This window comes from Bemisia tabaci, chromosome 2 (assembly GCF_918797505.1).
Source record: "Bemisia tabaci chromosome 2, PGI_BMITA_v3".
Lineage (NCBI taxonomy): Eukaryota > Metazoa > Arthropoda > Insecta > Hemiptera > Aleyrodidae > Bemisia > Bemisia tabaci.
This window is the reverse complement of record NC_092794.1, coordinates 1065905-1187449: the sequence shown is the minus strand read 5'-3', so window position 1 is coordinate 1187449 and position 121545 is coordinate 1065905. Positions and strand designations below refer to the sequence as shown.

Here is a 121545-nt window from a genome sequence, read left to right as displayed (position 1 = left end):
GATTCTTCAGGCTCATGCGCAGGGGCTATCGTCCTTTTTTTTGCTGAAAATTCAAAATCTGCCGAGATTTTTGACCTAAAAGATGCGATATATCGCATGCCAGTTCGACCACGTCACTTGAGCTTGACGAATCACCTTAAGTTGGTTCAGAAATATACCACTAAAAGTGCCGTTTTTTAGCATTACAATGTTTAGCATCAATTTCTCCAACGTTTCTCAAATAAAAGTCCCCCCCCCCCCTCATAAAAAAACTAGTATTTTCATGCCGATGCGTGGAGGAAATTGTTCTTGTGGTGGAGCGGAGGCACTCAAGTGTCAATGATGCATTACTTACGAAGATTAAGGACCCATGACTTACATAAGTGACATCTGACATGACACCGAAATCTTCGTGATAAAAAACTGAGCTGCTGGAAGAGTGGGTGGTGAGGTTAGGTTAGGTCAGGGGGGGCTGAAAAATCTCAATATCGAGAATCACCGTTTCTAGGCGTTTCTTGGCCTCTTGAATGTATCCTCAAAAGTTTCAATAAATTTCATGAAATTTCGTGAAATTTCATGAAATTTCACTCGAATAAATTTCATGAAATTTTCCATCTCTGCGTGAAACTCCGAAAATCCATCAGGCCTTCACCGATGCTTCTGCGAATAAAGTTAGGGCCCAGAAATGCAGCCAACCTATGAATTTCAATTATTCAGAACGATTTACTAATACTATTGTTACGAACCGTCGTTTATTAAACACGTGTTTGACTCAGTTTTTGCATAAATTTACTCAATTTTGCGGAAGAACGCTCATTTATGTACATTCTTGGCCATCTTGGTTAGAATTGGAACCTGCAGACTGGCAGTGAAATTTTGTGCGTTAGAGGTTGGTTAGAAGGAAGGCTGCACTTTTGGGCCCTAATAGAGTACCTATATAGCGAGAGTATGGACAGATCGCTTCATGGAGAGCTTAGGGCCCAAAAGTGCAGCCACCCTTCTAACCAACTTCTAACGCACAACATTTCACTGCCAGTCTGTACATTCCAATTCTAACGAAGATGGCTAAGAAAGTACATAAATGAGCGTTCCCCCACAAAAATGAGTAAATTTATGCAAAAACTAAGTCAAATACGTGCTTTATAAACGATGGTTCGTAACAATTGTATTAATAAATCGCTCTGGATAATTGAAATCCATAGGTTGGCTGCATTTCTGGGCCCTAACTTTATTCGCGGAGGCATCGGTGAAGCCCTGATGGATTTTCGGAGTTTCACATCTGTCTATACTCTCGCTATACAGGTACTCTAGGTTAGAATTGAAATCTGTAGGCTGGCAGTGAAATTTTGTGTGTTAGAAGTTGCCAAAGACATAAAGACGGAGCGCTCGTATCTAAAAGCACGGGGAAAAAGTGAAGCTAGGTTCGACGCTGCGCGCTTGTGTGAGTGTGTAAATGAGCGCGGGAATCCATGGCGGCAAACGGAAATTTGATTTGAACTTGTCCTCTTGATTTTTGCATATTTCTTCTTCGAAACGTATTTTAAATTCCTAAAACGAATATACTAAGAAAGTTCGGTCTGCGTCCTAACATAATACACCTACTTTTGCTCGGTAACAGGCAGTAATCTCAGATAAAGTTAGTTTTTCTTCTGCTTATGGTGGTTCTGCAGGTTCAAATAGAGTCCCTTTATAACCCAGAGTTAAGACAACTCACTTTTGGTTAGGCTGAAAGTGGCCTAAAAAAAAATCCAATTCTGATTGGTTCTCGCTCATGGAGGCCGAAACGAGTGCACCAAGATGGCGGTACCTCGAATGTGAACAAAAGTAATGAAAATATAACTAAATTGTGGTTTATCAAGAGTGAATTGTTATTTTAATCGCACCAAAATGAAAATATATTAAGAAATTATCCACTAATCAATCTAATTTTAAGGTTTTGATCAGTTTTTGTTGATGTTGTTGTTTTTGGATGACAGACATCGGAGGATTCCTTATCCTTATCCCTCAATATCGTTCGTTTGAGTGCACTCGTTTCGGCCTCCATGGCCAGCCAAGGCCGGCTGCCAGTCAGCTGATAATCGAGTTGTCTTAACTCTGGGTTATAAAGGGACTCTAGGTTCAAACAGGCCGTTACAGTTCTAGATCAACGTTACTCCCAAATGAAATTAATCGGTCGACGACGGACGGAAACTAACCTAGAGTTTAAAAAATATGAGTTTGTACCTGGATTTGGGCAAAAATCAACCTAAAATACTTTGTTTCCGCAATTATTTTATTCAGTTCCCGCCCTACATTTGAATTCAAACTTGTCCCAATTTCGCCGCCAATCCTCTAGCCAATAGTAGAGGTGATTGAAAAGAAGCTCTAGAAGCTTCATTTTTTGCTTTTAGCCCTCCGTCTTTATGTCTTTGGAAGTTGCCCAGAAGGGTGGCTGCACTTTTGGGCCCTAAGCCCTCCATGAAGCGATCTGTCCATACTCTCGCTATAGATCGTATTCGATACATCAAACGGGTGAGATTGTATCGATATCGATTGGTTCAAAACATAAACATAGCCTCAAAAGTAAATTCAAAAATCTGTGAGAACGGATCTTTTGAAACAGATTTTTTATTCTTTTGAGTACCAAATGCCAATGCAAAGTGAAATTGTCAGGAAATTTCTCATTTTCAGCTTTTCCAATTAATATCCTTGGAGTTTGGTTTGAGGTTATGTTCCATTGTTTTGAACCAAACGATACATCGAACCGTTATACGGTCTATAGATCGTATTCGATACATCAAACGGGTGAGATTGTATCGATATCGATTGGTTCAAAACATAAACATAGCCTCAAAAGTAAATTCAGAAATCTGAGAGAACGGATCTTTTGAAACAGATTTTTTATTCTTTTGAGTACCAAATGCCAATGCAAAGTGAAATTGTCAGGAAATTTCTCATTTTCAGCTTTTCCAATTAAAATCCTTACAGTTTGGTTTGAGGTTATGTTCTATTGTTTTGAACCAAACGATACATCGAACCGTTATCGAATACGGTCTATACTGGTACTCTAGTTTGAACCTGCAGAACCACCATGAGCAGAAGAAAAACTAACTTTATCTGAGATTACTGCCTGTTACCAAGAAAAAGTAAGTGTATCATAATAGGACGCAGTCTCAACTTTCTTAAAATATTCCGTCTTAGGCATTTAAAATACGTTTCGAAGAAGAAATGTGGAAAAATCAAGAGGACAAGTTCAAATCAAATTTCCGTTTGCCGCCATGGATTCCCGCGCTCATTTACACACTCACACAAGCACCCGGCGCCACTTTTGACTTTTTCCCCGTGCCATGGACGAAGATATTACATTAAGGGCTTTTTTTTTATGCGGATCGCAGTGGATCGCGGTGGATCGCGGTGAACATCGGTATTTTTTTATTCCGTTCCTCAGCGTGATCCAAGCGTTCCAGGTGGATCAGGGTGGAACGCTGGATCGCTCTTCCGAGGTGGGGCGAGCTCTGATCCACTGTGATCCTAACCTAATGCGAGGAAGTTGCCGTCCCCAAAGAATCAAAACAATAACAAATCGAACCAAATTCCAAGTTTGGATTTTTTTATCACTTGGAACACTTGGATCGGTCCGGATCGCTCAGGATTCCGATCCAGAGCGTTCCACTCCGATCCACCCTGATCCGCGATAAAAAAAAAGCCCTTTAGATAATACGTTAGTATATATTCATCCATGTACGAGCACTCCGTCTGCTATCTTGTCCAATCTTGTCTTTGGTATTGTTTTGTATTGTTTTATGTCTCGTTTCGTATCGTACAAACTAAACTACAGGTGTGAATGTCCTCAATGTCCATCTCAGAACAAAACGCGAACTTTGTAGGGCCGCATCTACCACCAAATTATAAACGGAACACTACAGACGAAGGAAGTGACGAGGAAATTAAGAAGTCTGATGGGTTGAAGGAAAGTACATCAAGGGGAACCAGTGGTTTCTTTGGTCCAGCTTTGCCACCTAACTTTAAAACAAATGTCGATGATGAAAGTGTTTCAAAGAAATTATCCCTACCATGTCGTATAGGACCCTTAAAACCTTCAGGGCTCACCGAAACTCCCAGCTGTCACCGTGAAGATGATGTGTATGGGCCGATGCCCCTAGGCTCTGAGGCTGGCAAACGATCGTTCGTCCAGAGCTTACTGGAAACTCAAGCCAAGGAACTGAGGCTGAAACTAGCTGAGAGTGTAGGTAACCAAGTGCTGCTTTATTTTGCAAGATTTTTAATTAAGGACAATTTCAGTAAAAGGGCATACGAGGCTTGCAGTGCTAAGATTGTGCAATTTTCATTGTGTTTGCGGTAGATTGAATTCATTCACATTAGACTTACTTCCTTACAATAGTGATGCTGGAATCACACGCTGAATATGTAAGTCAATAGTCATCGCTCAACAGCTGAAATTTTGCAAATTCGAGTTATTTTCATCCAGATGTGTATCAAATCTATTCGAATAGGTCAGACAAATTCAACATTATCCAATGGTTGTTGAGAATCGTTGCTGAATTTTCAGGCATCGGGCCGATGCTTTTTGTATTCAAGCCACATTCAGCGTGTGATTGCGGCAGGAGCCAAAACTTTAAGCAGATTTAGGGAAAAATTCCTCGTAGAACCCTTGGATAAGTTACTCACCACCAGAGAAGTAGGTATGTTGCAAAATCTTAGCAGCATTGAAAGTCTCATATGCCCTTATTTAGAAAAAGTGTCTCAATAAAGTAGTTGTAGGTTACTCTATCCCTTAAGATTGATACAACTGGCGTTAGAGTTAAGCAGAGATTCCCTTAGCCTGGAAGGCTAGTGCTGACAGAAAATCCTGCTGCAGGTCATCAGTAAGCAGGAGTGTGTCACCGACATAGAATAAATAGACTACGTCAACAGAAGCGAAAGCTCCGTAAGAACCAATGTTAAAATTTTTCTCCTCTGAGTCGGTCCTTATTGAAACCAATTTCGAGGTTACCTACAAATATAAAAGTGGAAAAAAAACATTAAATTTTAAGAGAATTTACAGTACTTTTCCGATTTAACGATAAATAAGTTAAGAGGAAACTCTTTCAATTCCTATAAACGTACGTATCCGTTATTATTCGACCTCTCCAAAACGTCTACCTACCGAAAACGTAAACAGTACTTATTGAAAAAGTCTCCTTTTGTTATGCTTCGTTGACAAGAAAATGGCGGTGGCTTCCGCTTCTGTTGACGTTAGTCTCTTTATTCTTTGTCACCGATGCGTATCTACTCTCAGCTCTGGTGGAGAGAGAAAGAACTTTAATTGCCTTATATATTGGCAATTTCTGCATGTAGACCAACTGACTGGCATGGCCTGGGGGTTGAGTGCTTGCATCGCAGTAGCATGGTTCGTGTCTACTTGGGGAAGAATTCTAGGCCGTTAACATGCTATACTTATAGTCATAAATGCTGCAAATGGCCATAAAGGAATAATTTTCCCATCAAGTAAGAATGAGGTGTGCATTTTGACGCTCGTAATTGAAAAGGAATTCTCTTGCTTCAAAAAGGCTTCTGGAGCTAGGTTATAGGGCCCCTATATAGGTATATACAGGGGCCCCAATTTTACCTGGACCATCCAATTCACTTCTATTTTTCCTAGAAGAAAAAGCAGCCTCCAAAGTCAGGACAGGGCCGGATTTACCTATAGGGCACTGGGGCGCATGCCCATAGCGGCAAATTTTGGCGATGGGCAAATTTTGGCACTGGATTAATTGAAAGTTAAAGCGAGAAATAAGAAAAAAATGGAGACAGAGACGGAGCGAAGTGCAAAGATGAGCGACAAAATGTATGAAGGAAGGCAGTTGACGGGAGCGGCAAAGCTGTCGCTCTCTAGGTCCGGCCTCGAGCGCTAGGGTGATCGTTTGTTGGAGTGATCCTAAGGGAAACTAAACAACACGGCAATTTTTAACATCGAGGCAGACTTGACAATCAATTTAGACGTTGATGCTCTGGTTGCCAGCTTTGCTAAACTGCAAACCCGGAGAAAAACCTTTGAACCTGATCTTCCGAAAATACACTGTAAGTAATACATTGAGCTACACTAGCTTCAACTTCGTCTTCACATTTTATTTTTGCCTCATCCATCCATTCCATTTTATATATTCGTGGCGCATTTTGAAGCAGCTACGCGCACGCGCCCACGCGTCGCACGAGGGGGGGGGGGGGGCAAGATGAGACTGATGGCGTGGGAAGTTGGGAGTGCGGGGAGGGGGGGATACTGTTGACCTGTAGTGGCGAAATATTGCAGACCCAGGGGCGGCAAAATGTGGCTTGCCCAGGGGTGGCAAAAAGCTAAATCCGGCCCTGAGTCAGGAATTAATGTAACATAGTGAGCAGTAAACATTAGTATAAAGCTTTACACAGAGTAATTTTGATATTTCTTATCAGTATTTTTTGTATACCTTATTGTTGATTTACTTTGAATCCCTTATCCTATAGACAAAAGAAGAGAAATGGTGCAGATTTTGCTGTAAAAAATAAGGGCGTCTGAGTTTACAAGTTTCCGTCTTGGCCCGGAAGGCTAAGGCTTACAGAAAATTCTTCTGCGGATGTGGAGGGCGGAGTGTCTGCAGAAAGGGAACATTGATGCTCTCAACGGACCACTAGACAAGGCACGAATTCAAGCATTCTGATACATGTTTCTTAATCAGAATTTCACGTAGAACACAATTCGCGCAACGAAAATTACTGAAACTAACTCCTGACGAAGATATTAACCTTTTAATTTCACACTGGTTACGCGGATTTTGAACTGCCCGCTCACAAGAAACTCAAAGCTCCACGTGAGTCAAAGCGCGCACTACAACAGTTTCAGCAAGCCTCTCATTGTCAATCGAGCACTCTCCATTTCCCACCATGTGTTGTTCAAATGATAAGCAATTTGCTATAGCTGAGAAAAAGCGTCAAAATTGTGGTTGCCAGATTTTCATATCGCAGAGACTGTCACGATAATATTCAACGCGCGATGTGAATCACGTAGAGCATTGAGTTTTATTGAGCGGGTGGTTTGAATTCACGCATCAGGAATCATTAAATATCTTCGTAAGGAGTTGATTTCGCTAATTTTTGTTCTGCGCATCGTGTTCCACGTGAAATTTTGGTTAAAAAACAAGTAATCAGAATGCTTAAATTCGTACCTTGTCTAGTGGTCCACTGCGCAACAGACAGTTCTCGATGGAAATTCGGCAGGATTTTTTGTCAGCCCTACCTTCGGAGCAGGGCCAGATTTAGCTTTTTGCCGCCCCTGGGCAAGCTACATTTTGCCGCCCCTGGGTCTGCAATATTTCGCCTCTTTATTGTCAACAGTATCCCCTCCTCCCCCTCCCCCTCTCCGCACTCCCAACTTTCCACGCCACCTCATCTTGCCCCCCCCCCCCCCCCTCGTGCGCCGCCTGGGCGCGTGCGCGTAGCTGCTTCAAAATGCGCCGCGAATATATAAAATGGAATGGATGGATGAGACAAAAATAAAATGTGGAGACAAAGTTGAAGCTAGTGTAGCTCAATGTATTAGTTGCAATGTATTTTCGGAAGATCAGGTTCAAAGTTTTTTCTCCGGGTTTTCAGTTTAGCAAAGCTGTCAACCAGAGCATCAACGTCTAAATTGATTGTCAAGTCTGCCTCGATGTTTAAAATTGCCGTGTTGTTTAGTAACACTCCAACGAACGATCATCCTAGCGCTCAAGGCCGGACCTAAGGGGCGGCAGCTTTGCCGCTCCCGTAAAGCGTCAACTCCCTTCCTTCATACATTTTGCCGCTCATCTTTTCACTTCGCTCCGTCTCTGTCTCCATTTTTCATTTTTTCTCGCTTTAACTTTCAATTAATCCAGTGCCAAAATTTGCCGCTATGGGCAAGTGCCCCAGTGCCCTATAGGTAAATCCGGCCCTGCTCGGAGCACATGACGGAATCTCTGCAAAACATTTGACTCGACGCAACTCTGCTTACACCAAAGAAAACATAAGCCACAATGGTTTTCAGAAAGTGGATCCTACAGATTCTTGTATTACGAAAAAAGCTTAAGTACGCACCTCTAGAGTGGGGCAGATGATTTGTTAACTTGATTCTTTTGCTCTTTCTTTCAATGCTGAATAGCCAAACTCTTCTGTGACTCTAAAAATGTGTGAACTATCTATTGGGGGTGACTGCAAAAAGGCTGATTGAAAGAGTCCTTAAACTGTGAACAGATATCCATCTCAATTACCAATTATTTGCTTCTTTAAGCAGGGAAACCAAAGGTTTCGAGAGTTATGGACAATTGAAGTTTCCGCTCTATGCGCGCTGACCGACTTTCGCGCGTCGAACTATGATTCCAAAGCCGGATTGGGGTGTTAAAAATCAGATTAAATGTTCAAACCGTGCAAAATACATTTGTAGCGATTCTTAGGGTCGCTGATTTCAGAAATTTAAGATACTTCCAAAGAATCCACTATTTTTCAAATTACGGCTCCGCACAGGCCCACTAAGCGGCCGGTTGGCCCGTGCTCGGTGGGTCTCTGAGGAAGTACTCCACAGCTGCAATTCTAAAAAAGTGAATTTTTTGGAAGTATCTGTAATTTTTGAACTCCGCGACCCTAAGAATCCCTAAAAGTGTATTTTGCACGGTTCGAAAATTTAATCTGATTTATTAACACATGCATCCGGCTTTGGAACCATAGTTTGACGCACAAAAATCGGTCGGCGCTCGTAGAGCGGAAACTTCAATCATCCATAACCCTTGAATCCTTTGGTTCCCCCGCTTGATGGACCACTCGTTGGATGCAGGAAGAGACGAACAATTTAAAAAACTGGTTTTAGTTCAAATAAAAAATTGAGTACGTTTCTTATCCTTTGTTTCAAATATATTTTCTCGACACAAAAACTGAAAAAAAAGCACATATGTTAACTTGAAAATGTGATTTCGAGATTTTAACTTTCAGAAACTAAAAATATGCAATTTCAGACAAGTTTTCGTTCAAACCTGACCTCGATTTATTTTTTTGTTCGAGAGATATAGAGGCTCACAAGTTTCGACTTCCACCCCCCCCCCCCCCATAGCGCCCCCTCCCCCCCAAATTTGTTGGTGATCTGCAAATTTGGGAAAAGAAGCGCTCAAGTATGAGAAATCAATAGGCAAAGTTTGAAGCAATTCCGGGGGGGGGGGGGGGGGGGAAGCCGTTTTTGCAAGAGCTTGCTCTTTAATTTTCTTTCCAAAAAACTCCAGACGTGGGGTTATTTAATTTTCATCTATGGTATGTAGCTGTATACAGGGTGATCCAAAAGTCCCTTCCACCCCCTCTAACTTTTTACCTAATTGAGGTAAAGATTTGAAACTTGGGGGATATTCCTAGGTCAAAGGGAGCTACTTTTTGGCCCCCCTAAAATTTTCAGGAGGGCCCCCAACTTTTAATTTTCAAATGGGAAGACCCCCTTTGTGATAGCTCGTTCGAAAGAGCATAAAAAAAGAAAACTTTTTGCGCAAACCCGAAGTCAATATCTCAAACCGTTTCAAAATGGCGGCCGGTTAAAGTTCAAAATGGCCGAAAATTCACACCGGTTATTTGTCGATGGATTTACGCGAAAATCGGTACGTAGGGGTATTTTGACACGAGAAAAACGAATTTGACGTTAGATTTTAAAAAAAAAACGAAATTTCCAAAATGGCCGCCGGTTAAAGTTTAAAATGGCCGAAAATTGCCACCTCGGTTTTTTCCTGATGGATTTGCCTAAAACTTGGAATTTGAGAGTATTTTGGCATAAGATAAACAAATTTGAACTTAGATTTCTAAAAAAATCAATTTTTGGTCATTTTGAACTTTAACCGGCGGCCATGTTGGAAATTTCGGTTTGTTTGAAAATCTAACGTCAAATTCGTTTTTCTCGTGTCAAAATACCCCTTCAAACCGATTTTCGCGTAAATCCATCGATAAATAACCGGTGTGAATTTTCGGCCATTTTGAACTTTAACCGGCCACCATTTTGAAACGGTTTGAGATATTGACTTCGGGTTTGCGCGAAAAGTTTTCTTTTTTTATGCTCTTTCGAACGAGCTTTCACAAAGGGGGTCTTCCCATTTGAAAATTAAAAGTTGGGGTCCGTTGCCCCCCCCCCCAAGGGGGCCCCCCTGAAAATTTTAGAGAGGCCAAAAAGTAGCTCCTTTTAACCTAGGAATATCCCCCAAGTTTCAAATCTTTACCTCAATTAGGTAAAAAGTTGGAGGGGGTGGAAGGGACTTTTGGATCACCCTGTACTGATTTTCCAAATTACCTTACACTTGGGGTATTTTGAGAAACGTCCTTGACATTTTTTTAGCACCCCTGAAGGTGTAGTAAAGAGATGGTTTTTGAACTGAGGCCATTGGCGTGTAAAAGATTCTACTATAAGTTGATTTTCGTCCTTTCAAACTTTTTCACTAATATTTTTTCTTCTTATGGACAGAGTCAAGATGATGGAACTTCTAATACTAAGAAGCGGGAAACTTGGATGCTCGAACTCCCTGCTGCAAGTTCGGCTGCCATTGGCCTTGGGCCAAGATCTTTCAGATTAAAGGAAGGACCAGATATGAGTGATCGATCGTCCTGGACAGATACACCCGAAGATAAACAACGTAAAGAGCGACTTGGCAGGGTCAGTTCTACCTCTCTTTTTAGTGCATTTTATGTAAAGAAAAATTGAACTAAACAAGTCCGAAACTGAATATTATTTACTAACTTTTTTTCTGTCTCAAAGAGTGCTCTGTCCGGATATTTTGTCTCAGAAGTACCATTACATCCGAAAAAAAAAAATTCCACAGTGCCTGGGGTAAGAGGACCTTGAAAGCATAAAATTTGAATTCCTTGGGGTCAATTTCCCACTTATTCTCTAGTTCCCAACTTCATCCCATCTAAATTAACCGAGGAAAAAGCCTAACACCGGTGGTCTCCTTATTTAAGTATGAAGCGAGGTTAAAATAGGTTTGATTGGAAAAACCCAAGTAAAACAAGACTAACAATTTGAAGGATGTTATCAAGGGAAGTTCTAAGAGTCGTTGACATGCTGATCATCTTTCATAGGCAGTAGATTTTTTTAAAATGCATGATCCAAGACACCCTAGAAAAACAGTTTGTTGACAGCACACTCCGTAATGTTTCACTCGGTTCAGTCCATGCACCCCTGTACGCAAGTCCTGATTCTCAGAGCTGCCTCACCTCTGAAGCTAGTACTGTAGTACTCCAGCGCTCTGGAGAATGGGACTCCCTGATAACGCGAGGAAATGTCCTCGCGGGAGAATGTTCTGCGATGGAATATCTAGACCCCCGCATTGTGGAGAAGTTTCTACACCCCGACTGCAGAGGTTTACTGACTAAAGTGGCTATCTAACTTGTGGCGTTCTGAATATTCACTGTGACATTAAATTATGGTTTATTAAGTAGTTGGTTTATGATGTTCAAAACTCTTGGAACTGTCTGTGCGGAGACATAACTTTCCCATACGTTTCAGATCATCAGGAACTTTTTTTTGGGTAGTTGCTGTGTTAGAGAAGAAAATGTTTTTTTTTTATTACAGGAAACAGAGGGATGTACACTGTTTTTTTGGAAAACGGGAAAACCAACTGAGGATAACTATGACAATTTACAAAACTTTAATATAGACATTTTTTTCGCTAAATGTGCATCCACCCCTTCAGTCGACGAATACCTATGGGACCATTGGCTTGAGCCGAACACCCACGAAAATCTGTTCAATTTGCGGGTTTTGGTCGTCCAGTCCAGATGTGCCACCTCTGGGTTTTAGTGCCTGCCCAATCTATCCTCGCAGTTGTTATACATCCATGTTTTCAACTTTGAGCTCACCTCTAATATCGGTGTTACGCTCGTACCATCTGGCCCAACTATCTGTCTCAAAATTTTATTTTGGGTGGTTTCAATTAGTTTTAAGTAAGAGCTTGCTGAGCAGGTCCAAATCTGGCAGCCGTATGCCCAGATTGGTCTTAACATGAATTTATACAATAGAATTTTGTTTTTTAATTATAGTTTTGAAAGCTTTTCGAGAAGCCAAAGCATTTTTTTGCGTTTCAGTTCAATTTGCTTTCTTTCATTCAAGATGTGATCTTTCCATTCAAGTTTGCTATCCATGGTAAAGTCGAGATACTAGGCCTTCTAACAGTGGGGTATCGCAGTGTTTTTTAGAGTCGATGGGGTATGGTCTGAATGTAAAGACTACATTTACAGAGTTAGTAACATTTCGCATAGTATGGTCGTTTTCAGTCCATTCCTGGATATCGTCCAGGCTCTCCTGAAGATTGTTAACAGTTTCTCACAGAAAAAAAAAATTGCTGATTCAACAATTCAATTGCTAAAAACAGTGAGTGCAATGTTTCAACGCAGATTTTACAACAAAAAAGTGCTACTTTAACCACCCCCGTGGTTATATTAGTTTACAATGTGGTTAAATTAGTTTACTATGTGGTTAAATTAGTTTACTATGTGGTTAAATTAGTTTACTATGTGGTTAAAGTAGCATTTTTTTGTTGTAAAATCTGCGTTGAAACATTGCACTCACCATTTTTAGCAATTGAATTGTTGAATCAGCAATTTTTTTTTTTTTTCCGTGTATGTATGAGTGCAGATGACGCCACAGCCGAGCGTGTCGTGTACAGAAAATAAGGTAACAATGGGCGTGTTGCAAAATTTTACTAGTGCAAAAATAAGAGTTGCTTTTAAGAGAAAATGTCTCAAAAATCACGATGAGCGCATCGACAAATTCTGAAATGCCCTAATTTCACAATCTGCACGTTGTCTGTTTGAGCTTCCCGCTTCAAAAACGATATTAGGGCTCAGGTGAACATTTTGTAAGAGGAGTTGTTTCATTTTCGCAATAGTCATAATGGCCGACGCTTCCGCGCGTAAGTCGAGGGTAGCATAAGGTCAATCAAGGCGGATATCTCCGAAAGGTCTCAACGCGAGGAAAATTTTAATGTAAACACGACGATTGTTATTAGGTGGTTAGAATCTCGTCCCGTCCATCTCGTCACACGCACTGTGGCGGATTGGCGTCGACCATGTTGAATATTGAGCAGGAGTCAAATGGAACGACTTCTCTAACGACATGTTCACCTGTGCTGTAGTATCGTTTTTGAAGCAGGAAGCTCGAAAAAATGCCAATTTCCTACGCAGATGGTCAAGTTAGGAGTGCATACCAGACTTTGCTAGTGCGCTTAACATGATTTTTGATACATTTTTTATAAGGGAACACTCTTATACTACTCTTTACTACTCTATACTGCTCTTTGTTCCAGCAAAAAGTTGCAATAGGCCCATTGTCAACTTTCCAGTCTAAGGAGGTGCAAGATAAATGAATATTAATTCTATGCATACCTATTTTTATAGAATATTTGAAGGAACTTTCTTTTTCTACCTTTGTTTTGATATTACTTAATTGTAAAATTTCTAGTCAGATCAAAATATACTCCATCCAAATTTATGTAAGTACAGCTGTTTCAAATTTAAGCTCATCGCAAAAGTTTAAAACTTTCATGAACTGATAAAAGTTCAATATTATTCAAAGCAAGGAGTGATACAAGCCTAATACAGATCTTCCTCATTTTCTCTTGATCTGTAACTTCATGTTTAGCAGCAAACTTCGTTTTATCCCTATTTCAGGTAAAAGAAGAAGGTAAACCATTGGATTCTAAAGAGGAGTCACGGCAAAGAGCCAATGAAGCCAAAGAAAAGTTCATGACGGAGCAGCTGCGAAAGTTAAAGAAGAAACGGAAAGAGAAGTCGTTGCTGGAAGAGCATCAAGAGAAGTTGCGGAAAAAAAGAAAGGTAAGACTCTGATAAAGCTATAAATAAGCTTCTGAAAGTTTTATCTTGAACTCTCTTATTGCATGACCTTGCATCATCCAGGATGAAAAGACACTTAAATGTCACATGGTGTGTATATGATTGCAGTTAACAGTGCAATCCAAACTAATATCGCAATGTAGTCCACTAAATAAAGGCATGTAGGGCCCATTTTCGGCCGAAAATAAACGTACGTTTGGACTTAGACCTAATCGATTCTACATGTACTCAAAGAGGTGCTTTTGGCCAAAAGTCCCAATTAATCTTCTTGGAGGATTTCGCACAATGGTCTGATGAAGTTGAAAATTGGACATATTTTCAAGAATTCAGTGCGGAGGGAGAAATTCACTTGGAGACCTCATCTTTTTTTTAAAAAAAAGGTAATTGAGTCTACTTTTTGAAAAAGCTATAGTTTCAAACGTAAAAGTAAGGTAAATGTGAGTGAGGTTGAAAGAAATTTAAAATCCAGCATATTTAACAGACATTTTCTATATTTAAGTCCATATTTGGGCCCGGATCGAAAAATACCCATCAGTAAAAGTTGTAGTGAAGATCGTTCTTTCGGCGTTAATTTGGTACATTCCATCATCGGTTTACTTTCAAAATCGAGGGAACAAAAGGGCAAAAACGAAGTGGGTCGATGCATGACCTCTTATGTTTCAAATCGTAGACTGGCGATTTTGAGTGGCGCATGATGGCAGTGATGGTAAATTCAGCTGTGCCCGTCTACTGACGACCAAAGTGAATCACTTCCACCATAGAAGCTCTTTCCTAGAGCGCCATGGTTGCCATTTTTTACTTTATTTTTTTATTGTTTACTAATTCGTTTTGGTGGCCATTCGAGTAATACTGAGGCCTCTTTGGATAACTTTTCAACCCCCATCCTTTGAGAAGCAACAGTGCAACGACGTGTCGACCTCTTTTTGAGTTAAGTAACTTCCCTGACCCCCCCCCCCCCTAAAGTTTTCAGAAAATGACAAGGAAAGTTTGAAAAATGGCTGATTTTTTTTCTATTCAAGATTATTGTGTTTTCCTAAAAAGGGAGATTGACGTTAGACTTGACTTGACTCCTCTCCCCCTTCATAAGAATCTGTGAGTCTGCGAGTCAAACATAGACCCCCCAACCCTCCCCCTTAAGAAGCTTACTCAATAATTACTTAAAGGGTTCTCTACTTCCGCCCATGCAGCATGGGTGGAAGAGGAGAAAAATACCTCCACAGAGGTGTGCCTTCTTTCTTTGGTGGAATTTAGCAAAAAGTTGATTGCGGCATTGCCTCATTCTTTTTTTGCATGCTTTTTAATGATTACTATGAAATTTCTACCGAAGAGAAATGAAGGTAAGTTGAATGTATTAAATTATTTTTGAATATGTTCCAATGTATTCTGGGTCTATGTTTGAATCGCGGATTCTTATGCAGGGTTTCTACTAAAGCAGGCTAGCCAAAAATCAGTACTTTTACAGGGCATTCCCAAGAAATTCAGTACCTCCTCGACAGAAAAATTCAGTACTTTTTCTGTACCTCCAATTCACGAAATTCGGCAAATTTCAAAAATTTGAATTTCCCGCTCAAATTGCGACAAAGATGACAAAAGGATGAAAAAATTCCGAACCTTCTTGCGGCATTCCGCACTTTTTCAGTACTTCCGGACCGCCCTAAAAAAATCAGTTCTCTTCCCGAACTATCCAGAAATTCCGGACTTTTACTGTCAGGGCAGTTACTTGACTCAAAAGGAGGTCGACACGTCGCTGCACTGTTGCTTCACAAAGGATTTTTTTTTTTTTTTTATTATTTGTACAAAAGTTATAATATGTACAGAATGTTTTTAGATGTAAGATACATCTTTAAAAAACTTGGGTTTAACTTATAAGATAAACTTATACTAGGTTACACACATTTTTTTTTAATTTATATGGAGAGAAATACAACCTCTGAAAAATGAGGAGGGAAAAATAAAACAATTTTGCTTCAAAGTAAAAATGTCTTTTTGCTTTGACATGGAATGCGGGTGACCGAACCCGGTCAAATGCCCAAGAGCCCCTGATTGCGTTCGAAGAGCACAAGGAGGCCCGTCAGTTTAAAAGAAGGATAATTTTGAGAACCCCTGAATTCCAAGCTCGTGGGGTTTGCGACGTTTTAATCTTCGGGTGCATTGGTCCTTTTCCAGAAGCGCAAGCGCTTCTGGGTTGGGATGCCTATGCAGCCTAGTTTCGTAAGAGTTGTACATTTTTGTTATGTAGTCCTCTACAGAATCAATGTTGAGGTCGGCGCGAATATCCGCGTTCCTCTCATACCATCTGGCTTTTGAAATGCTTCGTAATATTTTCATTTGTATGACTTCTATCTTTGTTAAATTTGACTTGGCTGCACAGCCCCACAACTGGCAGCCATAACTCCAAACCGGCCTCAACATTGACTTGTAGAGGAGCAGTTTGGTTTCTAGAGATAACTTGGATTTGCGGCCAATCAGCCACTGCATATCATGAAATTTAAGTCTTAATTGCTCGACTTTTTTCTTTATGTGTGCACCCCACTTGAGCCTGGAATCCAGGTGGAGGCCGAGATATCGGGCGACTGTGTCGCGAGGGATTTCAGAGTTTCCTAAGTGAAGAGGAATATGAGTAAATGGCCTGTTGGTAAATACAATTTCTACCGATTTAGACGCATTTAATTTGGTCTTATCTTTGTTTGTCCATTTATTAATCCTGTTTAGGTGGGATTGAGCGTTAAAACGTGCCTCCCTGTAGCTTTTCGACGCTGCTAGCACAAGCGTATCATCGGCATAAACTCCCAGTTTCCCCCCTCTCCCAGACTGCGGGATGTCTGTGGTGAAAAGGGAATAGAGAAGGGGGGAAAGACAGGAACCCTGCGGAACTCCTGCCCTTATTGGTCTGAAACTTGAGGTGGTATTTTCATATCGCACTCTAAATTGTCTACCTGATAAAAATGAAGACAGGAGTTCAACATGGTTACATGGGAGCATTTTGTAGAGTTTTCCGATGAGGCGCTCGTGCCAGACACGATCAAATGCCTGCGCTACATCAAGAAAAACCGCCACACAGTATTCTCCCTTTTCCAGGGAGTCTTCTATAAATTTAGTTATTCTATGAAGTTGATCAATTGTAGAATGTTTCGCTCGGAAACCAAATTGGGCGTCGATTATTAGATTTTGCTTGCCAACTATCTCGTTCAATCTCTTAATGTACAGTTTTTCAAAGAGTTTGCCGATAACAGGCAACAACGAAATTGGCCTGTAAGATGCAGCCTCTGTAGGAGGTTTGTCTGGTTTTAAGAGGACGAAGATTTCCGCTATCTTCCATTGAGAGGGAATATATTTGCATCTAATGACAGCATTAAAGATTGAGACCAATTTCATTATTGCCCTGTTAGGCAAGTTCTTCAAAATCAGTCCTGAGATTTTATCAAATCCAGGTGCTTTGTTTGCCTTAATTTTACCTTTTATCTCTTTAATGATTTCTGAGGGAGATATGGTTTTTATTTTTATTGGTGGGATTTTTTTGATTTTTCGGGGTTTCAATGTGGACACTTCCCCTTCATTCTGCAAATCTGAGTCAGAACTGCCGGTGGAAACATCAGAGTCAGATAGTGTTTCCAGGTTCACAAAGGATGGAGGTTGAAAAGTTATCCAAAGAGGCCTCAGTATTACTCGAATGGCCACCAAAACGAATTAGTAAACAATAAAAAAATAAAGTAAAAATTGGCAACCACGGCGCTCTAGGAAAGAGCTTCTATGATGGAAGTGATTCACTTTGGTCGTCAGTAGACGGGCACAGCTGAATTTACCATCACTGCCATCATGCGCCACTCAAAATCGCCAGTTTACGATTCGAAACATAAGAGGTCATGCATCGACCTGCTTCGTTTTGGCCCTTTTGTTCCCTCGATTTTGAAAGTAAACCGATGATGGAATGTACCAAATTAACGCCGAAAGAACGATCTTCACTACAACTTTTACTGATGGGTATTTTTCAATCCGGGCCCAAATATGGACGTAAATATAGAAAATGTTTGTTAAATATGCTGGATTTTAAATTTCTTTCAACTTCACTCACATTTAACTTACTTTGACGTTTGGAACTATAGCTTTTTCAAAAAGTAGACTCAATTACCTTTTTTTTTTTTTTTTTTTTTTTTTTTTTTTTTTTTTTTTTTTTTTGGGAGTTTTGTGGCTTCTATTCCTTCGTTCTAATTTTTTTGGAACCTACAGCCATCTATAGACAATTGGGGTTATTTCGAGCTGACTGGGACTTGAAAGAGTGGGATTGTAATATCGGACATTTTTAGGATTTTTAGGGAGCTAGGTGGGGAGATAGTAAAAGTGAGAGACCCCCACACCAGCTTCTTGCTAAGAGGCTTGACATAGCGACTAATAAGAAGATGATTGACTGAGCCGTGGAAAACATACCATGTGAACAATCAGGATGAATTGTTTGGTAGGGCATGGAAGGGTTGTATGGACAATTGTATTGGGCAAGTGGAAATTTTAGTAGTTTGGAATTATTGCCTTTAAATGGATATGTTATTGGTAATTAGGAAGTTATTTATAATTTCATATTTTGTTAGGGAGGGTTTATGCAATAATGAAGCTATATTGTAGGGGGTAAATATTTTAGCTTTCTTAAGTCTTGAATCATTTTATCTCTGTCTTTTAGTTTTTCGCATTGAAAGAGTATATGATTTAGGTTGCCCAGCAGGCCACATTCACACTTATCAGAATCTTTGAGTATTAAGCGTTTAAGGTGAGTTGGGAATAGACCATGTCCTATACGCAATCTTATGATGTTCTTAATAGAAGAGCTGTTCCGATGGAATTTGTGGAACCACGGCTTTTTTGAGATTTTTGGTTGGATTAATTTCAGTTTTTGCCCTTTCCAAGTGCAGGCATTCCATTCTAGATTCCATTCTTTGAGCATATTCATCTTTATTACTGGTAGCAATTGCTTGTAATGGAGTTTATTGTTAATTTTATTAGCTAGTGGGAGGATTTTTGTTAGGGCATCTGCTTTTTCGTCGCCAGGAATGCCAACATGACTAGGTATCCATAGCAAATGGATATTTTTGTTTTGATTATTAAAAAGGAGCCTTTTAGTGTTCAATAAAGTAGGAGTTAGATCATTTTTGCGATTTAGGAGGGTTGTTAAAACGCTTTTAGAATCAGAGCATACAAGGAGATTTTTGATATTATTTTTAATAATGTATTTCACGGCTTCTTCTATGGCTACAGCTTCAGCATCAATAATTGTAGAATATTCAGAGAGTCTAAATAATTTGAAAAAGTCATTTATTGTAAAGACAGCAGTTACATACGTATCTGTTTTCGCTCCATCTGTGAATATTTGAGTCAATTGGTTGAACTTAGTACTGACGTGGTCTCGGAATTTGTTACGAATTAGGGATTGATTCTCAATTTCGTTTTTTTTTTAATATTTAGAAAGTCGATCAATGGTTGGAAGTAATTGGAATTTAGGGTCTTGACGTATTGATGGAGGTAAGCTCACCTTAGAAATCTCATTCTCGTATATTTTTAATTCAAGCCATCTATGGATAATTAGAGGGAATTGTTTATTTGACCACCAGGGGCTATTAAGGACAGACATTTCCAAGAGTTTGAGGTCATGAATGATCGAATTATTTTCATAGCTCATAGCTTTTATAATTAGCTTATCTGTTAAGTAGTTGAACCTATGTTGGATAGTGGGGATCGCTGATTCAGCATTAAGGTTATTAGTAGGTGTTGAATTTAGAGCACTTAGAACTTTTCTGATACACTGGTTTTGTATTTTATTGGTTACATCTAAAATTTTATAGTAGTTACAGTAGACTGCGATGCCATAATCTATTATTCGTCTTATCATGCTAAGGCATGGTACTTAGTCTAGAAACATTTTGATTGACACCCCATGCCGCTCCATTTAGGTATGATAGAATATTTAATTTCTTCTCTACTTTTTCTTTGATAAATTTAAGGTGGGAGTGCCATTTCATTTTATTATTAAATATAAGGCCAAGATATTTAGCTTTTGATGAGATAGGAATGTTGGTATCATTAAGTTTGATAAAATAAATAGGGGGGATCCTACGATTAGTGAAAATTAAGATTTTAATTTTTTCCATTGAGAAGTCTAACCCTAGTTCATGGATTTCTATTTGAAGGTTATAGAAGTCTCTTATCACAGTATTGATTGCTTCATCAAAGCTTTTATTTTGGGAGAAAATGTTAACATCGTCTGCAAATTCTGAGATATGGCTAAAGAAGGTAAATAAAGAAATGTAGATCAGCAGAGTATACAAGGTATAACAGGGGGCTTAGAATGCCTCCTTGTGTAATTCTTTTCTGTATTCGGCGCGGACCTATCGTTCTCAATTACCTTTCTTTTTTAAAAAAGATGAGGTCTCCAGAGACAGACAGGTTACGAAAAGTAGGAGTTTATAAAATAGGATGTAGGAATTGCTCTAAAGTAGAAAGAACGTCGAGATCCACAAAAATTCGAGCTCAAGAACATACCAGACACACCAAAACTCAAGCTATAGATAAAACGGCAATAGCAGCACATTTTCGGGAAGAAGAACATCGACATAAATTTTGAAATGGAATTATTGAAGGAAGAAAAAAATACCAATAGACTTGCATGTTGGGAAAACATATTTATCCACGAAGACAAAAAAGACCTTATGAATGTAGAATTTCCGCCGTCCATCTCACTATTTAAGTTGTTTTGGACACCTAACAGCAAGGGAAGGTCCAGACCGCCGCATATCTGATCTTACCCGTCGTGTCCCAGAAGATGACAGAAGTTGTTGAAACGCATCTTTTATCAAAATTCTCCCTCTGACTAGTGAATTTTTAATATATTTTAATAATATTGTGTTTGACTCTAGTCTTGTACTTTTCAACCAAGTTTTTGAAACTGAATCGTTGTTTTGTCTCATTTTATGAGTGCTACTCAAATCATACATGAGTATACAAGATGTCGATTGGCAAGGTGGAAAAATTACAGCCAGCAATTTAAGTTCTTAGCCCATAATGAAGTGATTTTTTCTTTTTTCAAACCAAAAGTATGAGAAATTAATATCTAGTTGAATTAAGTCAAAGCGTTGCTAGAGCCAGCAAACGGTGTCCCTGAAATGACTCTCTTTGATAGGAGGCACAAAGATTTGAGTGATTGATAGCCGATCTTTTCCAATGCCTATAACTTGGTTTTTCTCTATTTAGGAGCTGTCTGCTCTTAATGATCCTACCCAATAAAGAGCTACTTTTAAAAAGAATATTACATGTGTGCAATTCTGCGTTTAGTTTGAATAGGTTACAAGTTCTAACAATTGCCGAGGTCTCCAGAAGAAGGCCCATAAAATATAGGCGAGCACGATTTCTTATCTGGACAAATAGGCAGTGATGGTCGTAGCTAGGCTGCAATTTGTCTAGATAGTCGCTACTCTGAAAAACTGGCATACTTGGATCGCTAGTGGTTTTTCTTCCCGAACCCTCCTTAATTGAAATTTTTCGGCTACATACGAAGTTTACGTATGCTTCTTCTGTTTTGTCAATTTGAAACCATTGTGTCATACTGATTACAGAAGAGTTAGGAGTTTGCTGTAGCCTCTCCAATGAGGTAGTGAAATGAAATTGAAAAATTTCTTTGTGTGTAAGAAAACTATTGTTTCAACCGTTTTCTTTTGACTAATTCATGAAAGAGGTTAAATGAACTGACCATAAAGTGACTCAAAAGTTGGGTATACCCTGGAATGGAGCAAGAAGTAACTGAGAGCAGAGGCTTTTTACAAAGAAAGTCTCAAATATACTACAGATGTGCAATCATCATCATCATACAGGGTGGCCCAGACCTACCGTACCAGGCCTTTTTTTCGGTTAATTTGGGTTGCACGAAGTCCAGGATCGCGGGGATGAATAGGGAATCTACCCCAAGGAATCCGAATTTTATGGTCGCAGAGCCCCCCTGGAGTCCCTCGGGGGGTAAAAGGGGGGTCGTCCTTACTTCAAAAGTCAGGGTTTATGTCAAAATTTTGAAATTATTTCATCGGAATCAGAACGTACGGAAATTTTTAACTTAAATCGACACCAAGAAATTCAAAATCGGCCCATCCGTTTCCAAAATACCGACCCCTAAATGTGGGGGACAGAGCCCCCTTTCAAAAAAATTCAAGTTCGTTAAATTGACGTGGAGACTCGGAAAAAACGTGTATTCAAGGGTAATCGGCCTCGAGGAATCCAAATTTGAGGGTCCCGTTGTCCTCAGAGACTTTTCTGATGGGGCACAGGGGGACTCCGAGCTTTTAAATTTAACCGGTGTGGAGGTTACCCCTGTACCCCAGCAGAAAAGTCTGTGAGGACAACGGGACCCTCAAATTTGGATTCCTCGGGGCCGATTACCCTTGAATACACGTTTTTTCCGAGTCTCCACGTCAATTTAACGAACTTGAATTTTTTTGAAAGGGGGCTCTGTCCCCCACATTTAGGGGTCGGTATTTTGGAAACGGATGGGCCGATTTTGAATTTCTTGGTGTCGATTTAAGTTAAAAATTTCCGTACGTTCTGATTCCGATGAAATAATTTCAAAATTTTGACATAAATCCTGACTTTTGAAGTAAGGACGACCCCCTTTTTACCCTCCAAGGGACTCCGAGGGGGCTCTGAGACCATGAAATTCGGATTCCTTGGGGTCAATTCCCTATTCATACCCGCGATCCTGGACTTCGTGCGACCCAAATTAACCGAAAAAAAGGCCTGGTACGGTAGGTCTGGGCCACCCTGTATATACATAGGTTTTCCCAAAAGTACTGCACGTTTTTTTCTTTTTGACGAACGGTAGTAGATATTGACACTTACTTTCTTTTTCGCCCGATGAATTTTTCGGTTGTCACTCTTAAACGATGGCCGTTTCGACTTCTGTGGAAGTCATCATCAGGTACTTAAAACTAACAACGAAAATAAAAATAAAAACCGAAGCTAAAAACTGACGTTAAAATTCCACGTATTATTGCCGGCGACGCGTCGCGATACTCAAGTCGGTAGTAGATATCAGTGTAGTCTTAAAGAACGGCCAATTACCGGTAAAACAAGACAAATCCGAGCTCTCTAAGTAAAAAAATGACCAAGTTACAGCGTTTTGAAAATGACTTGTAGAGGGGACCCCTACGGGATTTTCAGCTTCTTTTCTGGAAAAAAACAAAGAGTTGATTGTTTTTTTTTTGGACAAACGGTAGCAGATATCAAAATGCGGTTTGTGTAGTCTTAAAGACCGAGCAATTACCAATAAAACAAGACAAATCTGAGCTCTCTAAGTCAAAAAATGACCAAGTTACAGTGTTTTGAAAATGACTTGTAGAGGTGACCCCTTCAGGATTTTTAGCTTCTTTTCTGGAAAAAACAAAAATTTGATTGATCAAAAATTCTACAGAGAAATCGTCGCGATCGAATGAAGTTGGTAACATGATATCAGCCCGGACCTTGCTCCCTGCGATTTTTGGTTATTCCCTACGTTGAAAAAGGGTTTAAGAGGCAGGAAGTTTAACTCCATCAACGAGATGAAAAGAGCTGTTGAAACTTTCTTAAAGAACATTAGGCAAGAAGAATTCGAAAAAACCATCTTTGAAGAATTGGGAAGAACGGTTGCGGCGCTGTGTGGCAAGTGATGGAGGGTATTTTGAGAAGGAAACTAGTGTCCAGTCATCCAGTGAAGAAGAGTAAATGCTAGTAATCTTGGTGAGATTCTGCAAAATTGATTTAATAAAACCACTTGAATCCTTAATTCTTTGTTTTTTTTTTCAGAAAAGAAGCTGAAAATCCCGTAGGGGTCCCCTCTACAAGTCATTTTCAAAACGCTTTAACTTGGTCAATTTTTGACTTAGAGAGCTCGGATTTGTTTTGTTTTATTGGTAATTGGCCGGTCTTTAAGACTACACAAACCGCATTTTGATATCTACTACCGTTCGTCAATAGGAAAAAAACGTGCAGTACTTTTGGGACAACCTATGTATAAGCTCCGAGACCTCCTAATTTTGCGTAACTGGTAACGCTTAGTTCCAGAGTTCTACCGGGCCGATTTTCATGATTTTTGCGGCTATCGACGGGCAATTATCTCTAGATTAGCCCGTTCTATTAAGTTTTTCAAAATATGACCCATGTTTTTTTATATTAAGTACATGGTAAAGTTGCGAATTCTCCCATTTAAACAATGTAAATGTATACTTTTTGTCATAGTTTGTTTGAGCGTTCTACCGGGCCGATTTCCATGATTTTTGCGTAAATCGACAGATAATTGGTCCCAGATGAGCCCGCTTTAATCAGATTTTGGAATTAGGACCCAGGTTTTTTTAAAATCACGTTATAAAATTGAGTGAATTTACAGAATGCCCCGGGACTGCTACCGCTATGCGCGGGAAAATGCGCAGTGGTCGAGGAGGTTGCGCAGTAGCTGGGTAGCCTGCGCATCAGCTCTATACTTATCTACACAAGATTCGCGCCGGTGACCTTCAGATGAGCAGTGGCCGAGTCGTCTAAGACGTCGGATGCGTCCACTTTGATCACGGTGTGGGTTCGATCCCCGACTCCTGATTTTTTTAATCATTACCTGATTTTCATTGTTCGTTGTTTTACTGCAATATTTCATCAAGCAGTCATTCCAAAACGCATCCTTTTGACTTCAAAAAAAATTTTTTTTTCTTTATTCATGAAAACCAAAAATTATTTCATTATAAAAGTAAAGTATATCTCATATCGTATTTTTTAGGGGAAAAATAAAACTTACACTGATAGGAGGGTAAAAATAAGGCCGCTAGGGCCGCGAAGCGGCCTATTGATGGCGCGGAGCGCCTTCAGGGGATTGGATCGCGTAGCGGCCAGGGGGCGTAGCCCCGTAGTAGTTTATAATTGGTGAGATGTGTTAGGAAGGAATAATTAAAAAAAATTAAAAGAAGTTGATCCAACTAGACTCCAGTTCCTAACGATCAGCCTAACCCTAAACCTCTAATTAACCTCCATATAAATTGCTCCAAAGTTTTGCTACAAAGTTTGAATTTTTAGATTTTACATGTTCATGTTGCAGGAAGATAAGAAAAAAAGGAAAGGAGAACCTGAAGAGCGGAGACCTTTCACGCGGGAAATTGATTTACAAGTTAATCGATTCGACGAAGCTAAAAGAAAATCAGCTATAAAAAAAGCAGGATTACTGGATGATAGATTTTCAAGCGGAGAATCGAAATTTTTATAAAAATAATTTTGTCTCTTTTTTTTATCTTGATAAAAGAATGTAAAAAAATAAAATAATGTATCATAAGAAATCGAAATAAATGATCAATAAGTCAATAATGTATTTTAATCCATAGTTTAACTGGGTTATACAGGGTGTTCCAAAAGTCCAGCCCCCCCTCACTCAAACTTTTGCACGGTTCGAAATGGAAAAATGAAACTTTGGGAATGTTCCTATCTCAAAGAAGCCCATCTTTTTTTTCTTGGGGGGGGGGGGGGTCAAACTTTTGGTCCCTCCCGAGGGGGGTGGAGGGAAGCGGGGGGGGGGGACTTTTTTTTTTCAAGTGGCAACCCCTATCTTAAGATACCTCATTCGAAAGAGCATAAAAAATTAAGAATTTCCGCGCAAATCGCAAATCAATATCTTAATTTTTGACCGAGTTAGGATAGGTCAAAGGTCATATTTGACCTATTTTCAAAAAATCATATCTTTGATTCAAATTATCGTAAAGAAAAAAATAAAACGGGAAAATTTACCAAATTGTGTTCGCTTTTACGTAAAAATTTCTGAAATCACTTCGAACTAATTTTAAGGGGGATGGGATTCGGACCCCCAAATACTTCAATTCAAAGGTCATTCAATTTTCCCGCGAAATAAGCCAATTCCTCCTAGATTTGCCTCCACATTACCTCAGTAGGGTCAAAATCAGTTCAACATTACGTTGGCAAGTCCCCAAATTTCGGGAAAAGTTCAAAAAAACGAAAGAGGTTGTTCCAAAAACGCCGATTTTGGCCCGCCCCTGGATTCGGCCCAAACTTTGCTCAGATGTTGTACTAAGTGTCCCCGACGCTTGGGCACAATTTCAGCCCCATCGGATAATTAGGGGGGAGGGGGCAGGGAGGCAAAGTTGCAATTTTTTTAAAACTTTAAAAATCGATATCTCGCGAACGGTTTGAGTGTAAGTGTTGCGGTTTGCGCTAAGAAACGTTAAAAAATATTCTTTACAAGAATATTAATGCTGTTTGCAAGGTTGCGTAATTTATCGCGGTCATAAATCGATTTTTTCGATTTTGAAGGTTCGACTTTTTTTCGTTTTTCGTCTCTCCTCTCCAGGCGATCGTTGCTACGTGAATGAAAACCGGTTGAGGTGATTTTCCATGAAATTCTGCATCTGCTACACTTTGTTTGACCTTGGGGAAACGATTCGTTCGTGAGTTATAGCGATTTTTCTGCGCGTTACCGGTTGCGCGCGGGCGGCATATCGGCGGCGCTCCATCCCGCACGGGCGAGGCAGAGGTTGTTTCACCGCTAGGGCCTTATATACATGCTGTAGGCTGTAATTATCGATATTTTCTCCTTCCCCCACCCTTCCCCTCCAATAAATATTGTTTTAATACTTCGTTATACAGGGTGTCCCAGACCATCCGTAACAGGTCTTTTTCTCGGTTGGTTTAGGTAGTACGAAGTGGGGGACCGCGGGGTTAAATGGGGAATTGACCCCAAGGAATCCGAATTTCACGGTCCCGAAACCCCCCATGCCCCCCCTGGGAGGTAGGTGCCCCCCTTGGGGTCATGATCCCAAAAGTCGGGAGACATTTCGCCTCCCCCTTTTACGCCCCGAGGGTGGCTAGGGGGTCCTCGGGACCATAAAAATCGGATTCCCTGGGGTCGATTACCCGGGAAATCATCTTTTTCCGGAGAATCTACGTCAATTTTTGACCAAAAGGGAAATAATGGAGGAGGCCGATGTCCCCGTTTTGAAGAGATCATTTTTGGGCGCAAATTGACGTAGACTCTCCGGAAAAAGTTGATTTCCCAGGTAATCGACCCCAAGGAATCCGATTTTCATGGTCCCGAGGCCCCCCTAGCCACCCTCGGGGCGTAAAAGGGGGGTCACAATGTCTCCCGACTTTTGGGATCATGACCCCAAGGGGGGCACCTACCTCCCAAGGGGGCACCTCCCTCCCAGGGGGGGCATGGGGGGTTTCGGGACCGTGAAATTCGGATTCCTTGGGGTCAATTCCCCATTTAACCCCGCGGTCCCCCACTTCGTACTACCTAAACCAACCGAGAAAAAGACCTGTTACGGATGGTCTGGGACACCCTGTATAACGAAGTATTAAAACAATATTTATTGGAGGGGAAGGGTGGGGGAAGGAGAAAATATCGATAATTACAGCCTACAGCATGAATATAAGGCCCTAGCGGTGAAACAACCTCTGCCTCGCCCGTGCGGGATGGAGCGCCGCCGATATGCCGCCCGCGCGCAACCGGTAACGCGCAGATAAATCGCTATAACTCACGAACGAATCGTTTCCCCAAGGTCAAACAAAGTGTAGCAGATGCAGAATTTCATGGAAAATCACCTCAACCGGTTTTCATTCACGTAGCAACGATCGCCTGGAGAGGAGAGACGAAAAACGAAAAAAAGTCGAACCTTCAAAATCGAAAAAATCGATTTATGACCGCGATAAATTACGCAACCTTGCAAACAGCATTAATATTCTTGTAAAGAATATTTTTTAACGTTTCTTAGCGCAAACCGCAACACTTACACTCAAACCGTTCGCGAGATATCGATTTTTAAAGTTTTAAAAAAATTGCAACTTTGCCTCCCTGCCCCCTCCCCCCTAATTATCCGATGGGGCTGAAATTGTGCCCAAGCGTCGGGGACACTTAGTACAACATCTGAGCAAAGTTTGGGCCGAATCCAGGGGGGGGCCAAAATCGGCGTTTTTGGAACAACCACTTTAAGGTGATCTTTGACCATTTAAATTTCGTTTCTTTGAGCTTTTCTCGAAATTTGGGGACTTGCTAACCGGCAGGGCCGGATTTACCTATAGGGCACTGGGGCGCATGCCCATAGCGACAAATTTTGGCGATGGGCAAATTTTGGCACTGGATTAATTGAAAGTTAAAGCAAGAAATAAGAAAAAAATGGAGACGGAGACGGAGCGAAGTGCAAAGATGAGCGACAAAATGTATGAAGGAAGGCAGTTGACGGGAGCGGCAAAGCTGTCGCTCTCTAGGTCCGGCCTCGAGCGCTAGGGTGATCGTTCGTTGGAGTGATCCCAAGGGAAACTAAACAACACGGCAATTTTGAACATCGAAGCAGACTTGACAATCAATTTAGACGTTGATGCTCTGGTTGACAGCTTTGCTAAACTGAAAACCCGGAGAAAAACCTTTGAACCTGATCTTCCGAAAATACACTGTAAGTAATACATTGAGCTACACTAGCTTCAACTTCGTCTTCACATTTTATTTTTGCCTCATCCATCCATTCCATTTTATATATTCGTGGCGCATTTTGAAGCAGCTACGCGCACGCGCCCACGCGTCGCACGAGATGGGGGGGGGGGGGGGCAAGATGAGACTGATGGCGTGGGAAGTTGGGAGTGCGGGGAGGGGGGGATACTGTTGACCTGTAGTGGCGAAATATTGCAGACCCAGGGGCGGCAAAAAGCTAAATCCGGCCCTGTGCCAACGTAATGTTGAACTGATTTTGACCCTGCGGAGATAATGTAGAGGCAAATATAAGGGGAATTGGCTTATTTCTCGGGAAAATTGAAGTATTTGAATTGAAGTATTTGGGGTCCGAACCCCCCCCCCCCCCTTAAAATTAGTTCGAAGTGATTTCAGAAATTTGTACGTAAAAGCGAACACAATTTGGTAAATTTTCCCGTTTTATTTTTTTCTTTACGATAATTTGATTCGAAGATATAATTTTTTGAAAATAGGTCAAATGTGACCTTTGACCTATCCTAACTTGGTCAAAAATTAAGATATTGAATTGCAGTTTGCGCGGAAATTCTTAATTTTTTATGCTCTTTCGAATGATGTATCACAAGGTAGGGGTTGCCACTTGAAAAAAAAAGTTGCCCCCCCCCCCCGCTTCCCTCCACCCCCCTCAGGAGGGACCAAAATTTTGACACCCCCCCCCCCTCCAAAAAAAAAAAAGATGGGCTTCTTTGAGATAAGAACATTCCCACAGTTTCATTTTTCCATCTCGAACCGTTCAAAAGTTAAAGTGGGGGGAGGGGCTGGATTTTTGGAACACCCTGTATAATTCTTTGTGAAACTGTTACTATCATCGTTAGTTTCGTGTGTTTGTTTGCAGGGAGACCATTTCTGATATTCTGGAGCTGGCCAAGAAATGATGACTTTCTGTATGTAGGGGAGACTGGGATAAAGAGAGAAGGGGGGTAACGAGAGACTAAGGGGGTAAAGAGAGACCCACCCCCCTGTTTCGGGGATTCGGAAGAGGATCGGGTTTACGGAATTACATTTTGTGAACATGATGATGAATAATAGCATTAATTTATAAATATTAATTGTGTATAGTCTTGGAACTTTTTGGTTTTGTTTGCCCCGCAAAATGGTGTGGACCTGGCACCATTTCATTACCTTGTTACGTACAGTTTCAGGCCACGTTTCTAAGTGTTCTTACTTTCTCGCTCCCCTTGCGGGTAGAGGAAGTATTATCAAAAGGAAAAAAAAATTCTCATAATTTCACGACGTTTTAAGGTCCTTGGAGTCAAAATAACCATACTTGAAAAATGTCTGTCCGTTCGTCCGGCGTCCCTCTAATCTGTGTACAGCCGTATCTCAAAATCTATATGTATTCAATTTCATTTAAAATTTGAACGGAAGACCATATTCTACGGTTTCCTTATGCACGTCTAACGATTTTGGGGTACGCTAAAATTTGGGGAGGGGGGGGGCTGCCAGCTGGGGCTAGGGACCAGACATGATTCTAAGCAAACTCACAAGGAAAGCTCACTTTCATTGACTGTAGATGTTAGAAAAATCCATTAAATTCTTTCAAAGTTGGCACAAAGCACCACCTAGGTCAATAATTTAAGTTCCTAAAAGATCTTAAGACCTGACTCAAAATTAAAGGGATACGGGTCACCTACGGATGGCACTTTGTTCCGCGAGATCACACGAAGAGCTCACTCTGAAGGGCTGTAGATTTTGTAAAAAGGCGTTTAATGGTGTGAAAGTTGGCAACAAGCACCACCTTGGTCATTCTTTTAGTTCCTAAAAGATCTTTAGACCAAACTCAAAATTGAAGGGATACGCGGGTCACCTGCCGATGGCATTTTGTTCCGCGAGATCACCTGAAGTGCTCACTGAGAAGGGCTGTAGAATTTTTAAAAACGCGTTTAATCGTGTGAAAGTTAGCAGCAAGCACCGCATGGACATTAACTTAAGTTCCCAAAAGATCTTTGGACTAATCTCGAAATTGAAGAAGAGCCAATAGCAAACGCTGCCGAATGGGACGGAACACTCCTGGGTATTAGCAGCAAGTGCTTTGAGTCAGGTGAAATTTAGGAGTTCAAATGTATTATCTCCATAATTACTCCATAAATATTATTAGCAAGCAAAATTAGACGACTAATTACGTGCTTAAGTCGTAATTTGTTCAAAACAACGAATTATTTCGGTTTTTTTTTTCTTGTTTCTTTTGCGTGATTCTGAACAACCAATGAGAAAGCGAATTCCAAATTTAGGTTAGAAAACGGCGTTATCATTGGCAACAACATAAGAACAACTTGCCTCTGAACATGTTTCAGTTGTTTGTACAACAATGTTGCTGTAGGTAGAGTCCCTTTATACCCAGAATTAAGACAACTCGATTATCAGCTGACTGGCAGCCGGCCTTGACTGGCAGCCGGCCTTGGCTGGCCATGGAGGCACACACGAGTGCACCCAAACGAACGATATTGAGGGATAAGGATCAGGAATCCTGCGATGTCTGTCACACAAAAACAACAACATCAACAAATTGATCAATTAAAAAGAAAATGAGATTGGTTTGTGAATAATTTCTTCATACAGGGTTATTCAAAAGTCACGCGCCATTGGCCATAACGATAGTTTTAATTATGATATTGATTTGCGGTTTCTAACGTTTTTCCTCATATTGAAAGGGAAACTTTTTTATGTACTTCCCATTTTTGAACCCCTCAGGGGGAGGGGATCCGGGGTGCAACTCAAAAATTTTCTAATGGCCACCCTCTCATGGCCAGTGGTGCGTGACTTTTGAATAACCCTGTATATTTTCATTTTGGACCGATGGAAATAACAATTTTCTCTTAATAAACCACAATTAGGTAATATTTTCATTATTTTTGTTCACATTCGAGTCGCTGCCATCTTGGTGCACTCGTTTGTGACTCCATGAGCGAGAACCAATCAGAATTGGATTTTTTTTAGGCCACTTTCAGCCCAATCAAAAGTGAGTTGTCGTAACTCTGGGTATAAAGGGACTCTAGAGATGCGTTCTCTGGAGGCATCAGAGGAAATACGTTGCTGATTTTTCATGAATTGCCCGATGACCAACTTTCGTCATGTGACTGTCATGGCGGCTCAGGTTTTGTTTTTGTTTACTTCAGGAGCGTGTTATGGTTTACATCATTTTAGGTATTGTTCTCGGAGATAATCAACCCTGAGGGTTACCAGGTCAAATTTAAAAAGAATCTACATTTTATTTAAGGCGAGTCACGAAACACGATAAATGATGGCGGGATTGCGAATACTTAAGACATTGAGGTTATCTTAACGCTCAGCGGCCTTGCATATCACCTTAGATGCGTTGTTAAAGTCCACAACTGCCCAACGAAAATTACCCGCTGAGCGTTGAGCTCAACGAAAGCGTTGGTAAATTCAGGTGCGTTGTTAAATTACTTTTGCTACCCAACAAAAATGGCCGAATCTTAGCGGGATTGACGTCATCTCAACGACGACTTCAGCTCAACAGACGGGAGAAAATCGAGGTGTCGTTGTTAAATTCACGTTGGATTCTGCGGATTTGGAGGTTAAGTTTTATTGAAATTTAAGATTTTTAACTTTTAAAAATCTTCTTAACACCCACATTATTACGAAATTGACGCAATAAACGATTATAAGCAATTGCAAGTCAGTCTGGTGACGAACTTGTGGCGAAGAAATGCGAAAAAATGGCGGTTATGGATGTAAACAATAACATTACAACAATCCAGCAAACTCGGCAGCGGTCCACAGCAGCCAAAAACCTCGCTGAGCTGTTGGGCATTTTGCTGAGCAGCCATCTTGGAAAACGGGTAAATCCACCAGAATTTACCAACGCTTTCGTTGAGCTCAACGCTCAGCGGGTAATTTTCGTTGGGCAGTTGTGGTCTTTAACAACGCATCTTTCTGGTGGATTTACCCGTTTTCCAAGATGGCTGCTCAGCAAACTGCCCAACAGCTCAGCGAGGTTTTTGGCTGCTGTGGACCGCTGCCGAGTTTGCTGGATTGTTGTAATGTTATTGTTTACATCCATAACCGCCATTTATTCGCATTTCTTCGCCACATGTTCGTCACCAGACTGACTTGCAATTGCTTATAATCGTTTATTGCGTCAATTCCGTAATAATGTGGGTGTTAATAAGATTTTTAAAAGTTAAAAATCTTAAATTTCAATAAAACTTAACCTCCAAATCCGCAGAATCCAACGGGAATTTAACAACGACACCTCGATTTTCTCCCGTCTGTTGAGCTGACGTCGTCGTTGAGATGACGTTAATCCTGCTGAGATTCGGCCAGTTTTGTTGGGCAGCAAAAGTAATTTCACAACGCACCTCTTTGAAAGGTGCTGGGCGATTGCGTTGGCTGATGGCCCGCCATGACAGTCATCGGGCAATTAGCGAGACGAGAAGTCAGCAAGTCTTCAAGAACGATCGTTAAACTCTCAACGGTACCCATCGGGTAAGCAACAGTTGACCTGATGCCTCCAGAGAACGCATCTTATCTGTAGGGGTTCCCTAATGCGTGCGAAAATAAGCCCCGCCCCACCCCGCCCTCACAACACAAAACAACTTCGCACAAAATACGATTGTTGCTTGTTTTCCCAACATGTTGCGAGTGTTGCCTCTGGAAAAAATACGGCTTAACATCCCATGAATCATCCAAGCTGACACTTAGGTCTTTATTGAAAGCAAGTATGTATGTTGTTCATGAACTCAAGCATCCCGGCGGATTTTGTCTTTTGCGGTTCCGTTTTACGAGGTACTGAACACAAATATAATAATACCTACTGCACGAACATGATTGATTCATTGATTATCATTACAGTGATTACACGAAGCATGAAGCAAACATTTTGTTCAACAAATTACCATACGCGCACACGAGAGATATGAAAAGTGAGGTTAATGACAAGTTAGTATGGCTGTGAGGCAATGAGGCTCCGGCGCGGCGCTCCCGGCGGACGGGTGGTGAATCATTTTCAGCGGGTAGAGCTCACTGGCGGAGAACTTCGTTTATTGCTAATTATTTCATCCTCAATAACCCAGTTTCTAGGTCGATGAGTAGCTAAGACGCTCGCCTGATCTTCGGGCTGGCAGGGTGTCGAATCCCGATGTACTGTCTAATTTTATTGGCTCTATAAATCCCGCATCATGATTCTTGGTCCAGATAAGTCCTCCCAACAAAATCCATCTCTTTATTATAAAATTAATTAATTTCATTTTGAAAATAGTTGTGGCAATAAGAGATGAGTCAGTTCAAGCCCAGACCCACCTACCCAGTTCAATCAATTCTGGTGCGTAGCGCTGGGCCTTAATTAGACTTTTGTACCGATACATGTTAGAAAAAAAAATCCATAATTCCTCACAAAAATTCAAAATTTATTGAGCGATGTAGTCACTGTACGGAATTGTTGTATAATGATACAATCCACCAACATCCGGACTGTACTGAAAATAATTCAATCAGACCACCGATGCATCAAATTTCGCTTTGGGCGTCATTTGTTTTTGATCCTGTAGGCCCTGCTCTACCTGTACGCTATGTATCCAGCACCCTTCAGGACGATACTCCATATTCTACGATCGAAAAAGAGTTATCTATAAGATAATTACTAGAAGCGGTAGCGACCCCGTCAAGACTATAGAGATCTCCAACCGAGAATAGGAGCCGCTACAGTATCTTACACGAATCCGTTCACATTTTGCGTTTTTTTATGATACCTCCGTGAAAACTTAACGGAACTCAAACTCTTCGCACTCCGGACCGCAGAATTTTGAAAGGATTGTAGGGGGCTAAGTTTGGAGATGATTCATTGAACAATCCATTGATAATCGCTGATTAATTGCCGTTTTTTGGTGAAAGGACTACGTGCAAAACGGGCTATTTGGGGCTCGGGGCGGATACGTTTGAGACTTTCCCTATTCATTCACCTAACAATGCCCCATCTTTTCCCAAAGTTTCAAGCCCCCCAAAAATTTTGGGGAGATGCGAGGGGGGGGGGGGGTCAAAGTTAAAAATCGGCGAAATTTTCTCGAATTTATTACTCGGAAACCAAGAAATTTTGGAAAACACGGTTTAAACGAGCGTATTCAGCGTGACGAGAGCTTTCAGAAAATGTGTAACATCATAGGGTTTTGTCAACTTCAGCTCGAGTTATCGCCTCTGAAGCGCCGAAACGCTCAAAAAAGACCCCTTATCACGGTTCCGTTAAAGGGAAGTTATACAAAAAGTGACTGGCCAGCTTCGTCAGCTTTCGAATGGTACCTTGGTTTTTTTGTAGCATTAAAAATCATGAGTAAATAGGAGTCTCCGTCGAAGACGAAACCTTGTATTTTGGCTACTCTTTTTTGTGGGGAGGCATCTCTTAATTTTTCCCTCGTCATTTTTGGGGGGATTTTGGTCACTCTGAACATTACCTGAGAGTCCTATGGCCCATTAGACACATTATGAATCACGCCTGACTCAGTGAAAATGCATGGTTGTCAAATTTGGTCATTTATCATAGCTTTTCCAAATTACCTAATGTATAATTATCGTGTTTTTGGCTACAAAAATGGGTCATAATCGGTGCGAGGTCATTCGAATATAGAAAGCTCAAGTCGTTAAGAACATGTGAAAAGGCTGCTCATCGAGTTCATATTTTATTATAATATTTACTATTAATTATTTAATATTTGTGTTATAATTAATTAATTTTTTTTGTATTTATTGTTTGATACTTTATCTTATTGTACTTGATTAACTGAGACTGATTTTTTTGTACGTTGTTCATTCTATTGTGCTATGTTTTGCGACATTTCCTTTGTTTTAGGCAATGAAGTAAACTTAATTTGTGTTTAACAATAGGTTTGCTGTGTTCAAATTAGCTGAATCGTCATCTTATTTACATTTTTTCTTGCATAAAGTATTGAAAGTGCCCCCCCTCCCCCCCCCCCCAAAAAAAAAAATCGATGAACATCCTTTTCACATGTTCTTAACGACTTGAGCTTTCTATATTCGAATGACCTCGCACCGATTATGACCCATTTTTGTAGCCAAAAACACTATAATTATACATTAGGTAATTTGGAAAAGCTATGATAAATGACCAAATTTGACAACCATGCATTTTCACTGCGTCAGGTGTGATTCATAATGTGTCTAATGGGACATAGGACTCTCAGGTAATGTTCAGAGTGACCAAAATCCCCCCAAAAATGACGAGGGAAAAATTAAGAGATGCCTCCCCACAAAAAAGAGTAGCCAAAATACAAGGTTTCGTCTTCGACGGAGATTCCTATTTTTACTCATGATTTTTAACGCTACAAAAAAAAACCAAGGTACCATTCGAAAGCTGACGATTTCAGCTTTCCAACGATATGTTGGTTTTTTATTTTGGTGCATATGGGCGGCGAGAAATTGACTTTGACTGGAGCCACCCGTTTTTCCTCGTTTTTTGACATGGTTTCGAAAAATTCCTATGTGCCGGCGTTGAGTTGCTCAAAATTCCAAAATTGTTATACCAATAGAAAGCTGAGAATGTGGCCTTTCTACGGCATATGTGTTTTATTTCTTAACTTGAAAAATAACAGAGATAAATTCAAGGAATCCGGCCGTCCGAGTTGGTAGAAAATTCCTTGATATGATTGCAGTAAAATTCAGTTTATAGGCGGCCAGTTGCTCTAAATTACAAAAACTATAGACCGTTAGAGAGCTAAAAGCAAGAGCTTTTTGACGGCATAATTGAAATTTAGTTTGCGAGAAGATTTTTCTCTGAAAAAAATGGATATCTCTTCGATTTCATGATTTTTTTTGGAAAAAAAACCTAAAAATCAATTTATTTTTCGAGGAGCTCGAACAACATATTTCGATTTTTGGCTAAAAACATAGTATTCACACCCTACTTGAAGAGATCGGAGACGGCCAGTCACTTTATAACTTCCCTTCAACGGAACCGTGTTATCTTTTCACGTTTGGGCCGCTTTAAAAAAAAAGCCATTTTTTTTATTTTGATGAAAAACTGATATGTTGTTCCTGACTCTCTGTAGCCCCTCTAGCTCTTTACCGCATGCTGGGGAAAATTTTTTGGTCGCGAGCTATACGAGCGGAATGGAGCGAAGGTCGGGGAAATAGGCTATTTTAAACTGCGCGCGCGGCGTTGATCGGAAGGAAAACGTTCCCTCCCACTCTGATCGGCGAATCACACTCCTTTGCCGACCTCGCATTGATGCCACATGTCTCCTGATCCGTCGCGGCGCGCAGTTTTAAACAGCCGATTTTCCCGACCTTCGCTCCTTTCCGCTCTTATAGCTCGCGACCAAACAACAATTTCCCAAAACATTTCCCCAGGATGCGGTAAAGTAATAGAGGGGCTACAGAGAGTCAGGAACAACATATCAGTTTTTCATCAAAATAAAAAAATGGCTTTTTTTTAAAGCGGCCCAAACGTGAAAAAATAAAGGGTCTTTTTTGAGCGTTTCGGCGCTTCAGAGGCGATAACTCGAGCTGAATTTGACAAAACCCTATGATGTTACACATTTTCTGAAAGCTCTCGTAACGCTAAATACGCTCGTTTAAACCGCGTTTTCCAAAACTTCTTGGTTTCCAAGTAGTAAATTCGCGAAAATTTTGCTGATTTTTAACTTTGACCCCCCGCCGCATCTTCCCAAAATTTTTGCGGGGCTTGAAACTTTGGGAAAAGATGGGGCATTGTTAGGTGAATGAATAGGGCAAGTCTCAAATGTATCCGCCCCTAGCCCCAAATAGCCCGTTTTGCACCTAGTCCTTTTCTTATCACCCGCGCCGCATCACATTCGTGCCTCGAAATGTTGCCCTCATATCTGTCATTTTGAGGTTTGAAACGGAAAACAAAGTAAGAGCTATTCCTTTTGTAATTTTCGAGAGAATACTATTTTTTCCCCCTCTTCTTTTCTAAAATTTTTTTAGATATATACCCACTGATTTTGTGACGAGATCTCATGGGCTTGACGGAATTCTTATCCTTTTTCATACTCTGTTTGCCATTGAAGGAGGAAGATCCCTAGAATATCCCTCTGCTGCAATTGCCCACTGGGCAGTTGGATTATTATTGACACTATTAAGCTGATCTCTACCTGGCGCCGGTTTTTCCTCAGGCAAATCTCGAACTCTCGATTCTGCAATTGTAATGCATGCTGGGAACGCTGGGAAGTACCGGTTGTATCATGTGACTTGTTTGGATTAGTACTTGAAATCTTTTCCGCCGACAGTATGTCTTAGGTGTAATTTGCTATGGCGTGGATGCGGACATGCAGGATGCAGTATTCACCAAAAAAATATGCTTTATGTGAGGTGAAACATATTATTGAATCAAATGAACTATCGATTAAATGACTTTATTCATAACAAAATAGAGCTATCACTAGATATTAGCGAGATAGTAAAAATTTATAATGATTAAATCAAAGATGAATCAAGGTATTGTAATTAAAATTTTGAAACTTAATTATGATGTTACGTAAACTTTATTGCTTCTTAGGCCTGATAGCCTTATGCAGACTGTAACTTTTCTCAACAGCACTCAAAAAAGGATTTGTTTGTTGTTCGACTGCATCGGTTCAATGTTACTTGTTGATTTTCCTATAAATATGTGTTTCCTTTGGTGGCTCGGTAGATGACCACCAAGCCGGAAAGCTTCAGGCTACGATGAAGTTTTAAGTACCATGTGATGGTTCATCTTAAATTCAATCGTAAATGATGTGGTCGTTTCATCTCAATTCTCCAAAAATTTACAAATTTCAAATTCGGAAAAATTGATACAATGCGTGCTTAAATTGAGGAGACATCATAAATAAAAGCACATCTTGAAAAGAATGTCCAAACTGTGACTTCATAGCTTAACTTTTCTGCCAGCTATGGAATTTTTAAGTTCCCAATTTTGTGATCGCTACACGCATAGGGAGAATTTTCCTTGCCTTCACCATCTCCAGAAAAACAAGTGTTGTATGCAAAAAGATAACATATCAAAATCCGGACACGATCGAAGGAGTGAGGGGAATTGGCATCTTTGAGTAAACCTCTTTCATGATGTTCCGTCTAAAAATGTAGTCATATTGACACCGCCAAAGTCTAATACTGTATTCGTTTCCCACCATATTCGAAAGGACATACACTTCTTGAGTGCAGACTATTCCCTCTTTTATAATCACCTGTTTTGAATTGAAGAACAGCTTATGCAGGCAAAAGATCAATGTTATGGATACTCAAAATGCAAATCCTTATAAGTCCATTGATTCAAGTAAATTGACAACTAGAAACCAGAGTCTCAAAATCTGAAAGCACAATAAACGTACATTTTCATTAGTCCAATCATTATATCACCTTGTGTCTGTACTAGCAGGTTTTCCCAGAAAGCTTGTTTTTCAGTTGATAATGTAGTGGGGCCAGTGGCGTGCGGTCCGGATAAGCAGGGCAAGCACTGCTTGCCCAAAGATTTCAAAAGAAAGAAGAAAATTACACCTATTACATGTTTTACATTTTAGCAAATATAATTTATAAAAGGTGTTCAGTAAGTAAATTGCATTAAAAACAGAAAGTGAGAGAAACAGACATACGTATAGAGCCACTAAAGTAGGAAAGCGGCAGAGCGGATGGAGGTGGCGCAGCGCGCTGCCCGGCCTGAACACGGGCCAACCCATGCGCTGGAAAATCGCTTGCGATCAGCTGAGCGGAGAGCCGCTGCTCGGCGGCGGAATCAAGGCAGGCGAGGAGAGCGGTACGTTCTGAGTCCGAGCCCTTCGCTGCGCGATCGGAGCTCGCTTCTCTTGGCCCGTCACCGCAGCGCGCTGCTTCTGCCTCCGATGCGCTATCTTGTTCCCTCTTTCTGTCGCGGTTGTAATTGCTCCTCCGGAGCAAATGCCCTTAAATTCCATAAAATGTCGCTCACTTAGATCTAATCGGTGATGAATTAGACAATTCTCATCATGTTTTAAATGCAGTGAGCTGTTTTTTTGGGGAAATTTAAGTAACTCAAAAAATTCTAAATGCTGTAGAATAAAGACTATAATATCTCAAATAAGTGGCAAAATTAGAAATTAAGAGCATGGAGCCGTCCTCCAGTGCTCAATAACATTCGAAACAAGTTAAATAAACGAAATCATAAGTAAGAGAGAAAGAAATGAAACCACAGTTTTTCAATACGTTCCATCAGATTTCATCCGAAAAATACAGCAAATAGAGTAAAATTTTAAGAATTTTCCAGGAAGGCTAGGGGGAGGAGGAGGGGAAAGAGGCTACGTTAACACCCCCCTACGCTAGAGCTTGCCCTGTTATAGTCGCGATAGTATAGCGATTTTTACGATTTTTGGGTCGATTGAAAGCTTCTAGCTTCTAGATGCTCGCAAATTTACGAGAATTTCCAATTTTTTAGCCACATCTTTGTGAACCCCTGAGAGATGCAAATAGACCCCTCTCCATATTAATACTACGTACACAGCCTTCACCCAACGCCCAAGGTCAAACTCGGACTCTGCCTCAGCACTGCTCTGTCTGAGTAAAGGGAAGCCGCCGCAGCTAAGTGGTTCCATAAAACTGTCGAAGCGGCGCGATGACATGGGTTTTCCCGTCCTTTTGTCTTACAACCCTCGAGACCGAAACTGCCCGCTACGGGATCGCAGCCCTATTGTCTCATATGCCAAACAAAATCTGACCCTCAAAATTTAAAGACAGTAAAAATGCAATCTTTTCTATCATTCGGAAATTGTTTTTACAGTATACACTTTTCGATTCGCGGTGAAATTTTACGCAGAATGGTGGTCAAACTAATGAAAATACATGATTCTACGGTACACTAAGATCAATACCACAACTGCTGCATTTACAACTTGCTGAACGCTACTTCCGTTACTTATCAACATATCACGACGAAATTTAGTTCATTGTAATATACTTTTTTAGCAGAATGTAAATTTACTGAGAAAGTTGAAATCGAACGTGAACTGAAAAATTGAATCGATTTTTTTGGAGCTCCAGTTGGCCGAGCAGGAAGAGAGAGAAGGGTGACGAATTGAAAATGAGATCTTTTGGGACCGCCTGGTCTCCAAGCCCAGTTGTACGGCCCATGATGGCTTATTTTAACCGTCAAAGACCTCACTTATGCCGCACTATGGAAAAACGCCGTTTGAGCCTACAGGCGTTGCCATATTTTCTTTAATAACCAACGAATTAACGGGGAACTTCTGAATATTTTTATTCCAATTTTTCAGTTAATTTTGTCCCCAATTTAGTCTAAAATATCGGAAAATTTTGAGGAAAAATACGCAAAATATTCTTCAAAAATACATATTTTATTCTGGGAAATTCGACAACTTTCGAATGTTCATACGGCGTTTTTCCTTAGCACCGCAGACTTGAAGGCAGTGTTTTGAAATTCACTGGAGGAGGCATCCAAGCGGCCCCCATTGTTACTGCGTGAGTTCAGTCAAAATAGCTCGCAAAAAGCCAAAAAAGTAGTGTGTTAGGAGGCTATCATCTCAAAGAGCCGTATGCAAAAACGACATTTTTCGCCCCCCCACTAAAACTTATTCAAACTTCGTCTATCAGTTACTAATACTGGAGCGCTTCTTTCCCCAAATTTTCAGACCCCCAAAAAATTTTTGGGGGGGGGGGCGCTAGGGGGGGGGTGGAAGTCAAAACCTGGGACCCTCGATATCTTTCGAACGAAACAAGATATTGAGGCCCGGTTTGGACGAAAAATCGTCGAAAATTGCATACTTTAAGATTCTAAAGGTCAAAATCCCAAAATTAAATTTTTAACTTAACTTGTGTGCTTTTTTTCAGTTTTTGAGGAAAAACAATTTCTTTTAAACAGATTAAATTGAAATTTCACATTTTTTGATTTGAACCAAAACCAGTTTTTTAAATTGTTCGTCTTTTTCCGCATCCAACGAGTGGTCGTATAAGCTGGGGAACCGAACGGTTCCGGAGTTATGATCGATTGAAGTTTCCGCTCAACGCGCGCCGACCAATTTTCGCGCGCAAAAAAGTCGGATTTGACTGTTATTAAATCAGATTTAATGTTCAAACTGAGCAAAATGCATTATTAGGGACTCTTGAGGGTCGCTAAGTCCAGAAATTACAGATACTTCCAAAAAATTCACGTTTTTAAAATTACAGCTCCGTAGCGCTATTTTAGAGGCCCACTGAGCGCCAACCGGCCGCTCAGTGGTCCTGTACGGAGCTGTAATTTTAAAAACGTGAATTTTTTGGAAGTATCTGTAATTTCTGGACTCAGCAACCCTCAAGAGTCCCTAATAATGCATTTTGCTCAGTTTGAACATTAAATCTGATTTAATAACAGTCAAATCCGACTTTTTTGCGCGCGAAAATCGGTCGGCGCGCGTTGAGCGGAAACTTCAATCGATCATAACTCCGGAACCGTTCGGTTCCCCAGCTTATACGACCATTCGTTGGATGCGGAAAAAGACGAACAATTTAAAAAACTGGTTTTGGTTCAAATCAAAAAATGTGAAATTTCAATTTAATCTGTTTAAAAGAAATTGTTTTTCCTCAAAAACTGAAAAAAAGCACACAAGTTAAGTTAAAAATTTAATTTTGGGATTTTGACCTTTAGAATCTTAAAGTATGCAATTTTCGACGATTTTTCGTCCAAACCGGGCCTCAATATCTTGTTTCGTTCGAAAGATATCGAGGGTCCCAGGTTTTGACTTCCACCCCCCCCCCCCCTAGCGCCCCCCCCCAAAAATTTTTTGGGGGTCTGAAAATTTGGGGAAAGAAGCGCTCCAGTATTAGTAACTGATAGACGAAGTTTGAATAAGTTTTAGTGGGGGGGCGAAAAATGTCGTTTTTGCATACGGCTCTTTTCGGGGCTCTAGCGTGACTGCTTAGTCCCTAAAAAAATCATCAAATCGTCAAAAATCTCAATTATCGCGAGATCGCAAATTTTACAAATGTGCGAAGCGGCAGCACTGAAACATTTTACGATTCACATATTTCTGGCAACATTGCTATGGTCATAAATGAACTTGGCGTACCTATCGAAACCATGCGGATAAGTCAGTTGCAAGACGTAAAGTTCAAAACAAACGGCGCTAGCCCGTTTTTTAGGTGAAAAAACGTGATTGTTTCGTAAAACTTGAAGCATTAGTGCCACCGGAAGGAGCTAGAATTTCGGAAAAAGAAAAAACACGGGTCCCTTTGTATTGCGAGCGGCAACTTTTCTAATACAGCGGTCAAGCGATTTCGAAAAAAAGTGTTTTTCGCTCCACCCTATTACCCCTACAACTGTCACTTCTTCCAAAGGGCAAAGGTAACCCTTGGAAAAAGACAGGAATTTCTTTGACGGTCACGTTAGTTGATCGATGGATACTTAAGGTACGGCAATTAAGACGCGGAATGCCGCCGCGGAATCGTACGCGGCGGACGCAAGGGAAATCTGTTACACGCGTTTCAATGGGAGCGGCAACTAAGGAGCGGAGCGACGCCGCAGAGTCCGCGGCGTCACGGCGCTCCGATCTGTCGAGAACAGATCGGAGCGGAATCCCTCGGAGATTCCGCCTCGTCCGCCGAGGTTTTCGATGATTTTTCATGTCTGTGTGCCGAAACGTGGATCGCGGTGGAGAAACCAATGGAAAATTGCGGGCCATCGTGACTTATTGGATTCATGAAAGATAATTTTTTTTAGCACGATATCAACGCATGGCAATCCTACCTCGTGCCAGGTGCAAATAATACCACACAAATAGGTAAAAGAAACATGACACCTTTTTTCCAGGAAATGAATCTATAAAAACAAAACGGAATAACTATTTTATGGCTTTTTGGCATCTGAACAATTCATTCATACGTTGCTATATATCTAAAGAGAAACCTGATCGACCAATCTTTTTTTGAAAATCATGGCTGAAAGTAAAAAAATGGGTGTCTTTGCTTGCAATGTTGCAACTCTCTGCGCAAGCTTTATTCGTTAATTTGAAACTATTGATAGGGAGCTTATCTTGAACTTTTTTTTAAAAATTTTATTGCTGTATGTTGGAGTTTTTTGCCAACGTGCGTTAAAAATTGTTTTGCTCATTCAAAAATACTTGTAGAAATTTTACAAAGGGATATTTTGACTGGTATTCTCGTAAAAAATATTGGAGCTTTTGAAACGTGGTGAATGTTCATTGTAGCAAGGCACAAACACCTACACTCGTGAGTTATCATTGGATACTGATGACGAGACTGCCGACGGACGCGGCGGAATTTTGGAGGCGATTCCGCTGCTTAGTTGCCGGGCACGGCGGAGCGGAAACAAACTCGACGCCTCGCTCGCTCGGGTCGTCCGCCGCGTCAGATTCCGCGGCGGCATTCCGCGCCTTAATTGCCGTACCTTTAGCAACATCCTCTCAATTCTCCCCATCCTTTTTACGGAACATTTGCGATTTTTAAGTGTCCGACCAATTCAGACTTAGCATTTCCTGATCATTGGTTTGAGGTTATATGGTCGCAACTGCGGAGAACACACGGGATCGTAAATGGAGGACTTAAAAAAGTTGATTTTCTTTCCGGGCGTGGAATTTTCAGTTGAATATTTTAGCAAGTTTTATCGAAAAAAATTTGTTCGGCATAATCACATCTTAAATGAAGGAAAAAATTATGAAATGTATGTCAATATATGGAATAACGGTAGGTCAGGATGAAAATGGATGCCACCCGCCAAACGTACACGGAGAAAAAAACTTCGTGCATTGGACCCAAAGTTGAGGTCAAATGGAATTCTGAAGTTTTCTGATCATGCATCCAAAAACTTAAGGTCGAGCTGCCGAAGTTCGGGTCAGACATCGAGGCACTCGGTACGTACCGGAGTACTTCAGATTAGGGCAGTTCTGTCGATAAGCTACCGAAACAGTTCCGTTAAGAAAAAGTTACGATAAGAGCGCTCTTGCCTACAGCGATCAGAGTTTTCGGAGCTGACGAAAATAAGCTGTTGCCATTTGTACACCTATTTCACGCGCCGCCGCGCCAGGCAATCTGATAAACCGACGCACGGGGCAACAATGCATTGAGTGCGAGCTCTCAAAAATCCAATAAGGCTGTTAACGATATCATCGCCACTGGCGGTACTGCCGCCAGTTTCAACAATGAGAGACGATATCGATAGTGCTTGAATTCGTTTGAACACCCCTACTTCAGATGTGCGACCCGAGTCCTTCGGTATGTCACTCTCGAAGCGAGTGACATGGCGAGCCACAGCGGCTAGTGTAAAATATGATAAAAGCTGGTGTTAACGTTATCAGTAGGTTTCTCTGGACTATATACTAAAAATAATAGGAGGAGAGGTAATATGCTGTGATGCTGATGCATAATTTGTAAATTTATTACTCCCGTAGTGGGTTACAGATACATTTGCAGATCATTAAACTCGGTTGCCTGGTCGGTGACCGAACTCGGGACCTCTTGATCACTGGGCCAGCATTACAACCATCTCACGACAGGAAGCTGCATTAGTTGATGCGTATATGTATAGGCTCAAGAGTGAGAAAGTGAATGTGATTTAAAAAAAGTAATGATGCAATGTTACCTTCCAGAGAATGCTACTTCATAGCTATCGACAGTTCTCTCTTAAGATCCACGGGTTTTGTGAAAATTTGCTACCAGCCTCAGAGTTTCTTCTTGTGATTTCTGAAGTCGCTTTTGCTGAAAAGTTTTCCGAACACTCTTAATTTTTCCAGGAAAAGCTTTCGCAATTCCAGCATTTATTGCTGGAATAATGGAAATCTGTAAAAAGAGAAAAACACAAGTTGGTAAGACATAATTCTTCAAGAATTTAATGGGATAATTCCATGAAATTTTTTGAGTTCACTTATTGAAACTTGGAAGTCTAATGAGCATCGAGGTATTTTTTAAGACATATCCCAGAACTTTGAGAAAAACTTCCCAAAGTCAAAATTTATTGAAAACGGGTCCTTTATCGCGCCTCGGAACCACGAGATACCATGACGTGACGAAGTGAAAACGCAGGTTCGTCCTGTGTTGAATATGTGTAGGTGGGGGCTTCTAGAAGCTCGCGAAAAATCTAATTTTTCACTTGAGTACTTGGCCTCGATGAAGATTTGAAGATGTCAATAATAATTTTAAACCAGTTTCGAAGGCTATCCATAAAGATTTCTTGGTATACACAGAACTTTTGGCGTATTTTCTGCCACCACAGGCACCCCGTAAAAAGCAATAGCATTGCAATATACTGGAGCGCCGAGAGGTAAGTTTCTCCACGCAGGGGGCGCCACCGCTATGTTTTGATTCTCAGGGACACGTTGTTATTAGAGTTTGTACGCCTTGACGTGAGTCCTTAACCTTGTATGAAAATTAAAGGAATTCCTGTTAAAATCGATGAATCATTAACTCTAGCTATGACATTCTCTTTCCTTTTCGCACTGAAAAATGCTACGAAAAGTAATTTCTGGAAGTCTCTAATTTGATCCCAGACAAAAATAGGGTTAGGCAAAATGACCGTAATGCGACCAATCATGTGTAATCTCTCTGGACAGTTGCATACAGGGTTATTCAAAAGTTACGCACCATTGGCCATAACTTTAGTTCTAATTATGATATCGATTTGCGGTTTGTGGCGTCCTTCCTCATATCGAGGGGGAAACTTTTTGAGGTACTTTTCAGTTTTCGGGGGGGGGCAACTCAAAAATTTCAAATGGCAACCCCCATCATGTGATACATCGTTAGAAAGAGCATGAAAAAAGAAAATTTTTGGCGCAAACCGGAAGTCGATCTGACCCCCCTGTCAAAAGTTAGGGGGGTCCAAAGGTTATTTAGGGGGTCCGTACCTTCATTTTTTAGAGTAGCTTCGGCGGCTCTTGGACATACCGTTTCTCTTTTCAAAGAGTCCTCGAATACTCCAAGTCTGATACCGAAGTCTTCATATTCGCCCCGGGCCACCACAGCCCCCCCCCCCCCGTAGGGGGGGATGGGCCTGTTACAATGAAACATTGCATTAAAATGCGAAAAATCACAGAAGAGCTTCAAACTTAGCATCAAATCCGAGTGGAACTCTTGCCAATGTAACGCAAACGCAGCCTGCGACTTTAAAGTGAGTTTTCAAAACTCTTAGCCCCCTGCCCCCCCCCCCTCATTTTTGGTTGCAGAGCGGGCAAAAACCGGGAAATTCACTACAAATAATGCCCGAAACTAATGTCCAACTTGAGGAGGACCCTTGAAACGTTGCGATCAGTCGGAGCATTGAAATACAAGGACTGCCACCCCCTTAAAGTACGGAAACATCCAAAACACCCCCGCTGCCCCCCTCATTTTTCGTTGCGGAGCGGGTAAAAACCGGGAAAATTGCCAGAAATGATGCCCGAAACCACTGTAGAACTCGACAAGAACCCTTGAAACGTTGCGCTCAGTCGGAGAACTGCAACACAGGAACTGCCGCCCACTTTAAGGACGGAAACATCCATAAAACCCCCGCTGCCCCCCTCCTTTTTTCGTTGCAGAGCTGGTAAGAACCGGGGCATCATTTCTGGCGAATTTCCCGGTTCTTACCAGCTCTGCAACGAAAAAAGAGGGGGGCAGCGGGGGTTTTATGGATGTTTCCGTCCTTAAAGTGGGCGGCAGTTCCTGTGTTGCAGTTCTCCGACTGAGCGCAACGTTTCAAGGGTTCTTGTCAAGTTCTACAGTGGTTTCGGGCATCATTTCTGGCGATTTTCCCGGTTTTTACCCGCTCCGCAACGAAAAATGAGGGGGGCAGCGGGGGTGTTTTGGATGTTTCCGTACTTTAAGGGGGTGGCAGTCCTTGTATTTCAATGCTCCGACTGATCGCAACGTTTCAAGGGTCCTCCTCAAGTTGGACATTAGTTTCGGGCATTATTTGTAGTGAATTTCCCGGTTTTTGCCCGCTCTGCAACCAAAAATGAGGGGGGGGGGGCAGGGGGCTAAGAGTTTTGAAAACTCACTTTAAAGTCGCAGGCTGCGTTTGCGTTAACATTGGCAAGAAGTTACACTCGGATTTGATGCTAAGTTTGAAGCTCTTCTGTGATTTTTCGCATTTTAATGCAATGTTTCATTGTAACAGGCCCATCCCCCCCTACGGGGGGGGGGGGGCTGTGGTGGCCCGGGGCGAATATGAAAACTTCGGTATCAGACTTGGAGTATTCGAGGACTCTTTGAAAAGAGAAACGGTATGTCCAAGAGCCGCCGAAGCTACTCTAAAAAATGAAGGTACGGACCCCCTAAATAACCTTTGGACCCCCCTAACTTTTGACAGGGGGGTCAGATCGACTTCCGGTTTGCGCCAAAAATTTTCTTTTTTCATGCTCTTTCTAACGATGTATCACATGATGGGGGTTGCCATTTGAAATTTTTGAGTTGCCCCCCGAAAACTGAAAAGTACCTCAAAAAGTTTCCCCCTCGATATGAGGAAGGACGCCACAAACCGCAAATCGATATCATAATTAGAACTAAAGTTATGGCCAGTGGTGCGTAACTTTTGAATAACCCTGTATATCTCTGTCTCACCGTGAACTGTATTTCTCGCAAGTAGAGGCATCCCATGAAAGATCTGCGAGAAAGTTTTAGCTTTTATTATTAAACTTTCAAAGCTCGCGTTAATTTTTAAACATTCCAGACAAATGCTGCTATAACTTATGAGTCCCAGAATTTGATAAATCCGTTGTAATAATTAAATAATCACGGATGTCGGAGCCAGATTTAAGCAACGCGACGTGGTGAATTTTTCCGGAATTACAGCTGACGATTAACTTCAAAGCACTTTATGAGGCTATTGTGTTCCGTGCTCCTGAGACTAGTGTGCAGCGACTATTGGTGCCGTTGGCGCGAGGTCCCAACTCCGGGCTTCGCCAGAAAAATATAGGTTTAAAATTCACTAGCCTTTCCGGGCTCAAGAAGCGCGGCTCTGCGGCAAGCCAGAGGGCTTATCCCCCAGGTCCTCCAGTGACAGTGGCTCCTGTTAGTGCCTGTATGTATATTCCTGTTAGTGCCACTTTGATTACATTCGAGAAAGTTCCAGAAACATATGCCACACGTCGCCTTGCAAAACTCTTCTAAAAGTTTAAGAACATTCTAGAAAGCTCCCAAAAGGACATGGCGAGGCGAGGGCATCAATTTAATTGCGCATCACATGGAGAAAATTTGAGAGTTTGAAAAAATTCGAGAAAAGCTATTGTCAGTTAAGTATGACACCATACGAAAGTCCGAGAAAATTCTATAAAGTTCTGGGAGAGATTAATGAGGGTCATCGTTTTACTAACGGTCGCCTGAATGATGAAGGAGAGAGTTCTAGGAAGTTTCAGAGACAGTTAATACTCTTTGCCATGTGACAATGTGACATCCTCCTTGTGTCTAGGTGAATTCTAGACAGTTTCGGACTGACAAAAGGGAAGCCTCCCCGGCACTGGCTGCAGGGCCTGCAGAGGTTGAAGAGAGGGATGGAAAGAAACCTCTGGCCACGGTTGCGCAGTGTTCTGAAAGCCGATGAGCAAGGCGCGATATGGGGTGCGGGTGGAAGGGCGGAGACTCTGCCTTGCAGCCGGCGGTGGACGGGCGGGCGGGCGCGGCGCCGGGAGGGGGAGGGACGCTACCGCTGTGGTGAGCGGTTGGTGGGCCTTCGTGGCGCGTCACGCGAGGGGAGAAATTCCAGGCACAAATTTTGCGCGCGCTAAGAGCTGTAATATAATGATTTCATATAAACCGGGAGTTTCCTGCATTTTAGAAGGTTGTATGACTCGGGTCAATATGATTTGCCTAAATTCGCGAAAATAATAATCGATTAAAATTAATAAATCTCAATAACCGTTCGCGGCCCGCGATTCTTTCGCGCTGTATTGTTAAATATGCCGGATGGTTCAAACTTCCAGGCGAACAAGAGGCTAGAAATGCATCGTTCTAAGATTGCCTTCATCTGCGCTCCGGTATACTGCGACTCTGTTGTCCTTTTTGAGATAATCGTGCAGTGCGTGGAATTCGGCTGCGCTCCGACTGGTCCGGCAGCACTCGTTCGTCGTAACCAATCAGAACTCAAGTAGGGTTCACTCGGCGCTGCGCGCCGTACAGTGGGCAAAGCCCCCGATCTAGCGTCGGAAAAGTATTGACGCTTGTATTTGATGTATAATGCTTGAAACTACGTGGAGATGTAGTCTCCTTCAATTTAAACATGAAAAGCCAATCTAAACTACGCATTCCCTGTCAAATGAGTTAAAATATTGCGGCCCCCAGGGGCCCAGGCGGCATAATCAAGGCGGGCGGGGTGATCAGCGGTACGTTCCGAGTTCGAGCTTCGAGCCCTTCGCTGCGCGATCGCAACTCGCTTCTCTTGGCCCCCTTACCGCAGCGCGCTGCTTTTGCCTCCGATACGCTATCTTGTTCCCTCTTTCCGTCGCGGTTGCGATTGATCCCTCTGGAGCAAGTGTCCTCCATTTCTATAATATGTCGCTCACTTGGATCTATTTGGTGATGATGAATAAGACAATTCGCAGTCATGTTTTAAACGCAGAAAGATGTTTTTTGCGACACTTAAAAAACTCAAAATATTCTGAACGCTGTAGAATAAAGACTAGAAATACCTCAAATATGTGGCAAAATCGGTAGTTGGGAGCATGGAGCCGTCCTCCAATTCTCAAAAATATTCGAAACAAGTTGAGTAAACGAAATCATAAGTAAATAAGAGAACACACAAAACCACCGTTTTTCAAGACGTTCCATCAGAAAAATAGAGTGAATAGAGGGTTGCGAGGATCTGAATTTTCAACAATTTTGTAGGGGGGCTTCGTGAGGAGGGAAAGGGGGCTACGTAAAAACACCCCCCTCCCCCCAGTGGCGAACGTTAGAGGTTGCCCTGTAACTAAACCCCATCGCACGCCACTGAAATCTCACAACAGGGGTCTAGTGGCAGGAATAAAAAGCCAAAGGGGTCGGCAAGAGCATACCGAATTGCAACGTGGTTGCAACAGTTTGTTCATACGCAGCTTAAAGGCCCTCTCAAAGTTGTGGGATAAGGATTGGGTAGTATTGAACCTGAGGGTGGAATAAATAATGCTCATTTTCTTTCTTTGAGTAGTGTCAAGACAAACCAAAAGAAGGAAAAAGAAAGAAATAAATCAATTGGAACAGAACGAGTATAGTAAGAGAGAAAAAAAAACCAAGTATGAGGACATTTACTTAAACCACAGAAATTGGAAATCACTAATTCTCTTCCCTCCTTTCACCTTCCACCTGCAGAGAATTTTTGGACTAATGATAGAGAATTAAGATGATTATTCATTTGATGTAGTAACAAAGCAATAAGCAAAACAAACCTCTCTCGGTAGGTGAACGTGACGGATATTCTTTGCTTGAACAAAAAACTTATCAAAATTGAAACATTTTCCAGAAGGATCAGAAAAGAGCACATTAGACATTGATAAATTCATCATCCTGGAAAAAGGTAAAGCAGAAATTCAATTTAAGAAAACTTAAAAATATGGTTTCAAGGGAGGCTGTCATACTTAGGGAAGAGCATTAAAAAATGTGGTCAACAACAATACGTAAGTTGAATCATTTTTCTTTAGTGTGCTATTTGAACTAATTGTAAGCTTACTGTTTTGCCTGTAACAAGGCAGATGTCCCCCTCCTTTACTGAGAGCAGGTCCAGGTCTTCTAAGGCACTTTAAACGTCCTCAGGAAAGAGACCTGCCAATGTCAGTTCAGGTGCCGGATGAACTCGTTGTGATCTTGGATTCGGGCGTCATTTAATAGATTTAAACAAGAAAGAAAAGAATGCCTCAAGGCTTGTCTCAATTTACCAGTTTCTGGTTTTTTTACAAAATCAGATTTTACTTTACGAAACACAAATGAAATGTCAGTTGCTAAACTAAACTGAGCAAGCTAAACTTGCAAGAATCCACCTCTCACTCTTTTGGTTGCACATTTATTCAACAATTAATTAATTCAATTTGAAATTTGGACCAAGGCTGAAATGCGACTCAAAGCGTGCACTTCCAGACCTTTCAGAAATAAGATACAGACAAAAGTAAAATTCTGAAATATGAACCGAAATGCTACTCATAGCAGGCACTTCTAAGCCTCATAGCAATGTAGGAACAGGAGACAAGGAGAAGTAGTGGAGCTGGGCAGAATGAAACTCAACACAAGCACTTCAAGCTCCAGAGGAAGAAAATAGCTAAAATGAGTGTACTGGAATCTGAGCGAAATGCTACTCATAGCGTGCACTTCAAGTCCAAAAGAATGCGAGATAGAGGAGATAGTTGACCTCCCAGTAAGGAGAGGATGATGAACATTGTTTGGCTTAGAGGGCCATCAGATTGATTCAAAGCTATTGGAGGAAGATATTAGCATACATGACAAAATTCTGGTACAGAAAAAATTAATTTAAATATAAAGTTTAGAGAAATGAACAGAGAAAAAATTCCTACAGACGTGGAGGGTGGTTTGAAATGTTTACTATTATTCTTTCGGGGTAAAAATTACAAAAATGCACCATTTTACAGTACAAAAAGGGTAATATGTGTGCATAAGAGAAGAGAAAAATTGTTTGATTTATTTTTTCCTTATTCAATATCAGCTGACAAGCTCAGACAGATAAACTGTAACTGTAACCACCATTGAGTGAACCAAACAATCTAACAGTGGATCAAGATGTTGTCACCGACTGAATAAAAAGAGCTTTGCATTGAGACAGATAATTAAAAACAACTTGACTGCCAGTCCTCCTAAGTCTGAAGTGAATTGATCAATTTCTGGTTGTACAGCAAGTTTTTTAAGTTAGTTTTATGACAGATGACACATATAGGTAGATGGTAATTTTTATTCCAAGTCAAAGTTAATATTTTGCAGCAAAATTTTGTTTTCATTGAGTCTGAAAGGGCTTAATGCCTCTACAATTATGCAGATGTGTTTTCAATCTTACACAAGACGGTTCAAATAATGATTTCAATCTTCGCCTCAAATTACTGTTAAATTAACCTGCACTTCCGACTTAGTGCGATGAAAATTATCATTCTTGTGAGTAAAAACAATTTTTTTCATAAAAAGTGCCCAAGAAAACATGGACCAAGTTCTCAAGAGGTCTACTTTTGGGCCTTAAGTAGAGAGAGGCCTTAGAGGAAAGAATTACCACAACATGATAATTTCTGTTTATTTGATGATTTATTTCTTTAGATAACATTCTATGCCATCAGGCTACAATTGAGTGCTGTCTTACCCATCAACTTCCTGAATTTTACCGCAAACGTATGCCTCATTCCGGAGATCTACAGTGGTGTACTTGCTCTCAACAGCTTTTAACAAGCACGCAAGATTGTTGTACAATATGAATTTCTCTTTTTTGCTTGCCCAAAGAGTCATTCGACTGGTTTTGAACAACAATGCACTACGTACAGGATACAGGAGACGGTGGAAGATAGGTAGGGAATTAAGGACATAGAATAGAATATTAGAATTACAAATCTAGAATCTAGCTACGCGCAACCAAATGTTTTCGTTCTGTTTTTGTTCTTTTCACTTTTCACCTTGGGACCCTGGACTCCCGTAAGAGTCAACGTAAAAATTCGTGAGCAGGTACTAGTGCTGCTATCTCGCGTAGGACCCTCGCAACTCACTGCTGTTATCAGTTGTTGGAGAATCCGTAGGATTCGTAGGATCACGTAGAAAGGGACTCTAGGATCACGTATCACGGAAAAAATCGAATTTTTCGTCCACCATATTCTTGTGATGAGAACGTATCCGTCAAAAGGGGTCGAAAAACGCCAAAAATATACTTATTTTACAAGAATTCAGCCGCCTTATGTGTTACTGTTATTATTCAATCTTCGGCTTAACCTCACTTTTTAATCAACATTTTATGACTACAAGTATAGCTTGTGAAAATGGCGCCAACGCATGAAATTCAAGTTCAATCGAAAATATGCGCATAAACAGCGCCAGAATCGGAAAGTTTGATTTCCCGCGAAAGTCGGGTTACAGCGCCCGCATAAACCCGACGGCGAAAACTTGCATTCCAAACTCGGGTTTCGTGAAACCTCGGTTTCGAGCCTCGCATAAACGTAGCTAGTACTGTAGGTGGGGTGGGAAAGCTAGAGTACCTATATTAAGAGAGTATGGCCACTGGGTCCCATGGAGAGGCTTAGGACCCAAAAATGGCGGTGCTTTGTTTTGGTTTTTGAGGATAGGAGGGGGGTCATTGCCAACTTTTGACGGTTATCACCAACCGCACTTGCTGCCAACCTTACTACATCCAAGATCATTTTTCTCAAAAATTGCACACGATTAGCCTTAAAAATATGTAAAAAAAGTCGCAATAGTGCATTTGGGTAAAGTTCTAGTTACGATAAGCAAAGACAACTACATTTTCAATCATTCTGCATTACATTAACTTTATGGCGTCCGCCATTTTTGGGTCCTAAGGGCTCCATTCAGCCTAAGATGGCTGAGCCAATCAGAGGTGGTAACTCCAGTGGCCATACTCTCTCAATATAGGTACTCTAGGGAAAGCTGGCGGCACCGATAAGCATTTTCCAGGTTCCGAATTTCGGGACTCCTGTGTGACGCGACGCGAATCCACGCGATACATGCGCGATACTCTGGCAATGCGATATTTTGTTGATTACTCCATTGTTCATGTTTGTTTAATTAAAATGATGTGTCTAATAATTGTCAATTGAGTGCAATTATTATTTTAATCCCGGTTAAATATTCGACTTTAACTAAGTTATCTTCCCGCGCTAACTAGTCGCAGGACCGTATTAGAGTCCCTTTATACCCAGAGTTACGACAACTCACTTTTGGTTGGGCCAGGATTGGGCTGAAAGTGGCCTAAAAAAAAATCCAATTCTGATTGGTTCTCGCTCATGGAGGCCGAAACTAGTGCACCAAGATGGCGGTACCTCGAATGTGAACAAGAATAATGAAAATATTACCTAATTGTGGTTTATCAAGAGTAAATTGTTATTTCCATCGGTCTAAAATGAAAATAGATTAAGAAATTATTCACAAACCAATCTAATTTTCGTTTTAATTGATCAATTTGTTGATGTTGTTGTTTTTGTGTGACAGACATCGCAGGATTCCTGATGGCGTTTGAGTTTAGCAGAGATTCACTCTTGGCCCGGAAGTAGAGATGGAAAGTGAAATTTCACGTTTTGAAATTTCATGAAATTTCACGTGAAATTTCATGAAATTTCACAAGGCCCGAATAAATTTCAAAAAAATTGAAATTTGTTGATTTTTCAAAGAAATATTGTTACTAATGCTCGGAAACGGTTCAGATGATCCTCCTGCTGATGCAGCAGAATATGGCCCACTAATGAGATGCTACACCCAAAGGAGGGGGCACAAGGGGGGTTTTAGAGAAAGTTAGCCCTAACCTAACCTCCAAACCAAATGTAAACAGACATGTACCCAGCAAATCGCGTGGCCGTGGACAAGATTATAAGAACATCACACCCTTTTAGAAACGTTTTACTTTAGTACTTATCCATTTTTGAAACTGAGATTTCCGACTCTAAAATATATATGTTGGCAGTTTGGCACTGCTGGATTAATCTTTATAGTATAATTGTTAAATATGTAGGACATTAAGTTGGTTCAGAAATATACCACTAAAAGTGCCGTTTTTTAGCATTACAATTTTTAGCATCAATTTCTCCAACGTTTCTCAAATAAAAGTCCCCCCCCCCCCCTCATAAAAAAACTAGTATTTTCATGCCGATGCGTGGAGGAAATTGTTCTTGTGGTGGAGCGGAGGCACTCAAGTGTCAATGATGCATTACTTACGAAAATTAAGGACCCATGACTTACATAAGTGACATCTGACATGACACCGAAATCTTCGTGATAAAAAACTGAGCTGCTGGAAGAGTGGGTGGTGAGGTTAGGTTAGGTCAGGGGGGGCTGAAAAATCTCAATATCGAGAATCACCGTTTCTAGGCGTTTCTTGGCCTCTTGAATGTATCCTCAAAAGTTTCAATAAATTTCATGAAATTTCGTGAAATTTCATGAAATTTCACGCGTGAAATTTCACTCGAATAAATTTCATGAAATTTTCCATCTCTGCCCGGAAGGCTAGACTTACAGAAAATCCTGCCGCAGATCATCAGTAAGCGGGAGCGTGACACCGATGCGTGTATGCTCTCAGCTCTGTTGGAGAAAGAGAGAACTTCAATTGCACTTATGTATTAGCAATTATGTCGCGATTTCTTTTCTGTCGCTGTAGACCTGTGGCAAAGCGCTCGCCTCCGGGGTGGGAGATCCGCGGTTCGCGCCCCTGATTGGTAATATTTTGACGTCATTATATTACACATTATGTCATAAATGCCGCGAGTGGCCGTAAAGAAATACTTTTTTTCCATAAAATAAGAGTGAGGCGTGCATTTTTGCGCACGTAATTGAAAAGGGCTCCTCTTGCAGAGAAACCTCTGGACGTAGGGTGTAGGGCCCTAATCTTACGTAGACCGTCCAATAATTTTTTTAGAGGAAAAAGCAGACTCCGAAGACAGAAATAAATGTAACATTAGTGGGCAGTAAGTATAAACAAATAAATGTAAGTATGCCTTTACAAAGGGGCCGTCCGCAAATTACGTACCTAATGCACTTACAGGGAGCCGGGAGGAGGTCCAGAGGTGCCTTACCTATGCCTATACGTAAGCCAAACGCAAAAATTTTGTTTCTTCCAAATTCCGTTAATTTAAAGACTTACTAGTCCAAATTTCGTTTTTTAGACGTTTAATGTTTTTTGGTTAAAATGTAATTTTTCTGAACTTTTTGAATTTAAAAACTGTTATTTTTTCAATAAGTACAACTGTTATTTTTCATGATCTCCTACCAGCGATTAGTAATGTTTAAAATCGAGTACCTGTATAGCGAGAGTATGGACAGATGTGAAACTCCGAAAATCCATCAGGCCTTCACCGATGCTTCTGCGAATAAAGTTAGGGCCCAGAAATGCAGCCAACCTATGAATTTCAATTATCCAGAAAGATTTACTAATACTATTGTTACGAACCGTCGTTTATTAAGCACGTGTTTGACTCCGTTTTTGCATAAATTTACTCAATTTTCCGGAAGAACGCTCATTTATGTACATTCTTCGGCATCTTGGTTAGAATTGGAACCTGCAGACTGGCAGTGAAATTTTGTGCGTTGGAAGTTGGTTAGAAGGGTGGCTGCACTTTTGGGCCCTAAGCCCTCCATGAAGCGATCTGTCCATACTCTCGCTATACAGGTACTCTAGTTTAAAACAATACCGATTTGTTTCAACACCATTTTTTTATTAAATTATGCATTTAAACGATAGAAGAGGGGGGGGGGGGTCATAAAAATCGGAAAAATTGCCTTTCGTAATTTATGGACGGCCCCAAAGAGTAATTTGTAAATTTCCTATTAGTATTTTTTGTATTCCTTACGCCTACGGTCGTTTTACTTCGAATTCCGTACCCTATAAATAAAAGAAGAGCAATTGTGCAGATTTTTCTTTTACATAAAGGGACGTTTCACTTTAAAAGATTTCGTCTTGGTCCGCAGGAGTTTTTGTCAGCCCTTCCTTCAGAGCTCAGGGGCTGAATCTCTGCCTGAGGCGAGGACTGACAGAAAATCCTTTTCCGGGTGCGGAGTGCCTAGAGTCTGCAGAAAGGGAACATCGATGCTCCCGACTGCGCACCAGACAGTTTGCGATGGAAATTCGGCAGGATTTTCTGCCTCTGCCTTCGGAATTCAGGAGTGAATCTCTGCTGAACACTCGACTCATTCCTGATCCTTATCCCTCAATATCGTTCGTTTGAGTGCACTAGTTTCGGCCTCCATGGCCAGCCAAGGTCGGCTGCCAGTCAGCTGATAATCGAGTTGTCGTTACTCTGGGTATAAAGGGACTCGACCGTATGAGCCTTGTCCCGCGGAGACGGTAACTAGAGTACCTGTATAGGGAGAGTAGCGACAGATCGGTTCATGGAGGGCTTAGGGCCCAAAAGTGCAGCCACCCTTCTGAGCAACTTCTAACACACAAAATTTCACTGCCAGCCTACAGATTTCAATTCTAACCAAGATGGCTAAGAATGTACATAAATGAGCGTTCTTTCGCAAAAATAAGTAAATTTATGCAAAAAGTAAACCAAATACATGCTTTCTAAACGACGGTTCGTAACAATTGTATTTGTAAATCGCTCTGGACATTCGAAATTCATAGGTTGGCTGCCCTATTGGGCCCTAACTTTATTCGCGGAGGCATCGGTGAAGGCCTGATGGACTTTCGGAGTTTCAGATCTGTCGCTACTCTCCCTATACAGGTACTCTAACGGTAACTGGGAAAAATCCCAGAAGTTTCATTCCTGCGATTCGAACTTGGGAAAAATCCCATGAAAACGCCCCGTGGAGACAAGGCCCAATTAGAGTACCTGTATAGCGAGAGTATGGACAGATGTGAAACTCCGAAAATCCATCAGGCCTTCACCGATGCTTCTGCGAATAAAGTTAGGGCCCAGAAATGCAGCCAACCTATGAATTTCAATTATCCAGAACGATTTACTAATACTATTGTTACGAACCGTCGTTTATTAAGCACGTGTTTAACTCAGTTTTTGCATAAATTTACCCAATTTCGCGGAAGAACGCTCATTTCTGTACATTCTTTGCCATCATGGTTAGAATTGGAATCTGCAGACTGGCAGTGAAATTTTGTGCGTTAGAAGTTGGTTAGAAGGGTGGCTGCACTTTTGGGCCCTAAGCCCTCCATGAAGCGATCTGTCCATACTCTCGCTATACAGGTACTCTAGGCCCAATGTGAATACATTTCTGATAGTATCGAATGATAGCTCGACGCACACCGGGCATGGACCAATAGAATAAATAAGGACTCCCAACTCCCTATGCTACCCTGTGTTAAAAACCGTTAACGCGCGCTCGCAGCGAACCTGGCAGAGGGTGCGGTGAACTAACGCCGCAGCGGTCCACGATCGTACCTCTATAGTATGTTATTCCATGCAATGTTCTTTGTTTATCTATGATTTATTTATTTGTGTAGATACTTTAATACATTTTACTTTCGCAAACTAATGAAATTGTATAGATACATACCTTCGGCAGAGGTCAATGCGAAAGACTTTGATTTGAAGTATCTTATCAAAACACGAGCAAAGATGATTCAGTCAACTTCTGACGCAGAATCAAAGAGACTTGCTAATAATCAAATTAAAGGTAATGCTTGAAGTCAAGTATCTTTGATTTTGTGACACTCAGTTGATTTTTATCAGTACAACACTATTTCTCACTAAAAAGATTTCACTTAACAGAGAGGCGCCTTCGGCTAAAAGTACAATCATGATTCCTGCTAGAGTCCCTTTATAACCCAGAGTTAAGACAACTCGATTATCAGCTGACTGGCAGCCGGCCTTGGCTGGCCATGGAGGCCGAAACGAGTGCACTCAAACGAACGATATTGAGGGATAAGGATAAGGAATCCTCCGATGTCTGTCATCCAAAAACAACAACATCAACAAAAACTGATCAAAACCTTAAAATTAGATTGATTAGTGGATAATTTCTTAATATATTTTCATTTTGGTGCGATTAAAATAACAATTCACTCTTGATAGGTAAACCACAATTTAGTTATATTTTCATTACTTTTGTTCACATTCGAGGTACCGCCATCTTGGTGCACTCGTTTCGGCCTCCATGAGCGAGAACCAATCAGAATTGGATTTTTTTTTAGGCCACTTTCAGCCTAACCAAAAGTGAGTTGTCTTAACTCTGGGTTATAAAGGGACTCTAATTCCTGCTGCACACTACATACACACTTCCTTTGGCTTTCTCAACAGCAGTTGCTGCTGAGTAAAACGGTTAGAAATAACACTTCACATTAATACCAGTTTATGTACACGAAGACTGACGAAGATTGAAATGAAAATGGGAAACTTTTCACACTAAACTCTTCAAAACTGCAGGGCGACCACGAGGATACGAGGACGAGGATCTAGAAACATCTATGAGCACTACTGTGTGATAAGCCTAAATAGGTGGTGCATGGAAATATAAACAGGAAGACCCAATCATCGGTTTAGTTCACTACACCCTCTGCCAGGGAGCGCTGATGTCAGCGCTAACCGGAGTTGGGGGTCCTTATTTATTCTCTCGGTCCATGCACCGGGCTCGGAACTCGTCGAGCAGAAGGCGCCAGCTCTCCCATAATACATTACGGCTCTACCTGTCTATGTATTCTATGCTAATAATGTAAACAAACAGAGAACCTCGTTTGTGACAAATGTTTCGCGCCCATCGCACATGGAATAGAGAACCGCGCTCTTTGGACCGTGCTGTGGCCGTGGTAGTAAATGGTAAAATGAAAATTTATCTTACAATTGAAAGTTCTCGACTTCTCTTATTTAATTATGAGTATTTGATTGATTTATGACCGGTCAATGACTAAATTTTAAAGAATTAATGCAATTAACTCATGAAGAATTCAATTGATTTACTGTAGCTTCTGATATGGCTGTTGTCCCATTGCAAGCAAATGTAATTCGCCAAATAAGCAGTGCGCAAATAGTTAGCTCAATATCATCTGTCGTTAAGGAACTGATGGAAAACGCAATTGATGCAGGAGCAAACTGTATTGATGTAAAACTGGTAAGCATTGTTGCATATCCATGTCAAGTGGAAAGGTTGAGGTCGGAAGTGCTTGTTTGATACTTCTCATGTCGTGGCACATGGTACAAGTGGGTACAAATGTGCGAATAGGCCACCGTCCTCCTCTCCCTTCATCATTAGAGCCGAATTCAGGTTTTTGCCTCCTGGTACCCAAAAAATTTTGCCGTCGCCCCCTCCCCTCCCCCCCCCCTCGAGATATACGGCGACAGACTGATCTGATACCTAGGGATCTTTTTGATGTGACAAAAGTAAGTATAAATTGACTCTTTTACCCTCAATTTTTCCTTCGACTCAACAGAAAATATCTTTTCATCTATATTTTGTATGCCTTATCGGCAACACTATTTTTCCCCGATAACAAGCCGGAACATATAATGATTGCGTCACCCGATATACTTGACAGTTCAACAGAATGAAAAAATAAAACATCAACTAATATTCTTTCATTTTATTAGTCTGTTGAACGCTTTCATAGGGCGGCAAAACTCAAACAAGCCAGTCACATTTAAATGCTGCGAATCGGCACATCGGATGAAGTCATAATTCTAATTTGAAAATGGCGGTTTTTGCAATATCTTCTTGCTTTCTGTATTTTTCATCAGTTTTAATTCCTTGCTTATAATGGGAAAATGAATGTTGTAAGCAGCACACAATTGGTTGTAATAGTCGGCAAAATTGTTACCTGTATTTCCCATATCATGTGAAATATCAGAAATACTCTAAACAGGCTCATATTAAACACATCAAATTTTCTATATTTTATTTCCTTATGAGTGAAGGGGGCAACAATCGGGATACTTTTTAGTGTGAACATTTGTCCTCTATGGTCAGATGTAGCCTAATTGCAGTTGTAAGATATGAATCCACCTACATTAATATTAGTGAAGACATTGTCAATAATGGTCGCTGAGTGATCTAAAACTTGCGTAGGATCAAATATTGTTTGCCTTAAGTTCTCTTGGTGCAAAATTTCGAAGAAATTACTTGTTTGATTATTTTCAAGATCTAAGTTGATGTTAAAGTCGCCTATGAGCACAATTTTTTGATTATTTGGAACCTCATCGAGGAGGTCTTCCATGGATTCTAAAAATGTCTCTACGTCCCTGCTAGGAGATCTATAAATACAATGTATAAGATACCTAATTTGCATTGATCAGAGTGTAATAGCAGGCAGCAATTTCTTGTTGCATTTCAATCGACTGATTTTTCCCAATGCTGCATTTAGTAACATAATTCATCAAGGAACTCTTGATTCATATGGCGCAGCCACCTGCTTTATGATCTATCCGACAGAAATATGAAACTAATCTGTAGTTTTCAATTTTGATACTAGTCAATTCTTCTTCTTTTAAACATACTTCAGTTACACACATTATGTCGATATCTTCTGAAAAGAGGAAATCCTTCATAACAAAGATTTTTTTTCTTAAGTAAGTAGGTACCCCATACTCTGATGAAAAATTCTAAGGTCTCTAGCTCAAGTGACATTTTCTAAAAACAGATCGTACCGTTGTTGACAGCTGCTTATCGGCCCTCTCGTGATTGCCGCGTCCCGATTTAACAGTTGAAATGACCCAAAATAGTTTTATCCATTTTGGCAAGTTCGATTTTACCATTCTTATTAAGGTGTTGACCGTGAGTGGTTAATAGCTTGCGATCAAAATCATGGACATCTAACATGTAAACATTGTCAAACATGCCAACTACGTTACATAATTTGCTATTTGTTTTCCTGATTTCCCTATTAGTATGGGAGTCATTGCTTGGATCATGGCGTGGCGGAATTGTTGCCAATAAAATATTTTGGTCTTCATCAGTATTAAAAAGCATTTTGTAAAGATCGTTGTTAAAGTTTTTGGCATTGTTCTGGTATACATCTTTTGATTCAGTCATTAATAATAAATTTTTGTTACCATCATAACTAGTATAATTCAAGAGATTTTGCAAAGTAGAGCCTGGACATACACTAGAAGTTAAATTAATACTACATACTTATATCTCTAAAGTGGAGGCTCACGTCTACCATGACTGTTAGCAATTATTTTCACGCCAGGTTTTTTTTTTAGTGTGCATTCTCCCATGATGTCGGACCCAGACCCGAGACCTTGTGAAGAGCACCGATCACGAGTCGTAGATCACGAAAATATATGCCATATTATATATATATATATATATATATATATATATATATATATATATATATATATATATCCGCCTTTTTGAGATTTTTCGATTTTTGAGTAGTTATATCTTTCTTACGTTGAAAGATGTTTTGACCAATTTTTTTGCATTTAGTAGAGACTCATTAGAACTACTATTCTGCGGAAAAAAATTGAAATTTGAGGCAATAGATTTTGAGGGGTGGGGCTCGAAAGTGGGGGGAGGTCAAATCTTGTCCACTCGATAACTCGAGCGAAATTGAATATTTTGAGCTGAAATTTTTACGGGTGGTAGTTCTCCCCTAGGACTGGTTTGGTATTGAATTTGAGCTAAATCGGCCGAGCCATTTAAAAATGGCGAGCTTTGAAAGTTTTAGGCGAGGGGTGCGCGGCATGAGGGGAGCCGGCCGGAGCAGGGCCGCACAGTGGGTCGGGGGAGAAAGTTTTTGGACAAGCTGATCGTCGCACGGTGGGTCAGAGGGAAGAAGTTTTTGAACAAGCTTTTCGTCGCTCAGTGGTTCAGGGGAAGGAAGATTTTGGACAAACTGCGCGTCGCACAGTGGGTCAGGTGAAGAAAGTTTTTGGAAGATCTGTTCGTGGCACAGCGGCCCAAGCGGCCCTCAAAAATCCCACTTCGGGAAATATACTTCCTTCCCGTGGTGGATGCGCGGGACACTTAAAAAGAAGAAAAACTAGATGTGCAGACGACCCTGAAAAGAAGCGCGCGAAGCGCGCGTCCTGGGGGGGCTTGGGGGGGCGAAGCCCCCCCCAAAAACCGGCGCGGAGCGAAGCGGAGCGCCGGTTTTTTAAATTTACATGTACTGCGGTTATGGGAACCTCCACAAGCTAAACAAGAGTTTGTGTTCTTACTGTGAGGAGGATTGCGATGAGAATTCTTACTGTGAGGATGACTGCGGCTCCGATAGTTTCCTGAGTTTTTCTTGAGTTTGGGTCTAGTTTTATGTGAAAACTTGCTGATAGTCGTTGAGTGTTGGGCAGAAGTGGGCTTGAGGATGGCAGAGGCTTGAAAGGAAGATTCGAGGTTAGTCGCCACAGCGACAGCAGCATCGAAGTTGGCAGGTTGTTTCGTTACAATTTCATCGCGAATGTCATCGCTAAACAGGCCGTTGATGAACTGAATACCAAGCGAGTAATCTAGGAAGTCGCCAAACTCACAATATCGCGCACCGGTCTTGAGGCGAGACACAAAATCTGATATAGACTCATCAGCGTGCTGATGAATTTTCCGGAAGGTGATGGCTTCACTAAATGTGTTACGCGATTTGGCATAGTGAGAAATGAGCTTGTTTTTGAGTGATGCAAAGTCGAGCGAACTAGGAAGGACAGGAAAACAAAGAACGTTTAATGATGCATTTAACTCGGGGCCCATGTGCACCCGAGCCTGGTTTGCCCATTGAGTTTTAGGCACATGGCAAAGTTCAATTTGAGTTCGAACCTGTCGAAGTAATCCTCTATCTGTTCTTAAGATGTTGTAAAGAAAGCTTCAAAAGAGAACCGGGAGGCGGATTGGACAGTCCGTGAAGATTGGGAAGCGGCAAGCTGCAGGACCAAGTTAGTTAATTGGGCGAGTTTAGCTTCGAGGCCTTGAGGTTGAGGAGGATCTGTTTCACCATCCGACATGATGCGATGCAGACTTCACGGGGTCGAGCGATAGCGCGAGAAAAACGCGACCGTTAACGCAAAAACACGTTAAAGAGAAAGAGTTCCGAATTCTGAAAATCGGAAGAAAAGCTCGTCGCCATTTGTTATATCGGAAAAACTAAGGATGATGGAAAAGAGAAGTGCACGAGTTGCGTGACATAACGACAGAGTATACAGGGTGATCCAAAAGTCCCTTCCACCCCCTCTAACTTTTTACCTAATTGAGGTAAAGATTTGAAACTTGGGGGATATTCCTAGGTCAAAGGGAGCTACTTTTTGGCCCCCCTAAAATTTTCAGGGGGGCCCCCCTTGGGGGGGCAACGGCCCCCAACTTTTAATTTCCAAATGGGAAGACCCCCTTTGTGATAGCTCGTTCGAAAGAGCATAAAAAAAGAAAACTTTTCGCGCAAACCCGAAGTCAATATCTCAAACCGTTTCAAAATGGCGGCCGGTTAAAGTTCAAAATGGCCGAAAATTCACACCGGTTATTTGTCGATGGATTTGCGCGAAAATCGGTAGGTAGGGGTATTTTGACACGAGAAAAACGAATTTGACGTTAGATTTTCAAAAAAACCGAAATTTCCAAAATGGCCGCCGGTTAAAGTTTAAAATGGCCGAAAATTGTCACCTCGGTTTTTTGCTGATGGATTTGCCTTAAACTTGGAATTTGAGAGTATTTTGGCATAAGATAAACAAATTTGAACTTAGATTTCTAAAAAAATCAATTTTTTGTCATTTTTAACTTTAACCGGCGGCCATTTTGAAAATTTCGGTTTTTTTTTTGAAAATCTAACGTCAAATTCGTTTTTCTCGTGTCAAAATACCCCTACCTACCGATTTTCGCGCAAATCCATCGACAAATAACCGGTGTGAATTTTCGGCCATTTTGAACTTTAACCGGCCGCCATTTTGAAACGGTTTGAGTTATTGACTTCGGGTTTGCGCGAAAAGTTTTCTTTTTTTATGCTCTTTCGAACGAGCTATCACAAAGGGGGTCTTCCCATTTGGAAATTAAAAGTTGGGGGCCGTTGCCCCCCCAAGGGGGGCCCCCCTGAAAATTTTAGGGGGGCCAAAAAGTAGCTCCCTTTGACCTAAGAATATCCCCCAAGTTTCAAATCTTTACCTCAATTAGGTAAAAAGTTAGAGGGGGTGGAAGGGACTTTTGGATCACCCTGTATTGATAAAGATACATGCTTGCCCTGCAGGCTTGACACCTAAGTAGCGACAATATCACTACTCGTACATACTACCAACTGCTACATAACACAGTGAGTGCTGAAACAACCTATAGTTCCTAATTGCAAAATGAACTTCCCCGGATTCTTCATTTTGCAATAAGGAACTATAGCCTTTTTTCGTAATTTTTGGCAACAGTGTGATGTTTTCGAAGAATCCGTCAACACAGGGTGTTAAAGGAACTCCATTGCAATAAAATGAACCATCAAACCGCAACATTGATCGTTTTGCGGAAAGACGCCAATGGTTCTTGCAAAAGTTACTCTCCTGAAAACCTATCGTGCTACCTATATTGCAAAATGCTATCCAACTAGGGTTATGAAAAACAGGGTTTTCATTTATTTGAATCCCCCTCCCCCTTGTTACTAAAAATAATTACAGTACCTAAGCTTGCCTTCAAAAATGCAAAAATACTTTCATTTAACAAAATGTTTTTACTTGCTTTAGTGGCTGAGATTTATTCTACTTCGGTTGAACTTAAGGCAATAGTTTTTTGTTTCTTGGAATTTAGCCAACTTACAGGTGACCCATCGGATTCTAAAATACTACCAAAATATGAGTAGCCATGAGATGCCACAGTTTTTTTTTCCAGCATCAGCATAAGCCACCGGAATCAGAGGTTTTCTTGTCGTAGGTTAGATAATATTCTTTGGTTCCTTGAATGTAATGCAGAATTCTCTTAGCCGCAGAGAGATGCTGTTTGTGGTGACATGTGTTGAATTGACCGCGGTAGCTTACAGTATAACCTATATCAGGACTTGTACACACAGATACATACATCAAGCTGCTACTGATCTATTGATATTCTTGAAAGTTTTCTCTGTTGGTATTCTGCTCAAGTTTCAACTTAAGTACCATGGATGTTCCGACCGGTTTGCATGACTCCATTCCAAAACGTTTTAGAACTTGTTTGACATAGTCCGCTCGGTTAATTTGAATAACTCCTTTCGCACAGTAATAAGTAACTGTCTTTCCCAGACATTCTTTCAACTGACAGTGGTCCTTCATTTTCAATGCTTTTGCACCTTTTTACTTCAGCTGGTTTGTTTAAATTCTGCTGTTGGAGATGATGTAAAAATCATCAGCGTGCAGAGATATCCGCGATATCCGCGGATTGTGAGATATCTATCTTCTTCCTTGATGTACGAAAATCTCAAGTTCAAAATGATGGCTTTTAGTGAATTTTTTAGTTTGCAAAACCAAGCCTGATTTGTTCAGTATGAGGGAAGAGTTTCTTTCTTGTGAACATTATGTAGCTCTACTTATAGCTCTAATTTTTTTTCTGTTTTAGGATAATTATGGATTGGATCGAATTGAAGTTACAGACAATGGCAGTGGTATCTCCCACCAAAATGCTCCCCTCGTCTGCTTGCCTAGTCACACTTCCAAAATTAATAGCTTGCATGATCTTGGTAGCACAGTTTTTTATTGTTATTGTAACTTGTTACATTTGCTGCCTTTTTTAACAATATAACAATAAATGGAGTGCCATGAAAACCTGTATGGAACACCGAGTACGAGGGTTGGCTATTGATCACTTTAAAACATGAACAATTTTAAGTGGAAGTGAACAGGCTGCTGAATTTCTGTCATCCAATAAGTATTAATGAAGGGCAGCATTGTCCTCGTTTACTGATGCGTGCAACTAGATCACTTTTGACTAGTCTTTTGCAATCAAGTTGAAAATAATCAGCTGCCAATGTATCTGGCGTCCGGTGCTTGGGTAATTGATCGGCAGATCTATGCATGTAATAGACCCTTTCAGCTGCCATGGCATAATAGGGACGGATCCAAGTGGAAATTCTCTTGCTCCTAGTCATACTTGACTAATGTTTTACTCTCCCAGGAAAGTATTGAAAAAAACACACCAATGCACTCTTACAAGCGAGAATCATTTTCTCTTCAGAGAAACAACGAAAACTTTCGCTGAATTTGACTTTCTTTAGCATTAACTTTGATCCGTTTTACAGGATGTAGTTCTCTTGGCTCAGTGTTCAAGAGAGTCTAAGTACCTTCTACACTTGATATCCATGGAATGCATTAGACGATTTGATCAAACAAATAAACATTTAGGAAATACCTTACAAAGATAGCAGCAGTGGTGTCTCAGAGAATCTTGATGAGAAATTATCAAAACTATGGGATGGGGAAAATCGATCGAATTTTTCGAGTTTATCGATTCGGCTACCACGGTAGCAGATCCAGAGCAAGGTGGAGGGGGGGCATTTTCCAATGTCGATTTGTGGGTCTGGGGGACAGTTTTCAGATCAAGGGAGGATCTAGGGGACCTCCCCCAGAAAATTTTATGAAAATAGCTCCTCTCAGACTGGCGGTATATGTTCGCCCATAGCTCTTCCAACATGCATGGACCAGGCACCTACATCATTTTGGGATGTACACATTTAATTATATTACATGGTCTTTGGAGTAGAGTTAACTCCAGGAGAGATTGCAGTTGTATTTTTTCCTCGGAACTCACACTTTAAGAAAGGAGGTGTTAAATAAACTTCAATCATTTCTGTTATTTTGATCATTTTAATTGAGCAGAAATGAAGGACAATGAAGATCCCAGGTTGTCTGAATGTTTCCTTACATAGAAATCAGTAACACAACATAAAAAATGTCTCAAAGTGAGCATTCTTTTAAAAATTTCCTGCTCATCATCACAGAAATGAAATCCATTAATATTTTGATTCAACCCCATCTATAAATTCTCATGGAAGCTCTTTTTAAGTCTGTACTTTTTCTTATTCTTATTCTTCTACTTTTTTCAGAGATATCGCCTCGAATTTTTTTGTGACCATCAGTCTCAAACAATCCACACGACTATTTGTTTCATCAGCTTTTTAGTTGCTCCAATGTTTTCAATAATTTACGTAAATCTCATCATCTGCATAGCATTTCTATATTTTTTTTTTATCCAATTGCAGAAAGGTTAGCAAGTTATGGCTTTCGAGGTGAAGCATTAAGTGCCATCTGCGCTGTGGCGCAAGTTACAATTGTCACACGATCAAAAGATCATGAGCTTGCCATGGCTTATACCTATGATTCCAACGGGAAAGTATCTGAATCAAGAATGGCACACAGAGGCAAAGGTATGACAAAATTCATAGTAGATTGATTTCTCTTTTTACGTCTTTTAAACGTTTCATTTGCCTTTTTGCTGACTTTTAAGTAATATGTGCTGCAAACGAGTAATTAGTATCGCAGCTTTTGAGCCAATTTATTCTCAAGAAAACCTAGAACCAAGACAAAGCAAGCGTTTCTAAGGTCAGAACAGATGTTCGGTATAACTCGCATTTTACTTTAGACGTTTTGTCTGATCAACATTAGACATCTTCAGTGCTAGGTAGAATTAAAACGAAGGAACTGAAACGTGCAAAAAATAGATACAAAAAAAACTACATTTTGGAGCAGGCATACGTAAAACAAACAAGCAAAAACAAGAAAGTAATAGAGAACAAAGGATAACGAGGATGCGAAATTCTCGAAAGTTTCTAATCAAAGTGAACAAATCATTGATAACACAGGTATGTGAGCTTTCAGATGTCTAGCAGCGAGTGTACACAATCAAACATAGAGGGCGACAGTCAACAGAGGCCAGCAAGGAACGTATTAGAGAAACTGACGATCGCCACTGCAGATCGCCGCGCCGATGCAAGCCGCGTCACTCCTGAAATTAACGGTAGTGGTGCATTTCTTATTTGAATTGCCCCATAAAACAGTCTTACTAATGTTCTTTCTTTTTTATTTTCGCTCTGAAGATGTCTGGTGTTGATCAGACAAAATGTCTGCAATAAATGTGAGTTGTACTTAACATCTGTCCTAAACATAGAAATGCTTGTATTGTCTTGATTCTACGTCCTTTTGTAAATAAATTGGCTCTAGAGCCGAGTACTGGTTACCTATTTAATGTACATACATACATTTTTATAAGAAAAAACACTAAGAAATGACCTGAACTGAATGTAACAAGGTAGTAAACTGGTGCTGCGTCCATACCATTTTGCGCGGAAAATAAAGCCGAAAAGTTCCAAAAAGGAGGAGTAACGTTTTGGGCCTTTTCCGGCCCCACCTGGATTTTGCTAAATGTTTCATATTTTCAAAGTACTAGTCTTAGGTAGACTCTGTGCCAAATATTAGACCGAACGGAGCCCATGCAAGGGCGCAGCAGCGCCTCAAACCCAAAATCCTGGAATCGAAAAACAATTATTTTCGTCGACTTTTTCGACTGTTATCACTCTTCCAGCACATGATTCTTATGTATTTTTTTGCGTACTTTTCGTTTCTGGCCTTTTTAAAGGCCTCCGATAAATTGTAAGGGGCCTTATGGCCCATTGTTGCCATTTTTGGCCCATTTTTAGGGATTTTTTCCATTTAACACATTCAAAACTCAATTTAATCCAAAAACTGTGTACATTTTTGAAAAGTACGTAAAAAAATGATTAAAAAACGTTCAGTAAAATTTTTTCCTACGTTGCCAAATTTCCGAGAAAATTGGTCCCAAAGTGTCAAAAACGGCAAAAAATCGATAAATCGCCGCGTCTAAGGTTCAAGAAAGTGGAGTACATTTTTCATACTGTACCAGATAACAGCTCTTATCCATCCATACAACATACTAAAATATCATAGTTGTACCTGGATTCCCACGATGTGATAATTGACCGAGATGTCGATTTTAGCGGCCTTTTTATACTTGACGGCAGCTCTTTTGAATGTTTTTCGACCTTAGTCACCCTCTATGGGTGTGTACTATGTGTATTTTTCTACGTACTTTTCATATCTGGCCATAAAAATGGCTTCTTGTGAATTTTAAAAGGCCTAACGGTCCATTGTTGCCAATTTTCACCAATTTTTAGGGGTTTTTTCAAGTTTACGTATGTGAAACTTAATTTAATCTAGAAACCGTGTACAATTTCGGAAAGAACGTAAAAAAATACATATAACGTGATTTGTACCTTTTCCCTACGTTGCCAAATTATAGAGAAAAATCGTCCTGAAGCGCCAAAAACGCCAAAAATTGGATGAATCATCACGTCGAAGGTTCCAGGAAGTGAATTTCAAGTTTTCTTTCACTACAAATAACGCATCGAAAATAGAAAATTGCAATGCATCTCAAGGAACATGTAATGGCGCAGATGAACGTGACAAAATGGGCCCTCAAGGTGCTTTTACTTTATCCTTCACTACAGTTCACCTCTTTATTCCTGTAACCTCGAGATAATCCTTGGTTCTCAAGATGCTTGCTACAGGCCAAATGTACCGAACAACAGAAAATGCGTGGAGAAAGTGTCCGACGATCTGCATGAATGTCATAATTCACTTCCTGGAACCTTCGACGTGATGATTCATCCAATTTTTGGCGTTTTTGGCGCTTCAGGACGATTTTTCTCTATAATTTGGCAACGTAGGGAAAAGGTACAAATCACATTATATGTATTTTTTTACGTTCTTTCCGAAATTGTACACGGTTTCTAGATTAAATTAAGTTTCACATACGTAAACTTGAAAAAACCCCTAAAAATTGGTGAAAATTGGCAACAATGGACCGTTAGGCCTTTTAAAATTCACAAGAAGCCATTTTTATGGCCAGATATGAAAAGTACGTAGAAAAATACACATAGTACACACCCATAGAGGGTGACTAAGGTCGAAAAACATTCAAAAGAGCTGCCGTCAAGTATAAAAAGGCCGCTAAAATCGACATCTCGGTCAATTATCACATCGTGGGAATCCAGGTACAACTATGATATTTTAGTATGTTGTATGGATGGATAAGAGCTGTTATCTGGTACAGTATGAAAAATGTACTCCACTTTCTTGAACCTTTGACGATTTTCGATTCCAGGATTTTGGGTTTGAGGCGCTGCAGCGCCCTTGCATGGGCTCCGTTCGGTCTAATATTTGGCACTGAGTCTACCTAAGACTAGTACTTTGAAAATATGAAACATTTAGCAAAATCCAGGTGGGGCCGGAAAAGGCCCAAAACGTTACTCCTCCTTTCAATTAGATTCAAAAATTTTGATCTCTAATGAGTACTATTACAAGACTGAGGGGGTGAGTGTTCAGCTAAGGCAGCTTGCATTGGAGCATCAAGTTGAGGTCATGCCGATCTCCGAGGGTATCTCAAGAGTGAAGTCCCCATAAATTTTTCAAGTAAATAAAGCATGTACTTTAAAAAAGTATTATATGGTTCGAAAGATTATATCCTAAGCTATTTTTATTCATAATTACTTTTTCAATCGATACTCCTTTGGAGTCGTGGCAGCAGTTTTCCTAGCCCTCGTCGCAGTGCTCAACCGCCTCCTCGGGGAAGAATCGCGCCACTTCTTTATTTGCGTCATCAGCGTAGAGTGGTACGGTTTTTAAATGCAAAGGGCTTAAACTCCATTGATATTCATCGTCAGTTAGTAGAGGCTTACAGAAACGAGGCTATGGACTCAAAAAACTTGCGCAAACAGTGTCGAGAATTCACAGCAGATAGCACCGACATTCACGACGAAGAAAAGAGTGGCCGGCCGTCGACTTCAAACGAGACAATTGCGAAGATTAAAGCAGCAATGCTTAAAGATCGAAGGGTGATGATCGAGGAGCTTGCTTTTTTGGTTCCTGGAGTTTCGCCGGCCACTATTCATCGAATTTTGGCAGACAAACTTCATTTCAATGAAATGTGCGCTCAGTAGGTTCTACGAATGCTGACGAAGGACCAAGAACAGCGATGAGTGCAGTCTTCTTGCACGAACTCCTTTGAAAATTGAGTATCTGGGATCATCTCCCCTATGGCCCAGCTTTAGCCCCCAGTCACTTCCACTTATTCCTATCATTGAAAAAACACTAGGGTGGACAACACTTCGACGACGCTGACAACGCGAAAGAAAGGTGCGGCGCGATTCTCCTGCGAGATGGCGGTTAAGCACACGACGAGAGCTGGGAAAACTGCTGCCACGACCCCAAAAGTTCATTGATCGAAATGGTGTTTAAGTAGAAAAATATCTTAGGATATTAGCTTTCGAACCACGTAATACTTTTTCAACATATATGCTTTTATTTACTTAAAAAACTTATGGAGACCTTACTTTTGAGATACCCCTCGTATAACGTTTTGGGTCTTTTTAGACCTCATTAGTAGATCACACTTGTCAGTGAACGCAACTTAGCATCCCGCAATATCCAAGACGGCAGCAAAATGCCATTATGAATATGACGCGAGGCATGACACAAAAGTGTAATCCTCGCGCTATATACCATCGCCGCTGAACAACTCTTATAACGGAACAAGGAAAACCCCAAAAAATTATTATCAGGCAGGTTGGAGATACGAACGCATCTAGACTCAACCACCTGCTCCAGAACAGGAAGAAACACAGAACCCCAAACTGTGCGTATGTATGAGGAAAAACAAGAAATGGCCCTAGCTGTATGTAACAAGGTGGTGATATGGTGCTGGGTCCACACCATTTCCGGCGAAAACAAAACTAAAAGTTCAAAAATTTCAATTAGAATCAATAATTTTTTAGCTCTAATGAGTACTAAGGCGAAAAATTAATACAGGGGATCTTTCAGGGTGAAGAAAGTCGAAAAATCAAATTTTTCATTTCCCCTGGAAGTTGTGTTCACTTACTTCTGGACAATCTCTGGAATCTAAAAACTTAAATGGTCTCAATTTTTTTTTTTTTTTTACACACAGTTTTCCCAATTCAAATTCCAGCTATTTGTAACGGTCATGAGTTTCGAAACAAAAATGCAGGGCCTGCCTCCATCTCTGAAAACGAACAAATGAGCACCAGATTTCTCTCTTGGTTTATACCCTTTAATAAATATCATGCATGATTTCAATGAAAAACATTTCAAAATATAAATAATGGTCGTATGTTCCCAAGTGAACAGAATTATTACTTGCTAACAACTGATGTTGCGACTCACCAAGAACTTCAACCTGGTAATTATTAATACTTCCTCCCACTTCAGGTCATCCTTACGCAACACCGACGCCGACCGGATTACGTTTGCGCCAATTAAACGCTTTTTGGTATGAGCATTTATCTCCAGAGTCTAGCTGTGACGGTCAAGAGTAAACTTTTTCGAACGCTCCTATCCCCTTATGGACGAATTATACTGCGGATTTTTTATCTTCTAATTTATTTTTTACATTGGAGAAACGTTTTCAAATATTTAATGATGTATAAGTTCTCAGATAACGTTTTACTCTGTGAGTCGTAACAATGCAAGCTAGGAACCATAGTGTCGGGATGCAGGACGGTTGTGAGTTTGACATCATTCAAAGGGTATAAAATTACAATAAACCATGAATATTAGGCATTTTTTTAATGTCTCTTTCTTCCAGAAAGTGTTTTCTTCATATTTAGCCCAAAAAAAATAGGAGTAGAACATATTTATATGCTGATAAAAGACCAGGGACAAGAATGTCCTCATTGTCCCCTATTCCGAATGTTCGCCCATCAGTATAAAAGTAAGGGAGAGAGAGTGTTCAAAATTCTTCCCTCTTCCCTCCTGACCTACTTATCAGAATTTCAAAAATTTAGTCTTATTTTGCTGGTGAGAGTATGCAGAAAAAGAATTGCCAATAATGCAAAACTAATTTATTTTATTTCTTCCCTGCCCCTTTAAGACCCACCTTGGTAAAGAGCTTGATGCAGAAATGGCTTTCTTTGCCCCCCCTCCCCTTTCAAATCTACATTGCGGTGTTTCAAAATCTTATCCTCTTTTTTAATTTTTTGGATAGAAACCAACCCACATCCATACTCAAAAATTATTGCGTTTTCTCTCATCTATATAGAAGTTACTTCCACAATATTTTAAGCAAAAATCTAGGTCGGTTTCTTTCCAAAAAATTAAAATCAGAGATGAGATTTTGAAACTTCGCAATATAGGTGACTGTTTCACTTAACTCTATCCAAAAAGCTAGACAAGATCCCCCCCCCCCCCCTGCACGAAAATTTGCAGAATTTATTGTCACTACTCGTTCGGAAGTCAAGATCATGTATCCATGAGCCCCTTTTAAGGCCCCTCCTACAAGCATTGAATCTGGGTTTTTTGAAAATTCCATTGACGTTAAAGCTCTTGTATGTTAAGGAACAGTCATTTGTGCTACGGGGCTATTTAAATCCTTGCCGGTGAGGAAGCAGATAATGAGCAAGAACAAAAAAGCACAGGAAGAACTGAGGAATGTTGAACAGGCTGTTAAATCTTTTGCTGTGATACACCCCAATCTCCGAGTCACTTTAGCCCACAACAAATGTCTCATCTGGCAGAAAACCAGTGTAGCCAATTTGAAGCTGGCATTTCTTCAAGTTGCATCCTCTGCAGTCGTTAAAAATTTGGATTTCCTGGATTACAAAAATGAAGAAGTGAGTACATTTTTTGTCAAAAACTAAGAACGAAGAAAATCGTATGATTAAAACTTTTGAATTGATCTAGGAGCCTTCAAATCTGTGGCCCTAGCCCGCGCGTCCAAGTGGCAATGGATTTTTGTCCTTTTTTGCCGCGAGAGAAGGGGGAGGGGAGGAGGGATGAGAGGGAGACAGAGAGAGGAAGGCTTCGAACATTGGAACAGGAATAATAACATTAAATATCTTTCATTGTTGTATCTTTTCATTGTATTAATATATTCCTACCTTGTGGTGGTAGAAATATATTAATAAAATGCCTTGTGTGATATCCAGGCCTGCACTCCCCTACCTACTTGAAACCTAGATCCAACCCTGATCATTTCTCCATCCAGCTCACATGTTGCCTCTCGATCTCGGTCACAACGATAGATGGTATAATGATGTAAGGATAACTCACTATTTTTAACAGATTCATTCAACCACGTCTCAGTAATGACCAAGACGTCATACTCAAGAGTATAATATTGGATATTTCCATTAAACTCTTCCATCTTTTAGGCTCCTTACATTTTGGTAATAGAATCTGATAGGCGTTGAGCGTTTTTTGTGTCATTGACATTTTTAGCATACCTAAAGTTATTCGGTTTTAAATATTAGTGAAGGTATCAGTTTTGGTTTTTAAGGCCGTAGCTGTCTTCATAGTAGTACCAATGGAGCGAGGAACAGTCTCTGCAGATACACCCTTCCTCAGAGTACTTGGAGGGATACTTTAAGTGTCATTAGTACGGTGGGTACGATCAAAATCGACGATTTTTTTATTGGAAATGCCACTTCGGGAGGTCATATTAGATAAAGAAATATTCGTTTTTGTCCCTAGCACCACTTGTTCAATATCTCGCAAACGTAGCGTCAGAGGATCAAAATCCTTCAAATTAGTATCTTAGAATGATGTAAGGACCCAAAGTAGTGTACTGATATTGAGCCAAATCAGAGAAAGTCGGGTTCTGGACCTAATTAAGGTCAGAACTTGGAAGGTGCATTAACGGCCGTGGGCGGAAACTGTTTATTCAGGTCCTCGCCAGCAATCCTACGATAGTCACAAAGAGCCCCCGTGAGACCTCATCCTTGAATCGAGCTGTGAAGTCTTCCAGTAAAAGTGATATCCTAAGCAGTTCTGGTAGCAATGTAGTACGATGGATGCGATGAAAATCGACGATTTCTTCATTGGAAATTGCCACTTCGAAAAGTCATTCTAGATGAAAAAAAGTCGTTTTTGTCCGTAGCACCACTTTCAAATTCGTGTAGGATCCAAGATGACGGCCAAGCATTCTTCTGAAGTGAGATATCTCGGTCCCTAATTGTCCGATTTTGATTTACTTTTTTTTTAAATGAGAGCTCAACATTTCAAAATACACATCTATCGGTCAAAGATTTAAACTAAAAAAGAAAGAAAGGAAGCTGGCAGAAAATGCTCAAAAATGACAGGGAATGCATTTTTTTTGCACGCTCAACGAAGTTTCTCCAAAACAATTACCCCAATTCTCAACTTTTTTCCCTGCTCCAACTATTAGATGTATAATGGACCTTTTCATACCTTGCACCGATTTTTTGTGATATCGAAGTATCTCTCAATCAAGTTGGGGGTATTCAGCACCTTTTCTGGATCCATGATAGAGATTAAACAGTTACAGCAAAATTTCAGTTTTTTTTTTTGGGTCTCCCCCCCTGCTTACTCAAAAGTATTTACAATGGTAATCATCGTGCTTCCTTCGTATTTGTGTTTTTCAAATTCTGTTCCCTTGACATCTATATGTACTATAAGCTCCGAGACCTCCTAATTTTGCGTAACTGATAATGCTTAGTTCTAGTGTTCTACCGGGCCGATTTTCATGATTTTTGCGGCTATCGACGGGCAATTGTCTCTAGATTAGCCCGCTCTTTTCAGTTTTTCAAAATATGTCCCAGGTTTTTTTATATTACGGTAAAGTTGCGAATTCTCCCATTTAAAGAATGTAAATTTATACTTTTTGTCATAGTTCGTTTGAGCGTTCTACCGGGCCGATTTCCATGATTTTTGCGTAAATCGCCAGGTGATAGGCCCTAGATGAGCCCGCTCTCTTCAGGACCCAGGTTTTTTTAAAATCACGTTATAAAAGTAAGCAAATTTACAGAATGCTCCGGGACTGCTACTGCTATGCGCGGGAGGATGCGCAGTGGTCGAGGAGGTTGCACAGTGGATGTGTAGCCTGCGCATCAGCTCTACTCTTATCAGCGCAAGATTCGCCCCCACATTTTATGATGAGCGGTGGCCGAGTTGTCTAAGACGTCGGGAACGTCCGCATATTCCATGATGTGGGTTCAATTCCAGACTCCTCAGCTATATTTTTAGTTATGACCTGATTATCATTATTCGTTGTTTTACTGCAATGTTTCATTAATCAGTCGTTGCAAAACGCGTTATTTTGACTTCAATTTTTTTTTTCTTTATTTATCAAAATCAAAAATCATTTTATTTTAAAAGTAAAGTATACCTTGTATAAAAAGTTTTTAGGGGAAAAGTAAAATCAACATTCATAGGAGGGTAAAAATAGGGCCGTGAAGCGGCCCATTGATGGCGCACAGCGCCTTCAGGGGGTTGGGCTGCGTAGCGGCCAGGGGGCGTAACCCCCTAGTTTTTCTCATAATGCATACAAAACTGTATTTTCATTTTTTTGTACTTCCAGCTGTCCCTTGCAATGCTTGTGCCACGGTTTGACTCGGATTTCAGTATAATGGGCCTGTCATCTCCAAACAAGGCATTTTTCTTCTATATCAATTTACGACCCATCAAAGATTCAAAATTGGAAAAGGTATTTGAAACCAACTTTTCAACTCAATTTCTACGGAATTCAGATCAATGAGCAAAACAGCACATATGTTAGAAACTACCTCACCCCCCACTCATTAGTCCATTATTACGTGTGCCAACTTATGAAAATTTCTCTGAGAAAGGAAGGTCGCATCATATGGCCAGAAGTGTCTTCATATGAAATTACTGTGTGACTTTTATTTTGCCGTTTCTGTGAATGGGCTCTGGAACTTCCAAAAAATAAATTCTCAAAAATCCAGTGCAAAGCAGCATTCACTGAATTGGCAAAATGACGCTCTGTCTTCTTCTGTGCTGCAATAGCCTAGTGGTCAAAGGCACAATCTCTCTGACCACCGAGTCCCCGGTTCGATCCTCAGCGTCTCATGATAATCTTTATTTCTCGCCGTGATTGTTTTGTTTGTATTTTCCTTACTTTCATCCATCAGTGCATAACTTTCTTTTCCCCGGATACTTGTATATAACCATGATTATCTGCTCATTTGAGCAATAATAATCAATATGACCGATGATCATCATATTTTATATCAAGTATCTCTGACAAGATAGCTTTTATTAATGAGGACGAATGGATCGAATATACGACAATGAAATCGGAATGATGAACTTTTGTATTAAAGCAAAGTTTCATGACGGACAAGGCACATATGGTTTTTCAAGGACATGAGCTGTATAGAAAATATGTGCACACACACATACACAATGATGACATGACAGTGTTCCCAGCAGTGGCAGGATTATCTCTTTACAACACCTCCCTCAATCTGACACAAATGGCAAAAAAAAAAAAAAAATTAAAAATTTTTTAAGAAAAATTCAGTTTACAATTGTGAGTAATTTACGAAGACAGCGACTATGGTAAGAGGTAAAGGTTTTGTTAATAGGTATGCAGGGTTTTCTGTACCAGCAGTATAAAAAAGACTGATCTATTTTGTGTCAACGATGTCTCAAATAAAATGATGTCTTATATGTATATGTTTGTTATGGTCGTGAAATCGATGCCCCTTAGACAATTTTAGAGCTGTACCGCTATCAGTGAAAAAGGTGATTGTCTTATTCTTTTGGGAAATTTCTAAGTGGGTCTTTACCAAAAATAGAGCTTTTGTGCCGGCATCAGAAATATCCATGTACTCGATCTCTGTGGTAGATAAGGCCACAGTCCTTTGTTTCTTACTAGCCCAAGAAATTGGGGCATCACTGTACTTAAATACATAACCCGTGAAGGATTTTTGGTCCAATATATTACTGCCCCAATCCGAGTCAGCATAGCCGACAACTTCAGTGTGATCAGGCTTAAATCAAGACTAAAATTAATTGTTTCTTTGAGGTAGCGTAATATTCTCTTTGCGCTATTCCAATGTTTTACTTTGGGATTAGTGTCAAATTGGCCGAGGTAGCTAATGCTATGCACTATATCAGCATGTGTACATATTATGAGATACATAGGGTGTCCCAAAACAACTGAGACCAAGTCTGTAATTTGGAAACTATGATAGATATCAAAATGTGGTTTGTAGGAGGTTGTAGTCCATACTGTTAGCTATCAAACCTCAAAATTTCAGCTTATTCCGTTGAAAACTCACCATGTCATAGCAATTTTTTGGGGACGAGTTGAAGATAACCCTACAGGATTTTCGAGTAATTTTTCATTTCGCAAGCTGTTCTTTAGCCGCTCTGCAGATCGCAACGCTGTGGATCATGTGAAGGGATCATGTGGGCTTTATTCTGGATGAAAGTTGTAACCTATTAAAATGTGTTTTCATCGCAATCGAGACACTTCACACACATGTTAACAGTTTACAATCTTCATCCAGAATAGTGCCCACATGATCCACAGCGTCGCGATCTGCAGAGCGGCTCAGGAACAGCTCGCGAAATGAAAAATTACTTGAAAATCACGTAGGGTTATCTTCAACTCGTCCCCTAAAAATTGCTTTAACTCGGTGAGTTTTCAACCAAATAAGCTCAAATTTTGAGGTTTGATAGCTAATAGCACTGACTACAACCTCCTACTAACCGCATTTTCCTGAGCCGCTCTGCAGATCGCGACACTGTGGATCATGTGGGCACTTTTCTGAATGAATATTGTAACCTGTTATCATGTGTGTGAAGTGTCTCGATTGCGATGAAAACACATTTTAATAGGTTACAACCTTCATCCAGAATAGTGCCCACATGATCCCTTCACATGATCCACAGCGTTGCGATCTGCAGAGCGGCTAAAGAACAGCTTGCGAAATGAAAAATTACTCGAAAATCCTGTAGGGTTATCTTCAACTCGTCCCCGAAAAATTGCTATGACTTGGTGAGTTTTCAACGGAATAAGCTCAAATTTTGAGGTTTGATAGCTAACAGTATGGACTACAACCTCCTACAAACCACATTTTGATATCTATCAGTTTCCAAATTACAGACTTCGTCTCGGTTGTTTTGGGACACCCTAAGTACATTAATGCACCTATGAGGTTTCGAAATGGAACATCAGCTCCCAAAAAATCTTCAGAATGGTCAATTGTAACAGATTCATTTGATTGTGATGAATTTTGAGAATCATTGCAGGAAGTTGCAGGTTTGTTATTTTTGGAGAGAAACTCTACTAGAGTAGAAATACCCTTACTATTCATCATACCAAACCCGTTTAAAATTTTAATCAAAGTCAGCGAACATTGTCAAGCAATGTGTGGAGGTAGTAGCACTATATATATATATATGGGTTTGTGTTGGTAGCGGAGTGCTAGAAATAATGCAAAAAGGCTAAAAAACCCAAAAATAATGACAAATATGTAAAAATTGATTATTTTGGCCCTGTTAGCTCAAAAATTAGCAATTGTTTCAAAAAAACTGAGTACAAAACAGCTTTTAAGACTAATAACAGCGTACTAGACAATATAAGGAAGGTCACCAACAAAATCAAAAAAGGTAAAAGCAATAGTGATAATAGTAAGAAAATAACTGGCGTTTACCGTTTAGATTGTAATTCATGCAAGAAAATATATATTGGAAAAACTGAGCGCTCAATCAACTGTAGAGTTAATGAACACTTGACTCTTCCATCCTCGAACGCATTTAAGCACATCAAAACAGAAAAACATCAGATAAAAGAAATTAAAATTCTACACAAAAACAGGGACAGTAAAATGCTTAGCGTCCTAGAGAAATATGAAATAACTAAGGCAGTAAAAAGAGGGGAAGAATTATTAAATGTACAAAAAGAAGTAGACCTGGCAACTAACCCCCTGTACCTAAAATGTGCTGCCATCTCTGATGAAAAACAGATACTAACTTGATACTACTTGACTTTGTTTTGATTAGTAAGACTGATCTAATAGCTCGTTATCACTTGTTACCCAGTTTGAAATTTAAAGTATGGCAACGGCCTTTGTGATATTAATTTTGTTGTTACCCTGACGATGAGGCGTCCGCCTCGAAAAGCTTCGGTACTTTATTAATAAAATGTAAGTGTTTTTTTGAAAACATTTTTTTGCATTATTTCTAGCACTCGGCTACCAACACAAACCCATATAAAATTTTAAAAATATAGGTTTTTTGATTTACAATAATTCTGCCTGAATAGGCATTTCTGAAGATATTTAACCTCAAACAAAATTTAACTGGTCTTAGTTTGAGGACGTTTTCAAATGTTACTTTCTTAGTTACGTTTCCTTCAAAATATCAAACCAATAATTGACTCCTTTATCTGTGATATTTTTCAAGTAATGCATTTACCTCTGAAGAAATTTGGGAAATAGGGGGAGTTTTTTCTAGGAGACTTCTCACGGGACAGGTACAAAGTGCGGCTGTTAGAATTTGAAGGAGCCTAGAAAATTGATGTTTTTATCAGTCTTGTAAAGCTATCAACTCATAGGTAGCTGCTTGAAAACTTTTTGCCAAAGTTTTGATTCTCTTTGAAGAAGATGAGATAAGACTTCAGGAACTAGGCAAGCAAGGAGATGTGTAAAAATTAGTGCTTTTATATATTTTCATCTATTCGTTTGTTGCAGCTTGTCATAGAGGAATTTCAGGAATATTTTGGAACACACCTTCCTCCTAACAAGTACCCATATTGTCTGATCTCCTTTAAATTAAATCCTTCAGATCTTGATGTAAATCTAGAGCCTAACAAAACAAAAATTTTAATACGTGACCAGGTATATGCAATTTTCTTAGTTTCCTCCCTCAGTAAAATTTAGTGCACTCTTGCTGTTGTTCAGATCTAATTCAGTCGATCTAGACATTTACCGTCCAAATTCTGTAAAATCTTTCCGACAGGATTCTTTTTACTTGACATTTTGTAGGGCTGAATCTGAATTTCAACTTTGGTAGGTACCTTAGATTTTTTCCGCTAAATCCGCCATCTTGAAACAACTCTGTCCAAACCTAACCTAACCAAAAATCGTTTATAAATCGTTCTAATGCGTCAGATGGCTGTATGACTCACTTGTAGAATGAAAGTATTTATTAAATTTTCGTTCCAGAAACGTCTTTTAAAGTTTTGATAAAATGCATGAATCCGGAGCAGAATGTTAAACAAAGCGAGTAATTGAAAAATAATCTCTACTCTCTTCGCTTTTCCCAGGTATCTTTTTTCCACGCAGTCTTTGAAAGCTTTCACCCCTAACGGCATTTCCTCCCCAAACTCCTCCCCCCCCCCATTATTTTGGATGCTAGTGAAATCATCTCTGTTGCATTTTTAGCCAACACAATGCTATCTTGCAATTTTGCCATTTTTACATTATCAAAATATCACCTTGTGACGCATCCTCCCCCCTCTCATCGCCCACAGGCCTTACACTATCCTAATAAGGTAACTTTCACTAGCTAATTTTCATTGACTGAAGAACACCAACTACCCAGCTACTATTTTTCTGGGAGGGGGGGGGATGTAAGAGGTAAGTCGAACCTAATCTGGCATTCAATAATTTCAGTGAGGATTGTAAAGCCAATTCATTATTCAATTTATTTATCAAGAAAATAACTTTATTTGTTTCTTGGACTATAAATTCAGGTTTCATTATTTTCTCATGACTATCTTTTTCCATTTTTCAGGAAAAAATCTTGAGAATTGTGAAAGATCAGCTATTAAAGTACTATAACAATCCTCTCGCAGAGTCCAATGTTGAAATAACTAAGAACTTTTTCCTCCGAAAAGAAATTTTGGACTGTGATGGTTTCAAAACAAAAAAAAGGAGGATTGAAAGCGATGTAAACTCTCATGACAGTGAGTCCGGTCGAAACACCAATGGCCAAAACTGTGTTGAAAATTACTGTGAAGCTCAAAATATCGAAGTCTTGAAAAAGCCCAACAATGACACTTCTCAAAACTATCCCAAAACCTGTGAGAAGCAAAAAATTTTCAGTGGTGTATCGGCTGATAACTTTCTTTCTCTTTATCCTTCAGAACCTAATTGTGAAACACAAAACGGCGGTCAGGTGGGAATGGATCAAAAAAGTTTAAAAAATGATATAGTGAATGGATTATTTTCATTATCTGGAGATGTCAATGCATCTGCACAGAACAGATTGAAAAATGTAAGTGCAGAAACGGGTGAAATGACCGTTGAAAACGTACCTCTGAATACTGATAGTACACATCAAGGCACCGCTTGTAATGTTTCAGAAATTAGTGATGTAAGGAAAACAAATTTAGACACCAATATCTGTGCTAATGCAGTCGCTGAATCGGTCGGAGTACTTCATACTAGTCTGTCTGAGCATCCTAAAAATGAAGAAACCATGAAATTAAAGTTGGGGGATGTTAAAATGAACGGTGATTATTCCACTGGCATTGAGAATAGTACTATATCTTACACAAATGCATTCATTTCTGGAAGTGATGATAATATTTTCAGTAATGAGCTACTAACAAGCCTTGAGAACAGTGATGAATGTAGCAAAATAAGAAAATTTTCATCTAATCTTTCAAGTAGCTCTACTAGTAGTGATGAAAGCAATGGGAGGTGTGGAACCACCAGCAATAGTGATAACATTTGTAAGTTTTTGGATGGAATTTTAGACTTAGAAGTCCCGAATGTTTCTCAAACTGAAGATCAGATTTTTAAGAATGAAAAATGCAGCAGTTCATCATGTGACAAAGAATGGAGTGAATGTACATCAACTCAAAATTCAGCTTCACAGAGCACACACAATCAGAGTAGTGTCTGCTCTTCCATCTTTGAAGAAGAGAAAGATTTGAAATTTCAGAATTTTCTCAAATCTCATGATGAAAAAGTTAAGGAGGTTGTACCCAATTCTGTTCAAAACAAGGAATCATCCAACAATGTTGAAGAAATTTCTGCTCTTTTAACAGCAGAGAACTGTCAAGTGACTGGTTTAAATATAAATGAAATAACTGCTTCGCAATGGAGTATGGGGCAAGTGGCCCTAGATAGCAATCTGTTGCAGGTAACTTCTCATCAATCATACTTATACTTTTGTTTATAGAAATGCTACCAAAACCTCTATGGAGGGGTCAACCATTTTGCAGTCATTTTACGGAAAAAAATCACTTATTGGAGGGTGAGAGGAGAGGGTTCCTATCAGAGCGAGCTCATGATCCCCACAGGAAATTGTCGCAGGAATAGAATTGATGTCTTCAAATTTTTCCCTGTTCGGCTTCGTTTTTGAGATATTTTGCCTAAACCACGTGGGGGCCATTTTGAGTACCGATCCCCCTAAATTGGCGTGTTCACCTTCAAATTTCGGGAACTTTTTTTTGGGGCATTCGGGTACTCAATTGATTTTTGGAAAATAAAACTTTGTTTTCTTGCAAATTTTTCTTTGGCACACCCTATTTAGACATCTACTGCCTGAACTAATCCGCGCTGCCACCCATTCTTTCTCTTCAGTCCTCATCATCAAAACAAACTTGAATGATGGATGACTTTATTTCTGCGTTTCAAATTGTCACAGCTCTTTTATTATTCAACAAATACTTCCAAATCAAAACCCGCGTACATCTGTTGACAAATGCGAAAAACCGTGGTTTTTGGAGTGATGTTGGAGAGGTAAGCAGTGCGCATCCCCTCTCCTGATCGAATTATCTGACAGAATAACCCGATTGAATAATTTGATAGAGGTTCAAATTTTTCACAGTTCTATTTATGTATCTTTCGCTCAGTCTTTCTACTGGAAGCTTATACCGCAAACACACAAACTGTTTTAAAATTCCGCCCAAGTTACAATATAAAACTGGACAAACGCTCTTAAAGACAGGCTGTCTACTCGCCGGAACAACCCAGAGCGCGGACGGAAATTGTGCAGGTCTGGATCCGCGGTCTGTGCACACTTTGACCTTTTTACACGTGTGTTTGTTCAGTCAAACGCGATTTGCAGGAAAACCAAGCCTCAGAGAGAAAATGCCCCCAATCATTTTCTAAGAATATTTACGCCCAAACCAATGGTGCTCTTCAAGTACCATTTTTATTTGTCTAAAAACCAAAATTTTGGCCCTTAAAGTTCTTACAGGGTTGCCACGGCCACGAAAAACCGGAAAATGTCAGGGAATATAAAAAAATCAGGGAAAACCTGGAAATGTCAGGGTAAATGACGAAATTGCTCAGGAAAAATTGTTATGTCACCTTTATTTACTTTTAAGAATGGGTATGACGTTTCGTACAGCTTTAGACTAAAAACTATTTCTAATTCCTAATATCTTTTTAATCATCTGGCATATCTTCAATTGTCAGGGAATTTCACCTAAATGTTTCAGGGAAATCAGGGAATTTCATTCTCTGAATTCCATGGCAACCCTGTTCCAAGCCCCCTGAAACCCTTTGAAATCCCCCTTTGACTTGAGATTCTTATACCTTGGAGTCCATGAACGAATTCATCGTTTAAAATTATGGGAGGCTCCTGTTTTTCATTACCTTATGGATAATGACTGTTGGATATAATTAGGTGGAACGATGGTCCCTCCAAAAATTTTGGGGGCCGTAGCTCCTACTGGGGGGCACTTTTAGAAGCAAAACTTTACGGAAGAGAAAGTCTTATTTCGACCCTTAGAACATGCTCCTGCTGCATGACCATTTGACACTAAGATACCCTGTGTAACTATTTATCGTTTTAGTGAGAATGGGCCAGTCTTGGTCCAGGACTCTTTGAAAAAACTGTGAAATTTTTACCTCGTTCAAGTTCAAATATTTCACATCCTAGTAACATTCAGGCTTCAATTATTTTTATTTGTCCCTTACATTTATTTATAAAATATAATAAGTATTGAAGCATTGGTTTTTTCGAAGTTGCATCGTTTAATACTAATCATTAATTAAAGTAAAATCAAACTTAATGAAAGTACACTTTCCGAATGTAAACTTTTTGTAATTTGTCAACATTTCTTAAATTTTTCCTAGGGACCTGGAGTTTTTACTAAGGAAACAATGAATAATGTGTCAACCCTCCAGCCGGTTCACACTCCTAGGAAAGAAACGTCAGGGAAAACTTTAGGTAAGTATTATAGTATAGACAAGTTTGGTTGTTAGCACGCTTTACATACTGATTTGTACGCACACGTTTGATTCTGTTTTATCTAAATTGTACAGCTAGCTCTGTTTTCTTTACTTATCAATTGTATTATGCCAAGTCGTGTGCTCTTTTCCTTTTTTTTAGTGCACAAAAATTTAGATTATTTTAGACCAAAATGAGTTACAATTTGGCAATTCTGTCTCTTAGAACATTTGTTTTAAAACGTGGATTTAATTGCATTCTTGGTGGTCTTGCCTCTCATTTAACCCTTTAAGGAAGGTAAAAGTTTTGGCGATTGAGTTGTTTTCCACCAAGGATACCATTGTGCTGTTGTCTCAGCACTATGAAGTAGCAAAAGTTCTAATGTGTAACACTATGTGTGCGAAGCAGTATGACGCGTTGAATCATGTTTAAATTCTAACTCATGCCCTACCTGAGTCAGCCTGCTTCAGTGGTTGCTGGCTGACTTGGCGACATAACACTAGGAGCAGGGTTTGTGTCGTTGGTTGATCGTCATGCCGGACATCGAGATAATCTACAACCACCTTCTTTCTCAGAGTGGGGACTAGTTTGTGCAACATGTTCTCCAACTCGTGATATGTGACCAAGATTTTTCTTTTATGGTCCTCTGCAACAAGTAAATCACTGACTGGGGATTTGCAGCCCCATGTCAATTATGAGCAGAATGCACAGCTGGTTTTACAGGTGAGGTATACTCAAGCCCTACATTCCTCAGACGCCTCTGGCAATATGTCGGCCAAGAAGCTTCCCAGCCACTTGTTAGGGCACCGCAGGATTGCCAGCCCCCCAAAAAGGCCTCCCATTCAACATAGATGTCTTTTTTTATCATTCTTAATAATGTTATCACTCCTGTTAAACCGTTCTTCCTAATCAATCTTATCACTTTATCACTATCACGAACCTATCGATCTTATAGTTTTCAATTTTTTCACACTTATCAATCCTTTTATCTATTCTATACCATTCTTATCAATGTGGCAATCCTTATTAATGTTTCCCTCCTTATCGGTATCATTCTTATCAACTCTATTATTCTTTTTAATCTTATCAATCTTATTATGCGTAGCTATCTCCTTATTATTTTTCTTAGCACTCATTTAATTTTTAAATTTTACCATTCCTGTCAATCTTATAATCATTTTTGTCATTTCTCTCATTCCTTCCATAAATATCGAAAAATCGGATTTTTTGACGAAACTTTATGAATTTTCTCTGGTGTAAGTTCGGTCCCTTATGAATCAGTGAGGAGCGAATCTCTGTAGCATGGATCCAAAAAATATTGTGTTAAGGTGAGGCCGGGTAACTAGGCAAGAGTTCGGAGAAAAATGTTGAAACTGAGGCACTGGATGCAAATGGGGCACTTCTCGGCACAAGAGTTTTAAGAAAACAGCATTTTGAAAGTTCGAAGTCATTTTTTAAAGGCCTCAGTTTAATATAGCAGTGTCATAAGAAAATACGTGACACTGTTATATCAAACTTAAGCCCTCAAAAATGACCTTGAACTTTCAAATGCTGTTTTCTCAAAACTCGTTTTTCCGAGAAGTGCCCTTTTCGCATCCAGTGCCTCTTTCAACTTCATGATTCTTTCCCATCATTATATTGAAAGTAGGTAGAGGATACTTTTTTATTTTTTTAATTCAGTAAAACACCCAGTCTAAGTGTAGGATGAGTCAAAAGTAGAATTTTATCTTTCAATTTTTTCCCACAAATTTTCAAAAATTTCCTTTTTTTGTGACCCAGTTACCCAACGTCGTGGGGTAACTGGCCTACCCCCCTTAATTTTTGAGGGGGGAGTTATTTTCAATGGAGATGTTGCATGTGTGAGGAATTTGCGTTTTGACTATTGATTCTTATGTAAAAGTTTGCGAGAAACACGATGGTGCCACTGGTTTTCTCTGAAATCAACTCCCAAGCTCAAAAAAAGCTCTCAAGTTGAGGCCAAAATGGAGGGGATATCCCTTGCTATCCCGAGAGTCCACGTCTACTTCAAGACAAAGTCTTCATGCAAACTAGCAGATAGGGAGCGACTTACATTAGCAGGGTTGCCATGTTTTCAGTTTAAGAGTCCCCAAATAAAGTGGCAGCCCTGTCAATGTATTTGCTCCCTTCCTTTGCATGGAGAGTTTGTCTTGATGTAGAGGTAGACTCTCAGGATAGCGTGGGATATCCCCTCCATTTTAGCTTCAACTTGAGAGCTTTTTTTGATCTTGGGAGTTGATTTCAGAAGAAACCAGTGGCACCATCGTGCTTCTCGCGAACTTGTACATAAGAATCAGTGGAAAAATCGCAAATTCCTCACACATGCAACATCTCCATCCTCATCGGCTAGAAGGTGACGACCGTCTCATAGAGGTTTCAGAATATGTCATTTAAATTTATATAAAAATGTTTAAGTGGTTAAAAATGATGTTGTAACAGATGGCGGCAAAAAACCCCTCAAATCTGAGAATTGAATAACGGTTAAAAACAATTTTTCTTTTTAGATAAATGCTTAGAACTTTCAGTATTATTAAACTTACGAAAAAGTTTTATATTTCAGGACACTTTTTGGCCAGTTTCAGTAAAATTAAGGATGATACATTTTTAAAAAATAAGTAAAAAAACCCTAAGCCGCAAGGCTGATTAGGGTAGAGTAAAGTGCCAAAAAGTTCCTGTCCAGGCAAAGTAACTTTAGATGTTATTAAATTCACTATCAGAGCGGAGTTGAAAGTTGAGCCTGTATTAGAAGTGATTGAGAGTGTTGAACCCTGGAATTCTATACATAATCTTGACAACTTGACAACGTCGCATTATTCCAGTGGCGACTCGTACTGCCAAGACTGGGACACATATTTCCTTTCTGATAAGAACTTGCGCGCTTATAGCGTGCCCCTTCCTGTTAGCTAGTTCGTTCTCAGATCTCCTCGTCGCACCACGTTTTCTGGATTCCTTTAATAAAATATGTATTATGTACTCTAAAATGACTACTCCGAAATAATACCCAAAACACCCATCCTCATTAGGTTATGGGCCCAGGATTACGCGGAACGCGACGCGGTTTTGTCGTCCTGTGGATTAATGTGTTTTGTGGTTCCTGTGGAGAAATGTGACTCGATGCTCGGAAAAGGGCAGAAACTGAAAACTACTTTCATCATGTTGTGCACCGAATAATACAAACTAAAACCCCGTTCTTTGTGTCTAAAATTAAAAAAATTTAAAACCAACCTGTGAAGGAATGAAATAAAAATTAAAAATTAAAAAACCCAATGTGTGAAAAATAAAATTAAAATTAAAAAAATTAAAAAAATTAAAAATTTGTGAAGAACTGAAGTGACAGTAGTCAATTCTGAACTTTGTGAAACTAGAAGTTCAGAAAAATTAAAGTAACTTTGAATTTTATAAAATCAGGAACTCTTTGAACTTTTGAAAGATAAGAAAAATCAAAATCATTCTGAACTTTGTGAAATCTGAAAGACTAAAGTAAAAATAAAATGGATAACATCAAGCGCAATGAACTTAAGAGACATTGAAAAACTGAAAGATACCAGCAATTTTCAGTTTTGGAAATTCCAAGTTACAATTGTTCTGAAAGCTGGAAATGCGTACGAGATAATGACGGGACAAAGTGTGAAACCTGCAGCGGATGGGGAAGATGCAAAGAAGGACCAAAAACAACTCAAGGAATGGCAGAAAGGAGACGCTCTTGCACAAAAAGTGATCGTCCAAACGGTGGAGAGAAGTGTGATGATTCATCTCATGAACTGTGACAGCGCAAAAGGAATGTGGTATGTACTTTTAAAACTTTACGAATGAGATGACACCGAAAAAAGATGCCAACTACTGGAGGAATTTTTCAACGCTAGATATCAGAAAGGTACTTCCATCATGAGCCATGTGAGTACTCTGGAGAATCTCTACACAAGATTGAATGCTATTAATAGTCCAGTCATATGGGGCCTTTATGCGGTTTTAAGAGCGGAACTTTTTTTCTCACCTGATTTCTCATCCATAGAGGGTCCTTAACGAGAATCCAAATTTGCGACATCGAAAAATTATGGGAACCCCCCCAAAACCCCCAAAACCGAAAAACGGCCAAAAATCGGCGATTTTCTCTCGTTTTTCGGCTCATATCGCTAAAATCGCTGGTTTTTTGAGTAAGTACGTAAGGACTAATCTGAAAGTAGATAAAATTACGGACATTTTCCACCCGGTCCGAAATTTTTCTGATGAAAAATATGCCTACTAAAAGGTTGCCAAAAAAAATCCCAAAATGTTCAAAATTTCACTTTTTTAAGGTTTTTTGCTTGTAATTTTTTTTCCAGCAATTTTAGAAGGTAAGTGTATCGTCCAAATGAAAGTACATCCAAAATGCTACAATTTCATGTATCAGACTTATCCCTAGGGCGTAACGAGACGGCTCCGCGGCGTTGCCAAAGTTGCGATCTCCATAGCCGCAGAGAGAATGGGGGACTGGGATCTACACCTCGCCACCATTAAACTAATGCTACCATACTTTTACGCCAGTGGTCACTTCCCGTACACCCGAGGCTGTTTAATTTACTTGCAGAAGATGCACGATCTCGAAAATATAATGGACCCTGTAGAATACGAAAATTTTACTAAAGGAGGCAAATTTACAGTTCGGCGCACTGATAAATTCTGGAGTGCGGTTTGGTCCGATATGCTGATTGAGCAGTCGCTTATGAAAAGTATGAAAACTAGTGGTGGACTCACTCGTGGCAGAGGATTTAGCGAAAGTACACTTGCAACGTGGATCATGGGAATGGTATCATTACATAATGTTTGTGATAGCGTTGAGAAGTTTTGCGGCGTGAATTTTGAAACATCTGAACAGCATGTGCAGCTACGGAGTTCGCGGATAAAGCGTGATAATAAGGATACGCAGGTGCTCAAAGATTGGTTTGATCAGCATTCTCCGTTTCCAGAGCTGAAAGATCTTATGTGTATAGACTCTGGCATAATAGCTGATGAACATATTGATTGTCATAAGGCTGAGGAACTAGGTATTAGCGGGCTATTAAAAATTGTTGATATAGACTTCGAATCGCTGAAATTTCAGCGGAAAAATCGCTGCAAGCCCTTAAGTTGCCTTAAAACATCAATCGAAGTTGATGGTGACGTCATTCCTATTGATCCACTATTAATATTGAGTAGAATGTGCATTGCCAAAAAATCGGACGATGAACTGAAAAGCTTTCTGTCCTTTGAACTTGCACCGTTTCCTCTTTCCCTGTTTACCGAAGCGGGGATGAGGAAAACCCAAAAGTCATCTCTTTATGGAAAGATTACACCTTGCTCTGCTGTTATAATGGAAAAGAATGCAACGTTCGTTGTTGATGGTGGGTTCTTGCTGCACCGTTGTGTATGGCCTAGAAATAGCACCTTCTTATCTATTTGCAAGAGCTATGTCAAGTACGTTAAAGCGCATTATTCCGCTGATTCTATGGTCATTTTTGATGGATATCCTGAAAATGCAATCGAGCGAAACACGAAACATGTAGAAAGGATGCAAAGAGAACGAAAAAAAATGTCCTTAGACATACTTTTCAATGAAAGTATGGTACCAACCGTGTCTCAAGAAAAGTTTTTAGCCAATAGTAAAAATAAAAATCGATTAATTAGGATGATGAAAAATCATCTCGAAGCGGAAGGTATTCAAGTTTTGCAAGCAGTGGAAGATGCAGACACCTTGATCGTGAATAAAGCAATTGAAAAGGCGTTGGTGACTGAAAATTCGGTGTTCATTGTCGGTGAAGACATAGATCTCTTTGTCCTCTTGGCATTCCACTCCAAAAATATTCAAAACGTTTTCTTTATGAAGCCAGGCAAAGGGAAAATGCCTCGAAAAGTGTATAACAGAGACAGTATTGGCAATGAAACTATCGCCGACAACATTCTTTTCCTACACGCTTTCAGCGGCTGCGACACGAACTGCGCCCTTTTTGGAAAAGGCAAAAACAAATTTCTGACTTTATTAACAAAAAATCCAAGCTTTACATCATTCATAAAAATATTTAACGACGCAAACGCTACAGCTGAAAGCGTTTCCAACGCCGGTCATAAGTTTATGCTTTATTTGTATGGTTACACCGGATCTGAAGAGATATCTATCAATGAGCTGAGGTACAAATGCTTCATAAAAACAGCATTCAGAAGCAAACAAAATCTTGCGGCTTTGCCACCAACAGAACAGGCTCTGAAACAACATTCATTGCGAACATACCATCAAGTTCAAATGTGGAGAGGTGTAAATTTGAACGCTTGTGATTGGGGTTGGAAACTTAGCAAACACGGACTCCTACCAATCACAACATTACAACCTCCTGCTCCTGAAGAAATTCTAAAAATGATTTCCTGCAAATGCAAGAAAGGATGTCAGGCAGCTTGTACCTGCAGAAAAAGTGGCCTGCCATGTACAATAATATGTGCCAACTGCCGTGACTCATGCACAAACATTCCTGATGACGTAATCATCGCAGATGGAGAAGAGCAAGAAGAAGACGCGGACGACCCGGACATTGTCCCATTTTCCGAAGATGAAACTGAAATTACAGAATCAGAGGAGAATATCGAGCCAGTGAATCTAGCCGCTATGGAATTTGAACCAGCTCTATTAGAACCATCTGAACATGAGATCGACATTACCGAGGAAGCGAGCCCATCAAATGTTAAAAGACCAAAATTACGGCGGTAAAAGATCTTCAGTATTAAATTCATTAAACAGCAAATATGACTTTAAAATTTAATCCGATACACTTGTATTTAACCATGTATAAGGTTTTTCATTAATTAAATATCCCCCCCCCCCCCAAAAAAAAAAACTAATAAAAATTAAAAAAAAATTTAAAAAACCCAAAAAAACCCCAAAAAAAACTTTTTAAACACGCCCAGAAACGTAAAACATGTACTTAAACTACACCGTTTCTGCGCCAGTCCTAAGCCTGGATAAAGTGTGAAGGACAAGTTTTCATTCGAAGGCAGGGGAGAGGTACAAATAAGAAGGCGTCCATGAGGTAGAAAGGGGGTCTATTAGCAGGAGATGCGGCCCCGAACCCCGTGTTTTCTCACTTGGACCGGTGGGAGAGTGGAGCGGTTGCGTGAAATGCACCGCCGCGGAAAATGCCCTTGGAGATCGCAACTTTGGCAACGCCGCGGAGCCGTCTCGTTACGCCCTAGGGATAAGTCTGATACATGAAATTGTAGCATTTTGGATGTACTTTCATTTGGACGTATACACTTACCTTCTAAAATTGCTGGAAAAAAAATTACAAGCAAAAAACCTTAAAAAAGTGAAATTTTGAACATTTTGGGATTTTTTTTGGCAACCTTTTAGTAGGCATATTTTTCATCAGAAAAATTTCGGACCGGGTGGAAAATGTCCGTAATTTTATCTACTTTCAGATTAGTCCTTACGTACTTACTCAAAAAACCAGCGATTTTAGCGATATTAGCCGAAAAACGAGAGAAAATCGCCGATTTTTGGCCGTTTTTTGCGATTTTGGGGGTTTTGGGGGGGTTCCCATAATTTTTCCATGTCGCAAATTTGGATTCTCGTTAAGGACCCTCTATGGATGAGAAATCAGGTGAGAAAAAAAGTTCCGCTCTTAAAACCGCATAGGGGTCATTATTATCCTCAAATGACTGGACTATAAGGGAAACGTGTCTAAGCAAATGTTAATAACTAAAATTATAACAACCCTACCTAGTCATTACAGCTATTTTTCTGCAGCTTGGGAAGCCACAGCTACTGAGAGTAAAACTTTGGTAACTTTAAAATCACGACTCATGGCTGAGGAAAATCGTCACAAAAGCCAAAAGGAACCTGAAGGCTTAGCTTTCAGAGCACAAGTGCAGAAATGTTACAATTGTAATAGAGTAGGGCACCGTTTGAAGAATGTAGGGATAAAATTGTCTGTAATCTATGTAACAAACCGAATCATGTTGCCAAATTTTGCAGAAATAAAAATAACAGTGCGCGTTATAAAACTGATAACAAAAATAAAGGGTCTCATCCTCCTTGTGGAATTTGTAAGAAGACTAATCATCTAGAGGCACCATGTTTTTTTTAGAGATAAGAATGAAAGTGATGAGAAAAATAAGAGAAATAAGAATGGTAAACCTGTGCTTATGGCAAACAATTTGTACGACGGTGACGTCAAAACATGGGTCATTGACTCCGGTGCTACATCACATATCTGTCGTTCTAAGGAATATTTCACAGAATTCGTCAAGTGCGATCACAAAATTGGTGTTGCCAAAGAGGGCGAATTTTTGATCGCCAGAGGAATAGGAGTGATTCATTTTGATCGATTTATTTTATGTGATGTGTATTATATCCCTGAAGCGTCTAGAAATCTAATTTCCATAAGTGTAATAACCCAGCCAGGATGGTCAGGTATTCTTTGATAAAAATGAAGTAACAATTACAAAAAATGGTAAGTTTGTATTTAAAGGTACTCAGGATGAATCAGGTCTCTTTATTGCATATGCAGAGGTTTGTGAACCAAGTGAGATTAAAGACGAGGATATGAAAGGTAACGCTTTCCTCACTAGCCCTGCATTAGATTGGCACGCAAAAATGGGGCATTTGGGTAAAAACAACATGTTAAAACTGGTATAAATGGCCGAAGGCATTAATTTAACTGAGAAGGACATTCTGAGCATGTGTGACAAAGAAGATAATTGTGATGTTTGTTTGCGAGCAAAACTAACTCGAACCCGATTCGGAAAAAAAAGAGAAAGAGCAAAACGGACATTAGAAATAATACATACAGACTTGTGTGGCCCTATTGAGCCTGATACATGGGACAATAAGCGCTATATTGCAACTTTTACTGATGGATTTTTAGGATTTCTGATGGTCTCTCTGCTGACATACAAGAGTGAACTTTTTGAGAACTTATGAGACTACGTAACACAAGCTGAGACAAAATTGAATCTAAAAGTAAGTAAAATAAGATGTGACCGTGGTGGAGAATATATGAGTGCAGATTTAAAAGACTGGTGCCGAGAAAAGGGAATAATTTTGGACTGTAGTCCCCCGGCAACTCCCCAACTGAACTCGACAGCAGAGAGAACAAACAGAGTGCTCCTGGAACGTGCTAGAGCACTCATTTTTGAAGGGAATGTTGATAAGAAATTATGGGGTGAGGCAGTTTACACTGCAACACACCTTCTAAACCGTAGCCCTAAGTCTTGGTTAAATTGTACACCATATGAAAAATGATATGATAAAACTCCAAATCTTAAGTATCTGCAAATATTTGGTTCCATGGCTTACGCCAAAAATTTAAAACATTTGAAAAAGCTCAACGAAAGGTGTCAAAAGTATACTCTAGTTGGTTACGCAAGTAATGCATATAGACTTTGGGATGACGGAAAAGACAAAAAAATAATAGTATCAAGAGACGTTGCATTTATAAAACCAAGTAACAATAAACTTTTGGATGCAGAATATGTGTGTGATCCATTTGAGGATCTGTTTAAAAGAGAGGAGAGTGAATCATAAAAATCAGAAGAAAATCTCAGTGAGAATGAGGTGGAAATGCATCAAGATGAGACAGAGGAAGAGATTCATCAAAATAATGCAAACAAGACGGAGGGAGAGCCTCTCCAAAACATTCAAAATGAGACAGAGGAAGAAAATCTTCAAAAAGAACAAAACGAATTCGCAACACGTGCTGGACGTGTTACAAAACAAACTCAATTCCTTCTATGGAGATCCAGTACCGAGTAGCTGTATCCTTTTGACATTTTCCGACGCAGTAACTGGACCAGATGGTCACAAATAGAAAACTGCTATCGAAGACGAAATAAATTCGTTAGCAGAAAACGAAGTCTACAAATTCGTGGACGAAATAGAAGCAAAAGGGGCAAAAGTACTGTCTAATAGATGGGTATTCAGAATTAAAGATAATGGTCAATACAAAGCTCGTTTATGCGTTCGGGGAAATGAGCAAAAAGAAGACGACTTCGACTATGAAGAAATTTTTAGTCCCGTAACGAACGAAAGTTCAATAAAAATTTTGCTTGCTTTAGCTCTCCAATACAATTATAAAATACTGAAATTTGATGTAACATGTGCTCTCTTGTATGGAAATTTAGAGGAGAATGTTTTCATGAAAATACCCGAAGGTTATACTAAGTATCAGAATAAAATTTTCAAACTTCTGAAAGCACTTTATGGCCTCAAACAGTCGCCTTTACAATGGTTTAAAAGATTGACTGACTTTCTTGCGAAATGTGGATTAAAACAGCTGAAATCTGATAGGTGCGTTTTCAGAAATACTAAGGGCACACTTCGGCTCGCCATTCATGTTGACGATGGTCTGGTTGTGTATAAAAATGTTGATGAGAAAAATCATTTAGTAAAAGCCATGCAGAGAGAATTTAAGCTTACATTGGAGGAGAACCCTACAAGTTATTTAAACATAAAAATTGAGGCCAAGGGCGATACATTAAAATTGTCACAGGAAGCGTATGCAAACTCAATCATAAATTCCTTTAACATGAGTGACTGTAAACCTGTTTCAACGCCGATGGAGCCCGGTCAGATGATAGAGAGAACCAGAAACTCCGCCGACGATTTCCCACACAGGCAAGCCGTTGGAAGTTTGCTTTATCTCAGTAACAAGACGCGTCCTGACATTTCTTTTGCTGTCAGTTACGCAAGTCGTCACATGGAGAAGCCTGAGAAAAATGATATTGATATCATAAAACGAATACTGAGATAATTAAGGGGCACCACTGGGGATGGTGTCTTGTTTGAACGGTCAACCGAATCTGAGTTAACTTTATCAGCATTGACGCCAGTTACGTTGACGATTTAATCACCCAGCGAAGCACCTCGGGATGTATGGTGCTTTTGAACAAAAACCCAGTCAGCTGGGCATCCCGAAGGCAATCCATAGTTGCCACGTCAACCACAGAGAGTGAGTATATTGCTTTGGCGGATACTTTGAAAAATCTATTGTTTTTAAAATCCTTCATAGAAGAATTAACGGACAAACAAGTTCGATGCATCTTGAAAGAAGATAACCAAGGGACTATAAGAGTTGTAAAAAAGGGTCAATTCAATAGACGATCCAAGCACATAGATGTGCATCACCATTACGTGCATGAGAAATTTTCGGAGGGTTTTTTCAAAATCCAATACTGTCCATCGAGCGAACAACTTGCCGATATGCTCACAAAACCCCTCCTGAAACTAAAATTCACATCACTCAGAGATAGGGTTGTGAAATAATTTCAGAAATAATTCTATTTACTATGCTTTTCATTATTTACTTTTTTTTCTAGTATATTTTTCAAACACTCTCTGAAATCTTAACATAATTCTATGTTTTCTTTTCTATGTTTACATAACACTATTAAAAATTTATTTACTTGCAATAATATTAAGTTTCTTTTTGTAACGATGAGGAGTAGAGTTCTTCCATAAGAAGGACACATAGGTTTTGATGTATCCCCCATACTATAATAAGCGTTTTATTAGAGAAATGTCAAGATTAAGGGGGAGTGTTGAACCCTGGAATTCTATACATAATCTTGACAATTTGACAACGTCGCATTATTCCAATGGCGACTCGTTCTGCGAATACTGGGATTCATATTTCCATTTTGATAAGAACTTGCGCGCTTATAGCGTGCCCCTTCCTGTTAGCTAGTTCGTTCTCAGATCTCCTCGTCGGACCACGTTTTCTGTATTCCTTTAATAAAATATGTAATATGTACTCTAAAATGACTACTCCGAAATAATACCCAAAACACCTATCCTCATTAGAGAGAGCGACTGTGCGTCACCATATGAAACTGGGCGCACACCCTAACCCGCTAGCTAAAGGAGCATTCAGCAAAAATCCCAGCAGGAGGCTGCGAAGGGTAAAGCCCTTTGACTTGGCTACATGGGTGTTTCATTAAAGCAGTACCCATGGTCTACCTAAACTAAACAAAACGCATCTTCGCGTGGTACCACTTCACAGTTGGAGTTCATGTCAACGATGGCTCCCACTGTCAAGTCGTTAAACAACTTGTTTATCTTTGTCTTTTTTCACTTGTATTTTGTAGTATGTATGATTATGTATGAATGTTGAGAATAATGAAGAATTGTAACTGAGAAGCGTAGGTCAAGGACTGAATGTGGTTTATTAATTAGAAATGAAATCATGTAACATTAGTTTGTAGATTAGCTCTAAGTTTAAACTTAACACCTATGTAATTAATGCCCCGTAAGGGGCAGTAGCACATTTTTATTTAATAAAAAAAAAATTACATTCACTGTAGGATGAGGTTCATGAATGATATTTTGACTGAATGGAATGAAATAAACACTCATAAAAAGATTTGGTGCCAGGCGGCACCAGGCACCTGCCCAGTTATCCTACGAAGAGGAAAATTTTAAAGGTAACTGGGCATCAACCCTTTGCAGCCAGTGTTTAAATCCAATAATGTTGTAATTGCTCACACACTACACAAATACATTATACATAAAGAGGAAATGTCCAAGTTGAATAAAATATTTACTTGGAGTGAGATATGAGGCTCTTCCCAGGAACACCTGCGAAGTTGTTTTGAGAAAAAAGCTGTTCAATTTTCGGCACATCACCATTCACCAAAAAAAAAAAAAAATTTCTGAGGTTATGTATAATGTTCTAGATGGCTTACGTCATAATGAAGGTATATTAGCTGTGAAAACAATTTTAGCACTGATAGGGTAGAAATACAGAGGGTATGGCCCAGTTACCCTGCTGCTCAGTTACCCGACCACTCCTTACATCGTAGAAAGTTGTTATGCCAGTATGTAGAATTGACGGAGAAGAAAATTGATGAAGTTGAAACTATAAAATTAAATTTTTAAAAAGCTTGCGCAACAGCAGATCCTGAGAAATTGTTGTTGTTTTACTTTTTCTGAATATAATAAAATAGTTCAGTTCTAATTGCAAGTAGGTAAGAGTTTTATGCATGTCGTGCAGCATGGTGTCTTTGAAGTAATTTTTAAAGAACTTTAAATTTAATTTAAAAATTCAGTTTAGAGGTTATGGTGGGGTACTCCCTGATGGGTTTTTGGGCAATTACGAAACAGGTCATTGGAGCTCCTGGATAAATAATCGCATTTTTGTGGTTTTTTAGGGATGAAATAGCGAACGTGGTTTAGAGGCGACAAATTAATCTCCCCCTCCCCCATTCTTGCCGTGACCGATCTGAATTTTCAGGATGTCGTTACCTGGTATGAGTTGCAACTTTCTTGAGATTTTCATGCCCGTATAAGTTTTTTTGTCCCGGTGGCAGCGTTGCTAAATTGCGGACTCCAGAATATCGAATTTCATGAAGAAAACGAAGGTTCCGTGCTAGCATTTTCATCCTAAATAATAAATTTAAATCGTGAGTTGTAGCAAATTTTTTTACTCCAAAATTTTTCTCCCAAATTTTGCCCAGAAACATTAAAAAAAAACATAAATAAAATGAGTGTATAAAGACGATTCAATAAACATTTGGAAGTTTCCTTATTTGTCAAAAATTTGAGGTAAGAGTTTTAAGGTATTTGGTTTTAACAGAAACATGATTGGGGGGAGGAGAAACTTCTCAAATTCTACTTTCTATTGATGGAGTAGGTTTAAGAACTTTCTGTCAACCCGAATCGCTCGTTTTTCCCCGACTCGTCGCTTCGTCTGGCCTCTTCTGTTAAGTCAGCAGCACCCATCAAGTGAGTAACGGCCTAATTTTCATGGTTCTCTTATGTATAGAGTAGGGAAGAATCATAATGACCTATTCTGAACGAATTAAAAACCCAGCATGTGAAGTTGGAACGTGATTTTGGTCATTTTGTCGAATTTTAATTCGTAAAGCTGACAGCACCGCAATTTGTAATTCTTTAAATAAGCCTTTCCTTATCTGAAACTCTCAGATTGCTTATTTTTCGTAACAGTTTGGGAAAAATGCCAGCTCGGAACCTTTGTGTTTTCATGGAATTCGGTATTTTGGAGTCCGCAACTTGGCAACGCTGCCACCGGGGCAAAAAAACTTGCACGGGCATGAAAATCTCAAGAAAGTTGCAACTCATACCAGGTAACGACATCCTGAAAATTCAGATCGGTCACGGCAAGATTGAGGGAGGGGGAGTTTAATTTGTCGCCCTAAACCACTTTTGCTATTTCATCCCTAAAAAACCACAAAAATGTGATTATTTATCCAGGAGCTCCGATGGCCCGTTTCGTAATTGCCCAAAAACCCATCAGGGAGTACCTACCCCACTATAACCTCTAAATTCAATTTTTAATATAAATTTAAAGTTCTTTAAAAATTACTTCAAGGACACCATGCTGCACGACATGCATAAAACTCTTACCTACTTGCAATTTGAACTGAATTAATTTATTATAGTTAGAAAAATTAAAACAACAACCTCTCAGGGAGTACCCCACTACATTCTCCGACTTGAACTTTTGATGCATATTCAAAGTTCATCAGAAGTTACTTCAGGGACACGTGGTTGTTCAGCAATGATCATCTTGTTAAAATTTGATTCAGCGGCATGATTTGGTGAAATTTTCATTTTACTCCATAAGTCTCCTTGAAGTACAATTTTTACCTCTCATTGTTGTCAATTTTTATCATTATATCTTTTTCAGTGAAAAAGAAAGGAGGACATTTCATGGATGTTGCCAAAGAACTATCTCTCCTGAAACCAGAGGTAGAAAAAGATGTTTTTGGGATGAAGGTAGAGAAAACCTCTGAAGTGTCTCAGAAGCAAGAGCTCACTCAAAAAAGTAAATCCAAGGAAGACATGAGAAGCTGGCTCAAGCATAACAGGCGCCTGTTATGTTGTGAAACCAAACACCTTAAATTCATAGGAGAAATGATAAAATCACAAGAAATTTTATCCAGGTAATTTTTAATTGTTGGATGTTGTTTGAGGGAGTGAAGCAGGATAAAGAAGCGCCTTCAGCTTATTTGATACGCCCTAATATACATGCAGTACCGTATGATGCTCATCTTAGGAGTGCGGCTGCGCGTCTGTTTTGTCTGAGGGTGGTTTGCGTTCGCTGAAATTCAATGACACTGAAGGCTGCTGACAGCATAGCTGAACCAGGGACCTAGAGACGGCTGGATCGTACCACATGCAATCTGGGTTGCCTATCGTTTCACCAAGATATCCTAATGCGCGGTCTAGATGGTATTGTACGTTTATGCCCATGCCCCCTTCACATAATAATGACTGAATATTGTTCCTAAGGTAATCGTCATTTTTCGTTATTTTTGGAACTGTCTTTCTCAAAGAGGCTATGCCTTCTGACCATCTCGCGCACCAACCCCCCGCAGCGCTTCGCGCCTCAGGCGTCACACGTTAAACTTACGACTTTACATCGTAGAGTATGATTAGACCCAACTTTCCTCCCCCCATGAAACTTTTTTGACCGTAGAACTTCCCCCTCCCCCCCCCCCGCAATATAAAATTGTCTGGCTACACAACTGAATCTATCATTTCAAGGTGAAGGTAGATCAAATTCCCCATCTTTTTAATGTTTCCTACTTTATTGGTCTCCGATTTTTTCACGGGCAGTTTCCCGCATTTTTTGGGGGCACTAATGCACCGCAAAGATAAAAACTTACTGGTATCCTACTCACTTTAATTATCTACTTGCAATGGGCAGCAATACATTTTTATTAGAAAAGTGGTTGAACAATGACCTGTTTTCTTTTGAAGAGCGTAACCTCCAGTAAAATTTTGATCATTGGGGTTCTCGGTGGATTTTGCTTTATATTGTTGTGTACCAAGTATTTACAATTTACTGTAAGGTTTTCAATTAACATGACGTTATAGTTAATTTGCATAGTTCTCCACCAGATTACTACAAAACGTTGATGACGGTATAAAAAACTGTACCTACCTATCTTGATATTAATTTCACTTTTTGAAAAAGCATTGATTGCTAAACATTTTAGGAGAAAAAAGTACTGCCAAGATTTTAAATTCAATTGAAAATCTTTGACAACTAAATGACTAAGAATCCACTTTGATACCTGATTATTGTTATTAGATAATTATCTTCGTCAATGTTCTCTTCATTTTCATTTGGTTTTCAGTGGTTAATTATCTTTTCAAGTATCATAATCTTCTCGTAGAAATTGAGAAACAATGAGTCAGTTAAGCTCGGGAGGGATTTGCCTGCAAATAGTCGAATCTTACAGTTTTCGGTACGAGTAGAACGATGCGCATGTTAAATTTCACGAAAAATTGTCTCCGCGGGGATATAACGCTTCCTTCTTAGGGGTCCTGGAAATCGTGTTTGAACCGACCGCCGTGAATCTTCGCATCTCCGCGTCAAAGACGGGAAGATGGCGGCGCCGAAGCCGACCTGCTTACTACCGCCACGCTGTCGATGTTGACATCACAATCTCTCGTTTCAGGTCAAGTAAGTTCTGTGTGAATGTTTCGTATCCTACATACATCTGTATCGCATTCTTATTGAAAAGCTTAGAGAATTAAGAACAATGGATATGAATCTCAAACAAAGTAACCTACATAACCTCCAATTGACCAACAAAAACATACCGCCAACGCGACGCCGCCGTGTATTCTTCCACTACGCATTCCGCCGCCATATTGATCGTGACTTGTCCATGCGAAACCTATGAGCGCGCAGTTCAAACGCCGTTTCAGGCCTCCCTAATTTTTGACACTTTCGAATAAACTTTTCTCCCGTTTGCAGTCATCAAAAAAATTTGGAAAAAATTGTAAGCTTCGGCCACTTACTACTTTCGAATGACACAATAAAATAAAATGACTTAACTGACTCATTATTGGCTAATTTTTAACAGCGATATTTTGTTGAGCATTAACTTTTCATTATAATATTTTTTTTTTTAATCTTTCAGTGACAATTCAGTCATATTATTTCGTAAAGTCACCCACGTAAATGACTCATCTACTGCATGGCTTTACCAGGAAAACAGCAAAATAGGCTTAGTGAATGTTCACAGATTACGAGAGGTGACTGAGTATCACAGACTCTTGGTGGATAAAATATTGCCCTCGAAAGCATTGGAAAAGACCATTGAGTTCTCTGAATCGTAAGTTGTTTTTATTGGTGTCTGCTATTTGGTATTTTTTTTTTTTTTCAAGTAGCCCTCATGCCGTCCTAATTGTAATTTCAAGTATAATTGAAGGTATAGAAAGACGCTCATCCATGGGCCGATATCATTATGTGCATGTATTATGGGTGATATTATTCTGTACATGTATTATGGGTGATATTATTATGTGTAGTCTAAGCTCAACAGAACCAAGTGTTATAATAAGCATGAGTCTACTCTTTAGTTGCATGGTAGAATCTTCCATAATTGTCAATTTACTTTCTTTTTCATGAGTTAAGTTTTGCCCTTAAACGACAGATCAGTTCACCTTCGCAGCATTTGGCCAACAAACAGTTGATTTCTACAGTTTTTGGAAGAAGTAAAATGATTCGCACGGCAAGATCACATGAAAATTTGTCCCTACCGAGATTTAATGCTTCCTTATGGGGACGTTTCCAAAACATGGATTAAATGACACAAAATAATTACTACCATCATATCGTCACCCTCCGGCCTATGTATCTCAAGCGTCATTTTAACCAAAATTAAGTCACGAATAGTTTCGAAATAACGAGATGCATTGACATGCGAAAATAGTAATTTATTTTAGAGGAAAAATTTAGAAATCTGAATAAAAATCGATTCAAGTTGATGTACTTTTGTATCACAAGCGCCATTCGGGAGAGAAATATCACAAGCGCCAAGTTTGGCAACTGCTCACCTCTTTGATTGTTTAAAATCTTTGTTACAGCAACCCTGAATCACTTGAAGCTAAATTATTTTCGTATGTAAATGCATCTCGTTATTTCGAATATAAAATTTTTTTAGAATAAAAATAAATAAATATGGAAACTAGTACGTTGAAGTTGATGAACTTCTGCATCACAAACACTATGTAAGCGCAAAGTATCACATACGCCAAGTTGGGTAATCGCTCATCTTTGGGATTGTTTTTATGATGTCAGTATCAACAACACTTGAAATCACCTGGAGCAATACGTCACTCTCCGTTTATTGAGTTGTGGATGGTTTTGAATTGATATAAGCTGCATTTACATACGAAAATAATAAGTTTTTTTTTTATTAAAAATTAATAAATATGGACATTTTCCTTTTAACAGAGTTTTAAAACTCAGTTAAATTTAATGAGCTCCCATACTACAAGCATCAGAGGTTCTCAGAATGCCTCGAAAAGGGGGTATCACAAGCGCCAATTTTCAAAGAAAATAATGTTTTTTTGAAGAAATTTGATTAAAATTCGAGGCAGGAAGTTTTGCTGGAGCAGTATTCCAAGTTCCTAGCCGAAACTCCGTTTTATGCGGTCGCCAATAAGTTTTTTGTGTCTCCTGAAAAGTTGGCAAAGTGGTACTTGTGATACTTTGGTCGGAAGGTAACGATTACTGCAAGGGTACTGGGTGAACACACATCAGCAAGTACTATCTGTAAAATTCTCTCACTCTTTTTGCCTAATGTTTTTGACTGGTTAATTTTGCCTAATAAATCCTACTTGCGAAGCGGCGCAACATTGCCTTACGCTTCAGCCAACAATCCGTTATATAAGAGGATTTCCATGACAAACGACCTGGGTGGCCAATTCATCAGCTGACCGAAAAAAAAAAAAAATTACTTCCTCTCCATCTAACACTCTGAAATATTAGATATAGGTAGTGCCATCGTAAACATAAAAGTTAATTTTTTTTAGCTGATGACATTTCCACGGGATCATCAAACACCACAATTTTCTAAATCAACTTTTATCATTTGCAAGATGAGAGTGCAGCCGCAGTCCATAAAAAAATCAATGTGTTCTTTTTTACTTACAGTTTTTGCAGGAGTCTCTTAAGGTACCAGTTATGAATGCTATGGCCTCCGCCCTATTTCTTGCTCTATTTGGCACCTCTGTATGATTTGCTCTGTCATATTCTTTTCCTCTGCGAAAGCCTTGTCTTCTGGATAGACCGTGCTGTCCCTTTCGCAAACCTCACTGATTTTGCCAATGGACCACTAGACAATGTACAAATTTAAGCATTCTAATACATGCTTTCTAATCAGAATTTCACGTAGAGCACGATTCGCACAACGAAAATTACTTAAACCAACTCCTAACGAAGACATTAACGTTTTTATTCCACATTGGCTACGAGGAATTTGAACTGCCCGCTCACAAGAAACTCAAAGCTCTACGTAAGTCAAATCGCGCACTACAACGGTTTCAGCAAGCTTCTCGGTCGACTAATGTTCATGTCCCACCATGTATTGTTCAAACTATTAGCAATTTTCTATAGCTGAGCCAAAGCGTGAAGATTGAAGTTTCCAGATTTGTATATCGTAGAGACTGTCATGATAACGTTCAGCGCGCGATGTGAATCACGTAGAGCATTGAGTTTTTATGAGCGGGTGGTTTGAATTCACGCATCAAGAATCATTAAATATCTTCGCGAGGAGTTAATTTCGGTAATTTTCGTTGTGTAAATCGTGTTTTACGTGAAATTTTGGTTTAGAAACATGTATCAGAATGCTGTAATTCGTACCTTATCTAGTGGTCCATTATTCTGCTGTCCCTCCTTTTGCATTTTTACTGTCTCTAATTCTTATTCACTCCTCCATGATTATTCTGAAGTCCTCTGTGATCGTATTATCTTCAGAATAGGCACAGAAGCATTAGAATTTCTTTGGAATCCATAGAATTTCCATGAAAACCGCAGGAGCTCTATGGAATTATGGAAACCTTTAGCGGCCCATGCAGAATCTGGATATTTATACAAAACTACGGATATCATCAGAAGTTCACAGATTGCCATGATATTCAAAGGATATCTGTAAAAGTCAATGAATTCTTTGTGGAACACATATAGCAGGGCGAGATATAAAGGTTCACTCTTTGACACACACACACACACCCCCACACACCCCCCCCCCTCGAACGTCACCACAAAATATTTCCGGGATCTGAGTTTTGGAAGAAGAAGGGCCTAAGTATGAGTAATCAATATACAGAGTCTGGAAGAAATCCAGATTAGAAGGAAAATGTCGTTTTGCATCAAGCTCTTTTTTTAAACAGCGTATTTCTAATTTTCTCCAGGGACGTTGGATCAGAACTATGGAAAACTCTCTTGTCTTTGAGGTCAAGAACGTGTCTAGATGAAGACTTCGTGGCTCGAGAGATTATTGATCAGCGTATGACTCACAATGGCCTTAAGATCAGTCTAAAAGGTATTTTGTCTCTACTGTTTCATAGTTGTTATCACTGAACCCTTTGACATTTGTCTGATTACACTGGTGAACACGAGTAAATTTTTCTCCTAACTGTTAATTGACTCTGCGTTGATTTTTAGCGCTGAGTCTAAAAATGACCGATGTTTTGCTGGGTCTGGTCGATTTTTCCCTAAAAATTGAGTTTTTTTTTTGGAGAAAAGTCAATTTTCCAGAAATTCTGTGCATGATTGAAGAAAACTGATTTTCGGATTCGGCAGTCAAAATTACCTATGAAATCATTTGTTGCATGTCTCTTGAAGTCTCTTTTTTGTTCCTAATATCAAGGTTTTTCCGGCCAAGTACTCCTTTCCGCCCCTTTAACACCATGTTAAACTCATATATCCCATTGTTTTGCGTCAGAAAGGAGGGGAAATTCTTTCTTCTCAGGCAACATGTGAAATTATTCCTACTCAGTTTTTTGCGCTGACCTTCGTTTTCTTCCAAAACTCCAAAAATCAAGATTCCAAAAAAGGGGATTTTTTTGCGTTGATAATGTGCATTTTTTTAAAAAATCGATATTTCAAAAATTTGGTCGATTTTGAGAGGAACGAAGGTCATTTTCGACTTCTGCGTCAAAAATTGAGCCGGAATTTGATTACTTGTTGCCTGAGAAAAACATTTTCCTCTCCTTTCTGAAACAAATAACAATCGGATGAATTTAACATTACTCTAGATAAAGCTGCCGTTACCATTCACTCTTTCCTCCCTAGAGAAAAATTGGCCGTAGCTATTTCCTTTAAACTTTGTACACGCATAGCTATTGTAATGAGGAGCTGATCAAAATTATTTCGATCAGGAAACGTTGCACAGGACGCCCGCAGGAGCGTTGAAACGTAAAACGTTGTTTCTCCGTATAGTAATGCATTGGGGATACGCGGTTATTTACGCGCCCTGTGCTGAATAGGTTCAATCGTGTCGCGTGACGTCACAGCATTATAGACGTTTCAGGTATCAGAGGGTGTCTTTCGACGGATTTTTGTGAACATTGGTTTTAATGAGTACTTTTCGACGGGAAACTCGAATTTTTGGTCAGATTTTCAAAATTTCAAAATCCAAGATGGCGGCCGTGGCCTAAAATGCTGCTTCGGCTCCTGTTCCAACTATTGTCGTGAAACTCAGTCTTCGGGGGTATTTTTCGACGGGAAACTCGAATTTTTGGTCCGATTTTCAACAATCAAAATCCAAGATGGCGGGCGTGCTCTGTAATGCGGTCTCGGCTCCTGTTCCATCGATTTCTGTAAATCTTGGTTCAAAAGAAGGTGAGGACGGAGATGTTGTCTCTCATTTTAGTTAAGAACTATGTGGGGCGGGGGCGGCTCGCGGAGCGAGTTGCAAATTCATCGCGAAGCGAAGAACCGGGGGTCCAGGGGCACTCCCTGGCTAGGCGTAATCACGGCTAGTCTACACTAAAAGCTCCAAAACCTCCTATGTTTGCGTTTCTGGTAATGCTTAGTTCCAGTGTTTTACCGGGCCGATTTTCATGATTTTTGGGGCTATCGACAGGCAATTGTCTCTAGATGAGCCTGCTTTATTCAGATTTTGAAAATATGATCCAGGTTTTTTTATATTTTTCAACTTTTATAAAGTTGCGAATTCTCCCATTTGAAGAATGTAATTTTTCTATGTAATAATATGAGCGGAAAGGAGTACTTGTCCGGAAAAACCTTGATATTAAGAACAGAAAGGAAACTCCAACAGACATGCAACACTTGACTTCCCATTTAATTCCCGCTGCTGAATCCGGAATTGACCACAGTTTTTCTTAATCATGCACAGATTTTCCGGAAAATTGATTTTTCTCCGGAAGAGCTTGCATTTTAGGGAAAACCCCGATTTTTTCGGGGGAAATCGACCAGACCCAGCGAAACGGAGGACTCAGCGCTAAAAATCCACCCAGGAACAGATGAAAGTTACGACGCAAATTGAAAAAAAAGAAAAATTTTTTTGTTTACCAGTGTTATCAATTTTTGCTAGTTTATTTCATCAAAGAATGATGCCGCTTTGAAGCTGCTGGTAATGGAGCTTGCTACTTTTGTATGCTCTTTATGGAAGAAAAAAGCTCTTACTGAAAGAAAAAACTGAGAATCTGTGTTTTGCTTACAATTAGGATCAACAGCACCAATTGTACAATTATTGGCACTGTTTTGTTGTTTTTTTCCTGGAATGACAAACTTTTTCGGTTTTATTCGGATTAAATACACTTTTCCTATGAAATGAATTTTAGAAGAGTAGAAATGACAATTTCTTATTGATTATTTCGAGATTTTATTCCTTGCTGAAATGATCAGAATAATCGCATTGATTTTTTCAAGGAAAAAATTAATAAAATCCAATTGGTTCGTCAAAGGACCCTACAACAAAACGGCCAAATCGGCCTAAACACGGAATCGTACGATTTTCTCAGGGATGACAGAGGGTCTTCCCAGACACTCAAAACTGGTCATATTTTTTGCCTAACCCCCAGGGAAAAGGGGGGAGAGGGGGTCAAAGTCAAAACCTTTAAATTAGCATAACTTCTCAACGGTTTGTCGTAGAAAGATGATCTTGGTGTCAAAATTTCCAGAAAAATGAGAGCTTTCAGTATATATGTATGAAATTAATTAAATTTTAAAATTTGACCCACTTTTGGGGCATTTTACAAGGTCCCCCTTTCGTAAATTTTCGTTTTTTGAGATTTTCGGTTGTTCGGTTCGCACGGATCAAAACAAACACAATTTCAAATGAAAGTAGAGCGTTTAAGCTTTAAAACAAGCCCAAGATGATCTTGGGGAAACGATTAGAAGCGGAGTTATGAGTCTTCAAAGTTGACGCGGCGCGCGGGAACCTTGTATGTTCCGAGTCTCAAGGTCACCTGCGCGCCCCGGATTGCCTGCAGGTTGCAAGTTTTGGTGTTTTTATGCTTCTGTGGGTCATTTTTAATGTAAATCATTCAATGAAGATAGTTTAATCAGAATTTTTTAAATTTACACAATGGGCCTTCGGCGAGGTACACCACATTAACGTCAAAAAATTTTAACTGCGTTTCAAATAGCCCCCTCAAGAATCACTGAGACTTGTTTTGAAGCTCAAAGCTCGTCTGCTTCTACGAGAAACTATTTGGCTTTACCAAGTGAGTTCCGTCAAGCGCTGTAGCTTATATCTCAATTAAAAAATTTTAAAATTAGGGGTACCCCAAAATTTGGCATCAATGGGTTATAATTTCTAAATGGTTCAGTTCTGTATGGAGCCTATGTATATTTGAACTGAGGGTCCATGGTCACTTCTACATTATAAGAGCAGAATCGTCATCGTCAGCAAATGTTTAATGAGGTATGATGGACATAATGGTTGATACTCTAAGCCCCCTCCCGCTCCTCCCGTAAAATTAAAAAATGTCCATTATTCTATCTTCATTGAATGATTTACATTAAAAATGACCCACAGAAGCATAAAAACACAGGCAATCCGGGGCGCGCAGCTGACCTTGAGACTCGGAACATACAAGGTTCCCGCGCGCCGCGTCAACTTTGAAGACTCATAACTCCGTTTCTAATCGTTTCCCCAAGATCATCTTGGGCTTGTTTTAAAGCTTAAACGCTCTACTTTCATTTGAAATTGTGTTTGTTTTGATCCGTGCGAACCGAACAACCGAAAATCTCAAAAAACGAAAATTTACGAAAGGGGGACCTTGTAAAATGCCCCAAAAGTGGGTCAAATTTTAAAATTTAATTAATTTCATACATATATTCTGAAAGCTCTCATTTTTCTGGAAATTTTGACACCAAGATCATCTTTCTACGACAAACCGTTGAGAAGTTATGCTAATTTAAAGGTTTTGACTTTGACCCCCTCTCCCCCCTTTTCCCTGGGGGTTAAGCAAAAAATATGACCAGTTTTGAGTGTCTGGGAAGACCCTCTGTCATCCCTGAGAAAATCGTACGATTCCGTGTTTAGGCCGATTTGGCCGTTTTGTTGTAGGGTCCTTTTGAAAGCATGGATTATAATGTCTAATTTTGGAAGACAATATCCAGTGAGGTGCAAAAATTGAGAACATTTTTTTCTGCCAAAAATTATAATATGAAATTGATTTTTTGGAATAAATTGAATCTTTTCACTGAAAGCGGATTTTTAGAAAAAAATTTCATCCTTACACGAGAGAAGCCTACTGAGAATAATTATGAACACCCATCAAGATGAGTATTGTTTCCGTACCTACTTTGCAACCTCGTTTCAGAATTATTCTAGATTTTCAATTACATTGATCAGAGTTGGTTGATGGAAATATGATTTTTCACTCACCATTGTTGCATGTTTTCAGATGTAGACGGAAGGCATACTGCTCGCATCATAGGTGTTCCGCAAAATGTGTCATATTTTGGGTTAACTGAAGTGAAGGAAACCCTGCATTTAATCTCGCGCTCCTTCCACATGAATAAATGTAGGCCAATGAAAATCAAATGTCTCTTGAAGGTGAATATATTTCTTTCATCATGAAACTGCTTCATGTCTGCGGTAAATCTCAATAATGTAGGCATGTCTATTTCTTATTGAAGGGACTTATTTATTATTAATGGATGAATGTATCATCACTATGGGCTGTTTACCGGGTGATCCAGACTTCCAAGTTATCTTTATCTCGAGAACGACTCAAAATTGAGTTTTAGGGTCGCAGTTATCTTAGGATGAATCGACCCCTAGAAATCCAATGAAAATATCAACTCCCCCAAAACTCCCTTGGGGATGGAAGGGTATCTCCTCGTTTCTCTCAATTTGCAAATAGGATGGACATGCTTGCTGGTATCGCTCCAATCGCCCCAAATAGTTTAGGCTGGCAACCTGCTTTTTGCACGGTCAGCTGCACGACTTGTGTGCGTGGCATTCACCTTCAATAAAATGGCTGGCCAACTTACAAGTTCCTAACTCCGCTTTAATTTAATTTTCATCGACATCCTGAATGCGGTTAGGTATAGTTTTATGTGCGAACAGTACTCTGCAATAGGTTATGGGCCTTCTTAAGCGTTTTATGTGTAAATCTTTGTAACTCAGAAGAAAATTGTGATGTTGTCGGGTCGTATGAAGGCCCAAAAATTCTTGCTGCCGTTTTCGTGAAGGTTTATCGCTAGTTTTTTTTTCCTCCTCGTAAAAGTTTGTGACAAGATTCCAGTACCTTTGCCTAGTGTTTTGGTGTACAAGAGCTCAAGGTACAAGCAGCAGCGCGACGCAACAGGATCCGACACGCCAAAATGAAGTCCAAGGAACGGAAACTCAACGTCATGAAGCCGAAAGGAGCTAAGAATTGGGATCTGCGGAAATTTCAAATTAGGATTCTTCTGAACTCAAAGCAAGTTTCGAAAGTTGTAGATGAAAGTGTACCGTAAGCGGAGCCTTAAGAAGACGGAGCTAACAAAGCTGAAATCACAAAGTGTTAGAAAAGTGACGTTGTACCTCAGGCCATCATCGTTACTCGCATGGAGGAAAGTCCAATGATACACATCTTCCACCGTGAAACAGCGGCAGAAACGCGTACAAAACTCAACTCCATTTATGAGAAAATAATCGCATGTTGGCGTTCACTTGCTGCAGCAGCAATTTTATTACAATTAAAGTTTGAATGTAATGTCGCAAACCTTATCTCCAAAGTTCAGTTTATAGCTGCCCTACTTACCTAAACACGAAAAAGAGCCCATTTCAAGTGCCATGATAATTATTTAAGTTCTAACTACCTGCTGCAGCTCGCTACGCTCGCTTGCATCGCTAGCCGAGGGCAGGCCCCCTGGACCCCCAGTCGCTCGCTTCGCGAGCCAAATTTTGCGACTACAAATAATTAGAGGACTTCCTGGAAGCAAAATGATAAATCCAAAAGCAAAGAATAAGAAACTAATAATGATAACCACCTACTTCTAGAAAAAGAAATATCCTTGAAAAATAAAAAAACACTCCTGGAAAAGAAAATCAAAACACTTCGTAAAAATTTAACGGCACGAAAGGGCAAAGATTAATCACCGATTCTCTTGGAAGAACACGTGAGCTGTTGTAAAAAAGTTAATTATTAATAAAACCTGTGCTGCCGTAAAAGGGAAAATTATCTCCTGAAAAATACACATCAAAATCAAGTAATTTTAATGTAAAAAAGAAACAAAAGACAAAATCAAGAAAGCAAAACTCTAGACGCACTGATAAGAAACATGGACAAACCGAGAACTCATTATGAGCAATGCGACGAAGGAAATGCGTAGCAGGTGTTCCAAGTCGGACAGCATAAAGAAGGGAGTGATACTGCCCTAGGACCCATGCCAGGGTAGAAGGGTGACACGTGTTGCGAGCAGGTAGGGATGGGTTTATGTGGAGAGGGAAACGGAAAATCAGAGGGTGGGAGGTCCCCCAACCATATGACTCGTCCAGCGGCAAAAACGCAAATATGTCGTTATCAAATTGAGGTAAATTTTGCAACATCGGTCGCGCAAATCGAAAAACCAAGGGGTGTTGACACATCTACAGCCTAAGAGCTTTCATTTAAAACAAATCCGAGGAAAATCGGTTCAGTAGTTACCGAGATCGAATTAGGACAAACTGTCGTCCAAACTGAAGGAGGACAAAAAAAGCCTTAGGATATTAAATATATAGATGTCCTTGCCTTGTAGTTTGGTTTCTGCCTGGCAATCTGTTTCTAAAAGTGACCAAACTATCGAGAATAAAACATCTCGTCTCTTATGTGAAGAAGACTGTCATACTGAAACTTCAGCTGAGGATGACGTTGCTGTGTTTACTAATCATCTTCAGTCGGCTAGCAATATACTCTATTGCAAGTGTGGCGGGCGTGGTCATAGAAGTAACCAGTGTCGTTCTCGCAATTTGTATATCTTTAATGGTGGTAATGAAAGTGACTCTCTCTCCTCATCAAAGTTCTCAGCCAAATTCCAATTGTGATCTTGTTTCTGATCAGGCCTCTCCTAACTGCGATTTCAGAAATCGTGTTCCTATCAAGTTTGATTGTTGCTTACATTTATCAACAATCAGAACTACTGAATAACTATTCAACTTCTTAATAATAATATTCATAATAATACTGTGGATATGACTTTATTCACACGGGCCTAAAGCTTTACAATGCGTATGTATATAGAACTCTGTTACCACGGATACATATCTGGTTGAAGCTTAATTAGCTTTAACAAGTTCCCCTCCCCCCTTGAGGTTGCCTCAATATTCAATTTCAAATATTTACTTTTTTGACTTATTTTCAACATGACAATTTGTAAATGTATAAGATGTTTATGTAAAACCAATTTTAAACTTTAATTTATTATTTCTTGTTTTTCTTCGTCATTAAGTGCATAAAATAGTGCATCCCAATTTTTCACTTGGCTGTGATCTTGAAGCCACGACGCTAGGGTCAACGCCGTAGTGATTCTTCTTGTCTGTAGGAACTTGCAGACACTTTTGAGAGGAGTCAAAAGCGCTAGGAGTAGGAGATTCTTCAGGGTCAAATTGAAATTCAGTTAAAAAGTAGACAAGTTTCAGCTGTCGTAACATCTGTTGACATTTAAATATTTGATGAATTTAGACGCATCATTTGTTGTATTCTTCTCAATACTCGGGAACATTTGCTTTTTATGAACCTCAACATTTACAGAAAACACTGCCTCATTAAAAACCTTAACCATATGAAAACCATTGGATAAAAACATAGGCAAGGGAAAAGAGTACAGTGTACGAGTGAATCGATTTCTGATTTGTTTGATTCAGATGAGCATTGACAGAATGATTGTTGTCGCCTTCTCCGAAGTTTTCCGAAAGGGGTTCTTGATTGTCATTCATTGTTTCGATTGCTTTGGTTACATTGCTCACCCACCAATTGGGTATATGTGAGTTGCATTCTGCAATGTAGCTTTACACAGAGGCCGTCGCGTCTTCGCGTAGTTTTTGATTGTTAAGATTTGTGAGTTCTTTGTAGAATTTGGGTGGATTCATAATCAGTTGTTCAGTGATCTAAACTGTTATTGGGACAGTTCAAGGAAACTGTTATTGGGCACGGTTTTGAAAATCGTTTCTTTTTTTTTAGGCACAAACCGTTTGTTGAGCCATAGGTCAACAATCATAAGACAATATAACAATAATAATATGAAATGCACCTTATCAAATTCACTTTATTTCATATACTGTTGAAGCGCAAGCGCTCTTACTGTCGAAGCGCTCTGTTTCTCTAGGAGCTCTGCCACTCTTCATATCCCCCAGAAAAGCTTGGAAGATCTAATCTTTAGATCTTTAGAAGATCTTTTAATTTGGTTTTTTGCATTATTTTAACCATGTGTGTTTATATATCAAAGTTCATGATAATTTATCCGTGACAATGATAAGCCACATACAAATCCATGTATGTTAAACTTGTTTCATTTCTCCATTATGCTCATTCTCTCTTCTTTACACGAGCAAATTGAAAATGATACAAAAATTTGTTAGGTAACATTATTACCCAATGCAGAGTTATCGTTGAGTTAGGAGTGTATCTGCTTAGGATTCCACAAATTTCTCTCTAGGTGCTTTGAATGCACCTGTCACTTTTAAATATTTAAAAGTCAAGTTGGTATAACTGAAAAAAAATTAAGTTGGTACAACTATTATACCGGGCTTTTATTTCACTTATCTCAGGTGAGCTTGTTTCGGAAGTTGTTTCCATAGAGTTCACAAATCTGGACAGTTGATATTCCACATTTTCCTTTTGCATTTTTATTTTGAGGTTTCTGCATCATTCGTTTTCATCTGCATTTCATTTTCTTCTTTACTCCGTCTTCCTGCCGGTAATTTATGCCTAAATGCACTTTCGCGCTTAGATAGGTCTTTTTTGCCTAAATGCACTTTCGCGCATATGACTTAGTTAGGTCTTTTTGTGAGACATGGAGGTGCAAGACCACTACATGAACTTGATTTGCAAGGTGTGTAGTTACAGGAGCACTTTCACACTTTGCCTTGAAATTACTATGAATTTTTAAAATTGTTATGCATTGTCTGCATCTTGAAATTACTATGAATTTCGAAAATTGTTATGCATTGTCTGCATCTTGAAATTACTATGAATTTTTAAAATTGTTATGCATTGTCTGCATTTTGAAATTACTTTGAATTTCGAAAATTGTTATGGAGGTACTAGACCACTTGCATAACTTTAAAGCTTATCACATGCAACTCACATCAATTTTTCAATTGATTTATGAATTGCAAGGTCAAGTCTGAATTTATATGAACTACGGAGGTACTAGACCACTTGCGCAATGGGCCTGTTGCAAACTTTTGCTAGAGCAAAAATAAGAGTTGTTTCTTCTAGATAATGCCTCAAAAATCACGATGAGCGCATCGGCAAAGTCTGAAATGCACTCATAACTTCACAGTCTGCGTAAGAAATTTGCGGTTTTTTTAGCTTCCTGCTTCAAAAACGATACTACGGCACAGGTGAACATTTTGTAAAAGGAGTCGTTCCATCGTCGGCAATACTCATCATGGCCGACGCCAATCCGCCAAAACACGTGTGATGGGACGAGATAATACCTGAACTGGATTAGACCAGATAACAATCGGCGTGTTTTAACGTTCATGTTTTCCACGCCCGAATTGATTGACCTTGAACTCTCCTCGAATTACGCGCGGAACTGCGCGCAAGCGTCGGCCATGATGAATATCGCCGACGATGGAGCGACTCCTCTAACAAAATGTTCACTTGTGCCGTAGTATCGTTTCCCAAGTAGCATTTTGCAACGAAAAAATTGCAATTTAAATGAAATAAAATTTCCAGATGATTTCAACTTTCTTGCAAGAAAATTGCAATTATTTTACAACATCTGACCCCCTCATTGTAAAAAAGTTGCAATTTTTTTTTTTGCAAAGAAATTTCAATATTGACGACCTTTAAATTTCAACCCCTAAATTTTCCGGGGAAATTATAATAATTCGAACCCATGCTTACCTAATGTCCTACGACGTTTAGCAGCATAAAATACCGGACGCCCTTGAGTGGGCTTGAACCCGACCCGCGAATGTCATAGCGGAGCACTCTTCCACTGAGCTACAGGGAGCTGATGATGAGCTTGGTTGAAATCACGCCTGTTAAGGCTGTTATCGCATGCATTGCGTTAGTGCGTGGCTCAACATTCATCATAGATTTGATTAACGCCGTTTTTCTCAGGCTTCTTTCTTTTGCCTATTATTTATTTTTTTTCGTGTTATTTATTTTTTTCATATTTTTTTTGTCTGATTTTTTTTTTCGATATCACGTAATAGGTACTCACACTAAATTAACACCGGTGTAAATTATACCACATACTAACTTGAGAACTTAAAAATATTTTCAAAAAATATTTTTAAAATATTTTCAAAACTTTCTTAAGGAATATTTTTAACATGCATGTTTACAGGCAATATTTTTGAATTATTTTAAAAATATTTTTTGTAAACATTTTCAAAATATTCCTTTAAAATGTTTTAAAAATATTTTGAAAATATTTTACTTACAATATTGCCATGAAAATATTTTGATAAAGGTGACAATATTTTCAAAATATGTTGGGCTATATGGGTTAGGTAGGTGGGACATTTAAGTCGAAAAAACTTTAAAACAACTAGAGAATTGGATGCCAGGCACATGGCGTGAATTTGTTACAACATGATTGCACCGAAATTGCAGTCTTTATAGTGCCTTGAAAAACAAGCATAATCTACATTTCTTGCAAACTTATTGCAATAAAATTGCAACTTTTTAAGCGCCTTCAAATGAACGTATAGGCAACAAGCAAAAATTGCAATCAACTCACAATCCATTGCAATGAAATTGCAATCCATGCTACTTGGGTTTTGAAGCGGGAAGTTTAAAAAAACGCAAATTTCTTACGCAGATTGTGAAGTTATGAGTGCATTTCAGACTTTGCCGATGCGCTCATCGTGATTTTTGAGGCATTATCTATAAGAAACAACTCTTATTTTTGCTCTAGCAAAAGTTTGCAACAGGCCCATTCACATTAATCGTCAAAGTAAATCTTATGAAAGGTATGGAGGTACTAGACCACTTGCATAACCATGTTCATAGAAAATTATTGAAAAATAAAAGCATCACTCCGAAAATTCGAATTTTCACAAAAACATTTTAGATTAACTTCTTTCAGAACAAGTTTCAAGAAGATTTTTCATTATTGTTTTGATCACGTTGAGGTCACCATTTTGTTGCGTACATTTAGCAACAATCAGAACTATTGAATAACTATTAAACTTCATAATAATAATATTAATTATTATTATTAATTCGAGTAAATATTTGAAATTGAATATTGAGGCAATCTCAAGGGGGGGAACTTGTTAAAGCTAATTAAGCTTCAACCAGATATGTCTCCGTGGTAACAGAGTTCTATATACCTACATACGCATTGTAAAGCTATAAGCCCGTGTGAATAAAGTCATATCCACAGTATTATTATGAATATTATTATTATGAAGTTGAATAGTTATACAATAGTTCTGATTGTTGCTAAATGTAAGCAACAAAATGGTGACCCCGACATGATTCTTCTCGTCTGCAGTTCCTAGCAAGTTCCTAGCGCGTCTGCAAGTTCCTGCAGACGAGAAGAATCACGTCGGGGTCACCACTTTGTTGCTTACATTTAGCAACAATCAGAACTATTGAATAACTATTCAACTTCATAATAATAATATTCATAATAATACTGTGGATATGACTTTATTCACCCGGGCTGTTAGCTTTACAATGCGTATGTAGGTACATAGAACTCTGTTACCACGGAGACATATCTGGTTGAAGCTTAATTAGCTTTAACAGTGATTATTGTGGTCGCTCTGGACACACCGAGAAACACTGTAGGTTTCGTAAAAATCAAGATTAACAGGACAACGTTCAGTGCAACGTAGCATTCGTCAGTACCAGACTACCGAACTGCCCCCAACCAACACCTGGATTCTGGATAGTGACGCTTCCCAGCATATGTGCAAAACACATGCAAGGTCATCTCAAGAGTTATGAAGTTTTTGAAGCACCGCGCCTTGTCATAATTGGTAATGGCTCGACAATCCAAGTTGATGGGTCCGGCATCATTCGTATGCAATATATCAGCGGTAGTAAGTGTTCATTTGCTCGAGAGTACTACCTCAGGACGTAGTTCCATCATTTGAGTGAAAAGGCAAAGTCACTTTTAGAATTTAAGACCTCTTTGTATTCGCAGCGGTATGCGTCAATTTAGCTAAAAAAAATTACAATAATCATCCCAAATTTGAGTGAAATTATTCCTATTACTGATGCACATATTGTAATCAAACAAAGCCTCTAAGGAAGGGAGATAGGGGAGGCACGGGTGGAACTCGGGATTTACCTCCTCATAGTGAGTTCTGGATATTAATTTTTTGACCGGTCCAATGAAAACGTCTCGTGTCCGGCGGTAATTTCACTCAACGAATCGATTTTTTGGATCGCAATTTCAATAAAACAATTATTTTTCACGAAAAGTTACTTTAAGTGTGAAGTAAACACAGACCTGAGTATTTTACACAATATCTCGCAAAAATCGATGGTGGGTTTCGATGTGTCGATTATTTTCATACAAAAATTGAGTCCTCGACTCATACTACATGGGAACACTTTGGTTTGCAAAAGTTGACTCAGATGTGGACACGGAGAGCGATTTTACTTAAAAAAAAACTCGAAAAATTGGAAAATTCAGCCCTCAAAACTACGATCCCCCATGTTCACGATGGAGATGGAGGAGTTATGGCCGGGGATGTTTCTCTCGTTCTATTGGTGCCTATTAGCAACTTTTAAGACGTAGGCGTTTTCGGATTTCCAAAAAAAAAGGTTTCGGCCCATAGGTATGCTTTTTGGCAACAATGGATTAAAATTTCAAAATTGACTGATTTTGTCACGATCAGCTAATACCCGACGGTAGTCTCCAAAAAAGACTAAGACCATTCGTCACGAAAAATCATTCATGAGATATGCTGCTTCAAAAATTTAACTTTGACCCCTTCCCTCAAAGTATCCGTTTTCAATCATCGTGAGTGATTTTGGACTCAAGATCTGATTCTTCATGAACCCTGAATATATTTTGAAAATCAGGCTAAGGTCGGGAATTACCGATTTGGGGTACGTTTTTTTCTGAATCATTTAAACGTGAATTGATTGGTCGGAAAAAAATCGCTGTTTGCAGTTATATCAAAATTTTCAGCAGAATGTTAGTGTCGTTTTCGTCTGAGAAGATTTAAAATAACTCTAAAACGGAAGAAACTACAGCTCAGGAAACCTTACTTTTTGAGCTTACTCGTGGGAAAACAGAGGTGGGGCTTCTTTATGGGAGAACAGGTGTGGACATAGCAACTGTAATGATTTTGCCGCCGATTAAGTAAAATCAATTTTTATCTCACCAGTTTTCAATGATTCCAGCATGAAACAGGTTCAGATGAAAGAGTAGGCTTAGAGGATTTTTACTTTGAACTACTTTGAAATTAACTGCACAGGAGATTAATGTTCTTAAAAAATCATTACTTGTCATTTTTATTTCAGGGGGAGGTCACAAGGATATGTGAAGCTGTTCAGACTGAAGAAATAACCGAAGAGCAAATTTTCAACTGGCTTGTGCACTGGATTAATTATATTCGCCCAACCGATGATAAGTGTCTTCATCAAATACCAGTCCTTTACCCACTCCACGATTTAGATGCTGTTTATTAAATCATGTTTAAAGATCTAGTCAGAAAATAAGAATAGAAATGTAAAAATGAAGTAATTTAAAGCCTAGAAGTACAAGAACATTTCTTAAAAAATTATCAGATGTTTTTTTCCCCTGAGTTAGTTTTGTTTGATTTATTAGCTGCAATAAATCTGCCAAAGGTGATCAGAGATTTGAGAGAAAGAATTGCCCATTGCCCACGTTGAAGAGTCTTATTATGCAGGAATTCAATAGTAATACTTGCTGTAAAACAACGTTTACCATCAGTTGGGGAACCCCGGGGCAGTTTTAGGCTTTCCACCAAAATTTCTCCCATAAAACAAAAGGTACAACATTGTTTTTTTCCCCTTCATTTGTTAGTCTTAGCATACACTCAAAACCCATGATGCATAATTTTTTCCTTCCAAAAAATGTTTGTGTCCCAAGTTATGCGAATAGTTAAGGTTACCAGGACGCTGATGTAATCTTGCTGCTTGGCCAACATTCAAAAGTAATCACGCTACTTAGGATAAAAAAAAAATAAAGAGAAATTACAAGAAAGAATGTGAAAGTAGTGAGTTAACATAATTAAAATAAATGCCAAATTGTAGATACCTACTGATGCCATGTAACTAGTTAGTAGGTGTGCCTACCTGTGTACCTATCGCACTGGAATATTCAAGTTCTAAGAGGATACACGTCCTTGCGCTCTGGTACACACTCCCGGCGCTCAGAGTACAATCCCTCAGGATTTAATTGGACACCACGAGGTGTCACTTGGGTTCGAAGGGGCTACATTCTCTTCCGTGATTCAAGTCTGATTCCAAAGCAATGAAAATTATTGGAAGACCGAAATTCTGGAATCAGCAGACCCTGTACTCCGCTTTTCTTTTTGGAGCATAATCTTCAAGATGGAAAATTTCATGAAATTTATTATCGGAATATTCAATGAAATTTATTCGCGCCAAATTTCCTGAATTTTATTCGCGCAAAATTTCATTTAATTTCTTCAAACTTTTAGTGATGCATTCAGAAGGCCAAGAGATGCCTAGAAACAGTGATTCTCGATTTTGACATTTTTGACCCCAAGCCTAAAACATTCACGCATTACAAATGTTTGCGTTATAGGTTGGGCTTGGTTTTAATGTAATTTAATAATTGTTTAAACTTGAAATAATAGAGCATAAATTTTTCATTTGAGGGGCGGCCTAACCTTGCGGGGGGGGGGGGGGGGAGGGGAGGGGGCCCCCAGAGCTCCCAAACCGACGAAAACCGGCGAGCTCGGCTGCTTCCTTGGAGTAGCGTTATGCGCAAAAGTAGACGGCAAAATGAAAATAAGTAGCGTTTGTTCGGAGAGTTTGGAGGATGATATGACCTCTAGTGGGGGGTTAAAGAGGAGGGGGGACAGCCTCCCCCCTCCCTCCACAAATAATTACGAAAAAAGTTGTATAAATGCGAATTATTCACTTTATTAGGCAACTTTCGGGGCTTTTCATTGACTCTTCACACTAATATTATTTATCACGGGGGGGGGGGAGGGAGGATTTGCATCATAGACCCCCAGCCAATATTAAAGAAGGTGGGGGTTATTTAAAAACATGACGGATATAATGAAAGGAATGTAGAAATCCAAGAATTGAAGACATTCGTAATTACACGTAAGTCCGGGCCCTGTTTTGTGTATTGGGAATCACTAAAACAAAGGAGCAAGTATTCATAATGAACGAAATGGCTCATTTTTAAGCTTATGTCAACATTCCAGAAATATTTGAAGAATAGGCCCAAAGCGTCTAATATTGTTTACCAAATTATTCAATCATTCATTTCTTCACCAACATATACCGCAATGCAT

General features: G+C 39.7%; 3 protein-coding genes across 9 annotated transcripts; 2 read left to right on the top strand and 1 right to left on the bottom strand.

Annotated features, from left to right (window-relative positions):
• The first annotated feature begins 3668 nt into the window (after positions 1–3668).
• Positions 3669–25164, top strand: LOC109036000 (GPALPP motifs-containing protein 1). Of its 2 annotated transcripts, none has more exons than XM_072296524.1 (4): positions 3669–4204; positions 10433–10621; positions 13636–13800; positions 24880–25042. In XM_072296524.1, exons 1-4 carry the CDS (start codon positions 3803–3805, stop codon positions 24907–24909), a joined length of 786 nt encoding a protein of 261 aa, XP_072152625.1. In that variant the 5' UTR covers positions 3669–3802; the 3' UTR covers positions 24910–25042. The 2 variants fall into 2 exon arrangements, with proteins under 2 accessions (XP_072152625.1, XP_018905436.2); XM_019049891.2 differs by having other exon boundaries at positions 3670–4204; positions 24902–25164.
• Positions 25165–37658: 12494 nt separating this feature from the next.
• On the bottom strand, positions 37659–52811 carry LOC109036002 (U7 small nuclear RNA associated Lsm10). The gene is made up of 4 exons (XM_072296509.1): positions 52506–52811; positions 50602–50719; positions 44859–45055; positions 37659–38610 (listed from the first exon to the last, which is right to left on the bottom strand). Exons 1-3 carry the CDS (start codon positions 52646–52648, stop codon positions 44900–44902), a joined length of 417 nt encoding a protein of 138 aa, XP_072152610.1. The 5' UTR covers positions 52649–52811; the 3' UTR covers positions 37659–38610; positions 44859–44899.
• A 6709-nt stretch (positions 52812–59520) lies between these two features.
• LOC109035987 (uncharacterized) lies at positions 59521–119811 on the top strand. Of its 6 annotated transcripts, none has more exons than XM_019049870.2 (13): positions 59521–59625; positions 66287–66407; positions 67926–68090; positions 74089–74363; positions 77069–77194; positions 81213–81359; positions 82258–83613; positions 85560–85653; positions 100320–100575; positions 102568–102762; positions 105848–105978; positions 110318–110469; positions 119549–119811. In XM_019049870.2, exons 1-13 carry the CDS (start codon positions 59623–59625, stop codon positions 119714–119716), a joined length of 3189 nt encoding a protein of 1062 aa, XP_018905415.2. In that variant the 5' UTR covers positions 59521–59622; the 3' UTR covers positions 119717–119811. The 6 variants fall into 6 exon arrangements, with proteins under 6 accessions (XP_018905415.2, XP_072152606.1, XP_018905414.2 ...); XM_019049869.2 differs by having other exon boundaries at positions 59554–59917; XM_072296503.1 differs by lacking the exon at positions 59521–59625 and adding an exon at positions 59928–60186.
• The last annotated feature ends 1734 nt before the right edge of the window (positions 119812–121545 follow it).

Bases quoted from the DNA above. Each gene is read 5' to 3' on its own strand.
- LOC109036000 (XM_019049891.2), top strand. From the start codon at position 3,803: ATGTCCTCAATGTCCATCTCAGAACAAAACGCGAACTTTGTAGGGCCG. The intron at 4,205-10,432 runs GTAGGTAACCAA...TCTTATGGACAG, and splicing joins GGCTGAAACTAGCTGAGAGT to AGTCAAGATGATGGAACTTC. The intron at 10,622-13,635 runs GTCAGTTCTACC...TCCCTATTTCAG, and splicing joins GTAAAGAGCGACTTGGCAGG to GTAAAAGAAGAAGGTAAACC.
- LOC109035987 (XM_072296503.1), top strand. From the start codon at position 59,938: ATGTCAAGTGGAAAGGTTGAGGTCGGAAGTGCTTGTTTGATACTTCTC. The intron at 60,187-66,286 runs GTAAGTATAAAT...TTTCTGTTTTAG, and splicing joins ATCTTTTTGATGTGACAAAA to GATAATTATGGATTGGATCG. The intron at 100,576-102,567 runs GTAATTTTTAAT...TTAATCTTTCAG, and splicing joins TCACAAGAAATTTTATCCAG to TGACAATTCAGTCATATTAT.
- LOC109036002 (XM_072296509.1), bottom strand. From the start codon at position 52,648: ATGACTCTTTGGGCAAGCAAAAAAGAGAAATTCATATTGTACAACAAT. The intron at 50,720-52,505 runs GTAAGACAGCAC...ACCTTTTTCCAG, and splicing joins AAAATTCAGGAAGTTGATGG to GATGATGAATTTATCAATGT. The intron at 45,056-50,601 runs GTTTGTTTTGCT...CTCTTTTTACAG, and splicing joins ACGTTCACCTACCGAGAGAG to ATTTCCATTATTCCAGCAAT.